This window comes from Sorex fumeus, unplaced genomic scaffold, assembly GCF_029834395.1.
Source record: "Sorex fumeus unplaced genomic scaffold, SorFum_2.1 ptg000014l, whole genome shotgun sequence".
NCBI classification, from domain to species: Eukaryota; Metazoa; Chordata; class Mammalia; order Eulipotyphla; family Soricidae; genus Sorex; species Sorex fumeus.
The window spans coordinates 28,062,282-28,206,460 of NW_026606071.1; the positions used below are offsets into that span (position 1 = coordinate 28,062,282).

Below are 144,179 nucleotides of genomic sequence, written 5' to 3' on the forward strand. Positions count from 1 at the left end.
TTATTGTAAGTTCTTCCTTTTGTACAGATCCTTTGATCAATAAGAAATGACCTTCACTGTCTCTTATGACCTTCCTCACTCTGAAATCGATGTGGTCTGATATTAGGATGGCTACCCCAGCTTTTTTATGGGAGCTGTTTGCCTGTACGATTGTTTTCCAGCCTTTGACTCTGAGTCTGTGTTTGCTTTGACTATTGAGATGTGTTTCTTGCAGGCAGCAGAATGTTGGGTTCAATTTTCTAATCCATCCTGCCACTCTATGTCTTTTAATTGGTGCGTTTAGCCCATTGACATTGAGAGAGATTATTGTTATGGGATTTTGTCCCATTGTTCTGTTGAAATTTGGTGTATTTGAGGGGCCTTTCATGCCTTAAAGTAGCCCGTTTAGTTGTTCTTGTAACCACGGTTTTGAGTCTATGAAGTTCCTGAGCTGTTGTTTGTCTGTGAAACTGTGTGTTGTTCCTTCTATTATGAATGAGAGTCTCCCTGGGTAAAGTATTTTTGGGGAGGATTTATTTCATTGAGTTTTTTCACTATGTCCCACCACTGTTTTCGGGCCATGAGGGTTTCATCAGAAAAATCAGCTGTGAATTTTAAGGATGCTCTTTTGTAAGAGATTTCTTTCTTCGATCTTGCTGCTTTCAGAATTTTGTCTCTGTCTAAGGTTTTGGTCATTTTGATCAGAATGTGTCTTGGGGTGTTTTTATTCGGATTTCTTCTAGCTGGTACCCTTCGGCCCTCCTGAATATGGTCACAAGTTTTCTTCAGCTCTGGAAACGTTGTAGCAATGATGTCTTTGACAGTTTCTTCTTCATCAAGGTTTTCTTCCTGTACCTCTGGGACTCCAATAATTCTTATGTTATCCCTCTTGGCTTCATCACGATCTTCTCTTGCCATCTGTTCCCGAATTGTGAGTCTCTTTTCCGTTTTCTGCTCTTTTCTGGAGAGTCTCTGAACTTCATCTTCGAGCTCACTGATTCTGTTCTCAGCAGCTGTTACTCTGGTGCTGAGGCCTTCCACTGAGTTTTTCAATTCGCCTACGAGATTTTTCAGGTCTGACATTTCCGATTGCATTTTCCTCATTTCTGCCTTCAAATCCTCTTGTCTTCTATTGGCATTGCTTTCCATTGTTTATTTTAGTTCCCTAAGCATCCTAAGTAGCTCCCTTCTGAATTCCTTGTCAGAGAAGTTGTCTAACACTACAGTACTGTTGGTTTCATCTGGGCTAGACTCTTCAATAAGAAAGTTTGGTGGGCTTTTGCGTTGCTTTACCATTGTGAGAAGTGTGGTTTAGTCCTTCACGTTCACTGTTACTTTTCTGCTTGATATGCAGTGTGAGTTAAGATAGGCTTATGAGTTATTGGCTACTGTGTTTCTAGTGATTGAGCTAAACTAGAGAAGTTTCCATCTAAGAAGGTAGCTTATGGTTCCTATGGCATATGTAGTGGGAAAATATTTAGCTAATGCGGCCGCAGCTCCAGAAAAAGTCCCTGGCACTGAGCGAGGATTTGGGAACGTCTACGGTTGGAATAGGAGCCGTTCAGCTTGGTTGCCCAGAGCTGGGCCTCCCTGCCCGTCCTGCGCAGATCAGGGGAGAAAACCGGCTTTCCAGGACATGGAACTAGCTGTGCATGCGCAGAGAGGGTCCCAGGGCCTTGGGGGCAGGCTGTACCTGGTTGGAATAGGAGCCGTTCAGCTTGGTTGCCCAGAGCTGGGCCTCCGTGCCCGTCCCGCGCAGATCAGTGACTTGTTTCACTCTTTCAAACTTAGATCTAGATTTGATGCAGGTAAAATAGCATACTTGTATTTTCCTTTTGCCCATGATTTTATAAAAGCTTTGTTTGACGTTTTCCTTTAATTGCTGCAAAAATAAGGGAAAAACACTGAGAAAACACACAAAGAAATGCATCTTTGAATTCTCTCCTTAGCAGGAATTTCCCTCAATCAGATTCTATCCAGGGTTTTTCTAACATCAAAAAGAAGAGAAATTACAGGCGATTTTAACCAAATCAGTCAACTCTATGGGAGAGAGAGACAGAGATGAGTCATATAAAGAAGACCAAAAAAAGAGAGAATTCCAGAGGAACTGAGCTCCCAGAACAAAGTGTAAGCATTAGCATTGTTTTAACTAAGTCTAAGTGGCTGAGAAGTTCATATACAAATCTCTGAAGATGTCATTGTACACATCGCTTATACCTACATTCTGTGTCTACAGAAAAAGGGGGAGAAGGGGAGAGTGGGAGGCCACAGTTGATCCTTTGAGGGTCATTGATTGCTGTTCCAAGGACAATAAAAAGGTAAATGCTAAATATTTGAATGCATATGCAGATTATATACTAGGCATATTGCCTGTAAGTGAATATTAGATAGTGGGATATTTGAAATAATGGAGAGTATTATAATGGAGAGTTCCCATGTTCAGTCCCCGATTATATATAATTTGTAATATATACACTAAGAATAGAAATGTTTGATATATCAGTGATTCTTCAACATTTAAAATACTCTTCTAGAGTCCACAAAACCAGAAGGAATAGTAATTTAAACCGTTACTGTCACGTCCTGCAGACCTGCTCTATATAATCTCATGGAGAATTCATCAACTTGCATGAAGAACATTATTCTTTTTCTATGGAGAATTGAGTGGAACTAAAGAACTAAATTCACCTCCGAAATTTCCATCTTTTTACTACATATTTTAGGATAAATAGGAAGACCAATGACTAAAGATTATGTGGACTGGACAAAATTATAAAGCAGACACTTCTTGAAAAGGGTTTAAAATATACAGAGAAGTCAACAAACTCAAAATTTAGGTGACCCATTCTAAGACTCTGTTCCTGATCTCTACAACATAATCAGAACTTCAGTGACTAACCTGACCAGAAAGTTGATGCTCATCTCTGGAGTCCCATCACAGCTCTCTCTTCAGGATGACTTCATTCATCCAAGAGCCACAGGACAGTGATCTGCGTATGATAAAACATCCCAAGGCATGTTTTTATGGCTACTTCAACTGGTATTTGTCAGGATGATGGAATTCTCTGTGAGATTTGTTTTTCAGAACACATGCCATCTTGGTAGTGAATTATAAGAAGATTGGGCTTTTACTAGTCTCTCATACAGTTTGAAGCTACAAATAGCTACCAAAGGACAAAGCATTTGTGAAACTCAAATTGACTTAGGTAACCTTGCAATCTTCAGAAGCATACTGTAAAAATAAAGCATGCCACCATACAATTTTTGATGGGATGAGTGCATAATTTGTTTTCCAAAAGAAGACACATTTACGAAGTGACATCTGCACTTGTTTGTTCATTGCAGCACTCTTTACAATAGCCAGAAACTGGAAGAAACCTGAATGCCCAAGAACAGATGACTGGTTAAAGAAACTTTGGTACATCTACACAATGGAGTACTATGTAGCTGTTAGAAAAGATGAAGTCATGAAATTTACATACAAGTGGTACAATATAGAAAGTATCATGCTAAGCGAAATGAGTCAGAAAGAGAGGGATAGACATAGAAAGATTGCATTCATCTGGGGGATATAAAGTAACAAAGTATGAGATTAATACCCAAGAATAGCTGAGATCAGCACCAGGAGGATTACTCCATAACTTAGAGGCCAGCCGGGTATCCTAGAGGAAAGGGCAGTTCAGATAGAGAAGGGAGCACCAAATAAAGGATGTTTGGAGGATCCTCCCAGGAGGGGAGATGCATGTCGAAAGTAGACTATGGACTGAACATGTTTGCCACTCAATGCCTCTTTTGCAGACCACAACACCCAAAAGGAGAGAGAGAACACAGGGGATTGCCCTGCCACAGAGACAGGGGGGATGGGGGGATGGGGGTGGGAGGGATATTATCCATGGTGGTGGAAAATGGGCACTGGTGGAGGGATGGGTATCTGATCATTGTATGATTGAAACCAAAGCACAAAAAATTGTAAATCTACAACTTTAAAAAAAATAAAATAAAATAAAGGGAAAAAAAAGAGGAAAAAAAAAAGAAGACACATTTAGTGATAAAAAAAGGGGGATTCGATTAACAATGAATCAGAACAAAAGGTATGTGTCAGGATACTTCTGGGATTTGCAGTTATCAAACTTCTTGAGACCCCTCACATAGTACAGTCCACACAGCTTCACTTCACTCAACCTAAAAAAGTGTATCTCTTGCCTTATAGGACTCAGAGATAGGTAGTAAGGTAAAATTTATCAATAGAAAACAAGCTTTATTTTCACTACACTCACCTCCTAAATTCCTATCTCTTTACACACATTTTAGGGTAAATAAGAAGACCAAGAATCACTACTGTTCTGTGCCCTGTTTTATGAAACTTTAAACTAATTTCCTAAATTTATATAAAGTATTTACTTTGTTAAGAAAGGACAATAAAGGACAACAAATATTAGAACCTAGATTTCCTAGTAAGTATTTCTTTTTTTAGTAATTCAGCAAGTAGCTGTTATGTTTCAAAGATAGATACAAAGAAAGGCGATCATTTTTCTAACAGACATTTTATTGAGGTGTGACTAACATAAAATACGCATTGAACTTGTGTTACCTCCTTGATCAAGATGTAGAACACTCTAGACATTCCAGAAGTCCTTCTTGTAAATCCATTTTGAGTGATTTCCAGGTAGAGTTGTTACTCAAGATGTTTTTTGTGCAGATTATATTGATTTCAAGTCTAAAACTACCTCTATCACTGGGTTTGGCAATTTTGTGATATACCAAAGCAGGTAGGAAAATAAAATAGAAAAGTCAAAGAAATAGACATAGAATATAATAGTAGCAACTGTAGCATTGTCCTCCTATTGTTCATCGATTTGCTCGAGTGGGCACCAGTAACATCTCCATTGTGAGACTTGTTGTTACTGTTTTTGGCATATCAAATATGCCATGGGAAGCTTGCCAGGCTCTGCTGTGCCGGTGAGATACTCTCACTAGCTTGCCAGGCTCTCTGAGAGGGGCGGAGGAATTGAACCTGCTGTGCTATCACTCCAGTTGGGCTAGAGAATATAATAAACATAGAAAAAATAAGAACTTCCCAGCTCTTTTTTTTCCCCAAAAAGATAGAGAGCAAGCTATCTGTCTTAACTCAATAGATTGCTTAAAAGAAAAGTAAAATTAATTACGTGCTTTTCAGGAGCCTGAATCTCAGGAATCAGTCAGGATCCTTTATATAATTATCTCTTCAAGCCTGCACCACCACCCTCTGTTATGGAAAGCAGGGTCACTGTCTCTGCCTTACACTTGAAGAATCTCAAGTTACAGAAATGTTAAGCCATAGGCTCCAAATCATACTACTTGTAGGTATTGGAAGAGAATCAATTTTTTTCTGTTGTTATATCAGTCTTCTGCTGAGACTGTAAGTGCTACTCTGATGCAATGGTCTCATCCCTAACACAACAAAATGTTTTTCTCTTATTATATCAGTTTCCTTCTGGGAATATAAATGCTACTCTGATGCAAAGTTCTCATCCCTAATTCAAGAATGGTCCACACAGTGAAGTGAACAGAGAGAGTCAAGCATTATTTTATTATCTACAGCTCTCTAGAGATATAGATATATCTGTGGCTAATACAAAATTGCTGGAGCGATAGCACAGCGGGTAGGGCGTTCGCCTTACAAGCGGCCAACATGGTCGACCCCAGTTCGATTCCTCCGCCCCTCTCGGAGAGCCCGGCAAGCTACCGAGAGTATCTCGCCTGCACGGCAGAGCCTGGCAAGCTCCCCGTGACGTATTCGATATGCCAGACACAGTAACAACAAAGTCTCCAATGGAGACGTTACTGGGCCCGCTCGAGCAAATCGATGATCAACGGGAGGGCCTTTACCTTTTTACCTTTATAATACAAAATTGCAGTTCTGCAGGACAAATGCCTTAAAATATCAGTAAAGTGGTATGTTTCATTGAGTAGCACAACAGAGTAGTAGCTCTCTTCAAAGGTGCTATTAAATAGCCCGGCAAGCTACCGAGAGTTTCTCGCCCGCACGGCAGAGCCTGGCAAGCTCCCTGTGACGTATTTGACATGCCAGACACAGTAACAACAAAGTCTCCAATGGAGACGTTACTGGGCCCGCTCGAGCAAATCGATGATCAACGGGAGGGCCTTTACCTTATCTTTACCTTACCTTTTTAACTCTAAAATCTATAGTCTCTATAAAGTCAATATCTCTTTGCCAATCCTCATGACCTGATTTTGAAAAATATCCTTTCACTCTGAAAAAGCACACCTGTTTTATTCAGAAAACCATCATTAATTTATCTTTGAAGGGAAATCATTTTAAATATGTCAAGACAAAGTGATGGGTTCAGTGCTGCACGCTTGGTTTCTGGTCACTGACTGTCTCCTAGAACGGATATGGCATGTGGTGCTTCTACTTGAGGAAACTTCTCTCAGTAAACAGGCAGCATGGGCTTAGCCTGTGAGAAAGTGCCAGACCTTAAAATGGGAGCAAAGGCACTTGAGGATTAAAATAAAACTAAACCAAACGATGGAAACATGCTCAACTCCTTAACTTATCTGATTTGAGCCAACAGGCGCCACTGTGTAAAACATTTGCGCCCATCCCAAATGTCATTAACGTGGCTATGGAACTATTTCTGGGCTTGGCTCCAGATGACAGGGGATTGGGTTTCAGCTGGAGTGACAGTGAGACGGTTACAGACTTGCAGTCACTGCAAAAGTTTCTGGCATCAAGTGTTCCCCAGGGCGTGTACCGTTTGGAAGAGATGCCCCATCTCTAAAGAACATCCTGGAACCCAATTCCAGCCTAGCCTCAATTCCCATTGTATATTGCTCTGCTTCTTTCTTTTAATATGATGCACAGTTGCTTCAACTTATTGTTTTAGAACTTGGTGAATGTATACTAGGTCAGTTTACTCTTTAATTGCTGCTTAAAATTGTACTGTGGTGCTGTAGAAAGAGGATAAGGAATGACAAAGGGATCTTTGGATGCTCTGGGATATGGAATAGTGCTTACCAGCTAGGGGAAAAAAATAGGAGACTGTTTTAGTGAAGAGGATAGAAATCCTGTCAACCTGTTTCCCCTCTACTCCATGAATCTGCCACTGGCTGTGTGTCCTTGAATTGCTTAAATCTCTTTGCAACTCATTTGCAGAAAGAACTGTTTGAAGATCTCCAAGGATCTTGAAAGTGCTAACATATTATTACTGTAAATGTAAAAGAACTTTTAAAGATTCTATATAAAAAGATTCTGCTTTAAGATGTACAGGAATTACTGTATAAAATTTTCCCAAAATAGCCCTTTTGAATTTGATGGTAGGAGGCCAATCATTATTCCATTTCAAAGAAGCAGAGAATTTTAAAAAACAGTTTAATTGAAAGTTTATTGAGCTGCTTTGTGAGTAGATAAGCAAATCCAGGTTTATTGGAACAGTACCACAAGTGGTTTGAAAAACCCTATTTACAAAAAGCCAAGTATAATACAAACTGAGGTGCAAAAGCAAAAATTTATTTAGAATGAGCAAACAAATCAAGTCACTGGAGACTTCAAGATCTATTTCTGTCTATCTATCTATCTATCTATCTATCTATCTATCTATCTATCTATCATCTATCTATCTATGGCTTTGGGACCACATCCATTCTCAGGCTTACTCCTGACTCTGTGCTTAGTGATCCCTCCTAGCTGGGCTGGGGGACCATATGTGTTGCTGGGGATTGAACCAAGGTTGGTCAAATGCAAGCACTTTTTGCTTAAGGACTTTGTGTCTTTCAGGCTCACACTGAGATTTAAAGTCTTTTCTCCTGAGTTCTCTTTAGACCATTTGCCCAAATTGTTTACCAAACCAAAAAGAAAAAAAAAAGATTTATTCTTCTGAGTGAGCAAAGCTCATCTAAAGACGTAATATCCTATATGGTTTTGTTTATAAAACATTCTCAAAGTGACAAAACTATACAGATGACAATTGTAATGTTAGTAAGGGATTAAGGACAATTGGAAAAAGCATTTTGCATAGGAGTGCAAATGGTGACTGAGCCTATTTGAAATAGGGAAGTTTTGAAATAGGGAAGTTTTATGTCATAATTTCTGAGCAGTTACATGAACATATATGGTGCCATGAACAATGTCATATATTTATATTTATACATTGTTCTGATCTTAGTTACCTGTTTTCATACTGTAGGAGAATTACACTGGGGACCACATGGAGTTTCTTTTATTGACTTTACAACTTTCTGTGAGTTGAATTACTTCAAAGTTAAATATTTAAAATGATCAACTACAGGGGCTGAAACAATAGCACAGCAGGTAGGCAGTTTGCCTTACATGCAGCCAACATGGCCGACACAAGTTTGAGTCCCAGCATCCCATATGGTCCCCCAAGCACCGCCAGGAGTAATTCCTGAGTGCATGAGCCAGGAGTAACCCCTGAGCATTGCCGGGTGTGACCCCCAAAAATTTGAAAAATAAATAAAATGATCAACTACAGAATTGAAAATACCCCTTTGGTTTGTGTTTTTGCTGACACGTGCCAGTGGCTACAGTGACCACTCCATCTTGACTGCATCATCTCTTATTCATCTACCTACTTGGAGTACTGGAGATTTTATCCAAACACTGGTGGCTATTTTATAGTCTACAAACAAGGTGAACAATCACTATTCATTTTCACAAATTCTAACTCAAGTATTTTTTTTCCGCAAGCATAGATGTATTTACCTGATGCCATATAATTAATAAAAATCTCTCACAGGATCCAGGGATGTGGCTTGGCAATAGAGCATATTTTTTACATGTTTGAGGCCCTTCATGCGTGTGGAGAGTGGTCTCAGCATGGTGGTGGCTGGTTCTGGAGGTCTTCGGCTGCCGGAGCCCTGGTCCTGGTCAGGGTGGGGAGAGAAACTCAACCCGCTCCCCTCCAAGGGGCCCCGGGGAGGACAGCCAGGTGCGGGGGTAGGAGGCTCTACGCTGTTCTCTTCCGGGAGCTGGGTTTTATAGTCTCTGGGTCTTGGCCGTTGATGGGATTACACGGCACCAGGGGGTCAGTTGGTGGGTGTGACCCCTGCCTACTGGAATATGGAGAATCTGGGTGGAGGATGCTTAGCCCCAGTTCGAGCACTCTCCACATGCATGAAGGTACTGGCAGAGGAACACAGGCATGTGAGTCCCCAGGGCTGAGATCTCCAAGCCTGCCCGGATTGGGGCTGAGCAGCCTCCACTTAGTTCCTCCATATTCCAGTAGGCAGAGGTCACACCCACCAACTGGCCCCCTGGCGCCGTGTAATCCCATCAACGGCCAAGACCCAGAGACTATAAAACCCAGCTCCCGGAAGCCGACATCTTCTTATCTCATTCCTACTTTGGACAACCTGGCAGGTTACCAAATGTAACCTGCCCACACGGCAGAGTCTGGCAAACTCCCCGTGGCGTACCCAATATGCCAAATACCAGTAACAATGATGGGTCTCATTCTCCTAACCCTGAAAGAGCCTTTCTCAGGGCTAGGACGAAGGAGACATTACTGGGGCCTGCTCGAGGCAATTGACGAACAACAGGATGGTCATGGTCATGATCGTTTGAGGCCCTAGGTTTGATTTCCAACACTGTCCCTCACCCCCAAATCACCATATTCTTTACTACACAATAGTATTAATTATTACTTTTGTTTGTTTGTTTTGGGGTCACACTCAATGGTGGCCAGAGGTTACTCCTGACACTGCACTCAGGAATCATTTCAGGTGGGGCTTTGGGGACTATATGTGGTGCCAAGAACAAACACCAGGTTTGTTCTGGATGCACGCAAGGTAAGTGTCAGGTCACTGTGCTATCTCTCTAAGTCCATATATATTAAAAACTTTATTCTGACAAGAGATGGCCAGCCCTGAACAGAGTATTTGAGGGATCTATGATGCTAGAAGGGAAAAGAGTTTCCAAAATTAGGACTGAATTCTGTGACATTGACTTTCAGCCCAAGTTTGGCAGGAGAAATTTGAAAAAGCAGCAGAAAAATCACGTTCAATTCTGGTTGCTTGTTTCCATTTCTGATTCGGTAAAACAGAGTGCTCAGGAGTTCTTGCAGGAGGTTTCCTTCTGTTCTTGTGTACTGACTACAAGGGAAACATTTTTTGATTTCTTGGGCTACATGCCCACAGTGCAGTAATAGTTAAATTAATTTCTAATATGTCTCATCTCATAATAGATCTATGCAATAGTCTCTTTCAATTTTAAATGGAGCTTCAGGGAAGATTAAATACTTAGGTATTCCAGTTTGTACAAAATTTCTAGATCCATACAAATTAAACTTCCTCTGTCTAAATGACCCTAATCATTCTAATTTAACTAGATGGAGCTTATTTCCTTTTGACAGAGCTTGTCATGTTGAATCTTATCCATGGAGATGAACAGCATGCCAAATGGGTAATAAGTATTCTAGATGTTGCCTTGCCACTTTCCAGCAAGTTATTAATAAAAGTCAGTTGCTTCTTGTCTTTTTTTTATCCTCTAATATTGCTGAGAATATAAACTTCCTTTCTCCCCATTAAGATATGGTAATTTAAAAGTACAGCAAATGGGCTACTGTAGAGAAAGGTGATTTTTATAAAAGTATCTATTCCTTGTGAATGGTACATCAGGGACTCATAGAATGATTTGAGGCTTGTGAGTAGGAGAGATTGAAGGAGTTTGTAAAGAAGTTTGCAATAGATGAGAGAGAGAGAGAGAGAGAGAGAGAGTGTTGGGGACTGGGCATTGAAAGAACTACTGTTTTATTTACTTGAGTCTGGAAATAAGAATAAAGATGGGACAGACACCAAAGCTACCACTTGATGAAAAGGGACTTGTCCTAGTCCCTTTTCTTCAAGTGGTGACAAGATACGCTGTCAAGATGTGACAGGATGCCAAAGGCCTATTGATCCACCTCCTAGCTATACTGTGGCTCTACCCCTTAGCAGTTCACCCCCGTCCCCCCATCTCTAGGAAGTGGCTGCCAGGGCCCTTTGGCCCCAGTCTCTGTGCTCTTCAAGGCTTGTAAGGAATGTGTAGTTGGAATGTACAGAGAAGGATACTGATGCTGGAGTCCAGAAAGATACAAGGTCTGATTCCAGGATACTAGGGACAGATAAAGACATGACTTACAACAACAACAACGACGACAACAACAACAATAACAGCAGTCTTTTTGTTACTAGGAGTGGGCATCCCAGTCAGTACCCAATGAGCTCAGGACACTTCCTATGGTCCTGGGCTATGCAGGAGTGACAGTTCAGGGCTAAACTCATCATGTAGTACTGGTGTTAGGGAATTCTTCCAGAGCTGGGGCTGAAACTATCTCCCGCGCCCTAAAGTTAATGGCTTTTAAACTGTACCTGAAACATCTAACTTTTTTTCATTCTAAGCAATTTAAATATTCAGAGCTAGGAAAGCCTATGTATCTATCATCATCTTGGTTTTTGAGTTACTACTGGGAGAACTCAGGATTTATTCCTGGCTCTGCACTCAGGGATCACCCCTGCAAGGGCACGTGAAACCATATGGGGTACAGGACTTGGACTGACTGTATGCAAGGCAAGCACCCTACTCACTGTATTGTCTCTCTGGTCCCACATTCTCATTATTTTTAGCAGTAATGCTTCCAGTGTGATTGGTCTCTTTCAAGACACATTGGAATATTGAATTACATATATGAGTTTCTCTTAATTAAAAACAATACAAGGGCCAGGGATGTGGCTCAAGTGATAGCATCGCTCGAACACTTTGCATGTGTGAAGTCCTGAGCTGCTAATTCCTAACACCTCATGCTTTCTTGGAGCACTACTCAGTGGTTCCTGAGCAACAGAACAATAGCAATGAAAATGACAGTGGCAAAACCAAATTACAGATCACTTCAGTTTCCCTTTGACCTTGTTTTTCCTTCCTTTTAAATTTAAAGCCATAGAAAGGCTTTGCATTTCTACAACATAAATGAAACCCCTAATTTTACTTGTAAGGAAGAAGAGTCTAAATAATTGTCAAAGTGAAATGAAGAAATGAAGTTCTAATCTACACTCTTTCAGTGGTCTCCATAACTCACATATGTCTACATTCATCCTGGTACCCCTTCAACACTCTGTCTATTGTTGTCAGATCTTCTACATTCAGTCTGCTATCCCATTTGAACTGCTTTAAACTTTGAGGAGCAAAAACTTTACCATTATCACATCTATTTTTAAATAAACTTTTGCAGCATTATCAAGGTGCTTAAAAGTTTTCATGACCAGAGCTGGAGAGATAGCACAGCGGGTAGGGTGTTTACCTTGCACGTGGCTGACCCGGGTTCGATTCCCAGCATCCCACACAGTCCCCTGAGCACCACCAGGAGTAACTCCCGAGTGCAGAGCCAGGAATAACCCCTGTGCATCACCAGGTGTGACCCAAAAAAAGCAAAAAAAAAAAGTTTGTGTGGCTGATTTCTTTTTAAAAGTTGATGTCTTTCCCTCAAATCCCATCAAAGAAATGCTACTCTGGGTACAAATATTTTTCCTCCCATTATCACCACTACTTTTTCATGTTTATCAACAATTAGGATAATTAAACTGAGCTCTACTGACATCTGCTGGACAAAAATCTCATCATTATATGACTAATAGTGCTCAAGTTTTACTAATTAGATGGCTCCTTTGGATTAAGTCTACCAAACAAAGCTATACTAAATAAAATACAAAACAGAACAGGGCCAGAGATAGTATAGATGGTAAGGCATCTGCCTTGGATTCAGTCTATGAAGTTTTGGTATATGGCACCCTGAGTCCCACGAGTAACCCTTAATGTGGCTCCCAAACCCCAAAAACAAACATAACATTAAACATATCATTCATCTACATAAAATATGACTGTATCACTGTCACTGTCATCCCATTATTCATTGATCTACTCGAGCGGGCGCCAGTAATGTCTCTATTCGTCCCAGCCCTGAGATTTTAGCAGCCTCTCCTTACTCGTCTTTTCCAACAATTGGAGGCTCTTTCAGGGTCAGGGGAATGAGACCTGTTATTGTTACTGTTTTTTGGCATATTGAATAAGCCCTGGGGAGCTTGCCAGGCTCTGCCAGTGTGGGCAGGATACTCTTGGTAGCTTGATGGGCTCTCCGAGAGGCATCACTATATCACTGTCATCCTGTTCATAGATTTCCTCGAGCAGGCACCAGTAATGTCTCCTTTGTCCTACCCCCGAGATTTTAGAAAGTGCCACATTTGAGGCTCTTTCAGGGTCAGGGGAATGAGACCCATCACTGTTACTGGGTTTTGGCATATTGAATATGCCATGGGGAGTTTTGCCAGACTCTGCCATGCGGGCAGGATACTCTTGGTATCTTGCCGGGTTCCCCAAGAGTAAGAACTAGATAATAAGAGGGAGCTGGTTTTTATAGTCTCTGGGTTTTGGCCGTTGATGTGATAACATGGCGCCAGGGGCAGTTGGTGGGTGTAACGCCTACCTACTGGAAGATGGGGGATCTGGGTCGAGGAAGCCCAGTCCCCATCCGAGCAGGCTTGGAGATCTCAGCCCCGGGTCACGCACACCTGGGTTCCTCTGCCGGTTCCTTCATGCGTGGGGCTCTGGAACTCAGTGCAGTGGGCAACAGTTCTGACAAGGGCCCAATGGCAGCAACAGCTAGTCTTCATCTGGCCTTTAGCTTCTGTGTATGAGAGCACTCACAATGCCAAGGATTTTTCTTCCTGCAAAACCCTGGGCAATATCAAGGTCTTGCTGTTGGTCTCGCCCTGATCCCCAAGCTCCTGTTGTTTTCCTGGATTTTTCAAAACCCTCTGGTCCCACAAACATTCTAGGATATGCTCCATTCCGGACTCTCAAAAGTACTACCAAGCATGTAGTCTTTCTAGGTTGAATGCCAAATTGTGTTAGTGTAAAAAGAAACCTAACAGGTCCTAGGTATCACATTTTCTTGCATGAGTTTCTTCCAAGTGATTCTCATGGTACCAGAAAGTTACAGTTCTTCAAATTGGACAAGTTTTCAAGTCAGACCCTGGCAATTTGTTCATTAAATTATAAATATGTATTTGTTACAGGTGCATTTCTTTGACTTACTATGGACATCATGACAAAATTGATGGCCTGGACAGTATTGCTTTGAGATTACATAGAACTGCATCACATCAGAAAACAGACTCTGGCAGTTTCAGCTCTCTCGTGCTTTCTTCCAGTGCTTCTGTTCTGATTCACAGCCATCCATCAATCCTTTCAACTGATTGGCTATTCTCTCCTGAGCCAGGATGCCATGCTGAATTTGTTTTGTCCCCATAGCACTCAAAGCAATCACAACAGGGACATTGTCTGGGAGTATGAAGAAATTAGACCCCACTGGACAAGCATTTCTTAATCATTTCAACAAGTATGCATACGGAAATGGTCTGTATGTATGCATGATTGCAAAACCCTGAGAGTAATGTTTCTATATGTTGATGCTGGTGTGAACCACCAGTGACTCACACTTTCAAGCAGATCAGATTGTACCAATAATTCATTAAAATGGTTTGGTAAATAGAAAAAACTGCCAATGTGAGGCCCGAATGCTAGTAGAGTGGGTAGGATGTTTGCCTTATACGTGACCAACCTGGGTTCCACTCCCAGCACCCTGTATGGTCCCCCGAGCTTGCAAGGAGAGATCCCTAAGCACAGAGCTAGGAGTAAGCCCTGAGCACTGCTGAGAGTAGCCCAACAACGCCTCCCTCCAAAAAAAAATTGTAAAAACAAAAACCTGCCATGTAGTGAAATATGAATTTACTCATTTACGATTTCAAAAATGCATCTTTAGCTAACAAAAGTAGAACTGAATTTGTTTTTTACCATTTTTACAGTTCGTGGCAAACACCAACTATAGTGCCTGTGAGAACTGAGCAAATCTCTGACCCTCATAAGCACTTCTTTTCCCCTTCTGCTCTTCACCAAAGGCCAATTGGAGTAAGGTTGCACCACACAAAGAAAGGACTTGTTTAGAGTTATCTCTCTACTTAAGCAATCTCTTTGATCAGGTATGTTCTTGCTTTCCTCTTCTTAGCTGGATACTGGGCCTAGCCTTTAAATAACATAATTGAGGCTCTTCAACTTCATTGTGAAAGAGGTTAGAAACTGGTTAATAATGTCAATGACCAACAGCAGGCTGATAGGCCTTTTTAAAAACTCTTTCATTTCAACAGGATTCTTAAAACTGGTTTACCCTAAGTCATGCCATGACCAATGTTAAAACTGGGAAGCTGGCCAGTTTTACTTACAGTTTTAATTACTTCAATTACATTGAAGTAATTTGGGGGGGCAAGTGACATTTTTTGTCCTCAAATTTCCCTCCACATCATTTGCCTAACACTAAGGCGGTCAAAATGATAAATCCACGTTTCACTAATAAAAATTTAAAAAAACAATCGAACAAAACAAACAAACAAAAACCAAAATGATAAATCCCTGTGTTTCTGTGAAGGCTCAGAGATTTTTATTTCCTGCAGGGCTACAGCATTCCAGTTGTGTACACCTCTCTCAGAGACACTTGGCCTCATGAGAATGTGCTGCTCAGGCCTGGTAATGAGGGACCCTTAAGCATGCCCAGAGGGTGATGGGGGTGACCAGAGCCATAACTGACAGTGTTGGAGATCGAACTCAGGTCTTCGTGCACGTGAGCTATGTGCTTCAGGCTTCTGAGCTAACTCCCCAGTCCCCTGGTGTTTCTATACTGTCTTTTCCCTCTAGGAGTATTCCAAGTTGGTGGGGAGAGATTAACAAAAATAATAGACTAATGTCTCTTGTAATTCCTAATCTCATTGCCTGGTTCTTTATCCTGAGTATATTGCCAGTGTAGGGTTTTCTATCTTACACTCATAAAACTCCCTGCTGGACACCTCACATACGAGTATTCACATATTGAGCGAATTTAGTGGCAAAATGGTTTTAAAATATAACCAGTGGCAGAATTAAATACAATGTGTGTGTACAGTCCACAGATTGACATTATACCAGAAAATGGGTGCATATTGATAACTGTATGATGAGTCTTGAGAAATCAATTGGTGTTAGCCAGCAAGTTTCACTGAGCCACACTGGTTATGATTTGAGTCTGTGTGTGTGTGTGTTTGTGTGCGTGTGTATGACAAATACCCTCAATATACTAGCTCCATTAGAGAAATTAGGTAACTGTGATGCTGCTTTATAAACTGATTTATCAAGAGTCTTAACTGACTTGCAAATGCTTTCTCAAACACTGATTTGTGGAGGGACAGACACATTAGCTGCAGATTTAATGTCACCATGGTTCTAATTTGCATGGAGATGAAAAGTTAACATAATGCAGAAATGTGAAATTAAACTGGCTGACTAAAAGCAGTAGTCCTGCTAAGATCCATTTCTCTATCCTCATTATTTCACCCCTTGGTTTATTGTGTTTGCTGCTTTCTCCCATTACTCACCAAATTGTCAAATAAGTCCCTTAGGATGCACTAGCACGAGGCTTCTGGAAAACAGTGTTTGGATCGTTTACATAATGGGAAGAATGAAGTCAATGTTCTCAAGAGTAAAAACATCAATACTCTCTCACTTCGACTTTAGGAGGAGGAAGAGTTTGAATGGGAAACAGAACAAGAAAACAAACACTCAGGGAACTGACTTCTAGATTTTTCTCAGTGTAAGTGACAGTATAAGAGCAGAGAATACACGATCTGTTTGGTGACACAGAATCTCAGCAGGAACAATCTTGGGAAAAAGAAATGACACAAAAATTATTATTCTATTCAGAAAGTAAGAGGAAAGCAACGTTCTGTTCTAACGCAAAGTTAGGAAAAAAAGAGATCAAGCTACGGTGGGTAAATCACAGGAGACAAATGACTTCTTTAAGTTCTGTTTGTTCCATGAGAGACAGCTGTGGCACAATGTAATGCACATTCCATCTTTTGCTTTCAGTAGGAAGATGAGTCTGGGAAGACCTGTCATTTCGACGCTTCACCGGCCTCAGTGCCCGAATCTCAAGATGTGGCACACCACCAATATCTTTATTAATTTGATGGAGATAAATAAAAACAACTGTGCATTTATCATATCATGAGTCATTCAAAAAATAGAATAGGGGTCTGAAGGACATTTGAATCATATGTGCCAATGTACAAAATATAAGTCTGGATGAAACCATGTTGAATAATTTAAATCCCCATTAAATTCTCACTCAGCACAAATCTCTATTGTGCTCTGTGACTCTACAGAGTCTGGCCGAGCTCCTTCTCAGCTCCACATATACATTTCATAATTATGCCTCATTTAACCTCCTTTTCTTTTCAAAGATCCCTTCAAAATTGGTCAGCAGGGAAATCGAGTTTTAGAAATAGACGTTTAGCTATTAACCACGGGGTAGATTCTCATGTGTAAGAGATGGTTACTACACTGCTGTTTAAAGCCTAGTAGATTTCATCTAATTCTATAATGGTCAGATTTTACAATATTTTCCTCTATTAAATCTCTATTTTCAGAAAATACGCAAACCTCTTTATATAAAAACGAAGTAAAAGTCTGGAAAAAACCCTAGGGAATGAATTATAGGGAAAAGACTGTCATTTACTTTTGAAAAAATATTAAGTAAACCAAAGCAAACAAAAATCACATAACAATAGAAAGTCTAATACAATTTTATTGAGAATCAGTAAACCAATTCCTTACAGAACACTGAAAAACCCTATGACTCCAACCCTTCTCAATAAATGGCAATAAAACACTGGGGTACGTTCCCTGAATATGTCAGATACTTGTTTACTACCTACAGGAGAGAAAAGTTCTTTGATAGCTTAAAGTACAGCATGGAATGCTCTGACCAATAAAGGGAAGTAGAAATGTACTTCAAATTCACTATGAGTTTTAAAAACCTACAGATGAGTTCTAGCATCAAAGGTGCGAATGAATAGATGTGCACCCTGATATTTTGTATTTCAAAAGGAGATAGTAGATGGCCAGACAGCCTAAGACCAGGCCCAAATTAACCTGGGGAATTATCTTTTATTTAGGAAAGTCGTAATAAGCAGAAAAAATGGCATGGGATGTATTTACCTAAACTTATCTAAAGGCGTTTGATGTGAAATGACTTTAAGCTGACACCAAAGATAAAAGAGAGCAAATGACTGCAAGGATTAAAGACTGCTAACTCAGATGCGACCAAGGCTCAGTGGCATTGACGAAAATGGTCATGATGTTCACTTTTATAGGATGACATGTTTACAGCAATTTCCCATCACTCAGGAATGGAAGCACATGACAGGATAAATGAACACCAAGAGACAAACTTCTAAGGTTTTACTCATGAACTAGTGTGTATAGAGATGAGATGTTATTCATTTTCCTGGGAAGTTACTACTTTTTCAAGCTAAAATTAAAAGTTCTGAGGCAAAAATGATATATCAGAAGCAGAATTAAAATGCTATTTCTTCCTTTTTAAAATGAAGAAAGTTAGTGGGAAAGTTGTTTTGTTTCTACCATTGCGTTATTAGGGTATTGGTTTTAGTTTTACAGTTTTTGTCTCTTTAAAACCTCATCAAATTTTCTTAGATTTTAAGCATTAAAATAAACAATGGCACAAATATGTAATCCTGTCAGTTATGGTCTTGAAAGCTAAATAAAAAGATAAAATTTGAATAGCATTCACATTGATGAATTTGTTGACTGATGATAACAGCTGACCTGCAATCCAAATATCAACAGCAAACTTATTTACCGTATTCTTACACTGAATTCTCTGGGGGCTCCATTGATCTTTGGTGAGGTCTCTGGTTAACAGAAAGTCTATTCTTCTCTTTTCCCCTGGTTTAGTAACTATAGTGGTTAAAAATGCAGGTAGAGTATATTAAGACATTATTGACTACACCAGATGAACTTTATTGTTTCAAATTGGAAACCCAGCTGAAGACAAATTAGCTGGACCATCCATGCTGACAGCACTGATCTGAAACATTCTCAAGAAAGGCACAGCTTGCACGCAACTTTCCAGAAGCATGTTTGAAATCAGAGAGGCACAAGGTTGTTCTGAATAGCACAAGTCACAATTGAGTAAGTTGATATTGGAAATTGAGTAGAGGGTGATATTTTTTTAAAGCCCATAGCCAATAGCCCCGAAAGGGAATATAATTTCTAATATCAGTAGCTATTTTGGTGCTAAGTAGAAAATAATGGGTTCATGATACTCCCTCCCTCCAGGAACCAGCACATAAAGGGGACTTTTGACTGTATGATGTGGAGGTCCATGAAAGAGGCACTTTATGGAACTTCCCCTTTTCAAACAGAAGTTCTGTCCTGTTTTATGAAAAGATCAAAGTCCTTCACTGATCAATCAAATAGGATTGATAGGGAGTTAGAGGTCTTATGGCATGTAACAGTCATCACCAAAGCACTGTCATTGCCAAGAAAACAAATCAAAAGTTGATGTTTAGATCAAAGCAGGTTAAGTCAAAAAGGGTGGACTTAAATCCAAGGTTAGTACATTACAAACATAAAACTTTTTTCCCCCTGATCTCACACTACAATCCAAAGAACAAACAAATGAAAATAAATAGTTCCAAAGTACACTATCTTATTTTAGGGAAAATAATAGCTATTGATTTATCTTAAAAATGATAATCAGAATTTTTACAACCATCATATTTTAGGAGTCTGTGGTAAAATGTTTGTCTATATAGGCTGGGTGCTTTAGTAACAAAAATAAGGAAGTCTGAAAGTATGTATTATCTTTCATTTGAATAAGCACGGTGGGTTTGAAGAATAACGTGTAAATCCCTAACCTTTGCACCTCTTGCAATTTATCTTCTGGAAGGGTGCAGAGTTATGCTTTTGTTCCTCTTTCCATAATCAAGCCACAAATTGGAAGAAAAATACTAAAGATAAGACAAAAAGAGCAATACCTAATAAGAGTCATGTATTAACTTTACACTTTGTTTCTTATATGCACTTTGAGATCATTAACGATTACAATTATAAGCTTATATAAGATTTTTTCCAAGGTATTCCAAGAATGCCTATACCTATATTACCTCCAAATTCTGTACATGCACTCATCCCTTTTGCAAGAAGAAACTGAAATCAAAATGAAAAGTTTTCCTTGAATATTTTCGAACAGATGCGAATGATAAAGAAAAGCATCTGAGCGAAAGGCGAGTATGAAAATAAAAACAAAAACCCATCAATCATGTCATGTACATAGTTTCTATGTTTTCTTGAAAAGCAATGAGAGCCATAGCCCGCGGCTGACAGAAGAAAGGGTCATGCAGTGAGTTACAGGTGGGCAGTGGGCTTTCCCTCTAAAGCTCAAATGCAGGGAACTTGGCTTTCGTGGGCACAAGGAGGTCAGCCAGGAAGTAGATGGTTCCAGCCATTCCTGGAGGAAGAGAATAAGGCAAACATTATAAAACCAAAAGACTTTGATAGAGTGGTTTCCTACTGTAACAGCAACATTATGATAAGAACAACAAAGATTTAAATGAAATCAGCTATGTCTATGTTTCTTGATGTTGAAGGTTGACCTAAGAGGAGATCACTTAACTAGCAAGGAGTTCAGCCTTACTGTCCAGGCTGAAGACAGGATAGCGTGAGAGCAGGCAAGTTCAAGGATCAGCCATTTAACATCTGTGAACTCCTTCCCCATGGTAGCATAGGGCACTTACCCATCTGAGTTTCAGTCTCATGTTGGATACAGGTACAGACATATCCGTATATACACACATATATGTATATTTGTACCCCTATGTACATAGCGACAGTATTCATGATATCTAAAATCTGGAAAAACAGCTTAAGTTTCTAAGAACAGATGACTAAATAGACTGTGGTACATATACACATGGAATAGGTGTGTATATGTATATGTATATACATATACACAAACATATGCATATAAACATATACATTATGTGTACATATGTGAATATGTATAGATATATATATATATAATTATGCAATGTGGTTTACAAAACTGTTATGATAAGGTTTCAACATAAAATTCCAGCACCATGCACTCCCCCAGAGTGTCCGTTCCACTCTACCATCGTCCCAGAATCGCCGCCCATCCTCCCACCTTCCTGTTCTCCTCTACGTTGAGAAATTAGAGACAGTTCTCAGTTTCTGCTGGCTTTGTGCATCTATTCCCTCTACTCGTGTTTCTGTATAACCAGCACGAGAGATCATTCTGTGTCAGTTCCTCTCCTAACTTCTTGGCAATGAATTGCATGATTTCATCTTTTCTTGTAGCTGATTCGTATTCCATGTGTATATATACCATAGTTCATTTAATCGTCTATTCTTGGACACTTAAGCTGTTACCAGATTTTGGCTATTGTTAATAGTGCTGCTATGCATACAGCAATGTCTTTTCTGGGTAGAGTTTTTGAGTCTTTGGGTGAGTGTAAAGAAGTGGAATTGCTGTGTCATATGGGAGTTCAATTCTTAGTTTTTTGAGAAGTGTCACATTGTTTACTATAAAGTCTGGACTAGTTGACTACAGCAGTGAATGAGGATGACTTTTTCCTCACATCTACAAAAAAACTGATAGTTTTTATTCTTTTTGATGTGTGAATACGTATTTTTTGCTGAGATCATTAATGACATTATCTGCAAAATGTCCAACATTTGATGGTCTCAGTAAAGGTCATTAGCGTGAGCACTTATTAGGTACTCATAGAACAGATAGTAGCACAGATAGCACAGTGGGTACGGTGTTTGCTTTGCACACGGCCGACCCGGGTTTGATTCCTTCGTCCCTCTCAGAGAGACCGGCAAGCCATGAAGAGTATCCCGCCCGCACAGGAGAGCCTGGCAAGCTCCCTGTGGCAGATTCTATATGCCAAAAACAGTAACAAAAAGCCTCACAATGGAGACATTACTGGTGCTTACTTGAGCAAATCGAGGAACAAAGGGAGGACAGTGCTACAGTGCTACTTACTAGGTTTATGGTAGTCCATGTGCTAATTGTTTTTTTTAATACTAACCAAAGTCAAAGGCATTAATTACCAAGCAGAAAAGCAGATAATGCTATGACAAAAAAAAAGTGTGAAAAAATTACCTTCAAAAAGAGAGAAGGGGGTGTCTGGCGTTCTGCATCCATGTTCTCCATAATCTAAGCACCATTCAGCAAACTGAAAATAAAAAAAGACCAAGTCATGTTATTGTGATGATTTCTTCCAAGTAGCTACAAAATATATAGAAATTGTCCCAAAGAATTACTTTGTAAAGGGTCTGGAGTGATCATACAATGGGTAAGGCGCTTGCCTTGCATGTGGCTGATGTGGGTTCATTCCCAAGCACCCCATGTGCCAGCCAAAAGTGATCCAGGTGACCCCTGAGTACAGGACCAGGAGCAAGTCATGAGTACTACCTGATATGCACCCCTTCTCCCCCGCCAAGAATTACTCTAAAAAGCCAAATCTACCTTCTAGACAGAGAAAAGGATGATCAGAAAGAAACATGAGTAGGAAGGGGATGGGTATTTAATGAGTTTTCTAAGTCACAATTATCAATTCAAAAAGAAGAAATGTACATCTCCCTTCCCTGATCCACCACCCACAGATGCTCTTGAAGACAATGAATTACTTTGAAAAGCAAGTGAATTCAGTGGCGTGGCTTTGGCAAGTTTTTCTTAATTAACTGTGCCTGTTCTAAAGACACACAGTTGAGACTACATAGATTCAATCAAGTTAACTAGAGGTTTTTCGGTAACCTTCTGTGAGTGCTTCCCTTTCGTCAGTCTGACTCCTACCTTACAGGCCCTGTACAGATATTTGACATCCTGTGTGAAGTTGTACAGTGCAAGGAAGGCGTAGGCATTCCCAGCCGCACCGTGGCACAGCCCGTACCCTTTCTTCAGCAGCCCATACTGCCAGGTCACGTCTGCACACTTACAGGCATCCTCGAGGTACCGTTCCTCTTTGAACACCTGCAGACTCAAAGCACACAGGTATCAAAAGTTATCAAAGTAACTTTTCCCGGGACTTCTTCTGGTAAGGAGGAGAGGGGAGAGGGAAAGTAGTTTGGCAAGAGGGGGGAGAGAGGGGGGAGAGAGGGGGGAGAGAGGGGGGAGAGAGGGAGGGAGGGAGGGAGGGAGGGAGAGAGAGAGAGAGAATCCAAACTGGGCAAATTACAAAAATTCACTAGCTCTGCCTTTTCTGTGTAAGAACTGAATCCAGACCAGGTTTGTCCTTGTCTCTGCCTTGACACTGTGTGTGTTGGGACTGTGAATATTACTGACAAAATAGCATTATTTTCCTTCCAACTTGCTGTTATCAATACTGATTTTCCAAAGAAAACATGCTGCCTTCTAGGCAACAATGATGCCCTTTACTATGAGGAAGTTTCTATAAGTGCTGTAAAAGAATTTGTTTTAAATATACAAACTCAACTGTGAAATAACACTTTGTCATAAAAAATAGAAATAAATCTGTACAACGTTTTATAACCTCTTGTATCTTGATAAGACTTGAGAAATAGTGTTCAAGTGAGTAGATGCTTCTAATTTCTCAGCGCAAACTAAGAATTCTTCACAGTAGAATAAGGCAGTTTTGAAATGTAAATTCTGATATACTAAAAGCATAAGGACTGTGATGATTTATAGTGCTTGCTTATAGTCAATTCACTTTTAACATGTAGATCTGGCACCAACGACAGAGACATTTTGATTTACATTGATCTTTGTCCCTTAAAGAGCCTTTTCCCCTGTGTTGTTGTTGTTTTTTTCAGAAGAGACATTGACACTTTTTAAAAAAAAATTATTTATTTATTTATTTATTTTGCTTTTTGGGTCACACCCAGCAATGCTCAGGGGTTACTCCTGGCTTTGCACTCAGGAATTACTCCTGGCGGTGCTTGGGGGACCATATGGGATGCCGGAGATCGAACCTGGGTTGGCCACGTGCAGGGCAAATGGCCTACCCACTGTGCTATTGCTCCGGCCCCGAAACCTTTTTTTTAATAAACGAAGATATCCACATTATAAATGATCAGTTTAAGTGTGCAATCCAGTGCATTATTTATACTCACAAGGCTATATAGCCATTTAAAAAAAATCTATTTAGCCAACATTTGCCTGCTTCCAACCCCCAAACTCTGTATCCTTAGTAATTCCTAACTCACAACTGCCCCCACGCCATTCCAGACTGTGATAACTTCTACTCTGTTTCCATGAAGTTGCCTAATGTAGGTATTGTCACATAAGAGGCAACGTAAGTACTTGTTTGTTTTTCCTTTTGCAATTTGCCTATTTTGCTAGGCAGAATGTTTTCAGGGTTCATGAATATTGTAGCATGTCAGAAGTTCGTTTCCCTTATGGCAGAATATTCTCCCATCCCATAAAGATATCACTTTTGCTATCCTATTAGCCTCTAACAGACATTTGGATTCCTTCTGTCTTTTGGTTATTGTAAATAATGTTGCTGTGGAACTCTGATAGGTAAGACTCTGCTTGAATCGTTTTCAAATTCTTTTGGGTAGATACCAAGACATGGAATTGCTGGGTCACATATTAATTCTAAGCTTAACTTTTCAAGGAATGGCCCCTGTTCCGTGTGGCAGCTATACCATTCCCAGTCCCTCCAGCAATGCCTGAGGGGTAAAAAGTATTTTTTTTATTTATTGAACTTGGTATGTAGCTTCTACATGGTGCTCAAGGGGCTGAAATGATACTTAGCCAAGCCAGCATTTCAGTACTAGCGCATCATGGGAACACCACGGCCACACACACACACACACACACACACACAGTGCTCGGAGGCTTCAACAGCCACACCCTGTGATGCCTGAGGGCTTAAGGCCTCCACCTGGGGTTCAAATTCATTTTAACTGGGTGCCTGGCATGTGCTCTAACCACTCTGCTATCTCTGCCCCCCATTCTATTTTCAATTGAATTTCTGATATAGTTGCTTTGGATCTGTCACTGAGGCTTATCTATAACCTTGGTTATTCACGTTATATGTGAAGCAACCTCATATTCTCTGAAACAACGTTTATGAAGAATAGTCTGAAAATGGAATATAATCCACTAAATAGAGTGAGCTATCTATTCTCCCTGTAAGGAGTATGTATAAAACTAATTTTAAATCAGACAATTTCATACTTTCCAACGTATTTCTCAAATGAGAAAATTCACAGTACCTTATATGCCTGGATGAGCATGTAGATTACCCCCGGACAGCCATGGCACCAGTGAACCAGCAGATCTTGAGTATCACCCACACATGGAGGGTAATTGCCAGACGGGAATTTCAGCTGGCAGACATAGTCTACACTGGGTTTGACCAAAGTATATAATTTCCCATGGCTCACGCGGAGGCTGGGCTAAAAATGAGAAATACAACGATTAGCTGTGCTAAACACACACAGGCATGAATGTTAAACCAGTAAGAAAATAGAACCAAGAGGAAATGGAAGTCCTAAGAGGCTTTGGATTATACCCACTTGTTTTCTCACTTAGTGGAACTAAAACTTAGGCTACAAGGTAACTATTGGGGCTTTATGTCTCTATAATTTCAAAGTATTTATTGCTACCAACATGCCTCTGATCTTCTTAAGTTAATGCTTGAGAGAATGTGAGTCTAAGAATTTCCTAAGGTCTCAGTACTTTCAGCGTACTTGAAAGGCTAGAAAAATGTGTATGAGACAATCAGCACAATTTGCATGAAAACATGGAGCAGACGGTAGGAGTTTCCAGCTGAAGAGACAGCTCACAGGAGAACTTGATTGTTCTGATACAACAGGACACAATTATAGACACATTGACTAGAGGGCATGTAACAGCCTCCATTTTTCATAGAACATTTTAGTTGCTCAGTTTGTGATCTATTCTTAATTGCATGCAGTGCTCATTTCTTTCAGTATCAAATTCAAAGTGCTGTTGTGCTGGCACTGGGAGGCGTGTTGGGGTTGGGGTGTGCAGTGCAAGGGGGGACTGGCCAGGCAGGATACTGACCTGACAGCAGGGAGTTTGGAAACAGGAAATACTCAGAAAGCTCTCAGAGATCATGAAACGACAACTAAGTTTTCTATGGGGCATATAGAAGCCACATTACTTCTATATAGAATTATTCTGTATAGAATTACTTCAATGTCCTGTCCTGTTGTCCCATTGTTCATCAATTCGCTTGAGCAGGCACCAGTAATGTCTCCACGGTGAGACATCTTGTTACTGTTTTTGGCACATTGAATATGCCATGGGGAGCTTGCCAGGCTCTTCCTGCAGGTGAGATACTCTCGGTAGCTTGCTGGGCTCTCCGAGAGGGACGGAGGAATCGAACCCGGGTTGGCCGCGTGCAAGGCAACCACCCTACCCGCTGTGCTATCGCTCCAGTCTGAATTACTTCTATATAGAATAGTGAGTAATATAGAATGAAGTAATATCACATTCTATATTACTTATTCTATAGTATTCTTTAGAGTACTGAGTAAACTCAGTGTAAAATCAGAGGGTCGAATGCGTGGGTTCTATACAAGCCTGCAGAAATATTACAATGCAGCCTACACAGCCTACAATGTAGAATGGTTCATTTTAGATAGCCACATAGGCACTTAAAAGAGAACAGGTTTTTGGGTAAAGAAGTAAATTATTTAATATTGATAGTAAGCTGCCAAGAGAAAATGGAATAGTTGATTTTATGGAATTTTAATAGTCACTGAAATGGAGGCCGAGGGGAGATGCCTGATGCTCATCGACTTCAGGAAAAGGTCAAGCGGCCTCCAGTTGCTGAGATGTCAGCTCCAACTCACCCTGGCACTTCAGAAAACATGAGCCTCCTTTACTGCATGCTTAAGGATCTATATTTACTTCTGGATATAGAGAGCCAATAAGGAACTGTGCCAGAAAAAAAAATCAAGAAATCTAATCTAAATTTTCAAACCCTAATGATAAAATTCTTAATTGAGAAGTGAAGAATAAATAGAAGTTAGTCTCTTACTGCCAGGCGCACTCAAAATGTGACTTTGCATTCGAATGCAGTAATAACCTTGGTTCTTCCAGCTTCCTCGTCATTGTTTAGTTATAGGACGGCGGCAGCTCTGGCACTGGTTTTGCATTATAGCCACCTATTCAGCCAGCTAGCAGGATGTATAGCCAAACCCTCATTTTGAACATATTAAGGCAACATTTTTCTCCATGCCACTCTGCACATTGGGAAGGCAAAGGAAATACTTCTGCTGGCATTAAAAAATATATTTCCTTCGACCACAAATTCTTATTCTTATCTGAAAGTGCCACCCCTCTGCCCCCCGCCCCCCCCCCCCCCCCAGAAATGATGCTCTCATGAGTTTTCCTGATCTCCCCTCCTCGCTGCTTGCAGTAAATTCTATTTGTCCTTCATCTATTCTACTTTGGCTAATGTCTCCCAATACTATTAGATCCTAAGAACTATCAGGGCGTAGCATATTCAGCATTTTTTTTTTCAGGTAAATTACACAAAATCCATTGAAAAGGACTCAGCTCTGCTCTCTAAGAGAGCTGGAGGCAACCTATGCTCATTTGTTTTCTATTGATTTTGGAATTACTCCTGGAATTTGTTTCATTGGGTTGCACTTTACAATGAATAATATTCTTAATTCAATGTATCTGCTGGGAGAGGAGAGAAAAACAGAAGGCCCTTTATACATAAGTACAGGTCAAAACACTTTAGTCCATTCAAGTGGCTACTATGCAGGCAGGTAAGGTTACTGAAAAATCAAATATCATATCAAAGCACAGAGACATTTTCTGTTCATATACTTAAGAATGCACATTGGTGGCAAATATTATCCTTGACTGTTTAGGCCAGTTGTGATACTAAGAGTGATACAGTGGTCTGACAAAATGAAAGAAAGGAGAAGAGTTGGAGTGTCTGAGAGAGTACAGGCAGAATGCATGTTCCATACTCCTACAGCCATCACCTCTTACCTGCATCAGGAAATAATAAATTCCCGACAGGCCGTGAGCAGCCCCCACATAATATTCTCGATACCATTCATACATCAGTGGAGTCTTTGATGCAAAGCCTTTTTTTTTAGACAGAGTTTCTCCAGAGGTTAAGACTGCTTCAGAAATCTACAGAACGAAAAGCAACCAAAAATAGCAAGAGAATTTGAATAGGATAAGAAACGTTCTGCAAAGTGATACCAGAGAAGAGGGCGCATTAGATACAAGGTCTAGGAAAGAGTTCAGCTTGTTATATAAAGGGGCCACCTATTTCCACCAAATTCTGCACTCAGTGAAGTAGATGTGAAGATATTTTGTTTTAAAAAGGAAATCATGGAAGGTCTTACAACTATTTTCTCTAGGTTTTACAGGAATCAACCTGTGAAAGGAAAGCCTCTGATCCTCAGGGCCCCGAGGAGAAGCCTGCCCCAGGGAGATGGAAGCTGGTACCTAGCATCTGAAAATGCCCGTACAGCCTCACCAGGCTGCACTTCTTACTGAGTCTCCACAATGTTCTCCAACATTTCTGGAGTGTGCAAATGCTGATTCTTTGATCGTGCTTGACCTTCAGAGGTCAAAATATATCTTTGCTCTACTCGGGATATGCTAACTGAAGAATAAAACTTTAAAAGGATAGTTTGTGGGATCCTTAGAAGATGAAACATGGTACCTGCTGAATATGGCTTTGAGGAATCTTTTCCTCACCAAAGTTCTTATTCACAAAGAGAAGAGCATAGATGTAGCCCATTCGTCCATAAAGCATTTCATTTGGAGCATGGGGATCAATCTTACTTAGGTGCATTAGCCTGGGAATAAAAATACATGTCTAGAGTTAATTTGAAAGGAACTGGGTAGTGGCATATATTAAAGAAATGCTACATTAAAAAACACAAGCACTCAAGCACTTTATATAAATATATAACACTTTTATTTTGTATTATTATGTTAAATTTATCTTGGTATAATATAAATATTTGGATATGGTTTGATTTCTCTTTGTAATTCTATATTTGATATTAAGTGTGCTAACCACAGCACAAGGGTAGTGAAGTGCCAACAGACTCCAGGTGGCCTGACCATATATCCCACTTGGTATCCCCCTCAGCTGAACTCAATAGAGCTCAAAGTCTGGAAGAGGGCAGCAAGGGGCTGAGAGAGACAGCTCCCTATGAATCATGTCACATCTGTCTTAAGAATGACCCACGGAACTCCTAACATCAGAGAAACATCTCATTCATCTTGCACGGCTCCCTCTGCGTAGGCCACACACAATCTCAAGGACACAGCATGAGCCCCCAGATGGCCACTCTTTGCGGGACAGACCGTTCCTCGCGGTCACTGGAGCTGTGATACTCCATGGCTCCGCTACTCTGGCAGGGATAGTCACAGGAGGCCCCTGACCAGGTGAGAAATCAGGATTTCTTTCTAGAAACCCCCAAAGCAACTGTCCTGGGGAACCGCCACCACCACAAGGTGGGTGCAGTTCACAGACGAAGGGAGCTGAGCTTAGAAAAGCTACCCCAGACCAGGGGCAATAGCTCAAAGGGTTCAAGCTAAGCCTCGGGTTTGATCCCTACCACTTCATGACTGCCCTCCACCCCCAGCCCTGCTCCCACCCTCCCAAGCACTACTGACAGTTGTGGACCTGGTGGTCCACCAGCACACTGGGCCCAAGCAGCAAGCGCCTCCCCCCTCCCCCACTCGCCCCAAGGGAAAAGCTATCTATCATGGATGGCTCCGGCCTGAATTCTGCCAATATGTTTTTGCTCTCCTGGAATCATCTCAATTGTTCCTAAGTGATCCTGCAAATTCAACACGGTGTAAATTAAACTACTAGAATGATATAATAATTGTTAGAAAATTTATCAAATAACAAAATTATATCCTGAAAAGCATGAGAGAAGAGCTATGCTATTTTGGGGAAAAACGACTTTCTGGGAAAACAGTATGAGAAGACACTACTGTTAATTAAAAGTAAAGGCCCTCCCGTTGATCATCGATTTGCTCGAGTGGGCCCAGTAATGTCTCCATTGGAGACTTTGTTGTTACTGTGTCTGGCATATCGAATACTCTCGGTAGCTTGCCGGGCTCTCCGAGAGGGGTGGAGGAATCGAATTCGGGTCGGCCATGTTGGCCGCATGCAAGGCAGATGCCCTACCTGCTGTGCTATCGCTCCAGCCCTACTGTTAATTAAATTTTTAAAATTTCAGGCGCTGTGCTATTGCTAATGATAGTGTTTTATGCACAGGACATTCCAACCCCACATGTCTCCACCAAAATATCTGCCACCCTCCAGCATCGAGAGAGGCTATAACCCTAACATAATGGCTTTGTCATCAGGTAGCTTGTTTAAAAAATTTCTCACCTAAAATATGAAAATAAAAAAAAATTAAGGTGGAGTTCATGCCCAGTTCAATCAGCTAATCAGTGGCTGAATAAATAGCTGTACTCCTACAAAAAAAAAAGTCTCACCTATAAAATAAGTGATCCCTTCTGATTTAGAAATTTCCTTAAGTTGTCTGTATGAAAATGTATTTTTAAAGTGGTTAAATAGAAACAAAGCTTGTACATGTAATGGTTAAGAAGCATTTTTAGTATCAAAAACACACTTGTATTGTGATTGGTTATATCTGAAGCACTCTAACCAGAAATCAAGGTTTAGAGGTACTTGTCACTTCAAATAAACATCAAAGCGACACCAGAAGACTTGCTAATCAATGTAGGAAGAAATGCTACAGTGATGAAATAAAGACCTAGAGAGTTACGAGAGTTCTTTAGGGAACTTACCCTATAGCTTAAAAGAGTGTTTTGGAAAAGCATGACTATTTGCTGTTACTAACAAAGCTAACATGTTTTTTTTCTTGCTATACCTTAACAAATGGAGGCACCTCAATCAAATTGGTTAAATATGCAAAGACTGGCCCATACTTTTTCTTTCTTCTACAAACATAGGCATTAAATTTACAAGGCACAGTGGTTATCAGAGGAAGAGACACAGCAGTCAGAGGATGCTGTTAATTTTCTTGTTGTACCTTGCAATGTCAACAGGGTTATCTGAGTGATAGAATTATAGTCCCCTCTTTTCCGACATCAATACTGCATTATTTGTGTGCCTACACATTCACAGACATATGCATTCATGTGTCCTAATAGTTTATAAGACATTAAAACATTTAATAAGAAAACTCCAATTGTTTTCTCATGCTAAAACTGGAAGCTCAATATTGAAACCTTAATAACAATAAATTTAGCAAACATGATCTCAAATGTTGCAGTAAAGAGAATAAACGCCTCAATTTTGGTAAGAATGTATTATCATTTAAAATAAATGAAAAATAAAATAAAATAAATGAATAAACTGGGTATCACTTAAGCATAAAAAAGCACTTTTTATTTAAAACTTTTATAAAGGAGACTGAAAGAACCAGACAAAAAGGGAAATTACTGTGACTTTTTAAACACTAATCAAAGTTACTTAGAAAACTTATTGCATTAACTCCAATAATGGAGTTAACACACAATACTTTATTCTTTATTTGCCAACATTATCGCCTGCATGACCACTAGGTGGCAATATGTTATCACTATTCCAATGCAGTCAAATTATTTGCATTTGCAAAGTTGAAAGTAGGTAGCAATGCCTTTCAAATACTGGAAAACAAGGTATTTCTCAGAGCATCTGGTTAAAATGCTATTTTACAGTTTAGGATAAGTAAAAGAGCAACTCCCCCCCCCCCGCCCCCTTTTCTTTTTGTGAAGCTTTTGAAACTCTTTGCTTTGGTCTGTAGCACTGTAGCACTGTCCTCCCATTATTCATCGATTTGCTTGAGTGGGCCTAGTAAGGTCTCCATTGTGAGATTTGTTGTTACTGTGTTTGGCATATCGAATACATCACGGGTAGCTTGCCAGGCTTTGCCCTGTGGGCGAGAAAACTCTCAGTAGCTTGCTGGGCTCTGTGAGAGGGGCAGAGGAATCGAATCTGGATGGGCCAGGCCGGCTGCGTGCAAGGCAAACACCGTACGGCTGTGCTATCACTCCAGCTATAATGATTACTAAAGATAGGTCTTATAAATGCCTATTTTGCTAGCTACATTCTCAAGATAAGGAAATGACAGCATTTATAGATCAAAATGTTTTCAAAAAGTCCCAATCCTGAAGCTCACTGCAGCAACTTCATTTGTGTTGATAGGTTGATATAAATACTAATAGCAATCTTTAGAAAAACCAAGTCACTGAAATATTACTGAAGGAAGAATAAAAACAGGAAAATTCTGTTCCACTGACAGTGATATTTCTCCAGTGTGTTGCTTGGGTGCTTCGTTAACATTGAAAGATTTGCAACTAGTTAGGAAGTATTCATTTTTTCACCCATTGCCCTACAAAGCACGATCACGATCATCCTGTTGTTCGTTGATTGCCTCGAGCAGGCACCAGTAACGTCTCCTTCATCCTACCCCTGAGATTCTAAAAAGTGCCACTTTCAAGGCTCTTTCAGGGTTAAGAGAATGAGACCCTTCACTGTTACTGGTATTGGGCATATTGGGTATGCCACGGGGAGTTTGCCAGACTCTGCCGTGTGGGCAGGTTACATTTGGTAGCCTAGCAGACAGGGTACACACTTTCGGAATAGCAAGTCAAAATTCATTTGAAATACTGGCACACAACACCATATGTGTTAGGCTAGTCACTTAACTGGGCATGAAACTGGCAATGCTATTTGTATAGTGACACCAACTGTTTCTATGTATAAGGAAGGGTGATATCGAGATGGCATAAATCAGAGTAGACAGATACTGTGCTATTTACTCCTCTATTTACTCCCCTTCCTCACCCATTTTGAACTGGAACACACACACACACACACACACACACACACACACACACACCCCTCTCCTTTATTCTCCCCCCTCCCCGCCCTTCTTTGGAGAAACATAGGTGTCTTTGTCTAAGAATCAAACATTTGAAGATCCCACAGGAATATTTTTCTTTCTAAAACTCAAAACTGTAATTTTGGAAGACCATTGCATCAAGAAAACATTGGAAAAGTAAGCTGGCATGTTATGTTGGCAGTGCATACAACAAACAGAAGATCTGAATCTGTCATATCCTTCTAAGGAAGATAGGAGGAAAAGATCCCTAAAAAAATGAAACACACAAGTGGATTTATCCAATAACTTATCAAATAATTTCAACTTTCCTGACATTGAAATGACACAAACTTTTCCCTTAAAATAGATGGGAAAATAATTTACTTTCTGTTCTTCCATGAATTTCAGAAATCTGAAAAAAAAAATCACTGCTGCAGCTACAGTATATTTTCCCATCATATGCTCACTTATGGGCTGGAGTGATAGCACAGTGGTAGGGTGTTTGCCTTGCACACAGCCAACATGGCCGACCCGAGTTCGATTCCTCCGCCCCTCTCAGAGAGCCCGGCAAGCTACCGAGAGTATCTCGTCCGCACGCCAGAGCCTGGCAAGCTCCCCATGACGTATTCGATATGCCAAACACAGTAACAACAAGTCTTATGATGGAGACGTTACTGAGCCCGCTCGAGCAAATCGATGAACAACGGGAGGACTGTGATCCGTGATGCTCACTTATTTGTTTGGGGGCTATAGTCAGCTGTGCTCAGGGTTTACTTCTGACTGCACTCAGGAATCACTCCTGGCAGTGCTCCTCAAATGGAGTGTTGGGGATCAAACCCAGATGGGCTGTGTGCAGGACAAGTGCCTTACAAACCCTCTACGTATCCCTCAGGTCTCACATTCTGTATTTTGAATCCTAACAAGTCTAATGGCTCTAAGTATTATTTACAAAGCATACAAATGGTTAAACGGGATATAAAATATAAATGACAAAACAGCATCAAAAAAGAGAGAAGTTTTAGTTTATCTGAATTTTTGTTTTGTTTTTTTGGGGCCACATCCACCAGTGCTCAGAGTTTACTCCTGGCTCTGCATTCAGGAATCACTCCTGGCGGCGTGGGGTATGGGCTGCCGGGGATTGAACCTGAGTCGACGGTGTGCAAGGGACACCCCGTAACTGCTGTCCTAGCCCTCTAGCCCCTACTCTTAGAGCATTTTAAAATTAACCAATATGCCATTACTTCCCCAAAAGTATTTCTTAAAGCTGGAGCGATAGCACAGCGGGTAGGGCGTTTGCCTTGCACGCGGCCAACATGGCCGACCCGAGTTCGATTCCTCTGCCCCTCTTGGAGAGCCTGGCAAGCTACCGAGAGTATTCGATATGCCAGACACAGTAACAACAAAGTCTCCAATGGAGACGTTACTGGGCCCGCTCGAGCAAATCGACGATCAACGGGAGGGCCTTTACCTTTTTACCTTTACCCCAAAAGTATTTCTTAAAGCAAAATGTCCTAAGATATCATGAGGGAAAGGAGTTGTGTCTACGCAGAGAGCTTGGCAGAACCTGCTCCCGAGACACACTGGAATTCCCTGAATGTGTATAAGCCATTCAAGACTCCGTTAAAGGGTCAATAAAGGGTCAAATTTAACTTTTTGATTAGTATTTCCCTAATCTGTAAAAATACGTCTTATTTTCGCTTACCACCTATGAATAGCAAACTATTACTATTTTGCTCTACATATTTTGAGAAAGGCTGGCATTCTGTGGGGGTTGGGGGGGATGCAGGATGCCTCTAAAATGTGCTTGGGAGGCCCAGGGTCCCTCAATCCTCGCAACCAGGACACAGGTTCAATGTGAGGGTCTGGGGCTTCAGGACGGGCCTGGAGGGGCTAACCTGGGCCACTCTGGCGGTGATTGGGGTGGAGGTGGGCTGGAGCCCCAGAGCCACACCTAGTGATGCTGGAGGGGCAACGTGGTACCAAGGACTCAGCCAGGGTCAGCTGTAGACAGGCATGTGCCTTAATTCCTGAGAAAAGGTGGCAATCAAAAAAAAAGAAATTCTGCCTTTCAAATTTAGTTGAGTCGGGAGAGGTTTCTGCAACAGCTTGTTTAATACAAGTTAACTATTATGGAACAAAAACTACGCTAACTAGTTTTTTGGTTGGGGGAGAGAAGGGGGGAAAATCACTGCTTATTTTACTGACCATGTTGATCAAGCTTGGTGACAATATTTGTATTAAATACTTTCCAACCTTGAATGGATATCATAGTTTTTTTTCCCCTTTAAATATAGTAGTAATATGTTTTCTTTTCCTTCCTTCCTTCCTTCCTTCCTTCCTTCCTTCCTTCCTTCCTTCCTTCCTTCCTTCCCTCCCTTCCTCCTTCCCTCCTTCCCTCCTTCCCTCCCTCCCTCCCTCCCTTCCTCTGCCCCCCCCCGCCCCCACTCCCGGTACTGCCTGCCCCTTTGGTACTTACTGCCCCAGTCACGTTCTTTATTCTTACTCAAAGGAGCTGAAAACTTAGATCCATATAAAAAACCCACTCAAACTTGGGAGCAAGTGAGATGTCCTTAAATGGGTGATTGGATTACTAGATGAAGCTACATTCAGACAATGACACATTATTATTTTAATTTTATTTTGTTTTGGGGGGGCCACATCTGATGGGTCTCAGGGCCTACTCCTGAGAGTGCCCTGAGGGACCCCATGTGGGGCTGGGGACTGAAGCCTGGTGGGCCACATGTAAGGCAAGTACCCTGCTCGCTGTACTATTTCTCCAGCCATCAAACAATTATTTAAATGCTAAAAATAAATGAGCTATCAAGTCATAAAAAGAAAACTAAGAACCCCAAATGCATACTACTAAATGAAATAAACCAATCTAAAAGAAGCCTTTTATGATTTTAACAGTATCACATTCTGAGTAAAGGAAAAACTATGGAGATAAATATAACCAAGCAAAAAGTTGTGGTTTCCAGGGATTAGGCAGAGCACAGATTTTCAAATTACTCTCTATGGTACTACAGTGATATTAAGATACACATCACCATATGTTTGTCCAGGTTCACAGAATGTACAAATCAAGAGTGAACCTCAAAGCCATTGGGTGATATTGATGTGTATCAAGTATAAGTTCCTTGATTTTAACACTTTTGTTTGTCTGTTTTGAGGCTATTCCTGGCTCTGCACCCAGAGGTCACTATGGCAGTCTCCAGGGACCCTATAGTGCTGGGAATAGAACTCAGGTCAGCTATGTGCAAGCAAGTGCCTTAACCACTATATTATCCCTCTGGCCCAATTGTTAACAATTATACCAGTATAAGTAAGTAAGTAAGGCCCTCCCGTTGATCATCGATTTGCTCGAGCGGGCCCAGTAACGTCTCCATTGGAGACTTTGTTGTTACTGTGTTTGGCATATCGAATACGTCACAGGGAACTTGCCAGGCTCTGGCGTGCGGGCGAGATACTCTCAGTAGCTTGCCCGGCTCTCTGAGAGGGGCGGAGGAATCGAACTCGGGTCGGCCATGTTGGCTGCGTGCAAGGCAAACGCCCTACCGCTGTGCTATCGCTCCAGCCCAGTAATTATACCAGTATAGTAGAAACAAATCAAAAACCATTTGCTGGAATTTCCCACATGCGTGGTACTGCATGTGGTGGTACTAGCCAGATAGCTTGCTGTGTAGGCTCCTGAAAGAGGGTTCAATATACTAGCATGACAGTAAGTACAGCTTATTAGTAGCACAGGTAAGTGATTCTTCCTCATTCACCAGCTTCTAGTGGGCTGCCCTCATTTAAATGAAAAAATAAAGATCTGGATTTGTATATAATTTACCACCCAAAGAGCAGTTTCGAGTCCTGTGGTCCCTAAAGAGCATTTTCCAGAGCACTGCTGGGAGTGAATTGCATGTTTTTGAATCACTGATCTTGGATAGTGCTTGGATAAGGAGTCACATGGTCAGGCTTTTGTTCTCATTTATAAGACTGATCTAGTGATGGTTTGATCTGGAAGCTGTCAATGTCACTCTTTAAAAGAGTGATTACAATGGTTGTTCCTGAACTACAGCACGGCACTAATGTAAGAATTGATCTAATGACAGTGTTATGATTTATCGCTCAGAGAAAATCCACTAACAACATATGGTCTCCTGCTAAGACACCCAGAATGAATGCAAAATGCTGTCTACCCAAGCCTCAGAAGCTACCTGGCGATGCAGCCTTCCACCTCCTTCTCCTGGTTCATCTTGTGATACACCACAGCAGCCACGGCCAGGGGCCCTGCGTCCCCGCAGAGGAAAGTGATGGAATGTTTGGTCAAACAGTTCAGACTTTGCTTCACATAGCCGTGTGCCATCTGGAGGTAGGCAGGGTCCCCGAACAGATCATAGAGATGTAGGTAAAGCAGCGAAATACCTGGAAACCGAGAGAAGATAATGGAAAAATGAGGCAAGGGTAGTGAACTGTAAGTTAACAGCTGCCCACTCAGCAGTTTTGATTTCTGATAAGCCGCAGCAAACATGAAAATTGCCAGGGAGTTTAAAGATCTTAGTTCAAGTCTCAGTTTTATCGCTTAGCTTTATTACTAAACAGTTCTAAGAACCAGATAGAATCAAGAACCTGTTTGCAGTTTGTTCATCATTACACCTTTAAATAATAAGAACTCGAAGACCTTCCATAAAATCCAAGCTTATTATTAATCCTCATAGTCTGGTTCTGTATTTTTCTTCATGGTTAAATCTTAGGCCATCAGCGATGTTCTAAATAAATAACTATTAAACAAATGATAATCTATTTTGCAATAAAGATGTTTGTTTTCATGAGCTAAAAAGTAAAGTCAAAGGTTATAGAATAAAAAATTCAATTTCTATTTATACAGAAGATAAATTATGGTTATATAGGAAACTAAATCCCTTAACCTTACCAATACACAAGGCAAGATTATAAAATGAAACAAAACTATGAAGTTAGTTGATAGCTAAGAAATATATTTACTTCCTCATTCTTTTTGCTCTGCCAAGGACCCAGCGCTTTTAGGAATAGCAATGTAAAAGCTGAAAATAATTTTGACTTTACGCCTTTCTCATTTTACTTCTTACCCGACTCTTGAAGAATGCTCTATGTCACTGCTCTGTGTGTGCTTATTTCGAATGCCTGTCCCAGCAGAATATTCTTTCCTCTGAAGCCAACGGGTCTGAGGGCAGATTCGAAGATGTGGAGTTGGGAGCCTGCAGCATTTCCAGAAACTCATTTCTTCCCTTAAAGTACATTTTCCATCTCATTTACCATTTTTAGACGATACAGAGTGTCTGTTTAAATCTAAATTAATAGAGCCAATCTCTTCATGGATTTCAATGCAGTAAAAACGTAGCCTGCAAAATTACTTTTCACTGTACTGAGGACAATTTTAAATTTAGATAGTTTTCTCATTTTGCATGGGTAATCTCCAAAGCTTTGTGCTACAGACAATTCAATTTCACATGTATATTAAGGCCAAATTTTCATTTCCTGCCGAAGTTAATAACCTTGTCTGCTTTTTCAAAGTGGCTTGGTGTTAGTAATTCCACAAGCGGATGATCAGATGTACCAATGCTTAAGGTCTGTGTGTACAAAACCCACATATGTAGGTGAGAATAAAAATCTTCCTTTCACAAATGATCAATGTCAAGAGCTTCTTCTAGAATTAGATCCTTAATAGGGTTCATCTCTGTCTATATATACAAGGAACTTGCAGACTTTCATTCTGCCCTCCCTTTCATTCTGCCCTCCTATTCTCATGGCAGCCTGAACTCACGCTCCTAATTAACTTATGTAAGGATCAGAGTCACGTAATGACATGACAGATCTGAGAAAGTAAATGTGATTTAATACAAGTACAGTGATTGTTTTCCTTTTCAGACCTATGTCTCTCATTAGCAACAATTCCTTTTGGCCTAAATATTTATTTTTTCAAGAGGTCATTAAAGGCTTGCAATGGCAAGATCTGATGCAATTCTCATGAAAAGAACGACAGAGAAGCCTGACAATATTTTATTTTATTTACATGAAAAGTTTTGTTTGACTTCTTTGATAAGCAAGGAGTTGGAGGTCCAATTTTCTTAAGTGTCCACAGTCTCAGGTTCCATTTACTTTCTCCATATTCAAGGTCTCACCTATCTGCATATTTCAGTTGAGTAATCTTCATTTACGGGGCCAGAGTGATGGCATAGTGGATAGGGTATTTGTCTTGCACACAGCTGACCTGGGGTTCGATTCCTCCACCCCTCTCAGAGAGCCCAGCAAACTACTGAGAGTATTTTGCCTACACGGCAAAGCCTGGCAAGCCACCCATGACATATGTGATATGCCAAAAACCATAACAAGTCTCACAATGGTGATGTTACTGATGCCCGCTTGAGCAAATCGATGAACAACGGGAGGGCAGTGCTACAGTGCTACAATGAAATCTTTGTTTATGGTGTCCATTTTCCCATAAAATGCTTAATATGTAAAGAAGCACTGTTGTTAATAAAAAAATAATTCCTGGATGGACTTATCATAAATCAGTTTAGATCAGGAAAATAAGACAAAATGACAAAATGTCTAAATCAAAACCTCTATTACCACCTCAATACTTTATATTTCAGGTATCCTAAATGAGAAAAACAGAGGACACGGCCTATTGCCAAATGTCTTACACTAGTTCCAATGATCTTTCACCCTTTGATGGTAGTCATGCAGAAAATATCACCTTTGCAAAAATTACCAGACTCAGAGGAGGGAAAGATGGGGAATAAGATACAAGTTTAAGAGCTGTACAGGGAAAACTTACCTACAACTTTTATTGTAGCACTATTAGTGTACATGATCTAATGAACTATTTCAAATGTATGTTATCAATATAAACACATTCATGAAAAAAGTCAAACTGTATTGCAAAGCATAATATATAAAATATCAATCTTCTATTCCTTTCTATTCCTGTTACTGCAAATAATTTAAAGTGTTCTCTAGTATTTGTGTCACCTCACTTAATGTATGTCGCCTTCTGATTTCTCTATACTAGATCACTGTCACTGTCACTGTCTTCCTGCTGTTCACCGATTTGCTCGAGCAGGCCAGTAACATTGTGAGACTTGTTACTGTGTTTGGCGTATCGAATACGTCACGGGGAGCTTGCCAGGCTTTGCTGTGTGGGCGAGATACTCTCGATAGCTTGACGGGCTCTCTTGACTTAACTTACATTCTACTTCACAAGATAAGCCTTTTGCTTAGTGTCCCAAGTGTCTCTTTCTTCACTCAACAATAATCTTCTGGATTTTTGCATGGCACATGGACACCCAGCAAATTCTTCTTTACAGCTTGAAATGATGATGCCATTAAGTTCTGAACAATGGGAAGCCATGGGAGTAATGGGGACAACTTTGAAAAATATTCTCCAAAGGGAGGTGCTACCATTTCTTTCCCTTTCCACTTGCTTCCCAGCTGGACTGCAGATGCAAAGAAATAGGCAAAGGCTTCAATAGCAGTTGTGTAATGAGGATGGTGCATTAGAAAGAAAAGAACATCAGATCCCAGAAGACTTGATATTACTCCAATCCCTGGGTTTCCTTCAGAAAACATACAGAAATTCTAGGGCTGTTCTGTTAGGGGTATCCCCTCATGCCAGTGAGCTCAATCCTCAAGAGTCTGGTTCTTTTCAAAGTTAGAAAGGCCGGAAGTTGCTAGGTAACAGAGAACTTTGTAAATGAGTTCAAGATTTTTGAGTTTTATTTGAAAAGCATCAGTTTTAAACATGGGAAGGGGATGGCTAGATTGCATTTTTATTATTTATTTTGAAGTAGAAGTTTTACTTAGAGATTATAAGGAAAAGTAGAGGAAGAATAACATGTTCAAGAGAGAAGGCAGTCTTCTCTGAAGGGGTTGAGCCCAGATTGCATTTTTTTAAAAGTTTACCATACTTGCGCTGTTCTGTGGAACGGTGGATGCAGGAAGAGAAGACAGGAGGATATTTTTGGAATCCAAAGAGTGACAAGGTGGTTACTGTAGGGATGCAGCAAGACTGAATTGGAAGGATATCTGTCTGGGAGGTAAAATTGGTAGAGCAAGGCAACTTCAGGAGGCTGGTGAGATAGTACAGTGGGAAGGAAGCTTGCCTTGTGCACAGTGATCCAGATCACTGCCGACTCAATACTCAGCACCAAATATGGTCTCCCGGCCCCTGCTGGAGTCATCTCTAAGAGAAGCGCCAGGAGTATGCCCTGAGCACTGCTGGGTGTGGCCCCCAAACCAAAAAAATCAAACCAATATAACTCCATATACCTAGCTTCAATAGTTGATGAGCAATAACACCATCTACAATAAAAACATCAACACTTCTGGGGAGGGTCAAGTTTGGGAAATAAGACTATAACTGCATCCACTCATAAAAGCATCTTCAAATATAATTCCAGTATCTAAAGAATTTGATATTCTAAGAAAGAATGCTTTTCCTGGTTTCTAGGAAGGATAAAAACCATCAGGATTGGTCATGAGGTTCAACAAAGATTACATACATACGTTTGAAGGCTACACTGATACTTTCTTTGTCATTACAGAATATGCTACTTCATCAAGACTACTCCTGGCCTTAAATTTGAGTAGCAGATAAAATTTTCTTCAATAATGTTTGCTAAGCAACCCCCCACCCAAAACAAAAATCACAAAACTAATGGAGGTGTGCTTCTTCCTTTTACTCTTTTACCTTTTTTTACCCCAGAAAAAACTTAATAAAATAAAGTGACTGGGTTTAATTGCAAAGACTACAAATTGCTTTAGAATCATTATATTATTTTAAATGAAATCCCTCTCTCTCCTTTTAAGACGCTGGAGGAATTCTGACATTTTCTGTCACTGTAGCACTGTCCTCTCATTGTCAATTGATTTGCTCGAGCGGGCACCAGTAACATCTCCATTGTGAGATTTGTTTTTACTGTTTTTGGCATATCGAATACGCCACCATAGGGAGCTCGCCAGGCTCTGCCATGTGGGTAGGATACTCTCAGTAGCTTGCTTGGCTCTCCAAGAGGTACTGAGGAATCAAACTCGGGTCAGCAGCGTACAAACACCCTACCCGCTGTGCTATCGCTCAGAGCGATAGCTGACATTTTCATTGATATAAAATTAATTGGTCTACTCTATGATAACAATTATTAAGAAATAAAAACAAAAGCCTTTAGTCTGAAAATGAACAGTTTTGTTAGATGTATACATAAAAATAAATGGAACACAGTGACCTATCTTAAAGCAGAGAATATTTCATAGAAATGGAGACACACTTAGAAATGAGTACAGGACACAATGTACACAAAGTTTTCCCATTATTCTCAGATATAAAAAGTGATAAAAATGGCATTTGTGTCAATATCCTAATTCTGTTAATTAATGAGAACTTTATTTCTGGAGCCAGGGGCTGGAGCGATAGCACAGCGGGTGGGCGTTTGCCTTGCACACAGTCAACATGGCTGACCCGAGTTCAATTCCTCTGCCCCCTCTCAGAGAGCCCGGCAAGCTACAGAGATATCTCACCCCCATAGGAGAGCCTGGCAAGCTGCCGAACACAGTAACAACAAAGTCTCTTGATGGAGACATTACTGGGCCCACCCGAGAAAATCGATGAACAACGGGAGAATAGTGACTTCTAGAGCCAGTGATAGATTCCTTGGTCATTCCTCACCACAGCAATGTTTTTAAGGAACACCACTGTATTACATGCAAACCAAGAAAAATTTAAGTAAAAATTTAAGTAGCAATCAAGTCCCTTTAAAAATCAAGTACACAATCAATTATTTTTTCAGAAACATGTTCATTTACATTTTCACAACCTTAGAAGATGACTTGGTGAAGAAAGGAGAAGTAAGGCCCCTATGTGAAAACGAAAAAAAAAAAAAAGAAAAGAAAAAAATGCAATGAAAAGGCCATATGTGTAAGGTGGAGAGGAGAGACTACACAGGTGGAAGGAATGAAATGGAGCCAAGTGTAGAGTATTCCTAGCAAGCAGAATTACCTGAACAAATGCCTTCAGACACTCAGCATGAGTGTGGTATAGTTGCACTCCAAGCTTGGACTCTTAGTATTCAAATTAACTAACACCAGACGCAGAAATTTTGATTTAATGCTAATATAATACACTGGCTTTGAGATGCCCATTTGACATACAAGTGGAGCTGGAAAACACTTATAAGTCTGCAGTTCAGGGAAGAGGATGAACAAATGCCCTCCGGATGGGTAGGGAATTTTGCCTGAATTTCTCAGTAACCCCCGCCTGCCAAGACCCCCAGATGTGCTTCAGAGACTCACTTACCCAAAGCACGAGCAAGTGTCTTCTGATGAAAATAAAAGGACATTATTTATCCTTTCCTTCAGTCTAAGAGATCAGACAATCCAGAAATACATCAATCTGGTATATTCAGAAGCCTGTTTTAGTTGCACAGGATTGAGGTGTCCTGTATGAGAGCTCCTAATCCTCAATGCCCTTTGAAAGCTAGATGGACTACAAACAAAAATTTACAACTCAGTTTTCTCAGTAACACTAGCCACATTTCAAATCCTTAGCCATATGGGGCTAGCAGCTACTGTAATGGATAGCGAAGTAACATTTCCATCAATGCAAAAATTCTAAGGCGGGTCCTGCTCTGAACGCTGAGGCATTCTGTAGAAGTAGTTCAGGAAGTATGCTACTGCCTAGTAATTCATTCCAACAATCTCTTGGGGTTGAAATCTTGACAAGTAATTTACTTGGAAGACAGAAGCTGTACCACGAGGACCAAACGTCTAACTTGCTGTAAGAGGAACCAGCCCTGGCTTCCAGTGAGGTCTCTCGGAGTTGCACTTTCCTACCCTGTCTCCTTCCTTAGTGACTACTCTGGGAAAGGAGGAGAAACTGCTCAGGGACCCTTCTAAATCAGCAATTTCCTTCCTCAGCTTCTTATTCCCAGTAGCAGTATACCATAAATACAGCCAGATGTTGAGAAGTAATTAATACTAAGCCTTTGAATTTCCAAGGGATCATTAGTCCTATTCATCTTGACCAATCAAAACCTTGGGGTGTCTCAAATGTCTATGAAGAAGATAAAAATTTCCACAGATGAATCTCTGCAAACACGACTTGGTGATTCTGCATTTGAGAGATGATTTCTGATTATTTATTTTTGTAAGGCAACACTAATGTATAAAACCTCTTATCACCATATTTTAGCTTTGCAAGCTATTTCCTTGCAGGTCAGGGGCTTTAAAATACCCCTTTTGTGTCTTCCGGTGGGAAAAATAACGTTTAGCTCATAGGTACTGATGGTCATTAGAGGTGCTCACCTAACACCTAAAGGGGGATATCTTAATGTTACTGAATGATGAGTTCTAAATGATATTGGAAGTAAACGGCTGCCCTCAAATGGGATGATGGTTGTTCACTTTGTTTCAAATAAATGGTTCTCTAATCAAAAGTTTAAAAGCTCAGTTACCTTTTTTTTTTTGCTTTTTGGGTCACACCCAGCAATGCACAGGGGTTACTCCTGGTTCATACACTCAGGAATCACTCCTGGCAGTGCTTGGGGAACTATATGGGACGCTGAGACTTGAACCCAGGTCAGCCGCGTGCAAGGCAAACGACCTACCCGCTGTGCAATCATTCCAGTCCCTATTTTGGCTTTTATTTTCTGTTATTTCAGACAGGGAAAATATGAGTGAAGGTGTTCTCTGACTAACTTGAATATGATGTACAGAGGCATACCAGGCATAGAAATGTATCTCTGGTATGTTTTGGAAGTTTTCTCCAGAAAATTTTAGCTGTTTTGGGGGTAGGCTTTCTATTCACCATCATGGGTATTGTCACCATGGGTAGGTAGTGTTCACCACTAGAGCCACCACTCAGTTGTCAGGCTAACTCTGAGCAGAGCAAGCAACTGGCTCTCCAAGGACTCCAGTACTTTTATTATAGATGATCTGAGGTGCAAACAGGTTATGACTAGAAAGTATTCCTCATCTTTGATTCAGACTGACATAACAAAGGACAGGTAAGCACTCATTGTAATTAAGGGCACAGGCTGATGAATCACTGTCAAGGACTGAGACCTAGATCTGTCATTTCATTAACTGTGTAATCTTAAACCATTCACTATACCTCTCTGTGTAGGGTGTTTGCCTTGCATGCAGTCAACCCGGGGTTCGATTCCTCTGCCCCTCTCAGAGAGCCCGGCAAGCTACCAAGAGTATTTCACCTACATGGCAGAGCCTGGCAAGCTCCCCATGACGCATTCGATATGCCAAACACAGTAACAACAAGTCTCACAATGGAGACGTTACTGGGCCCTCTGAAACAAATCGATGAACAATGGGGAGGACAGTACTACAGTGTAGTGCTACACTTCTCTGTGCCTGAGCATCCTCATCTGTAAACTAGAAATAACAGAAGTTACTCTATAGCTAGTCTGAGTCGGGCTGATTAGTGGTAATAGCTACTAGGACATATTAACTTCTCAACAAATGCTCAATCCCAGTAGATTATGAATCTCAAGATTAACTGTTTTTTCCTAACTCATTCCTTATCAAAAGGGACAGGGATCCATACCCTTCCTATTTCCCATCTCTGCCCTCTCTCATATACCCTTTTGGTTGGGGAGATTAGAAAACAGTATGTATGTCCCTACATAGGCCATCTGGCCTCTTTCTCTTGAGTTTCCTGGTAGTCTTCTCTGTCCTCTGTTCATTACTCCTCGCTCTTAATTTTTCCTGTGGTAATTTATACCTTAGGCTACCCACATGCTCTGTTTGAGTGTGGGGTGATGAGTTCAGGCCAGAAATCATGAAGGTGGTCCACTTCATAACCAGCTCAAAATCGTATGTTCTTTATCTAGCTTTATCAAGTATAAAAGAAGATATGAATCCTACTGTCATTTCTGAGTTTATTTCTCAACTGAATCAGATGTTGAAGGAAAAGAGGAGTGACTGAATCCCAACCAAGTATGAACTAAGTTGAATTTCACCCTTCTCCCTGTTACTACTGGAGAATGTGTACCCTTCGTTCATTCATTCAACATCTATTTATCAAGAACTTACTGTGAAATCAGCATGATGTTAAGTGAAGATACTGAATTGAAAATAACAGACAAGGTCTTTTGGTTATTGTCATTAAAAGTAAAATTGCTCAGGTAAGTCCTGTTATCCCTTCTGCCACTTCTCCTGATCCATCTACACTCTCCCCTTGCAGTCTGTTCTTTACTTATACATACTTGTGGCTTTTAGACCCTTCAGTTGTAATAAACCCTGGTCTAAGTAATTTAAGACAATCAATAGTAAAAGGAAATCAACACCATAAAATATAGCTGGTAAGAAAGCAGGTGAGAGTCTTGGTACATTCATCTACCACTGGGGAAGATTCTGATCAAACAGATAAACCCATACATACCATAACTGCTTCTAGTTGTCCTAAATGCACAGACAATACTTATGATGAAATTGAAGGATTGAGCTCAGTTAGAGCTCAAATTAGACAGTGAAATGCTCAGAAGGACTACTTAGAAGGAGATTGAATTGCAATGAATAAATAACTTGGTCTGAGTGACTCCTTTCATATAAGTCTGGTATCAGCAGAAATTAACACCCTCGTGTAAAAAGCTATAACTCATATGTGCATTGGCAGATCAAAGAAGAGCATCTACAATGCTTTGTTTGCATTTAGAGCGCAAACTGAAGGGACACTAGGAATTATGCCTGCAAGCTTTCTTTTTTAAAGTTTTAACTAATACTTTAAAAGAAAGAGGAAATAAATGTTAATCTTAGCCTCATTAACTTTGTGAGCTGGTTATAGAAGATTGGGTCATGTCTTTTAGAACTAAAGCCCTGAGTGTCCTGTGTACATTTTTTTAAAAGTGTGAGCTGATCATTATTTCCCATAGGAATCATCATTGTTGAAGAGTGGGAAAAGAGAAATTAAATGAGGGCTGGCACTTCCCCTCTTTCTTCCTCAAAGACACTAGTGAGAGCAGGCATCCCTGGGGTTTACTTGTCTCCTTTAGCATTTGCAAGTGAAGCAACCTTTTCTACTAAATGCTTATTTCTAACACTTGATCTGCTCATTTAATCCTTTATAATACAAATTCCACACTGGGGTTCCTCCCCCTTTTTATTTTAAGTGGCAGTTAAAGATCTCCCCTGGGGCTGGGAAGATAGTATTAACAGGGTTCAATTCTGCAACTGGTCCTCCAAGTCCCGCTAGCTATGATGCCCTTGAGCACAGAGCAAGGAGTAAGCTCTGAGCACAGTAGTGTGGCCCAAACAACAAAAACAAAACAATCCCCACATCCTCAATAGATAGACTAAAACAAAAAACATTCTACCCTATAGAACCTACAATCTACCTGGAATAAAACCAGAGCAGCAAGTGGTACTATGGACTCCGGCAAGTCCCCTGAGATCCCCCAGGTTCACCAGGTAACGTTGGTAGCACACCTGCTGCTCGGGGAACTCCAGGTCTGCTATTTTTCTGCACCATTTGTTGCTCTCTGCACAGCATATAGAACACTTCTTGATGGAGCACTTAAAGAATCAAAATGTTTCCCTGCTTTCCATGCTGGGAGCACAAAATCTCTATTTACCTGAATGGATTAAGGCTGATGAAAGAAAAATTCAATATTTATTGCTAGCATACATCACATATTACTATCACGATGCATCACCTTAATGTCCTCAATTTTATAAAGGCAAATTTTGGTGACAAGAATTGACACTGTTCGTCTCAAATGTTCCTTGTTAACAGCTGCAAGAGCTACCGGCTGATTTCATATATGGGTGATATTTCACTCTAGATCTTCAAACACAAACAACTGTGAGGAAATATTCTATTCTGGACTATGTTGCATATTTTAATTCAGGATTAGGAATGGGAAAACACTATAACTCTTACATGACTAACAAGTCTTCCCTCTTCCTTTCTAAATTCCCTTCATGTTTTTTACCAGGGTTCATTCTTCTTTTGTTTTCCTCTAGGACTCTCAAATCTGACCAGTTATTAATGACTTTTAAAACATAGGAGAGCATTAGTATCACTATGTTGTCATTGTTCAAACTAATCTTACAGGTTGTATAGATGTTCTCTATGTATAAAATGTAAACATACAAGTTGAGAGTAAACACACACACACATACACACAGATACATACACATACACACTTCTCTCTTCCCCATTACCCCTCCCTTTTCTCATTTTCCTTCCCTTTCTTTCTCCATTGTCTTCCTCCTCTCCTCCTTCCCCTTCTACCCAGCTCTTCCATCATTCCTTTCTACCTTCTCCCTTTCCTATTCTGTCAAGAGAGCAAGAATCGATAGCTAGGCATGCTGGGTTGAACTATAGTACTTCCAAATGCATAATCTTGAACATGTAAAAGTACTCAGCCTCATTTGCTTCAGTGTTCCAATCTGTGAAATGGTGACACAAATGGTATCCATGTTAAGGTGCTGTTCACTATCATCCCATTGGTCGCTGAATTGCTCGAGTGGGTGTCAGTAATGTCTCTATTCCTCCCAGCCCTGAGATTTCAGCAGCCTCTTCTTAATCGCCTTTTCCCAATGATTGGAGGCTCTTTCAGGGTCAGGGGACGGTCACGGTCCTCCCGTTGTTCATCGATTTGCTCAAGCGGGCCCAGTAACATCTCCATCGTGAGACTTGTTGTTACTGTGTTTGGCATATCGAATACGTCACGGGTAGCTTGCCAGGCTTTGCCGTGTGGGCGAGATACTTGAGACCTAATAAATTCTGGGTTAATACTCAGGCTGGAGCGATAGCACAGCGGGTAGGGCGTCTGCCTTGCACGCAGCCAACATAGCCGACCCGAGTTCGATTCCTCCGCCCCTCTCGGAGAGCCCGGCAAGCTACCGAGAGTATTCGATATGCCAGACACAGTAACAACAAAGTCTCCAATGGAGACGTTACTGGGCCCGCTCGAGCAAATCGATGATCAACGGGAGGGCCTTTACTTTACTTTTACTTTTAAAACAAAAACATCTTGAATGGTGCCTAGTATATTACTTATTAGCCTGCGTGCTTTTGTCATTTAAATGTCAATCCTAGTAATATTTCACAAATTATTTCTTAACTTTTTTCAACCTTTAATGATCACAAAACCACACACTGATGAGACTCATTTCCCTAGGAATGTAAATGAAGGGGAGCAAAGCAACCTTTTATGATTAATTTGCAATTATTTTATTTTGGGGAGGTGGGTCACACAGTGGTACTTGGGGCCCACCTCATGTGAGTCACACCCCTGGCAGTGCATAGGGGACCATGCAGGACTAGAGATTGAATCTTGGGCTCCTGCATGAAAAGCTCTCTCCCAGGCCCTAAATTATCAATTTATTGTTTTTGAAGAGTAATGTACAGGGAGAATTTATTAACTTGTAATATGTGCATCCCAAATTGATTATTCATAATACCTCAATCCTAGTTAACCATAGGAAGTTCAGAGGGATTTACGGTAGTAATCGCATTATTTGCCTGTATGAGACAGCTGCAGGGTTTGAAAATCTTCTGCTTTTTCTTAGGGCCAAGTCATTTTATCACGCTATTGTGAATTTACAAAAAAAGGGTAAAAGTTTGGAATATATAAAAATATATATATATATATTTTGGGCTGGAGCGATAGCACAGCGGGTAGGGCGTTCGCCTTACAAGCGGCCAACATGGCCGACCCGAGTTCGATTCCTCCGCCCCTCTCGGAGAGCCCGGCAAGCTACCGAGAGTATTCGATATGCCAGACACAGTAACAACAAAGTCTCCAATGGAGACATTACTGGGCCCGCTCGAGCAAATCGACGATCAACGGGAGGGCCTTTACTTTTTACTTTTTTATATATATTTTATATATATGGAGATAAGATATGCCACAGTGGGTAGGGTGTTTACCGTGCACGTGGCCGACCCAGGTTCAATTCCTCCGTCCCTATCAGAGAGCCTGATAAGTTACCGAGAGTATCCTGTCCACACGGCAGAGCCTGGCAAGCGGCCCATGGGGAATTCAATATACCAAAAACAGTAACAAATCCACAATGGAGACGTTACTGTTGCCTGCTTTAGCAAACTGATGAACAATAGGAGGACAGTGCTACAGTGCAACATATAAATATATATATAAAATTTATATGTATACATATACAAATACATATACATATTATATAAAACTAAGAAAACCCCACAGGTATAAGTAGACTGTGATGAAAATTATGTCTGAATAACATTAAAAGCCTAAGTTAACCACCTTCATTACTATATTATCCTCTGCTTCCATTTTAAAATAAAAGCCAAAATAATTTTAGGTGTAAAATAGTTCATAAAGTGAAAGTGGAAGTATTTTAAAATGCAGTGATTTGCTTCTTTTTAAGTTTCTGCTTAAGCCTGTATATGCCATCATACCAATATCATATTAAGAATCCTTTGCTTGTGTTGGTAGGATCCTCCCAGGATGGGAGAAGCATGTTGAAAGTAGACCATAGACCAAACATGATTGCCACTCAATGCCTCTTTTGCAAACCACAACACCCAAAAGAAGAGATAGAACAAAGGGGAATGCCCTGCCACAGAGGCAGAGTGGGATGGGGGTGGGGAGTGGGGGGTGGGAGGGATACTGGGATCATTGGTGGTGGAGAATAGGCACTGGTGGAGGGATGGGTATTTGATCATTGTATAATTGAAACCCAAGCACAAAAATGTGTAAGTCTACAACTGTACCTCATGGTGTTTCACTAATAAAAATTAAAAAAAAAAAAAAAAGAACCCTGGTCTTTTGAAAGCACTTATGACATACATGAGCGCTCTAGGTTCGCTTACTAAAATGACAAATTATATACCCTTCTATAGAAGATTTTGAGAAAATGGTTGTTTACGAAAATGAAGAAAATAAAGATAAACGAAACACAGGCCAGGAAAAACACTGCTGCTAAGTTTACATTTACCATCTGACTTGGCTCTCTGGTACCACCAAGTGACTATATGCCAGTTGATACAAAGTTAGGGGGCCTTCCAAGAAGCCATTTTAAAGGAAAGAAATCTATTTTTTTTCTCAGCTTTTCTTCCTTCCTATAGCCCTAAAAGCTGATATAATGGGTGGATTTTCAGTAGCTATTCTGACCAAGGAGAAGAAGCCAGAGGCTAAGGGTTATGACAAAGAATTCAAGCCGTCAGGATTCTGACTAAATCCTGAGGCCATGATACTTCAGGACTGCTGCCTCTGCTCTCATTTACAAGACACAGCTACCCAACACACACACACACACACACACACACACACACACACACACACACACACACACACCAAATTCCTATTTTCTAAAAAGCTACTTTTGAAAGATTAGCATATAGTACATAAAAGCTCTGTTTGCTCTAAATCCCAGTGCAAATGATTACCTGGTGCTCTATGCTGCCCAAACCTAATCCTATTTCAAATCCTAAACCTATGATGCAGAATTAAGGATCAGCCCAAACTTCTAATGGTGAATGAAGCACTAAAATGGAGGATAATTTAGCATCCAAGCTAACTGTAATCAAGTAGCACCATTGGATGTTTCCCTCTCCCCTACCTCCTCCAATCCATAAACAAATATAAGAAAATGAAGTCCTATTAAAAAAATTTGTTTTTGAAAAATAACACGTAACACATAGAATCTAATCCACATAAAAGTATCTAACCCTTGCTTTGAAGCAAAGCCCCAAGTATTTTTATTGTGTGTTTGTGATCTAACCTCTTTGTAGCTGTCCTATCCCTTCTGGCATCCTTTCATTCTTAGTCTCTGTATCTGATGAATACTTGTTGACAAAGCAGGTCGGCAGGTACCAGAGAGAACCGTGAATGTGATCATACTCACCCATAGCCATTGGGGATATTATGGCTCATAGAGACAGATAAGCAACAGCTCCTGGTACTTTCAGAGTAATTCAATTAGAAATTATGATACACACGGGATGACAGCTCCACTCCAGGGAGGGAGTGATTGTTTCAAAGTGACAGCAGTGCAGGGCAGGGGTGTGACTGGAGCAGAGAAGAGTGGACTGTGCGGCAGGTAATCAAGGTGAATTCTGTGAGCCCTGGTTCGGGTCCTGATCTGGAAAGTCACAATCCACTATCTTTTTGAAACCAGTGGGCCATTTCTTCTCAAACTTTCTCCAACTTCTCAATGACCAGCAAAGAATAAATTCAAACTAATCAGCAATGACAACATACAAATCACATTCTCTCCTTCCCCCAGACTCTGGTATGAGTCCTTTTATGTGGGAATTCTTTAAAAGAAATGACACTTTGGACCTGTTGTACTTACCACGGGTATATTCTCTTTAGTTCTGTTTCACATACTATGTTTTGGGACTCTTTCAACTCTTTTCACACTGAAATTCCATCTCCAAACTGACTGTCTACAGCTGGGATGGGAACTGTTCTTCGTTCAAGGGCCATTTTAATGTTTATGACAGTAATAGACTGGGCTATGGGCAGCTGACAAGCATACAAGTCCATCCTATCATGTACAGGAGCCAGAGAACAGGATTTCATGGGTAGACATTTCCATATCTCACCTATAGACATACCTTGTTTTATTGTATATGTGTGTGTGTACAAGTATTTACTTCATCTTATACACTTCATTTTACAGATACTGAGTTTTAAAAAAATATTGAAGACTTATGATAATTTTGCATTAACCAAGTCTGATGTGTGACTTCTGATCCCCATGACACAATTAAGTACACTGTTTTTTGCAGACAAATGGTATTGCATGCTTATCAAAAATCAGTGTGGTATGAACAACTACTTTGTGCACTAAGATATCAAAAAGTGTGAATCGGTAGCTTTACTGAGATACTCACTTTACCGGAGCAGATTTGATGCTAACTCTCATCTAGTCTGTAATCCCAAACATTACTATTTTTTTCTCCCCATACCTATAGTGGCCATCCAAATGTGAGTCAGGTAGGAATTTTATGGATCAGCTAGCCCTGCCTTAAATTCAGAGCACTCTTAAAAAGTCAGAAGATTCTAAAGTGAGCCTGAAAGCACAGTAGTCTCCCAGAAACAATAATTCATAAAAGCAGCAATCACTTCAGGTTATACTACTCAGTTAGACTGCTCTCCTGAGATCAAGCTTTGGTTCGCTCCTGTAATGCTTATGCCAACTCAGCTGACACTTCATACCTGCCCAGCCAGTGTAAACAGTGCCATCCCGAGGGTCTGCTGACTTTAAGCCTCTCTCCATTTGCTGAATAAGCCCTCGAATCTTATCATTCAAGCGATGTGAAAACTCTGGAGTCAGCTGTAAACATTAAAGGGAAAACAAATGTTAAAAAATAAGGGCCACCAAACTTTTGTGACTATAGGCTATCTAAAATGAGGAATACTACATGTCTACTTAGGCTACATTTTTCTATCTGGGAGACTTGGACAATTATTTTCTTCCTAAACAGTAAGAACAACAAATTAGAAAACTTATAAGTGCTACCATTGGATTTCCAACTTAAACAATTATTTTTGTTGTAATTTCAATATCCTAATACAAATTTCAATTAAATACTAAAATAGGCCAGCAGAAATAAACTGGCACATAGATATTTCCAAATATGAGTTCATTTATAATTTATATCAATATTTTTTATTATGCTAAAATTCATTCTATCAACTAAGCACATAATAAGATGTTGGCTATTTTTAATCCCATGAATTATTAGTCTTCAAGCAGTAGCAATATACACTCCTTAAAGAAATACTGTTCTTTGCTGTTAGGGAAAAAACTAATTATTTTTCTTTTTTGCTTATAAAAGTAGTATATGAAAAACATAATAAATCCTGGGCATCAGGAGTCTCAACTGGTAAAAAGAATATTAAATGTTGTGTTAAAAAGCCTACAACCAGCACAGTGCCCTGCAAAGAAACTTAATATACACAGCAGCCTTAAGCATGAGCCTATTACATCTTTATCTGCTATCAGCTGAATGATCTTCCTCAATTCCTCTGAAAAACCAGGATACTAATAGCCCACCCCACCAATTTCAAAAGGCACTCTGAAGATCAAATGAGATCTCCTGTTACAAGTTTTTCACATTCAGGGATATAAATGCTAATATTTCCTATTATTCTGAAAGCCTAAGAGTTTACAATCAGTACTGATGTGGTTATGGATTGAAAGTATACTACGGTTCTGGGATGGTGTCATTGGGATCCAGAGACACTGGACAAACAATAAGGCCCACACGCTTAATTCTCCAAAAAAGCACGTGAACAGGTGAACAGGGTTTTTTTTTTTTTAGTTTGTTTTTTTCTTATAGTGCCAATTACTGAACTGAACCATTTCACTCATACAAGGCATGACTCTACCACTGAGCCACATCTCTGCTCCCCCTAGATATGTGTAAAGTTCTTATGCACTGGAATCAACGACTGTCTTAAAAGATCACTGTAATAAATCCCTCACTAATATCAGGAATCTGCTGTGAATTTGCTATTCCAAAGCAGTGAGATTTCAAGTTAATGCTTGGACATCTTACAAGGTGATGACAATGTACTTCACAATGAGAACTCTGGGTTGGTTAAGGGCAAAAATGGCATCCTTGCCAGTATGACGCTCTGAGTTCCATCCCCAGTGTTACCCACACGCGTTTATCCTGGGGAACCTGCTGTTTGGGAGTCTCTATGCTACGACAGAGTGCGTGACTGCCCAGGCATAGCAGCTGAACCTGGGTGACACTGCAATTGCAGTGTGTCTGACCTCCAGTAGGCATGCGTGTGAGCAAACTACAAAGAGCAACTATAAGATTTCTAGTGAGGACTTGGGACAAACAAGTCTCTGCCACAGTGCTCACTGGGAATCACACAGTTTAGCTGGCATGCTTGTCCTGATGAGGAACTTTCTAGTCATACTTCATAGTTGTGCTCACATCAACGATCATTGGGGGTCATACACACTGCAACTAGTTATGTGATCCCCTACTAGCACATACCAACCAGGTATGTGCAAATTGCCCACCATTCCAACAACATTAAAGGAAAGGAAAGGGAAATGCATTCTCTTTACCTTCTAAAAAATAAAAAGGACATTTTAACACTTAAAAAAAGACAGTGCCAAAATTATTACTGATAATAATAAAGGAGATTGAGTTTTAGTCCTGAATAGCATATCTGATACGGCAAATGAGACTCTAAACTCTATTTGGATCATTTGTTCCTAAGCATCACTACCTTCTTCACACTGAAGAAACCCTTGTTCAATGCACACACTCCATTCAACAATTTCTGTCAAGAGGTTAAGACTTCCACAGTCTTGAAATGATATTGAGTAAAATATACTTCAATATTATTACAAATGGTCTATACATCTCAACTCGAGAGAAAAGTATAATTCTGTGAGAATAGATCATCAGTTCACAGATCATATGTAATTTATCATCTTGCCTGGCCTTTAAGAAGAGACCAAGTCCAATGAAAGAACCTCTGCCCCAGGAGGGAAAGATGCTTTCAATTTGGCATACACTGCATTTAATAAAGGTGACCTGCCTGAAAATATCGATTACTTATGGCAAACCACAAAGATTATTCAAACTCTAGCAAGAACCTGAAGAAGCTGTAACAGCATGTGCCAGAAAAACTGGCCGAGTCCTTACTGAGAGTTTCGAGGTAATAAATTAAGAACAGGTCTCTGAGGTCTGATTATGCAATAATTAGCACTTAAAAAAAATTCCAATATGCTAGCTTCTTTCTGGGAGCTGTCCAAAAATCATGTGGTTTGCAATAAGTTACATTAATATTTGGGTGGGATATACCACCCTTAGATATGAGTTAAATATGCTGAAACATATAATTTAGAAATAAACTAAAAGTGAGTTATTCCTCCTTAATGGTTTCTGCTGTTAGGATGATACATCTTCAGGTCTTCTCTATGCCAAGTTAGCGTGACATGGCATGTCTTCCTCTAATAGGAGGAGACAAATACTTTGGCGTCAGAATCTGAGGAGCTAGACAGAATACTGGTCCAAATGGCCAAAAGCAAGTATGTCAGACTTTCAGATAATTATAAGCTTTGTTTGTGCTGCTCAGTTATGGTTTTAAAAGAATTAGAGTAACTCCAACACCAGCAACACTTTGGTAGCCTTCCTCCAACTCATTCATCATTTCTATCTGAGTTTCTGAGCCAAGTTCATCTATAATGAGAAGAGTCCTAAGGAAAAACCCAATGAAGTGACATACAGTTAACTTGGCAGGTATGAAACTTCTAGGCCATGAAAAACTTTCACAAGACTGGAGAGTCAAAAAGAAATAAATTGGTAAAAAATAAAATAAAACAAAATAAATGTAAGAATGTGTATGTGTGCACTTAAAGAGATGATTTCCAAATTAGCTCACAGGTAGAGAATTCCTAACTAGCCATTCTTACAGGACTGTATGCCCTCATAACAATCCCCTCATGCTAAGAGGCAAGAGAAAATACGGGATTCTAGAATTTTATATCCAGAGTTTCTTTTGCAGAGGCTTGTGAGGTGCTATCAGTCAGAACCCCTGATCCCCAGTTGGGGGATGTCTATGCGGGAGAGGTCATATGACAAAGAGTGTCAGGGTGATGTCCCAAATTTCACTTAGCACCATCAGTTGAGTGGTGGCCTTTCTAGCTCATTTGCATCATTATCCTGCCCAGACTCATGTACAAACGTAAATAGGGTAACTGGGCACATTTGAAAACAACTTGCCTTTTTCAAAAGCAAAGCTAAATGCATCACCAATGCCAACTTCAAGGTAAAAGGCATTATCTGCTCATTATGCAATGACAGAAATTCTCACCATGACAACGAACAGCAGTAATAACAACAACGGCTTCTTTATGGAAATACATGGTGATAGAAGCCAGACTGTACATTTTTTAAGAGGGATCTTACGTAAGGACAATATACCTCATGTATCCAGCCTTAACTTCGACATGTTTCTTAAAGAGAGTGGTCATCCTTTTCAGCAAAAAACAACCACCCCTCCCCACCATCCCCCCCAAGCACCGAGCCTCCTTTCTGCACGCCGCAGGTTGGTGGTTAGGGATGCAGGGGACAGATGCTAAACTCACCCTCCCGGCAGTATCAAAGTAGCTCTCGGCCAGGGATTTGTTAAAATCGGGATAAGGATTCGGGAAGGCCCTTTGAGCCATGGCGTCGGAAACGAGCCTGCAGAACAGTGGGAAAAGAAAAGTTGGATTGACGTGGGGGCCGTGGCCGAGTGGCGAGCGCAGGGGCCACCGCCCCGACACCACCTTCCTTCCAGCTCCCGCTTCGCTGGACTGTCTCCGCGGTCTCAGTGGACCTCGGGCCCGCCGCAGACCGCTCGCCAAGGCCGGTAGGGCCCGGAACCCACCGCGATGAAGGGAACCCGTTTTGCACCCCACGCTCCCACTCCTGCGACTGAAGGAATCGCCGGTCCAGCGCCCCGGTAGCCCAGCCCAGCGCCCCGGCCTCTCACCCCCTGGACGACACAGAAGCAACGCTTTCACCGCCCACTTCCTGCCAGACGGACCAATCAGAACGCTCGCCGCTCTGGGCCCCGCCCCCTCTCACTTTCAGTTTGTTAAAGAGACAGGAGGATGATTTCTAACGGCTTGGAAAAGATGATTTTAATTCTTGACTTGCGGCAGGGGGGGACTCTATCTTAGAATAACGTGCAAGTGCGCCCAATATTGTCTCACCTCTCTTCCCCCTTGAAAGTTTTAGTTTAAAAAAAAATTCAAGTACAGGTAACTCATGAATTAGTTTTCTTTTTTTTTTTAAATCTGGAGTTTAAAAAAAAGGCTGTTGTGAGAGCTGTACTTGCCCCTAGTTCTGCTACTTTTAAATAAGATTGAAGAGGGCAGTGGTTTTTTTTTTCAGATTGGTCATTTCTTAAAAAGAAACAAAGCACGACAAAAAGAGAAGAAAGTGGCAAAAAGAAAAGAAAAGAAGGCCAGAGCTGGTAGTGTGGCCAATGCGGTTTCATCCTCCTAAATTAGTTCTCCATCACTGCTTGGAGAGATCCCTAGCACTGGGAGATGTGGCCCCCAAACAAACAAAAATAGAAAGAAAAGAAACCTGAACGCTTGTCCTTTGGAAATCATTTATGGTAATGAACTCCAGTCATGTGAGTGCCCAAGGCACAAGGCACCAAATGGCAATTGCTGAAATTTCAGGGAAAACACATGGAAAACATGTGCCAATAGAGTGGAACACCCATAACTTTCCATGTCAATGTAAACATTATTTAAACATCCTCAATGATGTGAAAATACATTTCCATAGAAAACAAAGCTCACCTGCTACACATTAGACCCATTCTGTTGCTAAGATTTTGGTGGTCTATTAAAAAAATCAGAGTCCCTTGGCTCTTTTCACTCTTCTTTCAAAGGACCTTACCCACAATCCTTCATGGATTGAAGACGGTTTCCTAGGCCCCACGGTCCAAGTTGGGACTAAGTTTGTCCTTTCTCGACCACCGTCCACATTCCCTCCACTATTCCTTGTGGGTCTATCTGTGCTTTTAATAACTGTACCTGTCCTTGAACTTTAGGTTACTCCTTTCCTAAACTCTGAAGTTTGTAGGAAAGGCAAGGTATCAACTCTTTCTTTGAATTTCGAAGGCTTAATCTTTATCACACTCGGCCCCTTTTTGATATTTGAGTAGATTCAGAGGGAGACATCTGCTGTGTCTCCTATGACTGGCAGGCGGAATGGAAAGATGGGAAAGGAAGATGGGAAGAGAATTTGGAGAGAGGGAAGTTTAGTTTGAAGGACAGTTTCTCAACATTGAAAGTGGTAAATGGATACTGTAGTCATAGTGTAGGGAGTCTCAATTTCAGTACTATGGACATTTTGGAAAGAAAGCTGATTTTTTTTTTGAAGAGGAGGAGGAAGTGGCAGTGGGGTGGGGTGCTATTTTGTTCACTGTGTACTTCGCTTAGATCATAGAGAGAAATATATAAATATATGCCTCTCAGAGAGCCCAGCAAGCTACCGGGAGTATCCCGCCTGCAGAGGCAGAGACTGGCAAGCTACCCATGGTGTATTTGATAAGCCAAAAACCAGTAATGACAACAGGTCTCTTTCCCCTGACCCTGAAAGGGACTCCAGTTGTTGGAAAAGACAGTAAGAAGAGGCTGCTAAAACCGCAGGGCTGGGAGAAATAGAGACGTTGCTGGTGCCAGCTGTAGTAAATCTACTAACAAAGGGATGACTGTGATACAGTGATACAGTGTAGTTTGCTTAATGGCATGCGTGATTCTTGCCAGCACCACCTTCTCCCAAGTAATGAGAATAAAAAATATCTCTTGCTCTTTTCTTTTATATACTTATTGTTTTATTTTTGGATCACATCCAGCGATGCTCAGGACTTACTCCTGGCAGGGCTCTGGCTCCCTTACGGGGTGCTGGGGTTCAATCCCAGTCAGCAGCATGCAATGCCCGTGCCCTCCCCACCCACTGTACTATGTCTCCAGCCTTTTAGTAATTTTCAAATAAAAGCTAAAGCCAAGAATACCAATACTGGGATCAGTGGTGGTGGAGAATAGGCACTGGTGGAGGGATGGGTACTCGATCATTGTATAACTGAAACCCAAGCACAAAAATTTGTAAGTATACAACTGTACCTCATGGTGTTTCACTAATAAAAATTTTAAAAAATATTCCTCACAATAAAGAGAAAAATAAAAAGCAATAGTCCAATGGGTATTAGTCCAAAAAAAAAAAAAAGAATACCAAGTACATGTTTTTAAATGGATATGGGTGTGAGTATTGAAGAGTATGTACCCTGAAGTGGATTGTTGGATCATAAGGCATTCTTCTAGTTAATTTTCCCAGTATATCAGATTACTCTATGTTGCTGTTATACTTGCTTATGTCCTAATAGTTTCTTTCACCTTCATTTGCTCTTCAGACAAGATCGGGTTCATTCAGGGTGTTATGGTCATAGGCTGCTCTTCAATGCTTGATACTATTTTGTGCAATTGATGCTTATTACTTCCTTTCTTCCTTCATTTAAAAATATTCTTTGTTTTTGGTGTATATCCATCTGTGCTTAGGGGTTGACTCATGGCTCTCTGCTCAGGGATCTCTCCTTGTGGGACTACATGTAGTATCAGAGATCAAACTGGGTTGACTGTAAACAAGGCAAGTGCCTTAACTTCTATATTATCTCTCCAGCCCCTTTGGTAGTGGTGGGATCTAATAATTTTGTTTATTAATACTGCAAATGTTAACACTATTATTAGCATGTTTTAAATCATAATAAAAATTATTAAAAGATACATTTTTATCCATTTCTATGGGACCAGAGGCAGTCTCCTGCCCCCGCGCCTGGCTATTCCTCGCTGGGGCCCCTTGGAGGGGAGCGGGTTGAGCTTTCCTCCCCGCCCTGGCCAGAGCCCCGGCAGCCGAAGACCTCCAGGACCAGCCACCACCATGCTGAGACCACTCTCCACACACCTGAAGGTACCGGCAGAGGGACAAAGCCACGTGGGTTCCGGGGCCGAGATCTCCAAGCCTACTCGGATTGGAGTTGAGCATTCTCCACCCAGATCCTCCAAATTCCAGTAGGCAGGGGTCACACCCACCAACTGGCCCCCTGGCACCGTGTAATCCCATCAGCGGCCAAGACTTTGAGACTATAAAAACCAGCTCCCGGAACCGCGCGGCCGCGAATGACATCTTATTATGACATCTCATTCCTACTTTGACAAACTGGCAGGCTACCGAATGTAGCCTGCCCACAGGGCAGAGTCTGACAAATTCCCCGTGGCGTACCCAATATGCCAAATACCAGTAACAATGATGGGTCTCATTCTCCTAAAGAGCCTTGACTATAATCTCAGGGCGAGGATGAAGGAGACGTTACTGGGGCCTGCTCGAGGCAATCGACGAATAACAGGATGATCTGTGATCTGTGATCTGTGATGGGACCAGAGCATAGTTATAATTAATAAGTTTGTTGATGTTGATTTCTCAAGGACCCTTCAACTTTTGGTAAAGTTGCAATATTATTGGAGGGGTGTTGGGCCACACCTAACAGTGTTCAGGGGTTATTCCTGGTTCTATGTCCAGGGGACTAAATGTGGTGTGTCAGTGATTTGATTTGTACCAGCCTCATGTAAGACAAGTGCCTTCATTTCTGTACTCTCTCTGACCCTCTGGAACATAGTTTTTGCAAAAAAAAAAATTTGTAACGTTTCTTCACTTGATTGATAAATATATTTCAGGTAAACTCTCTGAAATGATTATTAAATTACTGCCTTTAAGACAGACTACCTCTGGATATATGAAGTTTACATAAAGTTGGGGGGGGGGGCATATTCGATATGCCAGACACAGTAACAACAAAGTCTCCAATGGAGACGTTACTGGGCCCGCTCGAGCAAATCGATGATCAACGGGAGGGCCTTTACTTTACTTTACTTTACTTTACATAAAGTTGGAAAAATTCATTTGATGATTTTGTGTTTCATCCTCAAATGTGAATTTTATAGTATTATAATGTATATTAATGTGAATTAAAAAGAGCTGACAGTACCAAAAGGCTCAAAAATTGATAGAGGGGCCAGAGCCATAGTACAACAAGTAGAGTGTTTGTCTTACACATGGCTGACCCAGGTTCTATCTACAGCACCCCAAATGGTCTCTTGAGCATCACCCGGTAAGGCCCCAACCACTGCCAAAATAGATAAATAAAGTTTGTTATTTTCTTATCTAAGGTTAGTTTTACTCCATTGGCCAATCATGATCAAGAATCTCTTCTAGGTTTTTGTTCTTCTCTCCAAATGTTACCTTCATCTGCAAGACCTCTATGGTCATAGGCATACCAGTTTAAAAGACTGTCAGGGCACAGAAACACACATCTGGGAGCTGGAGCGATAGCACAGAGGGTAGGGTGTTTGCCTTGCATGAGGCCGACCCAGGCTCGATTCCCAGCATCCCTATGGTTCCCTGAGCACTGCCAGGAGTTATTCCTGAGTGCAGAGCCAGGAGTAACCCCTGTGTATCGCCAGGTGTGACCCAAAAAGCAAAAAAAACAAAAACAAAAAAAACCCCACCACATCCAAAAATTGCTTCAGCCTCAGATCAGGAAGCAGAATCCAATTTCCACACAAACTCCAGAAGTGAGATCTCAGTTCTGTGGCTACCTCTAGATGCAGAGGAGACTGTGAATCAAGTCTTTTGCTGAGCTGCTATAATGAAAGCAAGGAACAACAGATTGGTAGGTAGTGAGTGGTCTTGGTTACATAATACGAATTTAATAAGTGATACACATGTCTCTTATCACATAGACAATATACTTATGTTTCTGAGATGTGTCCATTGGTTCTGATTCCCTTGCAATCAGATCTTTTCCATTTCCTCTTACATATCTCATTGACCTTTACAGGGAGCTGGGTCACTGACTCAGTAGAAGATAAATCAAATAACTCCATATTCTTCTTTTTATTTTTCTAGAAAGTTCTCCCTCCTCCTTGGACAAAGGAATAGCACAAGTACGCACACCAGGAAATGCCTTTTACATTTTCTTTTTACTTAAAGTATCACATCTTTTGGAGAAAGTCAGCTATTTCCTTTTCAGCTCAAAGAAGTGTAAAGTAAGAGTTATCTAAGCTTGAGTTTAATATCACAATGCTGTTGGTTTAACATCCAGCTGGGACTCAGTAGTACTGAAACAATTTTCTATTCTGTTCACACTACAAAATTCATGGATTGACAGGAGCTATTGCCAGTGGAGGAAACAAGAGCATAAACAGACATACACCATGCCCACGATGGGACACTTTTAATTTCCCGGAGATAGTATTTCCTATGGTGCTGGCAGCATTTCCTCCTTCCTTGTCAGGACTGTTATTAGTGTACTGACAGATTCCTTGCTCTAAATGTACCTGCTGGGTGAGAAGTGCTATTATGTGAAACACAGGTGTGCTGGGATTTCCTTGGGAGATTAAAGACTGTGAGTACAGAAAGTTGGTAAAAAATAAACGTACAAACAATTTAACTGTTTTTCCCTTTCACTTTGAGAAGGGCTCTCTTGATCAGTAGTGTTAGTCTAGGTCTTTACAAGCAACATGAAAAAGAGGTTTCCCTTTTTATTGTTGAACATATGTCCTGCCGCTGCTTTGTTCCACTTCTCTATGCCTTCATTTCTGTAGATGCTCCATATGCATAATGACAGAGGAGATGGAAAGTGTTACTAGGAGGAGGTCTTCCTCCAACCAGGAGTCATTAATCACATGGATTACATTTGTTTCCATCCCCACCCAACCAGACACAATTTGCCTATGAAATGAGATGATTGATTACCTACACCTGTGAAATATTGTCCCAGTTCAAGGTGTTTTGTGGGATCTCTAGCAGTTCCTGATAGGAGAAAGTAACCAACTGAGAGACACTCTGGCTCATACAGGTCCTCTTGTAAGCTTCAGAATTGCCTCGCAGCGGGTGCTTTTCAATCATTTGAACAAGGAAACTTCAAAATTTTTCAACTAGTCTGGTAGCCACGTTATTTGTACTTCCTTTTTCTTCTCCATTTGCCACAGAAGGCAAGAGTTCAGTGTATAGCTGAGTCAGAATGAAAATAGATTTTAGTTTCTAAAATGAGACAAGAATGTCTACTGCTTGAGGACAATACGAATTAAGGAGTGTGACTTACAGATAAGAAGAAAGCCTCAGAAAATTCAGTAGGATTTTCCTGCAACTGCCATGTAAAGTTGTGAGGAACTGGCAGTGTTACTGGTCAGTAGTGACTGGTGAAGATTGGAGATAGAAGATCCAGCTTTGTGGCTGCAGGAAGAGGCTCGTTCCTTTGCCATTGTCTTTAGTCTGGACTGAGCTCATAAGTTCAGGTTTAGGGATGCTCTTAGAGCCTACCTGGGAATTGAGAGTCAAATTCTCAGACTTATCCTTTGGCCTTGATAATTGGTACCTGAAATTCATGAAATTCTATAAAACCTTTCAGGAGAGTCTCCTAGTTCTAGAGCAATAATTATGGTGCAATGGAACATTTTTAAAAAATTTATATTTATGGGCTGGAGCGATAGCACAGCAGGTAGGGCGTTTGCCTTGCACGCAGCCAACATGGCCGACCCGAGTTTGATTCCTCCGCCCCTCTCGGAGAGCCCGGCAAGCTACTGAGAGTATTCGATATGCCAGACACAGTAACAACAAAGTCTCCAATGGAGATGTTACTGGGCCCGCTTGAGCATATCGATGATCAACGGGAGGGCCTTTGTATTATATATTATTTTATATTTATAAAGTTGTTCACAGTAATTCATTACAATTTAATATTCAAACACCAATCCCACCATGATGCATCTTCTCACCACCATAGGAGGAAAGCATGTGATGATTGTTGTATTTTATCCTGGAGGCCATTAAGTCCTTGTATAAAACTTTGCAGACATGTATGTTAAACACAAACGAAAGTGTGCTACTTTTGGTACATCAGTAGGATAGAGTATGAGAGGTTGAAGGGCCATATTTGTGGCCACACGTTGCAGTGAGATATGTTGAGAGTTTATTTTGAATGCTGATACTCAGACTTCACCGTCAGGGATTTTGATTCAGGAGATTGGGATAGAAACTGTATGTTTGGAAAACAATTTCTATAAACTCAAACCTCTGTTCCAAAAGATTGAAAATTAGTGTCGATGAGGATGTGGAACCTCGGTACACTGTTTGTAAAAATTTAAATCAGGTTAGATGATGGGAAATAACTTGTGGATTTTTTTTTAAATTGAAGTCACTTTATTTTATGTACAAAGAGCTAGCATTGTTCCTATAGTCAGGTAAACGTCCCTGATGACCAATTTCAGAAGTTCACTTCGTCCACTTGGTGAAGTGGACGAAGTGAACTTCACTTGGTAAAGCTGATGTCCTTTGTGGGAGAAACTCTGGAGCATATATTGATGCCTTATTTCTGGATCAGGTTGCGCTAGTTCCATCAAATGTGAGAAGAGCTCGATCCCTGGCCATCTTTTCTCGGATGACTCCAGTAGAGTTGCGGGTGACCCATCTTGCTTTCTTGGAGGCAACGAGGCAAAAGAAATTTGAAGGTTTTTTTTTTCCTTTTGGCTTTTTTGGATCACACCCAGCAATGCAAAGGGGTTACTCCTGGCTTTGTACTCAGGAATTACTTCTGGCGGTGCTCAGAGGACCATATGGCATGCTGGGAATCAAACCTGGGTCAGCCGTGTGCAAGGCAAACGCCCTACCCGCTATACTATCACTCCAGCCCCACATTGGGAGATTTTTTTAAAAAATAAAAATAGAAATGCTATTTAGTTAGAAGATTTGAGGTCACAAATTTGAAGGGTATTTGCAGTTCTCTGCTCATGGCAGCACTATTCACAGTAGCCAAAATATGAAGCCAAAAGCAGTACACTCTCACAGATGTTGGGATAAAGAAGCTGTGGTGTGTACATGTCATGGAATATTACTCTTCCATAATTAAAGTAAAATTGTTCCATTTGGAGAAAAATGGAGAGAACTTGAGGTGATTTGCTCAGTAATAAGTAAGGAAGAGAATACCAGATGATTTCCTCCATATATGTGAAATATAAATAGCTAAAGAAAATTAACTGGCAAAAAAATTAATAAAAATATCTGCTAACTTCATTGAAAACCATGGTGATTACTTAAGGAAAAGAGGAGAGGGGGTAGAAGGAATGGGTAGAGGGCCCTTTTTGGTGACAGATGTCACTGGCATTTTGGTGGCAGTGAATCTTATTCACATGTTATTCTCTTATTGATTAGTTTGAGAACTAGTGGAGAGGGAGGGTGGTGAGATAGAGTGAGGAGAGAGGGAGATTGAATATTAGAAGCATGTAATAAATGGCTACTGGGAGAATCTGAAATTTTGTGAATTATAATCTAATGCATTGTAGGCCCTTTTTTTTCTTTTTAAATAATGTAGGAGTACTGCTATTTGTTCAGCCATTCATTAAGCTGATTGAAATGGGCATGAACTCCACATTACTTTTTTATTGTAGTCTATTTGAGATTCAGCCATAAATGATGGAACTCCTACCCCTCCATCAGTGAACATTTTCCACCACTGATGTCCCAAGTATCCACCTCCTCACACATACACATCCCAGTCCTCACCCTGCCTCTATGACAGAAATTTCCCCAATACTCTCTCTAATTTTAGGAATTATGTTTTGCTCAAATTTTCCCACCCCCATTCAAGACTACCTGCCAGGGGCAGATGCTAGATAATTTATTTACCATTGTTCATTTTGAATATCACAAGAGCTTGTGTGGCCACAGTTGTAAATGTAAATTTCTAGATTGTAAATGGTTGGATTCCAGAGACGTCTCTGTATGGTACTAATGCATTTTGGAGTCTCTGAGCCAGGGCTGTTGGTGTGCTAAGATGGTGCCCAGAGGCAAATTGTGGGCAAGACAGCCAGTCTTCTGGGTGGGCGGGAACTCAGGGAGGGACAGCCCGGGTCCTCCGCCACCATGCGGCCTGGAGATTTAGTCCTGAACCTTCATACCTGGACCTTGCTTGTAGAAGCTCTTGGTCATGTGGATTCCATCTGGAGTAGTGGGGAGATTGCACCTGCTCCATCTGGGGTTCCCCAGTGATATTGGTTCAGTATGGGGCCTGGAGAGAACTCCGGTGCTGTGGTGTCTTCGGGAGTCACTGCTGTGTCTCTGGGCCAGGGCTGTTGGTGTGCTAAAATGGTGCTTGGAGGCAAATTATGGGCATGACAGCCAGTTTTCTGGGTGGGTGGGGACCCATGGAGGCACAGCCCAAGTCCTCTGCTGCCATGCGACCCGGAGATTTAGTCCTGGAACCCACATACCTAGACCTTGCTTGTAGAAGCTCTTGGTCATGGGGATTACATCTGGATAGGTGGGGAGACTGCACCTGCTCCATCTGGGGTGCCCCAGTTAAATTGGCTTGGTATGGGGCCCAGAGAGATCTCCACACTGTGGTGTCTTACAGGACTTGCCTCTTGTGTCTTTGGACCAGGGCTGTTGGAGCACTAAGATCCACATTATAAAATTTTTAGCAGATTATATCTTGGTGAGGTCCATCCTGAGAAGATGGAGTCTGGCTGGGGGTATGGCAGCGATTTTGAATTGCGGAAGCAAGTGGCTGCCAGGGACTCTGCTTGGTGGGCACAAGCCAACCCACCCCCTCCAATTTACTTCCATCTGTTCAGCCATGCATGGGTCCGAGTTTAAATACTGCTTTTGATCTCTTTCAAGATTATTTAGGGGTCTTTGAAGCAAGGCTGGTAGTAGAGTTTACAGGGTGGCACTGGAGTTGGTTTGTGGGGCTGACTGCCAGTGCTTCCATGTTTATTGGGAAGTGGGAGAGGTAGCTCATCCCAACTCTGAGAGAGCCTAGAGATTTCTGTCACAAAACCCGCATACCAGAATTTTCAGCAGTTTATATCTTGGTGGGCTGGAGCAATAGCACAGAGGGTAGGGCGTTTGCCTTGCATGCAGCCAACATGGCCGACCCGAGTTCAATTCCTCCGCCCCTCTCGAAGAGCCCGGCAAGCTACCGAGAGTATCTCGCCTGCACGGTAAAGCCTGGCAAGCTACCCGTGACGTATTCGAGATGCCAAACACAGTAACAATAAAGTCTCACAATGGAGGCGTTACTGGGCCCGCTCAAGCAAATCCATGAACAACGGGAGGACAGTGTAGTGCAATGCTATATCTTGGTGAGGTCCGTCCTGAGATGGTGGAGTCAGGCCAGGTGTAATGGCGGTGATTTTGATTTATGGAAGCAAGTGGCTGCTGGGGGCTCTGCTTGGGTGGGCCACCAGGCCAACCCACCCCCCTCCCATTTACCCCAGTCTGTTCAGTGATGTGCGGGTCCAAGATTAACTGTAGCTTTTAATCTCGTTCAAGATTTATCTATGGGTCTCTGAAATAAGGCCAAATAAATGAGCTTGTATAGCTGAGCCAGAGGTGGTTTGTGGGTGGGACCCCCACATACCTAAGTTTTGGCCATTTAATTTCTTGGAAAACTTGGTCCCAAGTTGTTGAGATCTGGCCAAAGACACAGCAGCAATTTTGGGATATCAGCAAGCCTAAAGGCACCATCAGGCTGCTGATGCAATTGCCCCACAGGTACACGTTGACCTGTTGGTGGCACCATACCCCCGTAGGCCCTTTTGAAGGGCTACTTTTTAATAAGAAAAAAGAAGAAAATAATGCTCATTCACTCTAACCTAATATAATCTCTATCTATAGGCAGTCAATTTACCTGTAGTCCTTGTAGAAAAGAGACATTCATTACTTTGTTTGGCCCTCAAATTAGAGTTATTCTTATTTTCAGGAATTATTTCTTAGAGATATTCTAAATTTTCTCTCAACCAGAAGTTTAAACACACTTTGGATGAGAATAACTTGTCAGCACCATGTTTCAAAAGTTTAAAATTTTAACTTATTTTCTTCTGACAGAGTCATCCCATTTCACATCCTTTCATCAGGGAAACTTCTTAGAGCTCCTGTACCACCAAGTCAAGGGACAGGCAGAGGAATGCTGAGGGTAGCAAGACATTTTCTATCTACTATCAGGTTGTTAAGGCTCATAAACCTAGAGTGGTTGTTGGTGGGGCCACAAAAAGTTCAAGAAGGGGATATTATTTGGGTTTTGTTGGTTTTATTTTGTTTTGAGGCCACACATGGCTGTGCTTAGGGGTCATTCTTGTCTTTGAGCTCATGTTCACTCTTGGTGGTGTTCAGGGGATATTTGAGCCAGAGTTTGGTGCCTGCAAGGCAAGCACCCTATCTGCTGTACTATGTCTCTGGCCTAATAAGGGGAGATTGGTTCACTGTGAATGCCCAATTAGTTTATGGGGTCTTTGCTGGTACCATGAACTTACTTGATGCATTTCCTTTGGCCCTTGAAGCAGTTTTGTGAGTGATCACTGGTATTAATATCCTGTCTTAAAATTTTAGAAGACCTAGGCTTAGAAAGTGTAATCTTTTTTTCCTGGGTCTGTAACCAGTAGCTCGTGACCTCAGAGCTGTAGGGTAGCTCCAGTACACCAGTATGTTTAACTACTCGTTATTCCCCTTCCTCTGTGCAGGCAATTTTACCTCATGCCTGCCCTCAGGCTGGCAATTTGTGGCCCAGGACTGTTCCCTGGCTACTCAGTCACATGATTGACAACTATGCTCTACTACAGATTCCTAATTTAACCTCCATACTCCAAATCTTGTTTTGCTTGCTATGAATGAAGATGTGCATGGTGCAAAATAAACGTCTTATTTGCCTGCATACTTTAATATGTATGATTCTGTAATTTTGTTTCTATACAAGTTTGGTCTTGCCAGGATATATAGAGAATGAGATCTAAAATACCTTCAAATTGTAGTCTTAGATTTACTTGCCGGTTCATTTGTTTATCCATTCATCCATTTTCTGTTCTAACATGTTTTAAGTGAATGCTTATAAAGCAGCTTTTGTGTTCTGAGCTTTAGGAATGCAAATACAAAAGGTGTGGTTATTTTACAGAGCAGTAAAATGATGACAAAGTAACTGATGATTTAGTACACCTTCATGTTGTACTGTGTGATACTCAGAAAACTATGAGAATTCATAACCTGACAGGGCAAGTGTGGCACTCAAGGCAATTTCTTGGCAGATTATACCTGAGTTGATTTTTCAAGGAAGCAGTGTAGTGAGCTAAATAAAGAGAAGCTGAAGGTGATCATTACAGATGCAAGTTATTGTAGCACTGTCCTTCCGTTGTTCATCGATTTGCTCAAGTGGGCACCAGTAACGTCTCCATTGTGAGACTTGTTACTGAATTTTGCATATCAAATACATCATGGGTAGATTGCCAGGCTTTCCTATGCGGGCACAATACTCTAAGTAGCTTGCTGGGCTCTCTGAGAGGGCTGGGCCAGGTCGACTGCATGCAAGGCAAATGCCCTACCTGCTGTGCTATCACTCCAGCCCAAGTTACTGTATTTTATAAAATCGTAGATAGCCAGAATAATATAGTATGTGTTCTGCCTTTTCTTACCCACTTAGTTTAGCTATCTGAGATGTATCCATGTAGCATGCACTAATAGTTAATTGTTAAGTTGAATTCCATTCTAAAGATGTCACAATTTGCTCTCTGTTCACCTCTTGATGAAGTTTAGATTATTTTTGGTTATTGTTCATTATGGAACATGGTACTTATAACATGGACAAGTCATTGTTTAAATATACTTCCATTTCTCTTGGTAAAGTCTCAAATATAAAATGACCAGGTTGTATATTAAGTAACTGTTTAACTTTTAGGAACTAGTAAACTGTTTACCAAAACAGTTGTACCATTTTACACATCAGAGAATTCCACTTCCTCTGCATCCTCCCTGACTCTTGAAATGTTCTTTAATTTTATCCCTCCTAATATATTTTTAATGGTAGCTCTTTGAAGTTGTAATGACACTGCCAAATATCTTTTTGGCTGTGCTTTCCTTTTAATTTTCTGTTTTTAGGGGATGCATACCTAGTTGTTCTCAGGGCTCACTTCTGGCTTTGTGCTCAGGGAACCATATATGGTGCCAGGGATCAAACCAGGGTCAGGTGCATATAAGGCAGTTACTCTCTGTGGCCCATGAATATCTCTTCATATGCTATTTGCAAGCTATATCCAAACACAATAATCTATTTCATGCTGAATTTGAGTGTCATTTGAGTGTTATCACTTATCTGATAAAGAACCAACACAAGTTCTTTTGTTTTGTTTTGTTTTGTCTTAATTTTTATTAGCAAAACACCATGAGGTACAGTTGTAGACTTACAAATTTTTGTGCTTGGGTTTCAGTTATACAATGATCGAGTACCCATCCTTCCACCAGTGCCCATTCCCCACCTCCAATGCTCCCAGCATCCTTCCCACCTCCCACCCCCCCCCCATCCCACCCCACCCCTGTGGTAGGGCATTCCCTTTTGTTCTCTCTCTCCATTTGGGTGCTGTGGTTTGCAAAAGAGGCATTGAGCCAACACAAGTTTTTTATCAGATAAGTGATTAGTGTTTCTCAGGCTGAGACTTCTATTTTCATTTTCTTTACAATGGCTTTTTTTTTTTTGGATTTTTGGGTCATATCCGGCGATGCTCAGGTGTTACTTCTGGCTCTGCACTCAGGAATTACTCCTAGCAGTGCTCAGGGGACCATATGGGATGCTGGGAATCGAACCCAGGTTGGCCGCATGCAAGGCAAATGCCCTACCCACTGTGCTATCGCTTCAGCCCCTAAAATGGCTTTGAAGAGGAATAGATGAATGGTATTTGGGGGGAATCCAGCATCCTGAATCTTTGTTTTAATCTGAGACCTCTCAAAAGGGATATCTCAGACATGGAGTTAACCTGTGGATGGGAAGAGCTTCTGTTACAATTGTGCTGTGGATCAGCTACTTTTGCTCAGTTGGGCCCCTTCACTTCTGTACAGCTCTCCTTGCAAAGGATACTCTATTGTAGCTTCTTACAAGCCTGTCTCCTTCTCCGTGTGTTTCCAGAAATCAATCAGACCGTGGCTGCATGCGTTAGAACCCAACTCTGTAAATGAATCCCACTCCATCAACATGAAAACCGTACATCCAAGTTCCTCTTTGTCCTCCGTCATAGTTTCTAAATAGTAAGTCTCACTCAGGAATAATTTTAACCTTCTACCCTCTTACTCCTTTAAAGAATTTGTATGTTGCCTTCTTAGAAGGATACACTGAATAAACCTGTCACTGTACTTGCTTTCCACAGAGCCCTAGCTATTGTGGTCCTGCCTCCTCTATTCATTTATTGTCACCTCTGCCCTACACACAGACCCTCATCATTTACATACTCTGCAGGAGAATTTTCACACTGTCTGTGTCCTACAACTAATTAATACCAGTGATAGATGGATCCTGAGATTTAGCTGATTGAACATGAGTCATCTGAGTTTTATGGCAGCTCCATCATTTATCCATGGGAATGACTCAGGAAGCTTTCTCACATGATAGATCACTGGACAGAATGGGATTGTCTAAACGTGCATTCGCAAAAGTAATTCATGAATGACAGAAAAGGCATCAGATGTATGTAGGAAAGAATGAGGGAAGTGGACGTAGATGGAAATTACACTAATGTTCCTACAAGTCTCCTATTGGCACAGGCAGGCATCAAATGACTCGCTCTCTTTATGCTTAAGACTTTTAAGGCATTGCCTAAGTCCACTGTGGTACTTCTCACACAATCCTTTTAAAAACTAACTCTGATTTATCTTTTTTTTTTATTTCTTTCCTCCCCTACCATATGTCTTTCCTCATTCATGTGTTGAGATAGTAAATTTACCTTTACACATGTTTATTCTCGCAGTTATACATAACAATTTGTAAAAAGCCAAATGGAGAGCAATTTAGCATCAGTGAAATGTCAGGAAAATGCCCAGAAGGCACCAATGCAATACCAGAGTTTCAAATTTTGAGAATGGAATTAGGTCACTAAATCAGTTTTCCTGCTTGTGTCAGGGACCAGAGGGATATGTCCTAGTTCTTAAAAAAAAAAAAAAAGAAGAAAGAAAAAAAACAGGGTAGAGGAGCATCTGAACCTCACTCAGTATAACTTACAGGTCTGTGCTGGGAACCTGTGGGGAACCTTTGGACTTGAAAACTAATCGAATCTACATTGAAATGGCCTTTTCCTTTCTTTATTAAATATCTGATTTGCTCTACAACCTTTTTCCTTTGGCTTGCTTGCATTATTCTTTTTTAGCTGCATACAAATTGGCTGATCTCCAAGGTTGAAAGAGAAGAAAGAGAAAGCAAAGAAAAAAAAATTGCAACTGACTCAGACTGCTTGTTAGATCACATAGATATCACTTTCTTTTTTGTGTTGGGGCAGGTGACATACCTCCTCTGGCTGAGATGGGGAGACGTGCCTGTTGTCAGTACAAAGTATTATTATAACATTTCTAAAGCCACAGTGGAAACAGAACACACCCTTTTCCATTTGAAATGGGGCAGAGGTTGACAACTGTGTCTCAGCTCATGATTATCATTCAGACCCGTATCCGAAAGACGAGGCCCCAAATTGAAGGGTGAACCTGTCCACAACCGTATTTTTTTTCCAGGCTGGACAGATCTTCAGTTTTCCAGCCTCTTCCTCATTAGCATGCAGTTTGTTCCCTCAGCGAACTCCCGCGGCGCCTGCTGTGGAAGTGATTGTTCTCTGTGTGTAGGTACCTTTGTTTCCAGAGATTAAGAGCACACTGCGAGCAGAAATAAACCAATGGATGCATCAGAGGCTAAACAACTTCCACCCATCTTTTGGACAATAACAGCAAGATCTCTCTTTGGAAAGTAATGCTCTTCTTCAGGAATTGTGGGTTACAGATGTATGTTTATGACTGGGCCTATGTCTCTTTTTCCCACTTCCTCAACTTTTCTAATTTTTTATTTATAATGTGTCTCATAACCAGAAAAGAATGTGAGAATGGTTAAGCTTACATGTTCTGTTGGAAAAAAATTTTTTCCCTCACATAGGTTTACTGAGATTTTTCTAACAAGTTTAAATCATAGACAACCAACAGATCCATGCTTTTCATAAGTAAACCTTTCATCCTATTTTCTTCAAAAGTGGGAGAAAAACCATCATGTAATTTAAAGTATCTTTATTTCCCCTTTGGTTTGGTGGCTATACTATGATTTTCAGGGCTTACTCTTGGCTCAGTGTTCAGGGATCACTCCTAGTGGACTTGGTGGACCACATGGGATGGCAGGGATTAGACCCCGGTCATCCTCATGCAAGGCAAGTGCCCTAACCACTGTAGTACTCTGGCCCAAATTTTAAGGCTCTTTAAAATCCATTTCTTGGTGAGCCTGATAAAATGTTTCTTACTATTTCTGCATTGAAAAATTATTTGTTTCACTCCTGAACATTTATAGATGATGGAGAGCTTACTTCTCTGTCTAGATCAGTGCAAGCACACCTGCAGAAGTAAATCTTTAGTTTGATTTGCTTTTTAGGACTGAAAAATATGAATCTCATGATTGAAAGGGAAAGGAGGCCTGCCTTGTCCCCCTTCATTGATATTCTTTGCAGCTAGTGTTTGATTTGAGGGGTGAGGTTTGCGATTGGTGCAGACTTTATTTCCAATTCCAGCCTACAGTATATTTCAGAGGACAGACCAAATGCATCATTGGGTGCAATATGGAATGATGGGTGTGGCACTGTTCCACTCCATGACACATCACTGGAAAGATGATTTTCCTCCCTGCTTGCTGACTTCACACGAGGTCAGTGACCCAGATATTGGGCTGCTCCACTTTTTGTATGAGAAGAACTTTCCCCCCAGGCACTCTGATATTTCCAACTTGAAGATTATAGAGAGAAAATAAACATCAGCTCAGGAGTGAACAAAGACATGAAAATCTAGTTTAAGCCAAAAAATCATAATAGGGAGAGTTAGTACAATGGGTAGGACACTTGCCTTGCAGGTGGCCACCCCAGATTCAACTTCCAGTACTGCTGATAGCCCTGAGCCTTGCAAGGTGTAAGCCCTGAGCACTGGTGGATGTGGCTCCAAAACAGAATAAAACAAAAACATAATAAGGAGAGACATAATACTAAAACCATCACAGGACTTCAGTAATTCTTCTGTCTCCCCACACTGTCGCAAGATTGAAAGAAAGGGGGGTGGAGATGTAGCACATCGGGCACCTGCCTTGCATGTATGAGAACCTAGATTTGATCCACACCACAACACACACACACACACAAAGACTGAAAGAAAGGAAGGCAGGAAAGAAGGAAGGAAAGGAGGGAAGAGAAAGGAAGAATTTTCACTTACACACTTTTGCTTTATTTGGAGCATGATCGAACTATTGTAGGCTATTATGTTACAAGCATATATCACTGCTATCAGCACTCTTCTGCCATTTAGAATACTTCTTGGAAAATTTTTGGGTGGGCACATTATTGAAAATAGTAATCATCTCCAAGATTATAGAGGCATGTTTACAGATCTACCTGTGACTCACTAATAGGTTTCAATTTAAATTTTTATTGTGCATGTTCCTTTCTTCTCTCAAACAGCTGTGGTAGGTTCCTCTCTGTGGGTTTATTCATCTCAGAATTGGTGGTATTAAATAATTTGCATTAAATTCATTCATATAACTTAACAAATCTAAAATTATTTTCTAAGAAATGTTACAGTAGAATTTTAATTATTTTTAAAGTTAGAGTTTTTATTTATTTATATATTTTGCTTTTGGGATCACAGCCAGCAATGCACAGGGGTTACTCCTGGCTCATGCACTCAGGAATTACTCTTGACAATGCTAGGGGACCTTATGGGATGCTGGGAATCCAACCCGGGTCGGCTGCTTGCAAAGCGAACGCCCTACATGCTGTTATCACTCCAGCCCCACAATTTTAATTTTGAATTGAACATTTATAAAATGATGCACATTGACATATAAACTTAGTTGTTGTAAATTGAGCTACTAATCCAGTGGTTGAGTTAAATGCATTGTGTCTATAAAGATAGAATTGCCAAATACAGGTGATAATAGGACTATAGGAAATGGCATGTGTTTGTTTATTGTATGGTGACAGTATATAAAAAGTGGGAATAGGGATACCATTCTTTCAGTAGAGTCAAGGCTATTAATAAAACTGGATTCCTTAAAAAATTAAAAATAGAATTGTCAAAGTTTTGCACCATCAAGCTATATCAAGCTAAGTTCTGGGACATATCATATATTCATACAATAAATTGGTTTGTCAATGTAATTCTTGAAAAGTTCAGTTTATATTTTTTTCTGTGTGTGAAATAAAGATATAGTTTATAGAAAACTAATCCTTGAGAGTCTAGTTTCTCCCTCTGAAGTCTCTTGTTTAAGAGAAGTCCCTCATTCCTAGATTCCCTAACTCAAAGGTGCAGAATCCTGTGAGGGATCACTTAATCATCGATTTGCCGAGTGGGCGCCAGTAATGTCTCCATTTGTCCCTGCCCCATGCTAGTGTAGCTCAATGGCGTCTGTTCATTCTAGGAACATGAAGAGCCTCAAACAGATCGTTCAGGGGCTTGACAAAGAAGTCTGACCATCTGCTAGGTGGACAGCCACACAGTCTTTTGATGTCCTGTGGAATCCAGTTGGTAATGGCTCTAGTCCAGTGGTCGTCTCCAAATCGCATTACATTTGCAGCCCATCTGATTTTCGACGTCTTGGCAAATGAGACAGCATCCCTGATTCTTGATCTTCGATGGAGGTCGTAACTCTGGATTCTTTCTCTCATTTGAAACGTGATACTCCAAGCGTAGCTCTTTGGATTCCTCTTTGGGAGACCCAAATAGCGTTCTCATCTTGTTTATGTAGCGCCCAGGTCTATGAGGCATATGTTAATGCAGAAAGAACAGTGGAATCAAAGAGATGTGCCCGGAGCTGGAGGTTCTTCATCCTCTTAGCTATTTCTTTGACACTCTTGAAGCATTCCAAGCCGCTCTCTTCCTCCTGTGCAACTCAAGTGCCAGGTCATTTGTCATGTTGACTTCTTGACCTAAGTATACATAACTGTTTCATTCGAAGATGGTCATTCCATTGAGAGCGAATGGAGCATCAGGAATGAGGCTGTTTCTCATAAACATTGTCTTCGTGAGATTCATCTGTTGTCCGACCTTTCCACACTGATGGTCGAAGTCGTCCAGCACTTGTGCTGCTTGGCTAATGTTTGGTGTTATTAGAACGATGTCACCAGCAAAGCAGAGGTGGTGTAGTTGCCGACCATCTATCTTCACTCCCATTCCTTCCCATTCCAGTCATCACATGATGTTCTCGAGGGTGGCACTGAAGAGTTTCGGTGAAATGGTATTACCCTGCTGAACCCCTCTCTTGACATAGATGATCACTTCTCTTTGTAGAATGGTGAGATCCTGGTAATGAATCCATAATACAGCTCATGGAGGATCCTGATGTATTGAGTTTGAATGCCCTGATTGGCTAGGGCTTCAATTACTGCTTCTGTCTCAACAGAATCAAAGGCCTTCTTTAAATCAACGAACATTAGACAGAGTGGCATCTTGAACTCCCGAGAAACTTCAATGAGCTTGGTTATTGTGTGGATATGGTCAATGTTGCTGAATCCTTTTCAGAACCTGGCTTGCTCACATGGTTGTCCTTCATCTAGTGTTTTGTCAATCCTATGAGGATGATTCGAGTGAAAAGCTTGTAGATGACAGACAATAGGCAGATCAGGTAATAGTTGCCAATGTCGTGGATGTCTCCCTTCTTGTACAGTACTGCTGGTTTTCCACTGGGATGGAAACTTGCATTTAGACAAGTAGTGTGTGAAGAGCCGATCCAGCATATTGATGAGTACTGACGGCAGGTTCTTCAGGTGTTCAGGTCTGACTTTGTCTGGGCCAGCTGCTGTTTGTTTCTTTACCGACAAAATGGCGTGTTGGATTTCAGAAGGGAAAACATTGGGAATGACATATCCATCCTGCACAATTTGGTATGTGGGCAGGTGGACGTGGCTATTGAAGAGATCTGAGTAGAAGTCATGGATAATCTTCTCCATTGCCCTTCTGGAAGATGTGATAGATCCATCATGATGTTGGAAGGCCGTCATCTTGGTCTTGTAGTTGGCGAAGGACAGGCAGGAGTTACGAATGCTTTTCCCAGCTTCTGCCACATCTACCAGCCCTGCTGTTCTTCTCTCTTTGAGGTCTTCCTTGATCACATCTCTGCACACCTTTGCGAGCTCAGATGTTCGCTTGTGGTTGCCTGATGCATGCACCAAACCACTTTGGCGAATAAGCTCAAGAGTTTTCGAGGACAGGTGTTTTTTTTTGTGGCTATCTCTCTCTTGGCGTTCCTCTCTTGGCACAATCACAGAGGTGCTGAACCAGTCGATCATATTCCTTGTCAATGTTGTCAACGACAGCATCTTCCCATGTTGCAGCAATAATGCCAAAGAGTTTCCAGTTGGTGGTCGTTCTGGGAGCTCTCTTTTTAAACTTTGCAGCCCTTTCTCCCCACTCTGTGAAGTAGAATTTTGCACGAAGGAGACGGTGGTCCGATCCCATTTGGAATTTTGGGACAACAGCAGCATCAGTCCGGCAAAACCTTTGATTGAATATTATGTGGTCTGTTTCATTGTGGAACCGTCCACCGGGATACTCCCATGTCCAATGTTTAGATTCAGCCTTCTGGAACTGTGAGTTACTGTGGATGGTCTTGGTCGACATGATGAACTCAGACAATCTCTCACCCTGTTCGTTCTATTCTAGGCCATGAGTCCCGATGTGGAGTTCTTCGGCTGATCTTCTTGGTCCTATCTTGGCATTATAATCACCCACAATGATCTTGTAGAAGGTGTGGTCTTCTTTATAGAACTTCTCAAGCTCCATGTAGAACTTCTCAATTTCTCCTTCATCATAATTGGATGTTAGTGCATAGACAACGAAGATAGAAACTGCCGGCAGTGAGCAACATCTATTCAAGTGTAATTGTCTGATTCGGGTTGTTAGGCATTCGAATGAATCAATGTTCATGGCCAACTTCGTGTTGACAAGGACACCGACACCTCTGATGCCTCTTTTATCGCATGTTCTGAGGAACAGTTCTTCTCCTGTGTTGAAAATGGCGTTATGTGATTGATGCCTTCTTTTCTCGGTCAGACTAATGATGTCATACTCGATCTTTTGCGCTTGTACCATCAGGTCCTCGATGGATGCATCTGAAGCTAGCATAGTGCATTGAAAGTACAGACGATCATTTTTGTTTTTCTTCGTTTTGGCAGCCTAGTTCGGCCTTGAGATTTTATCAGCCTCTTCTTCCTCATCCCTCTCAATGCTGCCATATTGGTGAAGGCTTCAAGGTCAGGGGAATGAGACCCATTGTGATTACTAGTTTTGCCATATCGAATACACAACGGATAGCTTACCAGTCTCCACTGTGTGGGCGGAATACTCTCAGTAGCTTGCCAGGCTCTCCGAGAGGGATAGAAGCTATTGGGATGGCCTCTAATTGCCCTTGTAGGTGTTCCTATGGTTCAAACTTTATTTGAACCATATCAAATATGGTGCGGCAATTCTGGAAGATGGGTACTAAGTGTCTTACAAGGTCCGGAAAGCGTCCTGGAGCGTGACGGCGGCTGGGTAGTGGAGGTAATGGAGGTCTGTGGTGAGGTATTTATCTGGTACCAGTAGGGGTAGGGTGGGTCTTCTGTGCACAATCCAATCCGGGGGTCTCTGGCGGTTGGTGGAAGCAGAAAGGGAAGGGTAGGGTGGGGCTCCTGGTTTTAATCCCGTCATCACCTGTGGTTGGTGGGAGCAAGTAGAGAATCTCTGTTCCCGGGTCCGTTGAGCCTGGAGTCCAAGGTCTCAGAGTTCCGCTTATCTTGTTCTGTGGGGCTTCAGTCGTGCATGAATCGCGTGAGTTTCCCTGTGAGGGAAAGCTGGAAAATCCCTCTGGGGGCTGTGATGCTCTGGACTGGGATAATTTATAATGCACCCAGGGTGTTAATTTCTGGAGGAGATTAGTCTGTTTGTAAACAAAGTCTTTTGACATGAAGGTTTGAATTGTGCTTTGGTAGGACTTGTTTGAATAATTGTCTTGAATGAGTTTAATTGGCTATAAGAAGTGTTTTGTTCTTTGGATGATGTAATTATTGCCTGTGTGGAGTTCCTGCAGGAATGATTGAAATGTTGAATGTACATCAATTGCATTTATAGTAAAAGTGTGAATCTGGTATCTATGGATTGTTTAGTTCTCACTGGTGTTGTGGGTGTTCTGTGACAATGGTAAGTGACCATCTTGCCACTGCCATTAAATTATCAAGTCTTCATTCCCCCCCGCCCCCGCCATCAAAGGAGAGATGGGATCATTCTGGGCATTTCTGTCAGTACTAAGTTTCAGATCTCACTCTTCTGAGAAGAATCATTTTGCTCAGGGACCAATGTCAGTTGGAGAACCACGCAGGACTTTCCTTAAGTCTGTTCAACTGAAGAATAGTTATATTATTGAGCCCTCAATTGTTCTTAGATAACTTAGCAAGGGCTTTGGGGAATATTTAAGGATGGTTTTAATTAAGTTTATGAGAGTAAAATTGAGCCCTTGGCAGTGACGGACATTATGGAATGATGAGATGTTGCTTCGCGGCCATGCGACACATCATAAGACACTAAATACCCATCTTCTGGAATTGTCGTATCGTATTTGATAGGGTTCAAATATGGTAACACCTACAAGGGTGATTAGAGGTCGCCCCAAAAGCCTCTATCCCTCTCAGAAAGACTGGCAAGCTACCGAGAGTATTCCGCCCGCACGGAAGAGCCTGGCAAGCTATCCGTTGTGTATTCGATATGCCAAAACCAGTAACTGTAGCTGGTCTCATACACCTGACCCTGAAGGCTTTACCAACATGGCAGCACTGAGAAGGATGAGAAAGGAGAGGCCGACAAAATCTCAAGGCCGACCTAGGCTGCCACAACGAAGGAAGACAAAAATGATCGTCTATACTTTCAATGCACGTACGCTAGCATCAGATGCATCCATCGAGGACCTGATGGTACAAGCGCAAATGATCAAGTACAACATCATTGGTCTGACCAAGACAAGAAGGCACGAATCTCACCATGCCGTTTTCGACACTGGAGAAGAATTGTTCCTCGGAACATGCGATAAAAGAGGTGTTGGAGGCGTCGGTGTCCTTGTCAACACAAACTTGGCCAAGAGCATTGATTCATTCGAATGCCTAACAACCCAAATCGGACGTTTACATTTGAATAGATGTGGCTCACTGCCTGCAGTTTCTATCTTCGTTGTCTACGCACCAACATCTCATTATGATGAAAGAGAAATTGAGAAGTTCTACATGGAGCTAGAGAAGTTCTATAAAGAAGACCACTCCTTCTACAAGATCATTGTGGGTGATTTTAATGCCAAGATAGGACCGAGAAGATCAGCTGAAGAACTTCACATCGGGACCCATGGCCTAGAATGGAAGGAACAGGGTGAGAGACTGTCTGAGTTCATCATGTCGACCAAGACCATTCACGGTAACTCACAGTTCCAGAAGGCAGAATCTAAACGATGGACATGGGAGTCTCCCGGTGGACGATTCCACAACAAAATAGACCACATCATATTCAATCGACGGTTTTGCCTGACTGATGTCGCTGTTGTCCCAAAATTTCGAACGGGATCAGACCACCGTCTCCTTCGTGCAAAATTCTACTTCACAGAGCGGGGAGAAAGGGCTGCAAAGTTCAAAAAGAGAACTCCCAGAATGTCCACCAACTGGGAACTCTTTGGCATTATTGCTGCAACATGGGAAGATGCTGTCGTTGACAACATTGACGAGGAATACGATCGACTGGTTCAGCACCTCCATGAATTTGCGAGGAACGCCAAGAGAGAGATAGCCACAAAAAATCGCCTATCTTCGAAAACTCTTGAGCTAATTCGCCAGCGTGGTTTGGCGCATGCCTCAGGCAACCGCAAGCTAACGTCCGAGCTTGCAAAGCAGTGCAGAGATGCGATCAAGGAAGACCTCAAAGAGAGAAGAGCAGAAGTACTGGTAGATGCGGCAGAAGCCAGGAAAAGTATTGGTAATGCCCGCCTGTCCTTTGCCAACTACAAGACCAAGATGACTGCCCTCCGACGTCCTGATGGATCCATCACATCCTCCAGAACGGCAATGGAGTAGATTATCCATGACTTCTACTCAAATCTCTTCAATAGCCATGTCCACTTGCCGACATACCAAATTCCACAGGATGGATATGTCGTTCCCAACGTTCTCCCTTCCGAAATCCGACACGCCATTTTGTCGGTAAAGAAACAAACAGCACCCGGCCCAGACAAGGTCAGACCTGAACACCTGAAGAACCTGCCGTCAGTACTCATCAATACACTGGCTTGGTTCTTCACTCGCTACCTGTCTGAATGCAAGGTTCCGTCCCAATGGAAAACCAGCAGGACTGTACTACTGTTCAAGAAGGGAGACATCCATGACATTGGCAACTATCGCCCGATCTGCCTATTGTCTGTCATCTACAAGTTGTTCACTCGAGTCATCCTAAATAGGATTGGCAGAACACTAGATGAAGGACAACCATGCGAGCAAGCCGGGTTCCGCAAAGGTTTCAGCACCATCGACCATATCTACATGATAACCAAGCTCATTGAGGTATCTCAGGAGTTCAAGATGCCACTCTGTTTAACGTTCATTGATTTAAAGAAGGCCTTTGATTCTGTTGAGACGGAAGCGGTCATTGAAGCCCTAGTCAATCAGGGCATTCAGGCCCAATACATCAGGATCCTCCGTAAGCTGTATTGCGGATTCACTACCAGGATCTCACCATTCTACAAAGAAGTGATCGTTGATGTCAAGAGAGGGGTGCGGCAGGGTGATACCATTTCACCGAAACTCTTCAGTGCCACCCTCAAGAACATCATGCGACGACCGGAATGGGAAGGAATGGGAGTGAAGATAGATGGTCGGCAACTACACCACCTCCGCTTTGCTGATGACATTGTTTTAATAACACCAAACATCAGCCAAGCGGCACAAATGCTAGCCGACTTTGACCGTGAGCGTGGAAAGGTAAGACTACAGCTGAATCTTACGAAGACAATGTTTATGAGAAACAGCCTCATTCCTGACGCCCCATTCGCTCTCAACGGAACAACCATCTCTGAATGCAACAGCTATGTGTACCTAGGTTGAGAGGTCAACATGACAAATGACCTGGCACCCGTGCTGCGCAGGAGGAAGAGAGCGGCTTGGAACGCCTTCAAGAACGTCGAAGAAATAGCTAAGAGGATTAAAAACCTCCAGCTCCGGGCACATCTCTTTGATTCCACTGTTCTTCCTGCATTAACATATGCCTCAGAGACCTGGGCCCTACGCAAACAAGATGAGAATGCTATTCAGGTCTCCCAAAGAAGAATAGAAAGAGCTATGCTTGGAATATCACATTTCACTCAAATGAGAGAAAGAATCTGGAGTTCTGACATCCGTCAACGATGAAGAATCAGGGACACTGTCTCATTTGCCAAGGTGTCGAAAATCAGATGGGCTGGTCACGTAATGAGATTTAAAGACGACCGCTGGACTAGAGCTGTTACCGACTGGATTACACGGGATGTCAAAAGACAGTGTGGCCGCCCACCTACCAGATGGTCAGACTTCTTCGTCAAGATCATGAACGATCGGTTTGAGGCCCTTCATGTTCCCGGACCGAACAGATGTCATTGGGCTGCACTAGCACGCTACAGGGACAAATGGAGACGTTACTGGCGTCCGCTCGAGCAAATCGACGACTAAGGGGAAGTAAAGTGATTAAGTGATTAAGTGAGATGTTGGTAACTAAGAACCTGTGGCAGAGGAGAAGCAAAATGAAGTTGGCCTACTTCAACAAATTTAGGATCAGCAAGTGTTAACTTCACTAATCTGTCAAAATTCCCTTTTCTGTGCTCTGCTATATGTGTGATTATCTAGTATTCATCATTTACAAGCCTCAGAGTTTGTTACTTTGATAGTTGGAGAAACTTAAGATATATAGTTTAATGACCCACAACTTTATGCTTTTTACATATAGAGATATAGCAGTTCCAAAAGGTTAAGTTAATTGCTATAATCCTCTAGCAAGTCAGTCTAAAAATCAGAAATAGGATATTTACCATAAATGGGTGGTGGACAGTTTCTTTTCCTTTGTAATAAATGCAAGGGGACGTACTTTATATCATTGAAGTTTGATCATCTGCAGAAAATAACGTTTAATATGTTATTTGGAATAAATCATAGAGAATATCTGTATTTTCTCCTCTACCATAAAGCCCAGAGGGTAACTGGTAGCAAATACTCTATGGGAGGATATTTTGTTTCTGATTTGTGTTGCTGTTATAAATATGAACTACTAGTTCTCTGAAAAAATGCATTGGTGTTTGGGGTTAGTAGTAAGAATACATGAAAATCTAATTATTAGTGACTATAATTAAAATATCCATTTCATTTTCCTAGGGGTTTTTAGACTCTGAAAGTCAGGTTAATATGATCAACTCCTTTTCAGAAAAATATTTTTAAAAGCACAATATAAAAGGCAAAGAATTCAAAGTAGATACATCATATTGAAATACAGTTCTACTAATAATATCAAAATGTGAGAACTAATATGCATGTTTTATTTTTACACATCAAATAAAAGAGTCTAGTGTTTAGATTAATAATCATCACAAATCTAAAGTAATTGTCTATGCAATGTTTCTAGATATCTGCTAATAGGAACTTAAAAAAAAAGAAAACAGCCAGTAGATTCTGTAACAAAATAGATACTTAACTTGTTTGGCTCCTGAATAGTTACTTGAGTGAAATACTCAATTACAGTTAGGTGTTAATGAAAATAAATGGCAAAATTTTTCAGGTTCATGATCCTTTTGAATTCTATCTCGGGATTCCTCTCTTTGAGTTCAAGAATAATTCCTCTTTTGGGTTTTCAAATCCTCTTTGTCACTAACTTCTATTAAGATGGTGTTCAAATAGGGGTTTCCTTTAGATTTACAAATGGGACAATTAGGTAGGTTATAGGAGAACAGTTGCAAGGAGTTAGCAGCAAATTGCAGGAAGAATGCAGAGAGGATAAACCCTAGAACAAAATATATGCAATAAAGTTGCTTTTTTCCATGTTCTAGTCACCACTTCACTAAATCATATGCTCTGTGTTCTGCTTTATAGAAACAATTCAAAAAACAATTCAGAGCTAGATGTACTACTTAGTGACAAAACTTCCCCCTTTACATGGATATATTAAGCAGGTGTGCTAAAATGAAGTCTTTAGGGATATTGAGTTATTTCATCCAGGGGACCCAGTGTGGAGGATGAATTTTGGGATCCTTTGGAATCTGAGTAGAGGTGCAAAGGTGTGTTTATTTTTCAGTCACTTTGTGGACAACTTGTTTATTCATAAGGCAGTTGTAGTTGTTATTTGTCAAACAGAGGAAGTAGTTCTTTTTCAGTTTGTTCTTGGTTCTACTTATCCTGGCAGTAGCATTTCCCTGGGGGCAGGCAAATACTCTTTCAAGTTGAACATCTCATTTGCAGTGCTGTCATTTGAGCTGATAGTCATTTGTAGTTTGTAGAGGAATGACTTCATTCATATGAGTGAACAGATGGGTTAATAAAGCTGTCTGAAGTTGTAACCTGGCTCACAAGCTATTTCAGGAACATCCATCATGGTGTCATGATGTTAAGTGCAGAAGTACCCAATAGCCTACTAGATTATAAGCACCTTGAAAACCAGGGTTAAACCCCATTTTAAACAGGCCTATAACAATCGAGTAAAGAGCTTTATTTTACTTTTAGACTTTAAGAGGTAAGGATGGTAGAATGCAGATTGCTGTCTTGTAGAATAAAAAGAATATTAAAACTGTGAAACTAAACTAATTATACAAAAAGAATTAAATGTTTTTTTTGCTATTTTATTGTAAAATTTGTTTTTAAAAAATTATACCCCTCTATGAAATGGCCTTGGCATTTGAAAAGGAAAGATATAAATAGAAACACATTTTTAAAGGAATTGATACTCTATGGCTTTAGATAAAGGAATTCTTTTAATGTGTTGCTTTAATTGCATTCCAATCTCTCTACTTTTTGTAGTGAACAAGGCTTTTTCATCTCAGTACACACTACGATTTGGATTTGTTTTGAAAGCACATCAGAGGGGAAGGTAGGGAAGGTGAGAGGAGGGGCTTTTTTATTTTTTGCATCTGGTTTCATTTCCATAATACAGTGTTTTGAGATTCATATCCATTTATTCAAGTACAAAATTTTGATTTATTTTAGTGTGCAATACTATACTATTGTAAAAAATTGGATGAAGTACTTCAATCTCATTTTGTTTCCTGAGAATGTGTCTTTATTTATTTTGAGATAGTTCTTTCCGAGTTTCCACCTGTCAGGGTTTTCAAAGTTTTGTGAACTGGTCTGCATTATGTCATCATGTTGGGAACCAATACTGGAGGGAATGGGACTATGTTCAACTCTCCTGTGGGCATTTCACTGTATCACTGTCATGCCTTTGTTCATCAATTTGCTCGTGCAGACTCCAGACATTGGAGTGCAGTCTCCAATTATCCCAGCCCTGAAATTTTAGCAGCCTCTCCTTGCTCATCCTTCCCAACGATGATGTATTGGAGGCTTTCTCAGGGTCAGGGGAATGAGACCCGTTATTGTTACTGATTTTGGCATATCGAATACGCCACGGGGAGCTTGCCAGGGATTTAACCATTAAAAATCGTGTTGGGAACCAGTGGACTAAGTAGAAACAAAGCTGATCTCTTGCCACATCAATTCAGTCCAGTGGGATATATCAAGGAAATGGGAGTGTTTGAGAGGAGAGTGGAGCCTCCATCAGGAAGGATCCTGGGGGAATCCCAAAGAAGTTTTTTCTAAAGACATTTTCCTACATGGTTCCACAACACTTCTTTCCAGCACACAGGAAGACCAAAAGGTATGAATAGAGCTACTGATTTTCTGAGTTCTGCTATGCTCAATTGTTGGAACGTGCAAGGCATGCACCATTGATACTTGATAGAATAAGGTAATGGCTTCCAGCTCTGGCCACACAATAGAATAACTTGGAACATTTTAAAAATAAATAAAATCAAAATCTGTGGGGCTTATACTGCCTTTGGTAAGCATCACAAGCATTCCAGGTGATTCTAACATGCAGCTACGGTAGAGATGTACTGGTAAAAATCATTCTCAATTCATAAACTTAAATGGGCAAGTGAAAGAACGTTATTTATTTTTTTAAATTCCTCAGTTTTGCTATCAGCAAAATTCAGAAAAATTATTCTTTCTAATGGTTCTCTCAGTCCTATAGTTCAAAGGTTATATGCAAAGGTTATATGCAGTGAAAATATGGGGGACATCTTATTGGTATATCATCTGCCCACTGGGATTCATACTGAGTGTCCATCATCCCATTCACATAAGATTGAGCTCAGGTGTAGTAAGTGTAGTAAGTACACTGGCATCTTTTTTGCTATACTTTACCTCAGTACCTAAACTAAGACTAAGGAATAGTTTGATCTGTTTAGAATATTCTCTCATATCCCTATATCAAAAATAGGCTTTAAACAAAAATGAAATGTGAGGAAATGTATTTGACATACAACTTTTGTTAAAAAATTATTTGTCATACTTTTTTTCTTTGGGCATAGGATTATGAATTTGCTTGAAGTATGTGGAAATGTGTATAAGTAGAGTATGTTTGTGTAAGTGGGCATGTGCTCAGATGAGTGTTTGAGTATATATGTAGCATGAGATACCATAATTCCTTCCTTTCCTTCCTTCCTTCCTTCCTTCCTTCCTTCCTTCCTTCCTTCCTTCCCTAAATTTATGGGAGTAAAAGTAAATAAATAGAAAAAAACAAAGCACAACCCCAAAAACCTGTTATTGCTTCTTAAAAATTCAAATTCTTGTCCCTACCAAAATATCCTGTTCCGTATACCAGTTATTTCTTGGACTGTGTATTATACACATTTATCAGCAAAAAGTTGCCATGAGATGTCAGATTTCTGTAGCATCTGCTATTCCTCTGGGTCTGAACTTCCTTACTCCTTAATCTTCTACTTGAAGAATTGTCAGTGTTGTTATACTGACAACCACCCCCATCACCATGAATGTCTGTCTCCAGAGCCCTTAACGGAAACAAGTTCTTCATCCAACAATTAGAGAGCTTCATGTTTCTGGAACTGGATCCTGGACGAGACCAGTGCAGTCTCCTGTCCCTGCCCCTGCTCCTGCCCCTGCGCCTGGCTGTTCCTCACTGGGATCCCTTGGAGGGGAGCGGGTTGAGCTTTCCTCCCCGCCCCGACCAGGGCTCCGGCAGCGGAAGACCTCCAGGACCAGCCACCACCATGCCGAGAGCACTCTCCGCACACATGAAGGTACTGGCAGAGGGACAAAGCCACACGGGTTCCGGGGCCGAGATCTCCAAGCCTACTCAGATTGGAGTTGAGCATCCTCCACCCAGATCCTCCAAATTCCAGTAGGCGGGGGTCACACCCACCACCTGGCCCCCTGGCGCTGTGTAATCCCATCAACGGCCAAGACTCAGAGACTATAAAATCCAGCTTCCCGAACCGCGCGGCTTTCGCGGCCGCGTGACATCTTATCAGGACATCTTTTTATGACATCTTATTATCTCATTCCTACTTTGGACAAACTTGCAGGCTATCGAATGTAGCCTAACCACAGGGCAGAGTCTGGCAAACTCCCTGTGGCGTACCAAATATGCCAAATACCAGTAACAATGATGGGTCTCATTCTCCTAAAGAGCCTTGAATATAATCTCAGGGCTAGGATGAAAGAGACGTTACTGGGGCCTGCTCGAGGCAATCGACGAATAACAGGATGATGAATGAATGAAAAATGTTTCTGGAAGAGTCACCATCTTGTTATCCTATTTCCTGTCTCTCTTTCCCAGATGTTCTTTTCTAAAACTTTCCTCTTTTTCACATGGAATTAGCTCATAATTCCATGAAATGAACTCATAAGAGTCCACATGGTATGAACTCAGGCAAATTCAGTCTTATCAAAATACCTTTGTGCAGAAATATCTGAACACAAGCCATTCTTCTGCCTCAGCATTCTCTCAGCATGCAATTCTTTATAATTTTTTTTCAGGATAATGCCTGAAGCCTTTTTATTTTCACAGACTCTTTCACTACAATGGTTCTAGTTCCTTTTGAAACTTTCTAACGGTTGTGGACAGAAGTTGCTAGTACTTATCTTTGAGCCAAATCTTCCCTTCTTTGGTGACATATCTAAGAAATATATTTATTAAACATGTGGCATCTAAGAGGATCCGTATGTTTGGTTTTCATCATTGGAATGACAGGGATGATGCCTATATCCTCATGAAAGCATGTGTCCCCTCACATGCTTGTTCTATTTACATTTTCTCCAATTGAGTGGAGAGAGGAGCCCTGAGAGATAGAGGGAGCAGGGCCATAGCTTTCAGTATCTTGAAAACTGTGCGGTCAGAATCATAACATAGACATATGGTCAGAATCATGGCATAGACCTATGCTGAACTTCACGTAAGCAAGAAAGAAACTTAATGTGCTGCAACATCTTTTCTGGCCACGCAATACAATGGCCACCTCTTTCTTTCCTGTTTTATTTATCCTCACTATACTTGTCACCATCTAATGTCTCATTATTGGTTGGTAAATTACCTTATTTTTCTGTCCAAGAATACTACTCTTATGCCAAGTTACTGGTCTTTTTAATATTTAATCAAAATGGGAATGGGTATCTTGTAATTGATTGTATCTACTTTTTTTATTAGCTCTAATAAGCTCATAGAATTTGTGTAATATCTAATTAAATGATTGTGTGCTCTTCCTGATTTTATCTTACTATTTGGTCTTAATTTCCTTTCCCACTGATTTAAAGTAGAAAAAAAGTTGTTTTGTGTTTACTTTTATTTTCAACCTTTTTATAAATGAGGCAAGCAGAATTTATCCACTCTTTGATGCCAGAAAAATTTGTGCCTATACATGATGTTGAAAAGAAGTTTAAATAATGAAATCAATGCTCAAGAAGCACCCATTTAAAATTTTTTATTAATTGAATCACAGTGATAAACTGATAAACACATTTACAAAGTTGTTCATGATTGGATTTCAGTCATATAATGTCCCAACACCTGTCCCTTTACCAGTGTATTTTTCCCACCATCAATGGTCCCAGTTTCCCTCCCACCCTATGTCTACTGCTTGCCACTATGGCAGGCACATTTATTCTCTCTCTCTGTCTCTCTCTGTCTCTCTGTCTTTCTGTCTCTCTGTCTCTCTCTCCCTCCCTTTTGGGCCTTATGGTTTGCAATATAAATAACGAAACGTTATCAGGTGAATCCATTTATCCACTTTCAATTCTCAGTTCCCATTCAAAATGATCATTTCCAACTATTATTGTCATGCTGATCCCTTCTCTATCCTAACTGCCCTTTGCTCCCCCCACACTCTTATGGCAAGAAGGACCCACATTTTATTTACCTCTGCATTTTACAGGTTTGTTTGTATTATAGGGAAAGTATCTTATAAACAAATATGATTTTCATAGGTCACTTAAGGTTTTTTTTCTTTTTCCTTCTGGGGGTACATATATGGTCTGGAGCGATGGCACAGTGGGTAGGGCATTTGCCTTGCATGCGTCAAACCCAGGTTTGATTCCTCTGTCCCTCTGGGAGAGACTGGCAAGCTACTGAGAGTATGCAGCAGGTAACCAGGCATGACCTATCCCTTCCTTTCTGTACTTTGAGGCAAAAAGGTGTATGATGTACTTGGTGGTTCTCAAAGCCTGATTTGCCTCCTGTCTTGAAGACCTTTGTGAAAAATGCAAATTCCTGAGCTCTCCTCTAAGAAAATCAGATTCAATTTTTTTGGGGGAGGGGGAATAAAATTAATTGTTTTATTTTAAAAACCATTTCTTAGGACCAGGGATATAGCTATGTGGTAGTGCGCTTGTTTCTCATGCGTGAGACCTGGCATTAGCTACCCAGCAGCCAGCGCAGAGGCAAAACCAAAACACTATAAAATAAAAATCACCGTAACCCGAAAAGAACTTTTATTACATATGTACATGCATCTGAAACTCATAGCAAAAATGTGATTCTCTTGTGCAGTCAGAGTCATTGATGTCCTGCTTCAAGGGAAAATGATGTAGGTCCTCTAACTCTATTGAAGGAAACAAAACAGAAAAGGGAATTTGACAGTCGTATCTTGGAGGTTTTATTACAGAGTGCCACTAGATGGCGCAGGCAATTCTCGGGATCCAGGAGTTTCTGAATATTTAATATTTTCCCTGTGCAATATACTTGAAACACCCAACTTAACGCTGCGTTGTGGGGACATGCCACTGTAGTTCCTTTTCCTGAGCTAGAGACCCAGAAGGTACAGCTGTTTTACTTGACAAGTTGATTGAGAGAGATTCATTAAATAAATGTTCTCTCTTCTGAAGGGAGAAAGTGAACCCCTGAATAAATATTAGCTCGCATCTTTCTTCTTATTTCCGGCAGGTGCGTGGTCCTTCTTTCTTTTCTGTATTTTTATCTTCATTCCTACCTCCAGTGGCTTGGGTTTGTGCCTTGAACCACTATTTACAATCTGGTTATAATGGAACTAAGATGGGTCTAATTGTATTTTGCTACCTTTGAGACTGATAAAAAATTTAAGAATCTAAAGATGACTCAGACACAGAATTCTTAGAAGGCTTCATACATTCAGGTTACAATGGGAAAATTCTTATTCAGGGGACTTTCTCTGCAGCAGCTGCGGCAGCGCCAGCCAAATCCAGGAAGAAAGAAAGAATTTTATGAGCTCTATCAGGGAAGGACAGTCAAAATCCTTTCCTTTTTTTGCCGCACAAATCGGGTGAGGGCCAAAGCTCTGTGTACATATAAGTATGGGTTCTGCACAATAATAGGGTGTGCATCTTTGCTGCTTCTCATTGGACGATCTCAAAGCACACTTGCTGCTTTATTCTACAGAGCTGCCTCTTTTCCCTGCCCTGTCAAAATAGGAAGATGTGCTGTGATTTTTTTTTTTCTCCAAAGAGATTGTATTCCTTCGCTGGCTTTGTTCCAGCCCAGCTGCTTGTCGTTCAGGGAACAGCTCTGTGCTTGGTGCCAAGGTATACCACTGTGCTTTCTTCTTCCCTGAGTGACATACGCCGGTGGGTCACTGCCTGAAACAGTGGAGCAAAGCGTGGTGTGTGTCCATCCGTGAAGATCCCTTGTTGTTTATTCTTCTCCGGGTTCCATCTGGCAGAATTGGATACCGATCTTCATTAAAAAACAAAACCCAGCCGACCCCCAAACTCCCAAACAATGCAAAGAACAAACATTAAAAACAAAATCCAAGGAAAAGACTTTTCTTTAAATGAATGATTAACATTGGCTGAGGGCTTCTGGTATGCCAGCTACTGTTTCAAGTACCTGATTATCTAGTGTAATCCTCACATGAATATCCTAGCCCCTAGGTTCTCTTATTATCTCCATTTTATAGAGGAGTAAACTAAATAAAATCAGGATTGGATTAATGCACAATGTCACATAGCAGATGAGTAACTGAACAACAAAGTTTTGAGTCCAGCCAATCTAATCTAGAGACCAAGATTTTTTAACAGTGCAACTGAATATTTGGAAGGCAAATATTCAGGTACAAAAGTCTCACAAAAATAGAGGATAGATTCTCTAATTAGATAGACATTAGGAAAGGGTGTTTTTCCTGTTAATGTAGCTAAATTTCCTTTGGTAGAAGATTAAACAGATGCTCAAAACTCAGTAAATCTGGAGGATCCAGTGCATTCTATTGCATCTACTTCTTACAGGTGAAGAGGAGGGAAATTTCCTAATTAAATCTGATTGGAGTTGTGCAATCTGTCTTTCCAGTCCTTATTAAATTTAGAAAGTGAGCTATTGGAATATCCATGTTGGTTTCTTGATGACTCACTTCTCCCTTTACCTATAAGTGCCAGAGATAAAGAACAGCATAAATGAGATGGAATCTGGAAGCTTTCATTAATAATATACCACCTTCTTTGAGATAACAGAAGTCTAGAAGAAAGTTACAACAGCAAAGCTTAGGAAAGAGTATTCTCAGTATTATTTATGCAATTTGGAGCATGAAAAGATCAGGTAAGTGTACTTCTCAGAATCAGCTACTCCCAGGGTTGTAAAATTGTATTGCAAGTTGGTAAGTTCACATAGCTCACGGGGCTTTAAAATCTCTTCAGCTGGAATATCATAAAGAGAGTATATGGAACAATGATAATGTTAATAGGAGAATACAAGAATAACTATCATTGTTACCTTATTGATACTCTTTTTTGATTAAAATGAAAATCAAAGACTATCATGACTGTAAGTTTTCTTTTTAAAAAGGAGGTATAATCTCACATTACATCATACTGTTTATCAAAGAACAATATGGTATGTGCTTTAAACAACATAGAAAGGCTTTCAGAAGTATTACTACACTTACTATATTGTGTTTTATGAGGGGGTGGGTGGGTGGGAGAGAACACTTACAGCAGTGCTTGGAGGTCTTCAGAGCTATACCCAGTGTTGCTAAGGGGGTCCTGAATTGCTGATAAAACCCAGGACCTTTCACACACAGAGTCATATCATCAATGCTGTTAAGGGTATAAACTTTCACAAACTATAGTTTGAGGGTCAACATCAATTACAGTCAAGAAGGACTGACATACCTTTTGTAGTTATGGACATACGGATATTTGTTTCTTTTAATATGTTTGGCCACTTAGGTTTTAAGAAAGACCTACTTGTCTCTAACTGAAAGAAAACATAAGTAGATTTCTACTCCTAGAACAAAAGGTATGGAAGAAGCAAAGTGTTCAGCATTTGTTTTGCATACACACACACACACACACACACACACACACACACACACACACACCCATATGTATTTATGCATCTTGCTTCCCAAGCAGCAAGAGTGATATGTAAAGCCTCTTTCCTTGGGAACTACTTTGTAGTATTATTCCTCCTTTTACTTTATGTTTTTATATTTTTTAAGTTTTTTTTTCCTTTTTGGGTCATACCCAGTGATGCTCAGGTGTTGCTCCTGGCTCGGCACTCAGGAATTACTCCTGATGGTGCTTGGGGGACCATATTGGATGCAGAGGATTGAGCCCAGGTCAGCTGCGTGCAAGGCAAATGCCCTGCCGGCTGTACTAATGTTCCAGCCCCTTAAGTTTCTTTTTGGATGTGAGTTATTTGTAAATCATATCTGGGGTCTGGAAACAGTAAAATTTGTTCTGTATAAATTAATGATGGTAATTGCTTCTTTGTTTTGTGTAAATTGGGCTGACAGTTTGATAGAAGGGTCTATTTAGCATAGTGGGAATGCCTGTATATAATACCTTGTATTTTTTCACTTGTACATAATAATTTTTATGATTCTTAAATTTATTTTACATGTGGGTGATTCTCTATTTAAAGAATGTCTCTAGGTTTTACTCTGTGTGATTCATTGCATTGTGTTGAGTTCAGTTCCACAATCTCCCTCTTGACAACTCTTGATGATCCATAGGCAGTTCAAATTGAACATTATCAAAACTGAACTCATATTTTCCCCAGACTTCCTCATTCACCCAGAAATCATATTTCAGAGAGTGAAGACCAACTATTTTATTGCTTAAACTTGAAGCATGTACCATCTTATGCTATCTTCTCTGACCCTCTCCCATCATTATGCAAAGTCCTTAGTTTCTACCATTTAATGCCTCTTGAATCAATCTTCCTTATTCCAGTGCCATTAATGTCAAGGCACCCCATTTGTCTTTCTGTCTCCTTTGGAAATATTTATTTGTATCCCTCTTTCTGACTTACTGATTTTTCTAAAATATATATATGGATCATATTGCCTCTCTGCTTAAACCCCTTAAAGCACTTTCATAGAACTTTCAGGATAAAGTTCAATTCTCCATTAATACATGAAATCCTTAAGGATTTTAACCATGCTTTCAACTTTTTTTTCTTTTTTCTTTTTTTTTATCACATCTGGTGCTGCGCAGGGTCAACTTTTGACTCTGTGCTCTAGAACAGCTTCCAGCAGTGCTCAAGACCATGTGATGCTGGGGATCAGACTCAGACATCTGTCATACAAACCATATACTTTCCTATTGAGCTATCTCATCAACCCTCTTTCTACCTTTCTATCTCCATTTCACACATTTCATGCAATTCCTCATTTGGTTTTCTATTTTACATGTAAACTCTTCACACATGTTCTTTTCACTAATTTCTTCTCCCTCAAAATTTGGCCCATGATGCTTCATCCAGAAAGCCTTTAAATGATATATCCACCTGTATGGTTACAATAGATATTTTACCTGTACCTCCATTATTTTCTCAATTTATTTCATTAGAATTTATTGGATATAAGGGTTTTCTTCCTCTAGTAGTAAATTATTAACATATTAGTTTTCTACTGTCTTCTAAGCACGGCTCTCATTTGCCTTCCTCTGTAGATTAATATGTGTCCATTGACATTAGATTTTGGTTTGTCTTCTTTTAAGTTTCTATTTCATTTCTCCATATTATTTAGGGATAATGTATGTTAGAGAGGACATGTTTTATAAAGGTATTTTAAATATCATTTTATTAATGGCACTGGTCTAAGGAAAACCCAGAACAAGTGTATTGAACTTTTCTACCTAATTCCTTAAATTTAGCCTTCTTGCTGTAATAATACTGTTCTCAGCAGTTAAAGGTTCAGCTATATCAAAGATTAATATACTTTATCGGTGCATAATCTTTAAAGGGAGTTTTAAGATCTGCAAGCCAAAGATCCAACACATTCATAAATCCAGGTATTCTCCTATGTAATGCTTATGGCAAAATAAAGGTTTCTATTTGACAGTGATAAGACAGGTAGGCCCAAAGCAGCCCCATTCATAAATTTAGTCTGGGTCAGATCCAATTCAAAGATATTCCTCCAATAGAGGTGTGAGTTGCAATTGTTAGTGGCCTTGAACTGCTCCACCTTGAATCCTAGGAAATCAATGTGGCTTTGTTCAGCAGTGAGTGCCTGAAAGGATCATAAATCAAGAGCTTCCATATGAACCTTTTATTGTCAAGGTAAAGGCAAAGAAAAATGATTGCAGTTATTTCATTTACAAGTTTAGCTTTTTTTCCTGTTCATTGATGTTTCTTTATTTTTTAAAGGCATTTGACTAATAGGAGCTTGCAGTTTTTATTTTAAACCTTTTTTCCCTATAGAACTGTGTGATATAAAGTAGTGAAGTTCTTATTAGATTTTCTAAAATAATTTTAATTGTGGAAACTCATTCTGGGAAATTCACTTGTTTTTGAACTGGGTAACCATGTGGTTATCCAAATAAACTTTGCATTTTTGGCTTTAATAAGTAACCTTTTATAATTTCATATCATGATTATATGAAAATTGGGAATTAATACATCCTATCCAGGTGATTTGCATTTTCATCTGCTTACATAAAAAGTAATTGGTAACCTCAAGTGTTTGTGCCATTATAGCTTTTTTTGTCCCAGTCAATAAAGTTTTATTTAAGTCATTCTGCTGTGTTTCCTTTCCTGTGGCAGCTCAATTCTCATCTTCCTTCACTTCAGGATGACCCTAGAGAGAGCAGGTACACGCATGACTCCCCAGGTAAGCCATTATGGTTTAATTGCTGTGATATGGCTCTGTATACTCATGAGGTCTGGCCACTTTGGTATTCTGTGATTTGTTGTGTCTTACGGGTAATTCATCAGTAATAACTGTGAAGCTACCAATATTTCATATTATGAATTTGACTGCTTTCACAGTGCTTGGTTAGATGGTGCTGTTAAACCACTTGTTTTTTCTTTTCTTTTCTTTTCTTTTTTCCTTTTTTTTCTTAGGGGACCCTCCCAAGTGGAGCTCATGGGCTCAGGTGCCACTCATGGCAATTCTTATTCATCTGTATCAGTGGTTCATTTTGCGAGCCCAAGAATGCAGTGCTGTTTGGATATTGGGATGCTCGGGGCTACTGTCAGGAAGAAACCTGAGAGAGAGAAGGTGAGGGCATCCAGGAATACACTCAGTGGTGTTCTGGGAACCAGTGGTACTAGGGATTGATTAAGATCTGCCCAAGTTCCTATATTATCGTCCCCTACCATCAGCTTACCTTCTTTAAAGGGAGAAATAGAGCTGCTTGAATTATTTTGACTTAGTTTTTATGTTGAATTATAAATACAAATTATCACCCAATATTACCCTTGCTAGGACAAAAATTATATACATATATATACAAATATTATATATATATATATATATTAGCAGAGTACATGAGTGGTTATAAAAGTCTGTAATTGCTGGCAATTCTAGTGGATACATGTTATCTTGATAAAGCTCTGGCCAAACTAGAAGATTGAGTGATATGCACAACTCAAATGAAATATCTTTAAAGAGAGGACATACTCTTTTGCCTTTGTTGATAGGAATGTGACTATGATGGCCAGTACTCCAGCAAGGCTGTTGGGCTTTGAGTTAACACAGGGAAAGAAAAACACATTGAAGAAATGTGTTCAATCAGGAGCTTCTGGGCTCCTGATTCTGTGGCACCTCCTAACAGCCCAACTTTTGGAATTAGTGCGTCTAAAAGAGAAGCTCTGCTTCTTTGTTGTTTAAATGGCAACTCCTCCACTCCTTGAACTTCATGATTATTATTTCATGATAAAATAAAGGTTGAGAACTTAGAGTAATCATTCTGTGGATCCCGAAGGCCAGGTCAGAATTTGTTTCTGACTACCACCACCCGCCCGCCCCCCCCCCCCCCCCCCCCGTGTGGATGACTTATGGGCTTGACAAGTCTAATTTTCCCAGGTTTGTTTCTTTAGCTTCCACTCGAAATTTGCTTCGTTCATGTTCTTCGACTCTGGTAATGAAGTTAAAATCTTGACAACTTTTTTTTTTTCTTTTTGGGTCACACCCGGCATTGCACAGGGATTACTCCTGGCTCTGCGCTCAGGAATTACCCCTAGCGATGCTCAGGGGACCATATGGGATGCTGGGAATTGAACCTGGGTCAGCCGCGTGCAAGGCAAACACCCTACCCGCTGTGCTATTGCTCCAGCCCCTTGACAACTTCTTTAGTTCCTTTCTTTCTCACATTTCTATGAGAAAATTCATCACAGTCAAGATTTTCTTCCTGAAGAGGTTTGAAAAATTTGAATACAATTTTTTTTGGTTTCTTTTGTGAGTTATGTTTAGTGGTTCTTGGTGATGACATGCTGACATGCAGTACCAGGGATCGAACCCAGTGCCTTACCACATGTTCCATTAGTTGAGTCACATCCATTAGTTGAGTCACAACCAAACTGTATTCTTGGTTGAGTATCTTTATGAATTAAAACTCATTAAAAATTAAACATATTCATCAAGTTGTGCCAAGTTTTAGCTCTTTTTTTAATACCTATTCTACTTTTTAGAATCAATAATTATAATATCATTAATATTTTATTATTCATTGAATCAAATACTTTAATGTCTGATTATAATTTACTTTAGGTATGACCTTTGGTTTGGAAATTGCAAATAAGTTATATGAAAAACCATCAAATAAAAATTCCTAATATATTTCATATTTTTCTGATGCAGTTTTGAAAATAAAATGGAGCAAGCAATCCATCTCTCTAGTATTATTTATAAGTATTATGATAAAAAAAGTGGTGTCTCTAAAGTTTGATGAATTGAAGTTTTTATAAAATTCTCTTGCCTAAAACTTGAAGTTTAAGGAAATATTAGTAGTTTGCTTTTGCTTTGTATCTTATTGATGCTTATTATGGACATCCATAATTATTTGTAGTTGTCCACTATCATCTAAATGTTCTTTGTTTCTTATGCATCATAAGTGTTCCCTACTGTACATGGATTTAAAAATCCTAGCCTTACTTTCATCTGAATACATACACCACATAGGTCTGACTAGTCAAATGAACCTAATGAGGTTTCAGTTTAAAGGTTGGCAGCATAAGGTATCTGTGGAGTTTGCATTTTCTGATGCAAATGTTGGCAGAGGTATCTGGCTTGGGAAGAGGTAACAATTTTTGGAAATGTTCCTCATGAGAAGATGGCATTGGTTCTGGTAGTTGCAATGATGCCATCAGTGAGTGCTGAGATTCAACATTTAGAGGCAGCACTGGCATTGTGATTTCCTCATGAGCTCAAATCTTTGACAAGTTCTGGAGATAAATCAATGCATTTATTGTTATAAATCCTTAATAGAGGCCTGAGAGATATAAATTGTTAGTAACTTATTTATATTTTAGTAAGTTCCTGATTTACTCTTGTCTCTTAGTTAATACCAAACACTATTAGCTTTGGCAATAACTTTGGATAAATTTATGTTAACTTGATATATGAGTGTGTGTGTGTGTGTGTGTGTGTATAAGTCTGTGTGTTTATTTCTATGTGCTCTGCTGTGTGAATTTTATTTTGATAAAATTTTTTTAAAATAAAGTTCTATGGAGTTGTAATGGATATTCAAAAAACCATACTTAAAAAGACATTTGATTTGTCTTTTTTAAACACACACACACACACACATATATATATACACAAACACGTATATGTTTCTGTGGATTTGCCACTGCAATCGAGATAATGAATATATTCATCATCACCAAAATTTCTTCATGTTATTTTATAATTTCTTTTTCCTGTTTCTATTTTTTGTCAAATTCCTGATTTGTTTTAGTCAATATAAGTTTTGCATTCTAGAATTTTTGTCTAAGTAGAATATGATTTTGGAATATTTACTCCTAGAAAAATTTTTTGGGATATACCTAAGTCATTATTTTCATTGCTTGTGTTTGAATATTATTGAGTTATTTGATTATTATAGTTTTTTAACGGGTAGGGCGTTTTCCTTGCACGCAGCCAACATGGCCGACCCGAGTTCGATTCCTCCGCCCCTCTCGGAGAGCCCGGCAAGCTACCGAGAGTATTCGATATGCCAGACACAGTAACAACAAAGTCTCCAATGGAGACGTTACTGGGCCCGCTAGAGCAAATCGATGATCAACGGGAGGGAAAAAACATTTAGAAAATGTGTCATTCTTAAAGCTTCCTCAAATATTTTTCTGTCTTTTCTACTATCATTCAATGCATGAGTGATGACAATTGCATTATTTGACTAATAGTAATTCAAAAGCTTACTGATGATTTATTCATCTGGTGAATTTTCCTTCCCATATTTTATTTTAGAGAGTTTCTCTTGCTATGTCTTAATGTATTAATTTTTTTCTCTTGCTACATCTAGATTGTCTCTAATGTTATTCAGTGGATTTTTATTATCAGACATTGCAGTTTTCTTTTTTTCCCAGTTTTTATAATTTTATTTATTGAATCACCTTGAGAGCACTTACAAAGCATTCGGGATTAAGTCTCGGTCATACAATGAAACACCGTACCTTCACCAGTGCCCATTCTCCACCCCCAAAACTCCCAGTATACCCCCATCCCACACACTCCCCCTACCTGTAGGGCAGATGTTTTCCACATTACTCTCTCTACTTTGATTACATTCAATATTTTGACAGTAGACATTTTGTTTTCTCTTGCTGGTTATGAATAACGTATGATGTTGTGTGGCTGCAGCAGTGGCCACGTGATTTTGAAATTCCGAAATTTTAACAATTAAATCTGGAGGGATTTCTGCCAAAACCTGCTGGGTTCCTAGATTTGTTCCTGAGTCTCTTGGATCATGGCCATTAAGCAGCTTGATCGCGAGCCAGAAAGGCCATTTGTGGGTGGCAACTCCAGGTCTTGTTGGGACGGGGAGGAAAGGGCCCACTCCACTCCCATCCCATGAGGCCGACCGTGTCTCATCACTGAGGGCCCAAACCTGATTGTCCAATAGCCTCTGGAGATGGTGGCTACAGTGTCGCCTAGGGAGAGCAGGCGGAGGAAAAGCACCCTATCCCCCCTGGAATGCCTGGGTGACAGTAACCTACTGCGGGGTCCGGAAGCATTTCTGCCAAAAGTCATTGGGTTTCAAGATTTGTTTCTGAGTCTCTGGGATCATAGCCATTAAGCAAGTTGATGAGGAGCCAGAGAGGCTGTTCATGGGCAGTGACTCAGGGTCTCGTTGGGACGGGGAGGAAAGGGCCAGCTCCACTCCCATCCCGTGAGGCCCCACGTGTCTTGTCACTGTGAACCCAAACCTGACTGTCCAGTGGCCTCTGTAGGATGGTGGCCACCAGCCTGCCGGGGGAACAGGCCAAGGCACAAAACCTATTCCCACCTGGGGTGGCCCAGCACCAGTAACCTACTTCAGGGACTGGACACATTTCTGCCAAAAGCCGCTGGGTTTGGCAATTTGTTTCTGAGTCTGTGGGATGATGGACATTAAGCGGCTTGATCAGGATCCAGAGAGGCCGTTCGTGGGTGGTGGCTCAGGGTCTCATTGGGACAGGGAGGAAAGGGCCGGCTCCACCCCCATTCTGTGAGGCTCCACATGTCTCGTCGCTGTGGGCCCAAACCTGGCTTTCCAGTGGCCTCTGGAGGATGATGGCCACCGGGCTGCCAGGGGGAACAGGCCAAGGCAAAAACCTATTCCCAACTGGTGTGGCTTGGCACCAGGCACCAGTAGCCCACTGCAGGCACCGGACGTTTTTCTGCCAAAAGCTGTTGGGTTTTGAGATTTGTTCCTGAGTCTCTGGGATCATGGCTATTAAGCAGTTCCATCAGGAACCAGAGAGGCCATGCCTCCAATTTTACAGCTGAGCCAGAGGTTGTTTGTGGGTGTGTCTCCCACATACCCAACTTTTGGCCGTTGACTTTCTTGGTAAACTTTGCCCCCAAGTTTTTGGGGTTTGGCCAAAGGCACAGCAGCAATTTGGGAGTATCTGGAAGTCTGAAGGTGCCATGAGGCTGCTGATGCAATCGCCTCACAGGTTCAGATTGACCTGCTGGCGGCACCATACCCCTAGACATTGCAGTTTTCATACCTGTTAGCTTAATTTCTCTCTCTCTTTTTTAATCTCTCCTACAGCTGTTTACCTAACCATATGAAATATGATTGAATTTCAATACTGCATTCAAAAATATGTGTCAATTCTGGGTCAAGCTTGTTCAATTAATTTTTCTCCATGTTGTATATTATTTCCCTTCTACAGATGACTGGAGAATAGAGCTGCATCTGGTGGTGTGTTGGGGTTAATTCTGTTTTGTGTTCAGGGGCCACTCATGGGAACCATGCTTTGTTGGGTATTGAACCAAGGATCCACATAATTATTCCCTATATTGAATCATGACCCCTATGACTTTACTCAGTGCTTTATAAATTATGTTTCTACCTGGGGAGCTCTTTTTTCTGAATACAAAAGTTTTTTTTTAATTGTACTCATGTGTGTCATTAATTTCTCTTGGGCTCTCACACCAAGAGAGATTAGCTTTGTCTCTCTAAACTCTTATCTTCATATGTTCAAGGGGTATACTGTACTACATTTCATTCCCCTGTATTTGGTCAGAGCTTGTAACATGTTCAGCAATAAGGTAGAGCAATCATGGGAATCAGCTCATTTGTATCTAATCTGTCGGGTACTTCTGATCTTGAATATTTATTTCCTTAGTCTTAAAAAGCAGTTGTTTCCTATAAAATGGTTATTATTTTGGTGAGTGTATAAAGGTAAAGGTAAAGGTAAAGGCCCTCCCGTTGATCGTCGATTTGCTCGAGCGGGCCCAGTAACGTCTCCATTGGAGACTTTGTTGTTACTGAGTTTGGCATATCGAATACTCTCGGTAGCTTGCCGGGCTCTCCGAGAGGGGCAGAGGAATCGAACTCGGGTCAGCCATGTTGGCCGCTTATAAGGCGGACGCCCTACCCGCTGTGCTATAGAGAACTAAATAGATAGTATAGAGGGTAAGGCACTTGACTCACATATAGTCAACCCCAGTTTGAATCTTTGACACCACATATGATCCCAGATCACCTCCAGGAATGATCATAGGTACAAAACTAGGAGTAAGCCTTGAGCACTGCTGGGTGTGGCCCAGGAAACCCTACACACACACACACACACACACACACACACACACACACACACACAAATTGTTTTTTAATTTTTTGTTTCTTATGGAAGAGTATATAATGCCTTTATTGCATCTGAGTCTAAAATTAAAGTCTACAAAGAGCATAATTAACCTGCAACACACACACACAAATTGTTTTTTAATTTTTTGTTTCTTATGGAAGAGTATATAATGCCTTTATTGCATCTGAGTCTAAAATTAAAGTCTACAAAGAGCATAATTAACCTGCAATTTATAATTAATAAACTTCAGACATTTAAGTGTACATTTCAATGATTTTCAGTTCATTCTCAGAGTTATGCAACAATCGCTATATGGTTTTAGAACACTTCTTTCAGTTTTTCTAAAGGAACATACACTATTAATTTAAAAAGGTAGTTGTACCCCTATGTTCATAACAGCACTATTCCTGGTAGCAAAACATGGAATAAACCTAAAAACATGTCTGGATAAAAGTATTTTGGTGTATTTACTCTATGGAATACTACTCTGCCATTATAAGATGAAATTGTGCCATTTGGGTTGGGACAAAATGGATAGGATTGAGGTGATAATACTAAGTAAAATAAGCAAAGGAAATGAAATACCAGATGGTTTTTACTCATATGTGGAATATAAATAACTAAAGTAATCAAATTGGCAAGAAGCTAAATCAACAAGATGTGGTGAGAAGTTTGGTAGTTACTCAAAGAAAAGGAGAATGAGTGGAAGAGTAGGTAGAAGGGTCTTTGGGCAGTGGGTTGGATGTGTAATTTTCAATGTATGTGGCAGAATCTATAGACATATAGAGTTGTTAAGCTATACCCCTTATGTTATATGATATTTTAGACTAATAACAAAATAACCTTTGTTCTTATCCTCAGATCAGTCATCTTGTCTCCTATGTTCCATCTGTTTCATAGAATTGCCTTTACTGGGCATTTCATCTAAATATAATCACTAATATGTATATCAATTTTTTCAGTTAGAATGAGATTTTGAGATTTATCCACATGCTAGTATTTACCAGCATTTGTTTTTTTTATGACAAGGTAGTATCATTTTATATGTATATATCACATTGTTTACTTAATCAAATCATAAGGATTTGACTAGGTTTTATGTTTAGCTATTATAAAGTACCTGTGAAAATATTTCTATAAGTGTGTGTACATATATTTTAATTTAAGTGGAATAAAACTTTTTAGATCATATGGTACGTTTAAAATTTTAAGTGGGAAGTTAATATTAAAGCAGGAATACCATTATACATCCCCATAGCTATGTATGAGGTTGATTATATCCCTGTGTCCCTGTCAATACTAGATTTTATCTGATTATAGCTGTTTAATGGGCATCAGATGTGTATGTTAGTGTGATTTTAATTTGTATTCCCCTAGTAATTACTGAGCATTATTTAATGTGTATTAACTATGTATATTTTCTTTGGTGAGGTATATATACAAACATTTTTTATTCGTTTAAAATTAGTTGTCATCCTGTTCAAGTGTAACAGTTCTGAATGTATTCTGAATGCAAGACTTTTATCAATAATTTGATTAACAAGTGTTTCTTTTGGTCTGTGAGTTACTTTTTGATTTAATGGTACCTTTAAAGTGCAAACATTTAAATTTGATCAAATCTATTTTATTATTAAAATTTTTGAGGATTATATTTTGGTATAGCTTAATGTGTTAGCATTAACCCAAGTTCTCTTTGTAGTTCCACTGGCCAGAATAGATTGTTTTTTAAAAAAGAAAACTTTTGATATGGAATTGCAGAAGGAAACCATGGAAGTTATTGTTCGATTTTGGAAAATTCAAAATGGTAACAAGATGCTAGGAATTTATAAAATTTTCAAAAATTTTTGTTTGCCTTTGCTGCTGTCAACCAGGGGGTGCTATTGGTTTAGCTACTAAGAATCTTATCCGAATGGTTGAAGATATTTTAATCTAGAAGGCTCCTGACATAATAGTGAAGATTTTATTTTGCTTTTTGGGTTCTCAAAACTCATCAAAATCTTAGATAATTATAAAAATAAAGAATACTTTTATATTGGTAAGATTTTAAGTAGTAAAGAGCTCTCGAGTGTTAAATCCTCTAAGCATTACTTTGATGTTTTTGGTTCTTATGAGAAGTTTAAAGGCACTATTCTAAACTTTTGGACTGAGAGGAAAAAAGTTTGAGATATATCAAAAAATAAAGCAAGAAACAATATGATTGAGTTTATAATTGGCATGCTAATTCACTATGTCCAAGTGTAAATAACTGAAAGGAACTTAATCTGAACAAACAAGAAGAAAGTTAGAGAGTTGATTTAGGAAAATGAAGACTCAGTTTCAGGTATCTACCCCAAGATGGGCTGGCCTGCCTGTCTTCCTTCCTTCCTTCCTTCCTTCCTTCCTTCCTTCCTTCCTTCCTTCCTTCCTTCCTTCCTTCCTTCCTTCCTCCTTTCCCTCTCTCCCCTCCTCCCTCTCTCCACTCCTCCCCCGATCCACTCCTCCCCCTCCCTGCTTTCCTTTCCTTTTGATTCACACTTGATGCTCAGGGCTTACTACTAACTTTGTTCTTGGAGATCACTCCTGGTGGGCCTTGGGTGACCACATGGGGTGCTGGGGATCAAAACCATGTCAGCTTTCTGCAAGGCAAGCACCCTACCAACTGTACTATCTCTCAATTCCAAAGGTCAACTTTTCTTATCTGAGCCCTTCTCTTTGTCACCTGTATATGACGCATAAGCTAGACATTGCAGTTTTTAATTTTTGTAGGTCTAAGTGTCAATTAGCAAGCCATTTTTGGTTTCAAACTAACAGTCCTCACTGTAGGAATGAATTGAGCTCAGTTCTCTTCATTTGTGTGGAAAAGGAAGTTCTTATTAGTGAGAGATGACTATTATGTTTGACACCTGTTTATGAAGAGACTGCTTTTATAGGCACATAGCAAGTACTTGGCACTATTTTCTGCAATTGGGTATGATTGATATTTGGGCAGAAAGAGACTAGAAAGATTGTTGTTCTGACCAGCTATGTTGACCTTTTGCTCTTTACCAAAGTCAAGAACTCTATTGTGCAAAACAAATGTGTGCTTAGTAGAGAGTACTTTAGGCCAAGGGCCAGTCATACACAGAGTTATGAAGCAAATGGAATTACGTTCTGCAGTAGTCATTACATTTCATATATTTCTGGAAGTTTTTCTATACCTTATTTGGTGAGAAACCTATGCGAACTTGTCTACAGTCACCACTGCCTCAAAGTAGACATTCCGTAATATTACTTTCCACGCTTCATCTACCAGTGGCTTTTCCTACAACGTATTCTATATTATTCATCTTCATAAATCCCCAAAACATTAATATTGTCTCTTGGTTTTCAATTAGAATCTGTCTAGGCTTTGGTTCTTTAAATTTTAGATTTTAATTAAAATTGACTTTATATATTTTTCTTTCTTGAATCCACCATATAATTTAGCCAATGGAGTCAAAGAGAAAGTCATTTAGAAATATTAAATTTAGGGGTAATAACAGCTAAACTCATTTATTTTGGATTCTTAGAATGTACTAGAAGTGATAAAGCCACATGAGTTAATAACATTAGCAAAGGTAAGTGGTGGGGGGTAGCATATCAAGGTATTAATGACTTTCTAAGGAAAGAATAAAGGTAGGATGAAATAAGGAAGAAAAAATGTCATGTGAAATGTCTTGGTGGAGTTTAATTGTAAATAGTGGAAGGTAGGAATATGCAGGGCAGGGAAGATAGTACTGTGGATTAGGCACTTGCCTTGCACACAACAGACCTGGTTTTACCTGTGGATACCCTAAACCCTTCCACAAGTGATCCCTGAGCACAGGCAGAATAAGCCATAAGCATTGACAGGTGTTGCCCCCAAACAATCAAACAAGTAGTAACAAAAAAGAAAGAAAAGTAGGAAAACCCATCAATACTAGATGTATTGTTTTTGCTTTCTTTAAATATACTTACCTATTTACATTTTTCTTGATACTAAAACCCCATTATTTCTGTGGAACCTTGCCATCCTGCTTAGATTATAGTAATGGTGGGACTATCCCCTATATTAAGTTTAAGATTCCCGTGTTTTGTGTGACTTATTAAAGTTTCTCTGACAACAATCTTTATTCAGGGGTTGGTTAGCAAGATGGTGGCTAAATAATCAAGTAATGATGGCAGATAAGTGAAACAGTATAGTGTAAAATAGATTTTGTAGCAGTACAATGGAAGGTTTTGAATCTGTTTTGAATATCTTATGCATGGTTTGTATAGGACAAGGTAACTGAATTTTCCTAGGGTTCAAGTAAATATTTGATTAATATAGATTAATATATAGGTGGGTATATCCCAAATAAAGGAAAATATATATGTATACACACATTTGAGATAGAAGGAAGAGAAGAGGAAGAGGAAAAAGAGGAGCGAGAGGAAGAAGAGGGGGAAGTGTAGGAATAAGTGGAGGAAAAAGAGAAATGAAAAGAAAGTGGATATTGGATACGAGAGAGACCTATACTAGAAAGAAATTCAGGTAGTCAAATATTACTGGCATGACTGAATTGAAGGGCCTACTGGACTTGTGAGAGCTGAGTATGGGAAAGTAGACTGAAGAATAAGCATAGTGGGTAAAGGATGAGTTTTATATGGAAATTCTATTTCTTCCCCTTTAATGTTTCAATTCAAGAAAGTTGCTTAACCCAGTGTTCTTATCTTTAAAAGGGAGGAGATGGCATAGGCCTCAATTTTAACATTATCTTAAGGGTTTGATAGATTCATGAGTCCTAGCATGGTGCCTGCCACCTACTAGAAGTCAAGAAATCTTTCTTCCCGTTCCCCACATACACTGAAATTTATCACAGAAGTCATAAAAGCTGAAGGTCACTGATAAAACGTGCTTGTGGATAGTTTGGGAAGTGCTGGGTAACTGATTGAAGAATGAGGATGAAACTGGATTAAAGAGCCTTTGAAGCTGAGTCAAGCTTTTGTGACTTAAAAATCACAAGTTTAAATATTATTTAAGCGTAGTATTAAGTTGCAAGCCTAGCATTAAAATGAAAACAGAAACCTATGATACAAATTGCCACAGTCTCATCACCTAACAAATTAGTGCTCTCATTTATTTATTACACTTCTATTTGGTCAAGATCAGCATCTATACTATTTTTAAATATCATGCATTTTAAGGAATATTATTGATCGTATATTAACATATTTATTTTACTTCAAATTATATTACTTTTTCAGTTAACCTATGACTCTTTTTTCTTCCTTATTTCATCATTTATTCCTGCCTTAGAAAGTCATTGGTGTGTTTCCCTCCATGTACCATTGTAAACCTTTAGTACCATTGTAAACCTTTAGGCTGTTATAAAAATTTGTTTTCCCAAACAAATAATAACAAACAATTTTTTGTAACTTACTCTCTTTTTACATAAAAATATGTCAGGACAAGGGCAGCAGCAATAGCACAGTGGGTAGGTAGGGTGTTTGCCTTGCATGTGGCCAACCCAGGTTCAATTCCCAGCATCCCATATGGTCCCCCGAGCACCACCAGGAGTGATTCCTGAGTACAAAGCCAGGAGTAACACCTGAACATCACCGGGTGTGAACCAAAAAGCAAAAAAATAAATATGTCAGGACATTTACTTTATTGCAGGATTCTTATTATATAAAGTTCATAGTATGGACCTTTTGAAAAATAATCATACAAGCTTTATTTTTACAAGGACTTTTAATATTAATCTGGTGGTTCTCAAATGTGTTTCCACAGTCTATTTTCCCACTGGGTAGAGAGTTTGAACACAATAAAAGTAATGGAAAGTCATCCTCCAAACCTTTAGCCCCACCAATTTCAATTGGTGGGGCTAAAGGTTTGGAGGATGAACTGGAACCATTTTTCAGGTCCCAACTTCAATATTGTTTCTTACAAAGTACTATATTAGGTAATGGACATATACTGTAGCACTATCCTCCCATTGTTCATCAATTTGCTCGAGCGGGCACCAGTAGCACCTCCATTGTGAGACTTGTTACTGTTTTTGGCATATCGAATACATCACGGGGAGCTTGCCAGGCTTTGCCATAAGCGGGGGATACTCCCGGTATTTTGCTGGGCTCTCCGAGAGGAGCGGAGGAATCGAACCTGGGTCAGCTGTGTGCAAGGAAAACATCCTACCCGCTGTGCTATCGCTCTGGCCTGCAATGGACATATAATGGGAACAAAATGTGAACAATAGCTAGTTTATAGATAAATAATATTTTATTGATATTATGCAAGTCTCCCTGTACATATCTATCCTACTCAATTTGCTCGAGTGGGCCCAGTAACGTCTCCATTGGAGATTTTGTTGTTACTGTGTTTGGCATATGGAATACATCACGGGTGGCTTGCCAGGCTCTGCCGTGCGGGCGAGATACTCTCGGTAGCTTGCCGGGCTTGGTAGGGCATTTGCCTTGCACACAGCCAACATGGCCGACCCGAGTTCGATTCCTCCACCCCTCTCGGAGAGCCCGGCACGCTACCGAGAGTATTTTGCTTGCACGGCAGAGCCTGGCAAGCTACCCGTGATGTATTGGATATGCCAAACACAGTAACAACAAAGTCTCACAATGGAGATGTTACTGGGCCCGCTTGAGAAAACCGATGAACAACGGGAGGACAGTGTTTGTTTGTTTGTTTATGCAAGTAAATATAACAAAGAACAATAGAAATGTCTATCAGGGACTAAAATTAGCTACCTTCCATTTGGGGGGGGGGCTACACCTGTTAGTGCTAAGGGCTTTCTCTGGAATCACTCCTGGCAATTCTCACCATATGTGGTGCAGGGGATTGAACCCAGATCAGCCATGTGCAAGGTAAGTTCCCTACCTGCCTTACTGTATCTCTAGTTCTAGTCATTCTCTTTTAGGTCATCTTACCTACTTGTGTTATCATAGACAAAGGTCAAGAGTTTAAAGTCAGGTACAGTTAGTAATAGGAACAGAGGAAAACACTGTTATGAATTTAATTCTTTTGGAAAATGTGATAGGACATCGTGGCTAATTGAATATAGAAAAGTGGAGAAAATGAGGAGTCAGAGAAAATATTAAGGTTTGCAGCATGGCTAATTGAGAAAATAATGATATCATGAAAAATGTTGCAGTACAAAGTGCTTTTCTTGGGGCAGGGAGAGGAAGTAATTTTCAAGTTTGACTTTAAGTTAAATGCGGCTGACCCGACAGGTCCAGGTTCAATTCCTCTGCCCCTTTTGGAGAGCCTGGCAAGCTACTGAGAGTATCTCACCTGCACGGCAAAGCCTGGCTTTCTGGCAAGCTACCCGTGACGTATTCAATATGCCAAACACAGTAACAACAAGTCTCACAATGAGACATTACTGGTGCCTGCTCAAGCAAATTGATGAACAGTGGGAGGACAGTGACCGTTACTTTAAATATATTTGGTTTTACAGTGATGAGATGATCAAGTTGATAATTCTTTTTTATTTCTGTGCCAGCAATCCAATCTGGGCCCCCCACATGTAAGGCAGATACTCTGCTTGGGAGCCACATCCCCAATCCCAAATTAAATTTTTGAAGGGGAGTTTTTTAAATCTAAGATTGGAAATATTTTCAGGTGTTCTATAGCCCTACTAATATATAACCCCCCCATATAAAGTCTCCCTAGATTTAAGCTGTACATCTCTTGATTCTTTTTCTTTCATTGAACATAGGAACCATGCCTTAATCATCATTCAGTTTTCTAGAGCTGGGATTCACAAATTTATATGCTACCCTCCCCACCCCACATCCCCTCTAAATCCTTCAGTACCCTCCTGGAAATATACCTTCTTTAATCTGACAAACAGAAAGCACTTCCTAATTATATCCCAGGCTTTTACCCTCAGCTCCTGGATGGTTCCAGTCCCCCTTGGAGGTCTTTTTGGACCACTTTGGGAACATTTTCCCAAGGCATAGTGGTTTGTAGGTGCAAAAGAAGCCACTGTGATACTGAATTGATTGAAACCTGGAAAGAAAAGAACGAAATCCTTTTTCCTGGTACTACGTCGAAATGATGCTTAATGTGTAACACTATACAAATAAATCTATTTAAATTTATCTACATTTTGCTAACAAGAGTCAACCTGCACTATTTACTCTTTCTAGTCCTATTCATATGGATATGGAAGCTTCTTTTCACATGCTTTCTCTGAATTTGTAGATTTATGGCCTTAAATCCATAATGCAAGTATCTTAAGAGAGTATACTGATATTTTATTTTTATTGTTTTTATTTTTCAAAATATTTATTGTAGTCCAGTTAAATTAGCTGAAAACTTTTTAGTTAAGTCAGTTAAATTATTGTTAAATTAGGTTGAGTTTATAGAACTGATATTCAAACTTACTGCATCTTCTTGCCCCAATGCTCATGATCTTTCACTACTGTCCTTATGTTGCCTCTTATTGGATCTTTATCCCCACTCCACACTCTCCCCACTGTTGATAAATTCTTTAATCCAAGGTCAAGGATTTGTCACTGTTCAATACTGTATGAAAATAGAGACATTTTAGTCCAAGCTTTCCTTTCTGACATAAACAGAAAAAAAAGCTTATGAAGAGAATATTCCAGAACATTTTGCTTACTCATTACTGTTTAATCAATTCATTTACTTGCACAAAGAATTATTATTATTTTTTACTTTAAAAGATAAAAGTTATGTCAGACACTTGATAGTAAGTGATAATATTGTCCAGATAAATTGGCATGGATACATATATTTTATTTGCTTTCAGCTTAGATCTGATAATTCTATCCTCTTTCTATTGCCCATTCATTGATCCATGTCAATTTAATTGTTTTCTGTTTCAGTTTGAGATATAAAAACACAGCAAAACTAGACATATTTGTTCAGAGCACCCCAAACCTTACAAATGGTTGATCTTTCTCTTGTTTCATTGGGTGGGAGCAAGGGGGTACTCTCAAGAGGTTCTCACAAGGTGCAGGGGCCCTACTGGAGACGTTGCCAACTAGAACACTCTGAAATCCTGCCAAGTAGGGGATTACTCTGGGTACACCCAGCAGTACTCAGGGGCTCTCTGTGATGGTCCCTGTGGGGACCATATTGTGCTGGGGATCGAACCTTGGTGAGGCATATGCCAGGGGCTCAAACAACTGTTATCTTCTGGCCCTGCCCCAACATTTTATTATAGATATTTAGTTTTCTGGACTGGAGTAATAGCACAGCGGGTAAGGCGTTTGTCTTGCACAGTCAACCCAGGTTCGATTCCTCCATCCCTCTCAGAGAGACTGGCAAGCTACCAAGAATATCCCACCTGCACTGAAGAGCCTGAAGCTCCCCGTGGCATATTATATATGCCAAAAAAACAGTAAAAACAAGTTTCACAATGGAGACATTACTGGTGCCTGCCCGAACAAATTGATGAACAATGGGAGGACAGTGCTCATTTAGTTTACTAAAACCTTTTTAGTGATATTAAGCTTGTAATTTTTCAAAAACTGTAGGCCTTAAACATTTTATTAAAAGTATAATGTCTTGTCAAGTATTACCATTTTATCTATAAATTAGGGAGATTGGTATTCAATGCAATATAGTGATCTACCTAAAGTTACATAGCCTTTTATCTAAAAGTTGGTGAAGTTCGCCAAATTTCTGCACAAAATGAGTGTAGCTGCTTTTTTTTCTAATAGTTACTGTGCTAGTCACAGTAAGTTAACAGAAAAACTGTCTGCTAATATAGAAAAATGTGAAAAAGAGAATTATTTAACTTTGTGTCCTTATTTAAGTCTCACATATATGTTTTGGAAAATAACTGGTAATACTGCCCTAAAAATTCTTGCCATGTTACCAGTTAGATAAAACTACAAGGTTTGAGAATGCTCCAGGACATGACTTAAAATTTCTGGTTTCTGATATAGGAGAAATGATAAAAGAAGGAGCAACTTGTATGGGAGTTGAAAGAGCATGGCCTGGGGGCTGGAAGCCCTAGGGAATTAATTTTATCCATAGCAGGCAAGACAGAGGGGAAAAAAAGGATCAACTCTGCAGAACACATAATTCTATGTTCAGTTTGTAATTTTGAGCAGAGCTCTTCTGCCAGCCGTTAGTTCTCATGGCTTCTGTTTAGCATTGTGTAACGGGCTCACAATTGTCCAGTGATTTACCAGTTATTTTAGGATTTCTATTTCTTTGGTACTTATCATTCAAAGTCTACTGAAAAAATGAACAATAAAATGAATCAATTGGGAACATTTTAATGGAACAATATCACAGCAAACTTTGCATTCGAGTATCTGCTCCAATTGGTGGAGGTTAATGCCTCCAAACTCAGTTTTACTTGGTCTAGTGAGTGGGAAAACCCAAGAAAGATTAGAAAATTTCTAGTTACTGAGCTACAGAGGTTAAAAAGGTTGTTTGAAGGAGAATATTGTAGTGGAATGCTCTTTGAACAGATAGTTTGCTGAAATTGTTTACAATTCACTTCCAAAAAGGATTTGGGAACAAGATTATAATTTGGCCTTGTATGAGGTGAAACTTTGTAGTATATCCTGAATGTTAAAATTTAAGCACAAACAGCACTTTCTACCCATTTTTGGTTCGTCTATGAAGTACACAATTTTCTAGACTGCATTGTGCTTGTGAGGAGACTCAGAATTCTATTTTCCCTGTGAATTGCTGAGAGATTTACACTATGTCTGTGCATTAATTTAGCAGCTCAGGATGGCTCTAGACCAGTAAGAAGAGCAAGGTTTTCTGATTGGTCACAGGATGGTCTCTGAAAATTCCATTTTTCTGTTAGCCTAATTTAAGTTAGGTCTCTGATTAATGACACGTTTCTGCATCCAGGATTTTATTTAGAGCTCCTGGGATGAATGTTTAAGTTTCATTCCTCGTATTTGGATCAGATAGAACTATTGGGCATTTTAGAAAATGTTTAATTAATTTTGGAGGGTTATAAGATAGCCCCAGACTTTAAAATAAAGCAACATGATCTGTATTATTGCTAAAATCTAAGATAAAGGTTAATTGTCTTTGACCTTAGAGTCATTTGAAAGGGTAATACATTACTTGGAATGCATTTGATTAAAACTATTTTGAAGAATAAAGAAATTGATAAAATGTTAAATGAATGGATTTATACTTAGTATTAAATTCTGAATTACTCTATTATTTGAAAACATTTACGTAAAACTGAAGTAGTGTAGGTATGATTTTATGTCTTTCAACTGTTTCCTGTGAGGACAAGGATGAAGAGGAGAAAGAGGACACTTCCCACAAGCATTAGTTAATAGTTGTGTCTAGCTTTTAAAATGGAACTTTGCTAGATTAAGAAAGAAAAGCGAGTACCTTAGGTTTCCACTTGTTCATTTATATTCTGATCCTCATTTTGTTCTGAGGTGTTCTATTAGAGTAAATTTAGTTTGAAGATATTTATTTAAAATTTCGGTATATAAGATAGTTACTTCCAAATAAAAATACATTTTTACTAGTGAGTACAGGTGCTAGTAAAACAATTCTTACACAGGATGTCTTATACCTGGTAAGTAAAGCTGACCACAGGCTTGACTAATGGTCTACATATACAGGAAAATTTTGCTTTTTATGTTTTTGCTTTTAGGATGTGTTGGGCCATACTCAGTGGTATTCAGGACTTACTCCTGACTCTATGTTCAAAGGTCACTCCTGGTAGTCCTCAGGGGAACATAGGCCATGTGAAGATTGAACCTGGGTCAGCCACATGCAAGACAAAGACATTACTCTCCTGTCTCATATCTCTGGCCCTGCTTTTGTATGTTTTTTTAATAGAACATGGTACTCATTGAGTGTAGTTGATGAGTTTTCTTCATTACTTTATTACATTGGTCTTCAAGAAAGCAACCCTACAAGTGTTATTCTCAGTTGCAACCCTACAAGTGTTATTCTCAGTTTTTATTGTACTAAAGTGGATGACACTGAAAAAGTGGGTGACAGATAAAGTTGAGAAAAAGCTGAGAGAACAAGTGAAGTGAAAGGAGTAACTTCTCCAATGTAAGATTTTCCTGGAGTGTGCTCTGACCACAGAGGAAACAAGACACATCTGGAAGTATCTGCATCTTTGTTCTTACACCATCACCTATGAGGAGAGTCAAGAGTCATGTATTCAAAGAAGCACTGAGAATAGAAGAGACTTCTGTTTTTTCATGTCTCATATTTAGGTCAAATGTTTGGTAAAGTAAAATCTTTTCATGAAAGCATCTTGCGATGGCAAAAACTAAAAATTATGATGATAAGTAGTAGCCAACACTTCAATGGAACATATTGATATGCTGGACTCTGTGGTAAACTACAGATCATTTTCTTTGACCCTGTGAGCTAGAGTAATACCATTTCTTTTTCAATTATATAGGCCAGAAGCTGAGTCACAGAGGAGGTAAGCAGGCAATTTTCCCAACTTCATATATTCAGTTAAAGTGGAAGTACTGGGAACTGAACCAAACCAGGCACTTGGACTCCTGAGTCTGTGTTTTCTGTTACAAACTACAAAAAAAAAAAAAAAAAGAATGAGATTCCTGACTTGCATGGGCAGGTATAGTGCATGTCTGGATTCATAGAACTGGAAGTGATGCTAAGACACACTCGGTAGAGCTGGCTTTCCAAAACAATAAAAATCTATCTAGTTTCTGTCAAGAAATCAGTGCATTTCCTAGGTGTGCAATTTAGGGGCCTCCTAGATTGCCACTCTTATTTCTGGAAGGAACCGGAGGGATCTCGCTGTAGACAGTGTTCTTTCAAAGGGGCATCCATCAAATGATCAGGAATAAACACCGTGGGAATACATTCATTTCAGACTCATCAGAAACAATCCTTTGTTCCTCTTTCTCTTCAAAGGAAAGCCGTTGGGAAACAGGGAAACCATTCGCCAGAACTCTCTCTGCCGGGTTTAATCAGAGAGTGAACTGTTGAATGCAGCCAGTGTCCTTAGCTGCCCTGTGTTGGCTGCACCTTCACCAGTCCAAGTGTAACGTAAGTGAAAGATCCACGGGGAGGTTTCTGCCACGGATTCTAATGACTTAGTACCTTGCCATTGCTGCCACACAGTGCTTCTTAAAGATGTGTTGGGATCATTGGTAGGGAAATTAACGTTGTAATGGCAAAAGAGGATGCTTGTTGAGGGCTGCTCCCGGAGACACACGCTGCTGAGCTGCACAGCCAGCGAGTCCGTGCTGATTGATGACCAGCTGCTCCCTTCCATGTTTGCCTTCCCTGGTGCTGAAACAGGGATGAAGGGCACCTTTGAAGGAGGAGGGACTATGTATAATCACTTCATCTTTCATCGGCTTTCACGCAAACTCATTCTGGAAAGATAAATGACTGCCCACTCTTGAAACAATTACCCAAAAAAACCCACTGATACCTGTTGCTGGTTCTCGATTTGTACATTTCTAACAGAGTTCCATGATGGCTGCTCTGGATGTCAAGACTGAATATCTAATGGCATATTTTTGTGAACTTGGAAGTGTCTTAGAAGAAATAAGGAGGCAGCAAATGTCCAAGGGTCAGTGGATCTGGTTTACTTGGAAATAGGTGACTGATAAGATTTTCATGACTCAGGTATGCAGAAATACTTGGGTTTCTATTACTGCACCTAACTTAGCTCAAACTCTTTTTAGCTTAGTTGCTGAAGAGAGTTGCTTTCGTCCCTGTAACTTAGTTCAGTTACCTGCACCTTATTCAGTCAGATCCTGAATGATCTTTCTGGGCCTCTTTTCCATTATCAGTAATGATGTAAGTAGCTTATAGGTCATCTGAGATTGGAAGCAGAGTGTCTTGGCTCTTCACTGGTCTTTGCTAGTTTCCACTAAGTCATAGAAGTGCAACCTTAGGGCCTCATGTGCAGCATTGGATGCTTATAAACTTCAATCTGGTTGAACTGATACAAAGGTCCAGAAACTACACATCAGCCCCAGTTCAGGCTCTTTCCAGGCCACATATTCTCTGAGTATTTTCTTTTTTAAAAAGACTGTGCTCCAGAACTTTGGGCTTCTTTCTGTGCAGGAACCAGCACTCCGAAACACATGAGACTTTCTCTGTCTCACCATCCAGGAACCAGTGTGATAACTAGTCCGTTGCATTGTGGTCAGCTGAATAGGGAAATTTAAGAGCCTGCATTTTGAGAAACAGAGCATGTGTATCTCAGCTTTGTGTGTTTTAATTGTGCTTCACTCCAGTTTCTTTATATTTTGTTTTGGGGTCTTACTTAGCAACATTCAGGGGGATTGAACTAGGTCAGTTTATGCTGGGGAATTGAACTGGGTTCAGCTGTGTGCAAGGCCATTGCCTTAACCCTTGTACTATTTCTCTGGCCCTCATTACAGTTTTTCATTGCTGTGGCATTGGTAGGTAGGCAGAGAAGCAAGCTAAGCATTGCATGTACACATGTGAGCATGTTAAAACACGTGTGAATCTCATATGGTATTTCCTTCCCTCCCTATACCCCAGTATTCATTCAAGCCATTATCTACCTTTCAGTGTGAGAAAACCTCATATTTTATTCCCGATGTAAGTTTTATACCATAAATACCATGCTGATTCATTCAAGATCTGGCTCATTAGGACACACAAATCCATTTTCTCACAGTAATTCCCAAGAGCCTTAATTTTCAGATTGTTTTCTCAGTCACTGACTAGAAAAACTCAATTTGAATGCAAAAGCTGAGAAGTGACATCCTGGTTCTTTGGTGTATTTATGCACTTCTGGAATTAAGGAATCTTGTATGATTCTTTGGATAGAGTGGGAAATGTGGGATTCTGGAGGAAGAAAATACTTCAGTAAATATTTCAAAATATTATACTGGTCATTGTAGTTTCTTAGTTTTACTGCATGCACTTAAGGCAAATTCCAACTCTCCTTCAATATTTTTCCCCTTTCCCTTCTTTGAGGACAAGAAATATCCATTGGGTAAAGTTCTTTGCAATAGTATCTTGCTCATATATACACCACCTAGATGGGTTTTTTTTGTTTGTTAATTTTGTTTTTCATTTTTTATAATTTTATTTATTGAATCACTGTGAGAATAGTTACAAAGCTTTCAGGTATAAGTCTCAGTCATATGTTGGAGTACACGGAGCTTAGGTTTATCAGGTTGCACCCATCACAGTGCTCCCGAGTCACTCCCATTACTTTGTCTGTCTGTAACCTCTTCTATGCTCTCTCCCCAACCAATTTGTAAGGTCTCATCCTGCTTAGACACTGAAGCTGTACTGTAAGTTAATATTGTCTTTCTTCTCTCCTTATGTCTTTTGAGCAGTTTAATGCAATGTCCTTTTGCATAGATACAGGAAGACAATTAATTAATATTATGCTTTATAACTTAGGATTTAATTGGCTTTGGATATTTCACTCCTGGGCATCTGCCTTCTCAACTTAAGCCTCAGTTGCCCTCACTTCCTAGCACTCCAAGGGCAGGGTCCCAACGTGGGACTGGATGGAACCAGGGCAAGCCGGTAAGTTATGTGCTACCCTGGCATCGCGATGGGCCAGACCAAGGTGCCACGATTCTTAATTATAAGTTAAGAGTTTGATCATAGGCAAATGCTGTCATGATCCAAAAGTAACGACGAGACTAGGACCCTGCTGCTAGGAATAGGAAAGATATCTAGCCTGAGCACGACAGTCTGAGATTGAGATGGCCCTGGGAGAGCAATTCTATAAGCTCAAGGTATTTCTTACTGTGTCCATACAAAATGATTAATATTATGTGTGCTTATGTTGGTTGGACAAGAAGAGGAGAAACACGTCCTAGAAGCAGTTTTCCTGTGTCCTGACTAGCTTGGATGAGACTGAACCTTTCTCCCCTCCAAACTGCCTTCAGTAAATGATTTCAGTATAATGAAGCAGCTTCCCTTTTCCACAGAAACCTAGCTGGTCTTGGATATGCAGATCTCAGGTGCTAGCCAGGACTGATCTTTGGGATGTAGATTTCCAGCTCTGGCCAGGGTGGTCTTTGGGATGCAAATCCAAGTGCTTGTAAAGGTGAGGCCAGGATTCCTGGCCTGTGGATGTAAAGAAACAATGTATGGTTTGCTGCCTCAATGTTCTTTCTGTAACTCCTTTTGATGACATCACTATATTGCGCCCTTTAGAGGTACTATGATCTATATAAGGGAGATTTCAGGGCTCTGGGGGGACACGTGCATCAGAGAACCTGGGAAGATGGGGCTGAGGACAGAAGCTGAGAGAACAAAGGTGCACATGTTTGAGAGATCCTGGGGCCTCCATGACATACATCCTTCCATGTAATAAACTGCTGCTAAGACTGTTATTATCTTTATTTTCTTATGAGAAAATTGATTTGAAAAGGTTATGGGAGAATTCACTTAAGAAATGACAAGCTGGGACTCAAACCAAGATAGATAACTTCGTGTGTGTGTGTGTGTGTGTGTGTGTGTGTGAAGCAATATTGTTTTTAATTGAAACTTATTTAGAAAGATATAAGAGGAGAAAAAGGGACAAGTACAGGTCTGAGAGAGAACATTGGATTCTCCATGCACTCCATGCAAGTGATGAAACATTAAGACAAGCATGTGAGATACGTGTTCAACGGAGAACATGTGCTTAAAGAGCAACCTAGATTTGTACCTTCTTATCTAAAAAAATTAACGTTAACATTATATTGCCACTTCCAGTGTGAGTTGCCTTTTTTAGACTTATCATATTCATGAATACTCAGAAGCTGAAGTTACCTGAAGTTAATTTCTTACAAAGAACTTTATGTGTATCTAGTTATAAAACAACATATAGTTTTCATGGCAGGGAGATAGCTTAGAGCGCTGGAGTGCAGGCCAACCAGATATAAGGCTCTTGTTTCAATCCTCTATACCACATGACCTCCTGACTATCTCTGCCCCTACAAAAAACTAAAAGGTATATTTAAATTGAAAAGGAAATCAGTTTTTAGAGGCCCAGGGGATATGTTAAAGGTCAAAGATGCATGTTTGCATGTACAAATCATGGAGTTTGATCCCCAGCACTGTTGGCTTCCTGAGAACCTCCAGGAACAGCATTGTGTCACCAAGTGCTAGCATTGAACTATATGGCCTGGTTGACCAAATATCACTTAGGGAGATTCCCAGTTTCCCAAATAACTGTTTTGGAACCCTCTCCCCAAATAAAATCACTTCTCTGGTTTCTAATAATCTTGGGATTCTTTTTTTTTTTTGCATAGTTAAAAATGTTCTAACTGTATTTGTACTTTAGATGCAGTTCAGCAGATTGGCAGTCTCAAATGAGTCAGTAGGCCCTCAGAAAACACTGGAACTACAAGTATCAGCTGTAGGTACCTGCTACTATAGTAGTGTTTGTAGAGAAAAATTTAAATAGCCTGATAGATTTTATATCCATTTAAAGGGTTATGACAGTATGGGAAAAGAACACAAGAACACAAGGTAGGAACTTCAAATAAGTTTTAGACACCTCTAAAGCTGTAGTTAAATAATACAAGATCAGTAAACCTGATGAGAAAAAACACAGCTAAAATAAACAGGTGATTTCACTGTTTCAAGTGGTAGAAATGTCAGCAGTTGAAAGTCTGTGATAAATTCCTATTATCGAACATATTAGAAATCCAGGAAGATATATAGTTCACCATTCCCTTCCTAAATGATACCAGATGTTTTTCAATAGGAATGTCTTACACTCTTGTACTTTGAAATGCTGATAAGCTGCAGACGTGTATAAAACACTGTGTAATGATGAATTATCGAATTTGGGTTTCCAGTTTCTCAAATCACTACTAGGTCCAGATACAGAACATTGTTAAGGGGTTAATTTTCAAACCAATGAATAATGCCAAGGACTAGTGATAAGGGAAGAGGTAAAAAGCAATTATAATTGGTAAAATTCTTTCCATGTGAGTAAGTTTTTCTTTTAAACTTTTGTTGTGTTTTCTGGAAGGAATGACAATTGCATACTTAAATCTGGTGGGTGTGATAGGCATGGGTCAGCAGAGACATTACTTACTGATTGATGAGTTCAGTTGCACATAAACTACCATCTTCTTCCAGTGGTGAACCTGCCACCGGTAAATCACAAAAATCCCACCTGCCCAAAACACTCTCAGCACTCCTGAGTACCAACATACTCTGCTTGTCTCTGGACATTGAGCTGCAGCATTCACCTGCTGCTCAAGTATACTCTTAATGAATTAAATGTGCTACTCTGACTTGAAGGTGAATGAATGTCTTACACTTGATTTGTAGTAAGCTCTCACATCTCCCTGAAGAATGTGACATTTTCTATGAAAATTATAAGACAGACCTGAGAATCAGTGGTGATATGATTCATCGGATTCTGTTGACAGATCATGTGCCTGGACTTTTGCACAGAAGCTAAAGCAGTCTGTTATCTGACAAAACCCAAGCTCTTTCTTCCTCCACGCTTCTGCACTGCTCCTCGCCACTACTAATCTTTTCAGGCTGAAAGAACAATACTGTGTTAGAACTACAGGCTATAGACAGTGTTGCACACATGGACACACATATACACAGGGTTTTGGATGTGCCGCCTAGATTCAGGTTTAAGCTTAACCTGTCAATATTTTCTCTGAGAATGAGTGAAGGAATCTCACCTCATAGACTATCTTCTTGACTGGACAACATTGCTTACTATTTTTCTATCATAGTCATATTTTTGTGGTGAGATTTTAAATAAGAACAGAAATAGTCTAATAATAAAATGAAATTATCTTCCAAATTAATAAGAGACTGTTCTTCAGATTCTTGTCACATCCCAATATACGATACAAATGTTAAAGGTGATTTTAGATTTTATAGGGGCTAGAGTTCCTGCTATAATAAATCCTATGTTCTTATCTCTTTCCACACTTATATAATACATAATGATGCCTATTTGAAGTATTCTGCCTCTGAATAGGACACAGTGTACACTCTTGTCCAATGTCCATAGTGAAGACCAAGTTTTAATTGGTCTTTGAGTAAAATTAAGAATGTGGAATTTTACAGTGACTAAACACTCAATATATTTAAATGAGATACCTTTATGTGTTTAAGTATATGCATTTTAAATAATTTACTTCACACTTAAAATTTTTAATAGAAAGGATTTTGTTTTGTATAACTATTTCTGTTTTTGTTTTTGAGAGGATATATTGATACCTATTTAATTATATGACATTATTAAAAATGTTTCTGAACATCTAATATCACTGTATCACTGTATCACTGTCATTCCGTTGTTCATCGATTTACTCGAGCAGGCACCAGTAATGTCTCTATTCATCCCAGCCCTGAGATTTTTAGCAGCCTCTCCTTACTCATCTTTCCCAATGATTAGAGGCTCTTTCAGGGTCAGGGGAATGAGACCTGTTATAGTTACTGGTTTTGGCATATTGAATGCACTACAGGGAGCTTGCCAGGCTCTGCCTGTGTGGGCGAGATATTCTCGGTAGCTTGTCGGGCTCTCCGAGAGGTGCATATATATGTGTGTATATATATATATATATATATATATATATATATATATTTCTCTCTATGATTTGTTGCCTGCTCTCTGAACTCCATCAAACATGGTGTGGTATGGTGTGGTATTATGAAAAATGGGTAGAAAGTTTCTTATGATGTGTCACATGGCTGGAAAGTGGCCTGGAGCATGGCAGCGGTTGGGTAGTGGAGGTCGGATGCCAATAGGGCTGGCTCCCTTGGGGCGGGGAGGGCGGGGAAGGCTCCTGTCCACCCCCCTCTGGGGTACCCTGAGTGAAAGCAGCCTGGTGCAGAGTCCCGAACATCTAGTGATGATGATAAAATGAACAATATGTAATTTATTAACTGCCAAATTTATTCAATACAAAGTCTTTCATTTTATTATTATTTACTACAATATAAGAATAATGAGGATACAGTAAAAATTATTACATAATTATACTCTGCTTACCATCTTTAGTATGTGATATATTAAAATTATATCACTGTACTCTGATCATCATCTTGCACTCTATTTTCAGGCATCTGAGTAGTATTTACTACATTCTCAATGTGAAAAATAAAACATTATGGATAAAATTAAAATTTTCTTTGATAACACTCTTTCCAATGGAAAAACCCTTCCTTTTGTCAGAGGAAATATCACTACTAGTTTTGTCATACCATTTCAGGCTTTTCCTAGTCATTATAGAGAAATGTGTGTGATGTTTACATGTGTGATCGTGGTTGTGGGAGCTCTTTGGCACTATTGCGGCAACATGGGAAGATGCCATAGTTGACAACATTGATGAGGAATATGAACGACTGGTTTAGCACCTCCATGATTATGCGAGGAATGCCAAGAGAGAGAACCACAAAAAAAGCCTGTCTTCAAAAACTCTTGAGCTTATTTGCCAACGTGGTTTGGCGCAAGCCTCAGGCAACCACAGAGCAGTGCAGAGAAGCGATAAAGGAAGACCTCAAAGAGAGAAGAGCAGCAGGGCTGGTAGATGTGGCAGAAGCTGGGAAAAGCATTTGCAACACCCGCCTGTCCTTCGCCAACTACAAGACCAAGATGACTGTCCTTCGACATCCTGATGGATCTATCACATCTTGCAGAAGGGCAATGGAGAAGATTATCCATGACTTCTATTCAGATCTCTTCAATAGCCACGTCCACCTGCCCACATACCAAAATCCACAGTATGGATATGTTGTTCCCAATATTCTCCTTTCTGAAATCTGACACGCCATTTTGTCGGTAAAGAAAAGAGTACCTGGCCCAGACAAGATCAGACATGAACACCTGAAGAATCTGCCATCAGTACTCATCAATACACTGGCTCGGCTCTTCACATGCTACCTGTCTGAATGCAAGGTTCCGTCCCAATGGAAAACCAGCAGGACTGTATTACTGTACAAGAAGGGAGACATCCATGACATTGGCAACTATCGCCCGATCTGCCTATTGTCTGTCATCTACAAGCTGTTCACTTGAGTCATCCTGAGTTGGATTGGCAGGATACTAGATGAAGGACACCCATGCGAGAAAGCTGGGTTCTGCAAAGGTTTCAGCACCATTGACCATATCCACATGATAACCAAGCTCATTGAGGTTTCTCGGGAGTTCAAGATGCTGCTCTGTCTAATGTTCATTGGTTTAAAGAAGGCCTTTGATTCTGTTGAGATGGAAGCGGTCATCGAAGCCCTAGCCAAAGATGGCATTCAAACTCAATACATCAGGATCCTTTGTGAGCTGTATTACGGACTCACAATCAGGCCCTCACCATTCTACAAAGAAGTGATCATCCATGTCAAGAGAGGGGTTCAGCAGGGTGATACCATTTCACTGAGACTCTTCAGTGCCACCCTCGAGAACATCATGTGATGACTGGTATGGGAAGGAATGAGAGTGAAGATAGATGGTCAGCAACTACACCACCTCTGCTTTGCTGATGACATCGTTCTAATAACACCAAACATTAGCCAAGCAGCACAAATGCTGGCTGATTTCAACCGTGAGTGTGGAAAGGTTGGACTCCACCTGAATCTCACGAAGACAATGTTTATGAGAAACAGTCTCATTCCTGACATTCCATTCGCTCTCAATGGAATGACCATCTCCTAATGCAACAGTTATGTGTACCTAGATTAAGAAGTCAACGTGATGAATGACCTGGCACCTGAGCTGCGCAGGAGGAAGAGAGTGGCTTGGAATGCCTTCAAGAGCATCAAAGAAATAGCTAAGAGGACGAAGAACCTCCTGCTCTGGGCACATCTCTTTGATTCCATTGTTCTTCTTGCATTAACATATGCCTCAGAGACCTGGGCCCTACAAAAACAGGATGAGAACACTATTTGGGTCTCCCTAAGAGGAATCAAAAGAGCTATGCTTGGAGTATTATGCTTCACTCAAATGAGAGAAAGAATCCAGAGTTCCGACCTACATCGACGGTCAAGAATCAGAGATGTTGTCTCGTTTGCCAAGGCGTCGAAAATAAGTTGGGCTGGACACTTAATGAGATTTGGAGATGACTGCTGGACTAGAGCCTTTACTGACTGGATTCCACAGGATGTCAAAAATCGCATAGCTGCCCACTTACGAGATGGTCAGACTTCTTTGTCAAGGCCCTGAATGATCAGTTTGAGGCTGTTCGTGTTCCTAGGATGAACAGATGCCACTGGGCTACACTACGATGCAACAGGGATGAATGGAGATGTTACTGGTGCCCGCCTGAGCAAATCGATGAGTATCGGGATGTCAAGTGATCAATTTACTTATGTATGTGTTAAATTAAAGTTATACTCTATGCCATGCTATAAAAGTTGCTCTTTTCAGTATATCTCAGAGAGCTTTCTATACAGGCTTTATCACTAATTATTAGGGGAAACTTGAGAAAAAATTATATTTTGTGCCTTCATTTCTTCATATTTTAATGAAAATAACAATAGAACAGGCTTCATAGGATTATTGGAGGGTGAAGTGGGTTAGAACAGGGCAAGTGCCTTAACCACTGAAGGAGAAAGAAGTTGGGATAGAAAAGGATAGAAAAGGATAGAAAAGGAACCACTAGTTGGAAACCATCACTCTGGATAAGAACTGCATGCTGAAAGTAAAGAAACAAACAACCTCTCAGTATCGCAAACCATAATGCCCACAAGTGGGGTGTGTATGTGCATGTGTGTGTGTGTGTGTGTGTGTGTGTGTGTGTGTGTGTGATGCTGGTGGTAGATCATTGCATGACTAAAACTTAATCAGTAGTAGGTTTGTATCTGTGTATCTCACTGTGATTCAATAAAAAAAAAGAACAGAGTAAGTAATTAAAATTGTGTCAATACACCAAGTAAGTGCTTTGTCAGTGTCTGCTCATAGTCTTACTATTTTGAGATTTATTTTAATCTTTTAATCTGAAAAATAAATTGACATACTATGCTTTGTTTAGGACATTTTGAAATTAATTATCAAATTTCCCAGAGAAAGTTCAAATACACAATGAAAAAATAGCTTATTTATTAAAAAAAATAACTGATCTGATCTATTTAACATGTGAAGAATTAAACTTTAGTACAATGGTAAATATTGTCTTGAGCCCTGTGATGGCTATCAGGGACTTCCTTTAGATATTCTGTTCCTGTTTGTCTGAACACAAGTTTTTTCCAGGCTTATCCCAGTTCTGTTCAAGATGGCATTCAACAGAGAAAGGGAAAGGGCCTGAATTATTATATTATCATTTGGATCTTTTTTTGCTATCTGCAGAAGGTAGAACTGATTGGCTCTCAGTGCTGGCCTTTAAAGTGATCTTTGGGTTGATACTGTAGCACTGTAGCACTGTCCTCCTGTTGTTCATAGATTTGCTTGAGCAGGCACCAGTAACGTCTCCATTGTGAGACTTGTTAACTGCTTTTGGCATATCGAATATGCTACGGGGAGCTTGCCGGGCTCTCTGAGAGGGACGGAGGAATCGAACCCACTCAGCCACGTGCAAGGCAAATACCCTACCCACTGTGCTATAGTATTAATTATTTTCCCTTGTCTGAAATAATATGCCTACCTTATTCTTTTCATCTCAACCTTAGACCTCATCATTCCTCTTTTTCTCTTAGAAATTCTGTGTGTTACAGTGAAGTCTTAAGCTATTCCTCAGTCTCAGGCATTTGGAATGTCAGGAACTCTCTCTCATGTTCACGTAATCACTGGCCTGCCGAAAGAAGGTCCTATGTGAGGAGGCAGGGATAAAAGGAAAACGGGATTTCACCTGACCCTCGTTCTCCCCGTGGTGCCATTGTCCCAGCATCTTTCAGTTCTACAGCATTGGACTTTGGGTTATTGCTTCCTCTACTCTATCACCCCTCCTTCCACTTCCTACCTACTTTTCTAGCCTAGTGACTAGAATAAGAGGGATTGGCCTGTTGGTTCTATGAAAGCCTGTTATGCAATCTGAACTCTCTAAGTTAGAGCTGATAAGTTAATGGGAATTTAAGGATTTTAAGATATACCTTATGTTTGAGGACCATTGCCTTATCTTTGGGGTATTATCTCTGGAATGCCAGCACATAAATATTAACATTTTCTTTTTATTTGTATTCCTGCTGTAATAATCCTAAATTATCCCAAAGCAAATGAGGTGTGTATGTGATGAAGGTCAGTCCAAAGATTTTGCAATAGAAAAGAATATTAATACATTTGAATATTATTCCCACTGGTTCTTTTCTGCTGCAGTGAAAATCTGTATATCATTCTGTGTATGTGTATTTCTCTAAGTTGCAGAGTGAGGATTCTAATTGCGAGAGAATATGAACATCTTACATCTTTCAATGTAACAACAAATTGTGCTACAAAATGCCTAGACAAATTTACACTGGTATTGAGAGACTTCTAGTACCTCTACTTTACTGTGTTAGGCATTGTATGTAACTTATTCCGTATACATTCACCCAGCAAAGTTCCATTTTAAGTATTTGTATTCTTATTTCCATTTTACATGAGAATTATAAACAACTTGTTCAAGGTCACATAAGTGTTTACTTTGGTAACCCTTTCAAGTAAAGCATAAGAAGCCTGAGGTTTTATCCCTCCATTCTAAAAATCAAACTCTGCTTGGGATTAATTTTTATCAATCTGACTTCTATTATATTCCACCTGTCCTGATTAATAATGAGTTAAACTGAAAATAAGCTAAAGTATGTTAGACAAATGTTGCTGTTGTTTCTTTCAGTTCAAACACTGTTCAGTAGTCAAGGACAAAATGGTCAATTCTTCACATCTTTTTTTTTTCACCCATAGTCATTAAGTTACTTGGGAAAAAAACCCAAATTCAGTTCTGTGAGAGATTGAATCTGCAAGTACCTTTCATGCTTTTTTCACCAGAATAGTGAGGCCTGAGGCATAGCCCCAAGGCTCTAGCCATCAGGGGGCCTCTCTGTCTGGAGGGGCCATACCTTCAGAGTCAACATCACCTACAACTACAAGAATCTTGATCAAGACTGACAGAAGCGAATTCCTCAGGCACCCAAACAGAACTTGTTCAGCTGAGTCGTGATACTTAAAAAAAAAAAAAAAAAAAAAAAAACCCAAAAAAAACCCTCTCTTTTTGAATCTCCGGCCTGTCCAATCACACTGTCCTCACAAAACAAATTGTTGGATAACGAAACACAGACTGTAGCTGGAGACTGTCCTATTTACAGCACCCTCTTCAGCCGGAGGCGCAGCTCTGGCTGCTCGCTTCTATCTATAAGTTAAAGCAATGGCCTCGGCAGGCAGTACACTGTGTACACCAGCTGCAACTCGTTATCGGCTTTGTCCAGAATAACAAACAGAACAAACACATTTTGCAAGGGCTTTTTCCCCCCTTATGGAGAGATGGAGGAATTGAGCAATCAGTGAAATGCTGATGTATCAGTTGTGCTGACTTAGGGAAGTCCAAGGCCACATTAGTACTATTAATTAAACCCTGAAAAACAAAAAGAAGTTCTCAGAACTTTATTCAAAACAATATTTCTGAGGTAGGAAGTTGTAGTTCTCCCCACGGGGAGAAGCAAGAAAACATTTGTTTCACTTATTATCAGTTACTCATGCAGGTTGCTTTGAACATAATGATGGGTTAATTATTATTATTTTTTTTTGTAGATGATCTATGTTACTTGGCAGATATCACAATCTTTGACCACAGAATACCTCAATTTTTATGTTAGCCACCGACTCCTGAACTTTATCAGAAATGATACTACCTCCAAATTTAAACATTCTCCTATCCTTCCCTCCTATTTTGACCTGACCTCTACCCAAGTATTTCTGTTGTTTTAATCGTGTGTGTGTGTGTGTGTGTGTGTGTGTGTGTGTGCGCGCGTGCTCTCTTTCTTATATAATTAGTATCTTGAGCTTCCATTATTCCTTCAAAGATCCCTTTAACTTCTTTTCTCTAACTGGCTGACATTACTCAATGGTTTGGTGAATAATCTTCCATCTCTTTGTCTGATCCCATGTATTCTAATAGGGTTGAAGAAAACCACATACCAGGACATTCTAGTATCAATATAAATGAAGGATCAAGTACCAATCTCAAAAGGGAATTCAATATCATTCGTTCTCCTGCTATGGTTTCCTGATAAGAATATGATGTTAGTCTTCACAAGAATTACTTTAAACATTCCAAGCTCAATTTAATAAGTATACATTCTCCTTTATAGTAAAGTAGAAATTATCATGTAGACATGTTCTCATTGTCACACTATAGTATGAACAAGCAACAGAAAGAAAAGAAACAAAATGAGCTGCTTCTGAATTCACTCTCACTGATTGCCTGTTACCAGGATAGAAAAACTCTCTTTCCCTTGAAAAAATAGGCCTTCACTGTCCTATTCCATCTTGACTCTCTAACTCAGATACCACTTTTGGGTTTTACTGTTACTCTAATGCGCCCATTCTTTTCAGGCAGAACAGTCTAATCAATGTGTAAATATGCTACAGTCACCTTATATCTTAAAGAAAAGCACCTAATAAAGTCTTTCCTTGCTCCACATCCTCATTCAACTTCAATTATTTTGTTAAACTGCTTTTCTCTCCCATGTTATTGCCACGTCTTTAGGTCTCATTCACTCTTTCATAACTTCAATTTAACTTCCCTGATAGCCTAAGTAAATTTAACATATGAATTCAAGTAAATTCTACTTCTTTTGCTTTTTAGCCTAAAGGACTCTGGCGAACAACAACAAAACTCAACAACAACAACAACAAAACTCAACAACAACAACAACAACAAAAGAAACATGATAAAATTTTGTGCTCTTAAGGGAAAGGAATTTGACATTTCATGACCTACGTGAGTAAAGCAGCATTAGTCAACCAGAGCATTTTTCTGGGAAAAGTGTTGGAAGTGACTGATTAGCAGTTAGCTTTCATGGTTAATGGAAGATGGGCGTTCCAGTCTGGTGAAGGGCAGGCCATCCATACCAACCTATCACAATCATTTTCTTTACATGGACTTGCTATGCAAAATATGAATTATCTACATAGCAATTATATTGAACCTTTAATAGCATAAATTATACAATTTTACCTCTCGGTGCCTCGGACTGAACATTTATTTCTCCTTCCCCAATTCTTATATTAAAATTCTAGTTAATATGAAGGTAATTTGTAGATGGGGCCCTTACAGTATTTAGATTATGAATCAAGTTCTCCATGATGAAATTAAAGTCTTATACGGAGAGAATTTGGGGAAGTTTGCTTTCCTTCTCTCTCAGGAAACTAGGACTATTATTATTTTCATAGAACACAACCATGCTGGTCCTCTCAGCTTTGCATCCAAAATGTTAGAAAGAAATGTTAGAAAGAAATGTTAGAAAGAAATGTTTGCATCCAAAAATGTTAGAAAGAAATGTTTTGTTGTTTAAGGTATCATTTCATAGTAGCTTGAGCCTACTGGCTCTGCGTCAAAGTCTTTTAACAGATTTCCATTGTGCTATGAATGACAAATTACTATTTTAACACATCTTATCAACCCCTTTGGGATCTGGATTCTGAATCTCTGTTCATCTCTTCTGATAATACTCTCACTTTGACATCCTCTGTCCCACCAATCAGTTTTTAGATAGATATCATCAATTCCCAAATCAATTTCTTCATGCATGGTGTTACCTTTGGCTGGAATATTTTGCGTGCTACATTATCCAAGTAATACATGTTTTTTTTTTCTTTTCAGTTTAAATATTACTTCCTCAAAGAAACTTTCTCTAAGTGTGTAATTTTAATTTTATTCCCCATTACTATTTTATGGGCTGGAGCGATAGCACAGCGGTAGGGCATTTGCCTTTCATGCAGCCAGCCCGGCTGAGCCGGGTTCAATTCCTCTGCCCCTCTTGGAGAGCCCGGCAAGCTACCAAGAGTATCTTGCCCACACAGCAAAGCCTGGCAAGCTACCTATGACGTATTCAATGCGCCAAACATAGTAACAACAGTTCTCACGATGGAGATGTTACTGGGCCCGCTCAAGCAAATCGATGAATAATGGGAGGACTGTGACCGTGACTAATTTATAGCTAGAAATGCTGCTTTTTCCTCCTGCACAGTTGTAATTAGACATTCTAATATAATTTATAATTATCCATTATGTTGTTTATTTCTAAGGTGAATACCTCTATTTTTTTGAAGCATCTTATCTGAACTGTAAAGTTTGGTATCCTGTAAGTTCATGAATATCTAATAAGTTGTCAGAGAGACTCATCATGTTGAATGAATGAAAAAAATGAATGGATTAAATAGATAAATGATGAATAAATGAGAAAAATTGGATTGTAGGGAAACACATTTTGGGGGATTTAATTTTCCTTTAATTCTACTTAAGTTATCAGCACAGGGCCATTTGATGCTTAATCAAATATCTGTCTGTGGTATTCTTTCTGAGATTTTAGAATTTGTTAGATAATAGTTTATTCTTTCATTTACCTTTCATGCTTTTGTCATTCATGTAGTATTGATTTATCCAATCTGGTGAGAAACTGAGAAATAGCTAACTGACTTGACCCACAATAGAACATGTATTTGACAGAGCTGGAGATAGAATTTACCTCTACTTTCTGACCCATTTAGCATGTTGTATGCTTCCCAGTATATTCTCAGAATATATCACTGTCACTGTCTTCCCATTGTTCATCGATTTGCTCGAGCAGGCCCAGTAATGTCTCCATTGTGAGACTTGTTGTTACTGTATTTGGCATATCAAATACATCACGGGTAGCTTGCCAGGCTTTGCCGGGTGGGCGAGATACTCTCAGTAGCTTGCTGGGCTCTCCGTGAGGGGTGGAGGAATTGAACCTAGGTCAGTCAGGTTGGCCGCATGCAAAGCAAATGGCCTACCGCTGTGCTATTGCTCCAGCCTTCAAAATATATACTGAGAATAAATACGCATCAATAAAAAGAAAATATATGGAGAATAAACACACATCAATAGGACGTTAAAACTGTAACTTTTTCCCTGAAATATATTACTCTAAATATTCCTTCTCTGCAAGTTTGAGGAGACAGAGCTGTAGGTCAAGTACCTTTTCATATTTACTAGAATTTCTTTGTTTCTTTCTGTAAAAATGATGCAGATAAAGATGAAATAACTTGGTCATTGTAATAGAATGAATTTGTGTCAAAGTTACATTGTGGGATTTCTGACTTGCATAAACATATAAACTTTTATCCTCATTTGGACAATGTTTTCTATGTTTAATAAATATTTATTTATTTATTTATTTATTTTTTGGTTCACACCCAGTGACGCTCAGGAGTTACTCCTGGCTCTGCACTCAGGAATTACTTCTGGCAGTGCTTGAAGGAACATATGGGATGCCAGGGATTGAACCTGGGCTGACTGTGTGCAAGGCAAACACATTACCCGCTGTCCTATCGCTCCGGCCCCTCTATGTTTAATATAAAAATCCTAATTCTGCTGACTGCTAAGCCTTTAAGGATGTATATCAAAGAATATGAACCCTTCTAGGAAAATATTTTATATAAGATTTACTTACTTCTGTTGATATCATTCTCACATATGACCTAAAATATTTTTAAATCCACAGTTTTCTTCCAGCTGTCTTTGATTGGATCACTTTGAGTATGCTCATGCCCTTTGAAATAAAGAAATAAGTACATCAGACTTGATTCTACAAATTCGTAATTTCAAATAAAATTTGCACTATGTATCTGCTAGGTAATTCAAAATGTGGTATGTCATTTTGACATGTGTTATGTCTGTGCAAGAATAGTTACAATATTTCATCTAAAAATTTGTTAAAATAGTTAGGAAATGCATTTACTAAAGAAATAGGATAATTTGAAGACTGAAAAAGTTAAAGTTCTAGTCCTTTTTTTTCTGCCCCTACACAAAGTCAGGTGATCTAGTATGGCCCCTGGATTATTGGCATTAAAATATGACTTGTCTCTGGACTTTGTAACCAAGTCTTGGGAGGAGATAAGAAAGTGTCTTATCTTAGGTCTGGAAGAAACGTGGAATCCAGTGTTGAGGTAGTGGAATACTTATTTCCCAGATGTAGCATAAGGTTTTCAAGCCTGAAGGAAAAGGTTAATCTCCTTTTCAAAACAGACTTTGCTAACTTGGGCCTGGACATGGCAATCCTGTTTCCAGCCATCCTGTGTATAAGCTTTAACAGTCAAAGGTTTATTTGCTTTGATTTTGAGGTAGCTCATCTTTTCTTAGTGACTCGTATTCAAGATTTCGAAAAGAAGAAACAGTGGTGAGCTGAATACTTCCCTGGATTCTGATGAGAAGTTCTTTGGAAGTTTTATAATTCCTGAGTTTTAAATCCTTGAAAATTAACTTTATTGGTATGACCCTTTGTTTTTCTCATTGCAACTTAATAGTTATAGTTTGGTATATCCAATGTGTATTACGTTAGCATAGATTTATAATTTCATGTCTGATTCAGGTTTCATTTTATACACTGCTGATTTTATATTATGCCTATGTTCTTATAGCGTTCAGTATTAATCTATTAATTTTAATTCATTTAAAATGTATAGATTTCTTTTATCTCTGTGTGTTTTTCAGAAAATCTTTTTAACAATGAACCAATGTGGGATTTTATTTGTCATCACAGATGCAATAGCTATTTATAATTTTATTCTTTTTTATTTGCTGTGTCATTACAAGATCATTTAACTAAGATTGGATGGTGAAAAAGTCTGGTTCCTCTTGTTCTCTGGAGAAGTTGTTGGATCTGAAGAGGCTCATAGTGTACATTGGTAAGGATTCTTTTGGGATATAACAGATAATAAAGAAACTTTTTACTTTGTAGAGTCTGTTAACAGATGATCACATCATATCCTGGGAGAGAGTAGCTGGAAAGGAATATTGATTTGAATTTTTATGCTTGGATCTTGTGAATCTTGACTTTCTTACGTCTTCAATTCTTTGTATTATTCTTTATCATTCAATCCTCAAGAGTCAAAAATTTATGTAATTTTTCCTTCTAAGAATGAATTTGAAAGGGTTTTCAATAGTGAGACTTGAGGGACAATTCTATCTTTGAGTCAGGTTTAGCACTGTACTTGGCACATAAAAGACAATAAATGTTGGGGCTGGAGTGACAGCGCAGCAGGTAAGGTGTTTGCCTTGCATGGGGCTGATCCGGGTTCAATCCCCGGCATCCCATATGGTTCCCAGAGCACTGCCGGGAGTGATTCCTGAGTACAGAGCCAGGAGTAATCCCTGTGCAACACCTGTGTGACCCAAAAAGAAAAAAAAAAGACAATAAATGTTGAAACAAGGGATTTGAAAATGAGTGATATGAATGATTACTTATAGCCTATGAAAGACCACAGTTACCATTATATTCAATTTAGAATAATTGAGATAATAAATCATAAAATGATAAAAAGAGCTTAAAGTGTAAAAAATTATGTACATTGTATTTTTAAGCACTGTGTTTTGACCAATAAGCTGTGTACAGCTATTTTAACTACTTTAATTAAGAAAGTATCAGCATATGAAATAAGTGAATAGCAATAAACTATGATATATATCAAAAGCATATAATATTTTAAAAATTATAATTTTACATGGTTTTTAAGCAGTGACAAAACAAAAATTGAGAGAATTAATCTAATAGATGTTTGGCCTAAAATTTCTTCATCAGGCAAATATTGCATCATTTTTATATTGACTCAGTGATTTAGAGTCTGTTTTAGTATTTCTCATAGATTTTTTCAACATCATTATATAAGGAGAAAGTCTCAGCAGACAGAAATAGGGTGGTCTTTGACACTGCAGTGTGCATGTCACTGTAAAATTCATTTACATATTTTAAATGTATTCATTCTATTCATTCTTCCTTTGACCCCTCTGTTTTCTTGTTCCTTGCATCTTTCAATGTATGTCCTAAGCATTATTTTCTGGAGAAATTTGTGGTAGAATGAGGAAGAAAAGAGAAAAAAAAAGCCAGAGATATAGACGACTAAAATACTTTGCGTGCTAGATGAAGAATGGTGAAAAACACACACACACACACACACACAAAAATCAAATAATATTCTTACATTGAACAGCCCTAGTCTGTGCTATGGATCAGGCTTAATTTTCAGTGTTAACTTTTATTTCTTTTGTTTTCTTTCTTTCAACATTTCTTTTGGACTTATGCTTTGACTCTTATAGCATTACCAGAAAGCAGTTTTATGTCCTACCTTTGGTGTTCAATAATCATTTTGACCTTTAAGTTCCCTCCTTCACCTCATTTGGTGTGTGCCTAGAAACTGAGTCAGAAGCTGCCTAGAGAGCTTTCTGGCTGAAATAACAGTTTTCAAAATGATGGTCTCCATGATGTATTCGTTGCCTTATTTTTGTGAATAAGTATGATAAATTTAACTTTTATTTAAATATAATAGTATTTTCAAAGGCAATTTCTCTTTAAAATAATAATTTTCATTGAAATTGCTTCTTGTCTCTAAACAGAAAGCTAGCTGCAATGACAATTTCCAAAAAACTGCAGTCAATAAAATATTTCTTTCTTGGTTATTAAAAAAGTTTATTTTCATATTTGAGTTGTTTTTTCCAGTTTACTATGATATTTAAATTTGCTTCTAAGTATTATCTAGATAAGTCTTGAGATCCCTTATGAGAAGAAAAGTTCCTATTTTTCTAACTGTATATTAAAAATAAAACAAAAATGAGCATGATAGTGACTATTGGATAACAATTCTTCTTCTAAAGTGTTCAGAGAATGCTTATTAGATTTTTGGTGCTCTGATTTGCATGTGAATGGAGAAGTTAAACTACACTTTTAAAAGATCTTTAGCTGAAGGGTTTAATAACTTTATTAGGTTCTAAGTCTTAGAATCTTAAACAACTAGGAAAATAAGGAAAAAATGCTAATTAAAGATCCAGTCATTTTTAAGAGCTTATCTTCTGTTTATCTAGGACTCATAACATTTTATTTGTGAATTTTGAAAAGGAAATATATTTTTAAGAGAGTTCTTAGCTTATGTTTAAAATAGCAATATTTTATAACTAATCTATATTCTTAAATTCTATCTTTGCTTTATTATAGAAATAAAATAAACTGATCAAATATTAATACTATTAATTAGTGGTAGAAAAAATTGACTTATGAATAAGGACTTTTTTGAGTCAGAGACTTTAATAATTTGAGAAATGTGGCCTTTATTTTTAGTATAAATACTGTTCTACACTAATAAGCATTCTTTATATATTTTATATTTATGAATTATTTAGACTAGTTGCTATAGTACTAATGCTCCTTCCATTATGCTACTTTTTCTTTCTGTGTTTTACTTTTCACATTATTTATAATCATTCTTTTTTGTAGAACTTTTTATTGCTTCTGCTTGACCTCAATTTCTACTCTAGTCAATTGACTTTAAAACAACTTTTAAAAAACTTGACCCAGTTCTCTCAGTCATCTACTATTCAATCTTTTGCTTTTCTATTAGTTCAAAAAGTTCTCCAGAACGTTTTTTTAAAAGAATGTTAAAAAAATTAATTCCTTTATCCGACTTCAATTAGCAATGTCATGTATTTTCCTCTTCTTATAAAGCTGAAGATATACTGATGAGGTCAAATAAAAGTGAAAAATAAATGATACCAAATAAACAACATAAGAAAAAAACGTTCATTCTCAAACACCCAAGATGTTCCAAGAGCTGGAATCCAAATAGGTACTTTTGACTAATGTTATTTTGTAGAATTTGGTAATGAAGATGTTGGCTTCCTTCTAATCTTCCTCTTCCTCTTTCTCCAAATCCTTGCTCTTCTTTTAATCTCTCAAGAATATTAGTTTTATCCAATAAAATTAAAACTTGATACAATTTTAAAAATAAGCACTCCATCTTTCAATCATTCAACTCAGAAGTTTTCAAGTCTGGAGCTAGAAAGATCTGTATGGTCCAATCATGGGGATTTGCAGCCATATTTCAGAAAGATAGAAACTTGACTGTTTATGAGAGCAGTGGTCTGATTGCTAGTTGGATATAATATGTCTTCCTGGATCAACTTCCCCTGTTAATGGTAGGACGTGGAAGAAATCAGATTTAATATAACAAATGTACTATAAATGGGGGTGGAGTAGGAATGTGCGTGGTTGACCAGTAAAACAAACGTCTTCTACGTCATTCCAAGGTGATCTATGGGCCCCCTTACTTAATGAAGTCGGTAACTTCAAGACACGTTGCACAACTTGCTTCTCTGTGATCATCAAATATGTTTAAAGACAATCCAGTACTCTCCTAGCACATGACCTGAATCACCATCAATAACCTCTTACCATGGCCGGAGTTGCTCTTTTGGGCCTTGCAAAATCGTTGGTGTTTACTTTCAACAGAAGTTAAGAAAACAAGTCCATCAGAGCTGTTCGTTCTGTTCAGCACTTTGCATGATGGTTTTGTTGCGATGACAATCACTGTTCAAAAAAGCTGATGATGAATTAATTTTCTAAACTTTTCTTAGAAATATTTGTTATTTACAATGATGATTGCCTAATGATTTGGTCATTCTATTTTATCAAATTTACGTAGTAGGTATATTTAGGACAAATTTTCAAAAAATGCTTAGGCCAATATTAAGTATAAAGTTTGATTATGTAATTGTTAATCTTTTCAATTAATTGTTCTATCACTTAAAATTATTCTCATTTGAAATGCGGTTATTCAGAACAAATTTCTACAGAGGTTTAGATATAGCATTAAATTTCTCTAGAATAAAGAGCAGGGTTTGCTTTATTTAGCTACCCATATCTTATATTTATAAAACAATGTAATAGAAAAAAATTATTTTAAATTATTTTAAATCTATTATTTTATATACCTCTGAGAATATAAAATGATCTTAATTACAAGTCAATTAGTCCTGTTAGGTTGCTGGCAAAGATATTTTTATTTCTGTATTATCTTCCTCATTTCTCATTATTTTACTTTATCTTACATATCATTATTTTGAGGGGACAGTGCTGCAGCTGGAACTCAGGGCCTCACAGATGCAATGCAAGTGCTCTGCTGCTGAATCACAATTTTGGCATCATTAAACATAGTAACAAATGATAGAATTTATGATTAGCTTCTTATGCCACTGACTTTTACTGTTACATTTTATTCATTCTCAGTTATAATTTTTTTGAACACTACCATCTTCCTAATCATATATTCTTCCCTTCAAATTGTATCTTAACCAGCCTATTTTTAAATCATTTCATATTGTTACCTCTGTCTTTCCTTAGCAAAATTGACATCTTAGGTTAAGGATTAATTTTGACTACATTCATTTATGATGATGGCCATGAAGCTAATAATAGCTGAATGATTTCAGAGAAGTTATTCTCTGAGGCTCAGCATTCTCATCTTTGGTATAGGGAGCAATTGTATCTGTGTTTCAGAAATTGCTTTAAAGTGAACTGTGAGGCATGCTAGTTAGACCTCGTTAGATCTGTGATCTAATAGGTGATCCAGCAGATGACAGTTACCCTAAGTTTGAGGCAGAAACACATTTATTGTAACCACTAAAGTTGATTGATTTTATATTTATGTTCATGGCATAGTTGTGTTGTATGGATCTTTATATTAATTTAGATCTGTGATAAATATATGGTGGTTCTAGATCCCAATGTCTTACCTTCCACTGAAAGATTTTTTTCTAATAACTTCATGTTTTCACTTTCATGAGATTAAAGGTTTGATTAGTCATCTTATATGACATGGTTTTAAATGCAATAGTCATTTCATAAAAATTCAACTCTACATAGTTTTTAGTTATTAAATATGTAACTTTTTGATGAACTTTGCGCCCCACCTTTATTACACTTCATTTAAAATTTTAATAATTTACACTAATTATAATTTTAGACAGGTTACTATATCTTATGACTTTTACATATGATTTTTGACTTATTTCCTTATAATATGGGCTCCACAACTTTTTATCTGCATTTTTTCTTTTCTCAACTTACACTTGACCTTACTTTGCTTACATTTTACTCTGTACTTGGCTGCCTTTAATTGCCAAGGTCACTGTGAATTCTCAGTAAGCTTTCTAAGACATTGTTCTTCTTACCCCCAAAGACATAACAAGCATTGTTATATTACTTTACAGTGTTTTCTTCTAGTTATATACATTTCATTACAAATATATATATGCATCCCAAAATGGTCTAGAATATGTGCTCAATGCCTTATAATTAAGATAGATTACATCTAATAATACTATTTAGAAGTTATGGCTTTTTATAAAGGTAGAAATTGCCATGACATGTGTAATATTTATTTCTTCATGCTTCGTATACCGACTAACATTTTTTTCAGCTTTTTTCAAATAGGAATTTATAAATGATAATATTTTTAATTGTTTTTTAAAATCACATGTCCCTTTCACTATCATGTGTATGAAATAGTTTTGAAAATATCTTTTCCAGGTTCATTTTCAACCTCCTGTTGTAGCACTTCCACCTTTTTTTATTTCAAATATTAGACTGATAAGCATATGCATGAAAATTGACTCCTCACTTCATACTCAGCAGCGTGCCAAGTGGATCTTAAAGAGTGGATTGTATTAGAAATGATTAAATTTTCAAAGATATCTGGTTATTTTAAAAAATCCTCATTTTTCATCATCCTAATACGGTATATTATCATTATTGGTAAAACATCCCTGTACAAGTTTTATTTGAATAATCTTTTTGTATATCCTAATTTTTTGTGATGAAGATGTGATTTTTTAAGTGAGTGTTATTCAAATCTCTTTTTTTTTAAAAAAAGCAACTTTGTGTTTGTGGGGGCATCTATATTTTCACTTTTTTTTTTTTGGCAGGGGAGATACTGTTTTGCTTTTTTTTACTTTGAATTTACCTCCTCTTGACATACTTTTATTCTTATTTAAATTTTTTCTTTTTAAAATAGAGTTTTGTAGATTTTGTTTTTTCCTCATGAAGGGACAGTAGGAATCCCAGCTCTGTTCTCAGAAGTTAATCCTGTCAGTGCGAAGCATGTATACTCTCAGATTCCTTTTGCCAAATTCTTATTTTGTTATTGTTTGTTTGTTTGTATGTTTGTTTTGTCTTTTGGGCCACACCTGAACTGTGGTCAGGACCCACTTCTGGTGGGCCCAGGGGACCATATGGGGTGCCGGGAATCAAACCTGGGCTGGCTGCTTGCAAGGCAAGTGCCCTACCTGCTGTACTATCATTCCCACCTCCTTTTGTCAAACTCTTGAGCATCTCTCTTCCTGTTCCTAAGCATTTTTAATTTCTTATTTTCATCTAACAATTGTATTTGCTTGTACTTGAAGTAAGCATTATTGATCAGATAGGAATCAAGGAATAGCCTTATTCATATAATCATTTTTTAGAGGGTTAACTTGCTTACTCACTATTTTAAAGGCTCTATCTTTTTTGATTATTTTTTATTGAGCAGAAGACTGACCATCTCAGGTTTTATGCTTTTAAAGCACATGATCTACCATGGAGCAACATCTCTCTCCCATTAAAGACTTCTTGATAGATCACCTCATTTTTAAAACTTCATCTCTAATTAAGCACCTAGCAGCAAACACTTCAGAGGGCAGTTGGCAGTTTATTTAAAAAAGGTTTTTTTGTGTGTTGTTTTTGGGCCACACCAGGTGGTGCTCAGGGTTTACTCCTGGCTCTGTGCTCAGGGATCAGTCCTGGAGGGCACAGGGACATTATGGAGTGCCAGAGATCAAACCTGGGTCCACCTTTTGCAATGCAAGCACTCTACCCACTGTACTATCACTCTGGTTCCTAGTTGACAGTTGTAAGACGTTTTAGCAGAACAGTTATTTGATTATTTTAAATTTATTTTGGGGACCATCTCCAGAAGTATCATAGTGCTCAGGGGTAGCTCGTGGAAGTTCCTGGGACTATGTGGGTTTGGGATTGAATCCAGGCTTCCACATGCTGAAAATATGCTCATATCTCTCTGATCCATCTCTCCCACCTCCATGTGCTATTATTTCTCTTAATTCCCAAATCCCAGACCTTTATTTTCGAAGATCAGCTTGTTTCAAATTTTCCTAATTGATGCCAGGTATCCCCTTGTTAATGCAATGCAAATAGTTGTCCAAATGAAGAATATTTTTGTAATCAGTACAAATGCAGACAATGAGTGCTTTGTTTACTTTTATAATATTTCTTCATTGTTAATATAGCTAGATTGATGAAAACAAAAAGATGTGAAAAATAAATGCTATTAATTGAATGAGTATGAAAATGTTTAATTTCACTTGCAATTTAAAATGAAAATGAAAATCAATTTTCGGTAATCAAGTAAACAAAGAATTATATCTAATGTACTGAGAATAAATTTTTTGTAATGGATATATTCTTTGTAAATATTATTTGTAATGTAGATGGGCAAATTTTTTGAAAAGTATTTTTGTCAGTATTGGTGAAAATGTTAATTTGTATGCATTGTAGCAACAATAGAAACAATGAAAAGGGAATATTTTGCAACTATTACTATTAAAGTTTTAAAGGAATATTTACTGATATTGAATATACCTATTGTGTATTGTCCATAAATGCATAAGTGATCTTTTTGAAAGCAGAAATAAATGCTAGAAAGTACAATGTAGTGTTAACAGAATTTATGTCGGGGAAGTATAAAAATTTCTATCAATATTAAAAAGTTTATACCTAGTATTTGATATAGAACATATTTATTTTGGATGACAAATTTACCAAATTAAGTTTCCTTAGAGATTTTAAAAGCATACAATACCTTCTTTCTTCATAAATAAGGATAAATAATTATGTTTCTTAAGTATATAAGGGTTCTTCTTTTACTCTCTTAATAGGAAAGACATTTCCAAATTTATTGAAGATATAAAATGGTTCCTAGCATTAAGCAAAATGTACTAAAATGTTACCTAGTCAAACATAAAAGATGTTCTCATTTTAATATAATCTTAATTTTATATATGAGATTACATAAAGAAAATTAAAATTAGCCCAGTTCTGTGTACAACATAGATGTGTCACTAGAAAGAAAGGTTAAATTCATATTAAATATTTTGCTTTTTTAATAAATGTCTACTGGTAATGCAATATAAAGTTTCTGACACACAATTTCCTTTTGCCAGCTGTGCGTGACCTGTCATTCACCATCACTGTACAGATATTTTGGGAGCGTCGAGGAGAGGAAAAGAATTAACATCTGAAAAACAAATGTCTTTTTATAAATCTATAGTACTTCCAGTAAATTTTACCTTGCAAATCAGCTCTAATCACCTCAACCATTAGCGCTATCCTAATTATCATTTTTCTCAATTCAGGATTGTTTGTTTAGTGTGGTTCTGGATTTGAATCTAACTTGAACACTCAACTCAAACACTTCTTACCATTTATCAATTTCAAGTTCATCCCACCCCCAAAAGATTGTGGACTCATGAAGTATAAAATTTCTAAGTCTCCAGTTTAGGAAATTTAACTAACAAATTCAAATATTTTATCTCATCCCATTTATTCTGATGACTGGAAACATGGTCCATCATCTCTAACTAGCACTTCAGCCTGATAAAAATTAAAGCATTGTAACTCAGACATACTATTAAGTTAATGCCTTGAGTTATGGAATTATATTTTAAAATGACAACTCTTTGGAAAATCAGTCTTAACTTATCTCTTTTTTGGTTGTTAATCTTTTTTGTTTTTGTTTCATAATGGTATACTATGAAAAAATTTCATTTTAATTTCTTTGTTCAAGTGCTGGATTTTCAATATCCCAACTATCATATTTATTTAAAACTCATGAAATGAAGGGAGAAAAATATACCACAGTATTCACTCCAAGTATGCCTTTAGAATTTGGAAAATATGGTTGATTTAATTTCTTTTCTTTTGGGACACACTCAGAGTGCTCAGGATTTACTTCTGACTCTTTGCTCAGAAATCACTCCTGGTGGACTTGGGTACCATATGGAATGCTGGAAATCAAACAGGAGTTGGCTGCATGCAAGACGAATACCCAACCCACTTAGTAGATGTGATGGCATTAAGTATAGACACATAAAATCATAGAATATTTTTGAGTACTAAAACAATTTGCTAGAACATAGATTCAATGTACAGAGTGAAAAAATAAAGACAATATTTTGATATGTTTTAAAATCCATAAAAAGGATTCAAAGAAATTATGAACATACATTGAACAAATGTGAAATTGTGTGAAAGAAAGATAATGGAAAATCAACTAAAATAAACTAAACTAAAACTAAACTAAAATAAAATAAACAAAAATAAACTGGAGACTTAGAAATTTTATGCCTCATGAGTCCACAATCTTTTGGGGGTGGGGTGAACTTGAAAATGATAAATGGTAAGTAGTGTTTGAGTTGAGTGTTCAAGTTAGATTCAAATCCAGAACCACACTAGACAAACAATCCTGAATTGAGAAAAATGATAGTTAGGATAGAGTTAATGGATAGAGTACTGTGCTCTAGTCACCAAATTTATTCATTAATTTTAACATATTTTTCTTAATAAACATCAATTTTCAAATTAGGATAAGAATTTTATCCCAATATATTTTGCATTTTGTTATTTAAATTAGAATATACAATTATAAATAATTATATATAACATATATAAGTAATGAGAGCAAAGCCTAATTGAAAATTGTACTAAATAGTATGTAGTTTCTTTTTCCTTCGTTCTCTAAATTGGGATTTTTTCTTCTTCACGTTCATTTCCTATAGTTGATTTTCCATTATCTTTCTTTCACACAATTTCAAATTTTTTCAATGTATTTTCACAATTTTCTTGAATACTTTTTATGGATTTTAAAACATCAAAGTATTTTCTTCATTTTTCCACTCTGTACATTGAATCTATGTTCTAGCAAATTGTTTTAGCACTTAAAAATATTCTATGATTTTATGTGTCTATACTTAATGCCATCACATCTACTTAGTATACTTTTCTGTATTTTTCACAAATATGAATCAGCATAATCCTGTAAACTTTATTGCATACACAAAAGGCAGTAGATGGTTCCTCACTTCTTCCCTCCCTCTCTTCCAGCCCCTCCCTCTCTCCCACTCGCCTTCCCTCCCTCCCTCCCTCCCTTCTTCCTTTTTCTTTTCCTCCCTTTCCTCCCTCCTTTCCTCCTTCCTCCCTTCTTCCCTTTATTTTTTGACTGTATTTGTGCATACTACTGAAATATCGTTTATTTCATTAATTATCCATACAAGTTTGACTGAAACCATTATTTAGTTTTTTATTCACCAGGAGCTATGACAGTTGTTTAACAGTTGTATTTTTTTAGTTTTAAATTTGTTTTTAATTTATTCTATTTTTAATAGAATGTAATAAAACAACAGTGGCAGAAATTTAGTAAAAATATACAGTGCACTGGTCCACATGAACATTCATTACCACAATTTCATTTTACAGATCAAATGCAGGAAGGAAGGGAAATTTGTAGACTATGTTCCGGTCCAGTTTTTTAAAAAATTTTAATTAATTTATTTTTTTATTAGTGAAACACCATGAGGTACAGTTATAGACTTACAATTTTTGTACTTGGGTTTCAGTTATACAATGATCAAGTACCCATCCTTCCACCAGCGCCCATCCTCCACCAACACAGATCCCAGCATCCCTCCCACCCCCCATCCCCCCTGCCTCTGTGGCAGGGCATTCCCTTTTGTTCTCCCTCTCTCCTTTTGGGTCCTGTTGTTTGCAAGAGAGGCATTGAGTGGCAATCATGCTTGGTCTATAGTCTACTTTCAGCATGCTTCTCTCACCCTAGGAGGATCCTCCCAACACCCTTTATTTGGTGTTCTCTTATCTATCTGAGCTTCCTTTTCCCCTAGCACGCGTGGCTGACCTCCAAGCCATGGAGCAAAATT

General features: G+C 39.4%; 1 protein-coding gene and 1 long non-coding RNA gene across 3 annotated transcripts; one reads left to right on the forward strand and one right to left on the reverse strand.

Moving 5' to 3' along the window:
* Positions 1–20,177: 20,177 nt before the first annotated feature.
* Positions 20,178–57,276, reverse strand: LANCL1 (LanC like glutathione S-transferase 1). 2 transcript variants are annotated; one of them, XM_056111808.1, is made up of 10 exons: positions 57,250–57,276; positions 56,861–56,957; positions 52,957–53,074; positions 36,976–37,183; positions 28,576–28,711; positions 27,888–28,034; positions 25,124–25,306; positions 22,737–22,913; positions 22,044–22,116; positions 20,178–20,363 (listed from the first exon to the last, which is right to left on the reverse strand). In XM_056111808.1, exons 2-10 carry the CDS (start codon positions 56,939–56,941, stop codon positions 20,287–20,289), a joined length of 1,200 nt encoding a protein of 399 aa, XP_055967783.1. In that variant the 5' UTR covers positions 56,942–56,957; positions 57,250–57,276; the 3' UTR covers positions 20,178–20,286. The 2 variants fall into 2 exon arrangements, with proteins under 2 accessions (XP_055967783.1, XP_055967782.1); XM_056111807.1 differs by having other exon boundaries at positions 57,145–57,266.
* A 71,723-nt stretch (positions 57,277–128,999) lies between these two features.
* Positions 129,000–133,057, forward strand: LOC130021114 (uncharacterized). The gene is made up of 3 exons (XR_008792090.1): positions 129,000–129,128; positions 132,513–132,640; positions 132,966–133,057. It is a non-coding gene; the product is annotated as an uncharacterized LOC130021114 (long non-coding RNA).
* The last annotated feature ends 11,122 nt before the right edge of the window (positions 133,058–144,179 follow it).

Excerpts from the sequence above, each read along its gene's own strand:
- LANCL1 (XM_056111808.1), bottom strand. The coding sequence starts at position 56,941 with ATGGCTCAAAGGGCCTTCCCGAATCCTTATCCCGATTTTAACAAATCC. Across the intron at positions 37,184-52,956 it reads TGTTTACACTGGCTGGGCAG|GTATTTCGCTGCTTTACCTA; the intron begins GTATGAAGTGTC and ends CTCGGTTTCCAG. Across the intron at positions 28,712-36,975 it reads GTGGAAGGCTGCATCGCCAG|GCTAATGCACCTAAGTAAGA; the intron begins GTAGCTTCTGAG and ends TTTTATTCCCAG.